The sequence below is a fragment of the Rhinoderma darwinii genome, chromosome 3 (genome assembly GCF_050947455.1).
Source record: "Rhinoderma darwinii isolate aRhiDar2 chromosome 3, aRhiDar2.hap1, whole genome shotgun sequence".
Taxonomy (NCBI): Eukaryota; Metazoa; Chordata; class Amphibia; order Anura; family Rhinodermatidae; genus Rhinoderma; species Rhinoderma darwinii.
Window position 1 is genome coordinate 236,569,112 of NC_134689.1, and position 144,179 is coordinate 236,713,290.

Sequence of the window (144,179 nt, forward strand, 5' to 3'; positions counted from 1 at the left end):
GAGGGAGGAATCAAAGTACATTGCTTCAATACTTCTGTGATAGGTTATGGCCACTTTGCCACTACATTTCCGACCTCATTGTCAGGATTATGTGGACTGGCTGTGTGCTGTATAACTAAACCAATGTCTAATTTTAAGCAGTTGAGTGATGCTATTTTCAGCAATATACAGCATCTCTTAGGCATGTTTCAGAAATCCTGTATAAAAAAGCATCTAAATGAACATTGACTAGTATTTTTAAAGCTAATCAGTGACCTGGATATAGTCATATGAAAAATTCTATATACAGGCTGTAATGTCAGGATAGGGAGACAGACAGGTGAGCCCTAATCTAACTCAGTCCCTGCCTACTTGCACTGCCCATTCTAGGCGACGGCGTACAACTGGGCGACGGTCCCTACGCTCAATATGTGCACGACAGACAAACAAGACAAGGGAACACAAAAGCAAAGGAATGTGGGGCACTTGCCCACGGCAACACTGTGAGCAACAGAGTAGTGGACGAGCCGAGTCAAACAAGGAGTGTACATGGTAACAAATGCAAAGCAGGAGAAAAGTCAGTCAAGCCAGGGTCAATATGAAGCAGAGGTCTATGGAAACAGCAGGAACAGCAGAGCCAGTAAACAAGAGAATCACAGGCAAAGGACAAGCAGCAAATGAAGGTATAAGTAGACCAAGGGCGGGGGCTAGAACCGTCTGGCCAGGCTGCGATAGGCTCTCCCACTCCTCAGCCTACCAGCCTGAGTGGTAGCAGATCGAGTCACTCTAGAAAACCTAGGAACAGATGCAGGCTGATTAACCACGGGCGTCAACACAGAAGCTGTGTCAGGAAAATCCTTCACAGTACCCCCCTTTTATAAGGGGCCACTGGACCCTTCCTAGGTGGACCTGGCTTGTTGGGGAACCGAAGATGGAACTTCCTGAGCAATAACCCGGCGTGAACATCCCGGGCGGGTACCCAAGTCCTCTCCTCAGGCCCGTATCCTCTCCAATGGACCGGGTACTGGAGAGAGCCTTGGACCATCTTGCTGTCCACAATCTTGGCCACCTCGAATTCTACCCCTTCAGGGGTAAGAACAGGGACTGGAGGTTTCCTCGAGGTAGCCAAGGACGGGGAGCAGCGTTTCAGGAGGGAGGCATGGAACACGATGTGTATTTGAAAAGACGGGGGTAACTCCAGCCGTAAGGAGACAGGGTTAAGGACCTCATTGACCTTGTACGGCCCTATATACCGGAGAGCACATTTTTTGGACGTAACTTTAAGGCACAAATTTTTTGAAGAGAGCCACACCTGATCCCCGACCACAAACAAGGGGTTAGCAGAACGTCTTTTATCTGCCTGAGTCTTTTGTATGCTCTGGGACGCCTCAAGATTCTTCTGAACCTGGGCCCAGACTGTGCACAGTTCCCGATGAACGACATCTACCTTGGGATTGTTGGAACCACCAGGTGAAACGGAGGAGAACCGTGGATTAAATCCAAAATTACAGAAAAAGGGGGAGACCCCTGACGAGATACTGATCCGGTTATTGAGGGAAAATTCGGCGAGGGGAATGAAGGAGACCCAATCATCTTGGCAGTCAGAGATAAAACACCTTAAATATTGTTCTAGAGACTGATTAGTCCTCTCGGTTTGGCCATTAGTTTCAGGATGGAAGGCCGAGGAGAAGGACAGATCAATCTCCAACTTCTTACAGAAAGCCCTCCAAAACAATTAAACAAACTGTACCCCTCTGTCAGAAACAATATTGACAGGAACCCCATGGAGACTCAGGATGTGTTTGACAAACAAGGTAGCTAACGCCTTGGCATTGGGTAGTTTCTTGAGGGGCACAAAGTGGCACATCTTACTGAAGCGGTCTACTACCACCCACACAACCATCTTGCCTTGGGATGGAGGCAGATCGGTGATAAAATCCATGGAGATATGGGTCCAAGGTCTCTGGGGAATGGGCAAAGAACATAGTAAGCCCGCTGGTCGGGACCTGGGAGTCTTGGACCTAGCACAAATTTCACAAGCGGCGACGTAGGCCTTAACGTCTTTAAGCAACCCAGGCCACCAATAGTTTCTAGAAATGAGGTGCTTGGTACCCAGGATGCTTGGATGGCCAGATAGTGCAGAGTCATGATTCTCCCTGAGTACCCTTAGCCGGAATTGCAGGGGAACAAACAGCTTGTTCTCAGGAAGGTTCTCGGGAGCTGAACTTAGATCAGCTGCAATTTCGGAGACTAAGTCAGAATTAATAGAGGATATGATTATACCTGGGGACAAAACACAAGCAGGATCCTCCTCCGGAGGAGGGCTGGCAATGAAGCTACGCAACAGCGCATCAGCTTTAATATTTTTAGACCCAGCCCTATAGGTGACCACAAAGTTGAATCTAGTAAAAAACAACGCCCATCGAGCTTGTCTCGGGTTTAACCTCCGGGCAGATTCTAGAAAAAGCTGATTCTTGTGGTCGGTAAGGACCGTTACCTGGTGCCTAGCCCCCTTTCAGGAAGTGGCGCCACTCTTCAAATGCCCATTTAATGGCTAAGAGTTCGCGGTTGCCAACGTCGTAGTTACTCTCAGTGGGGGAGAACTTCCTGGAGAAGTAGGCACAGGGACGGAAATGGGTGAGAGACCTAGTACCCTGGGGAAAGACAGCACCCACTCCCACCTCAGAGGCGTCAACCTCCATGATGAATGGCTCCATCTGGTTAGGCTGAATCAGCACTGGGGCAGAGATAAACCACCTCTTAAAGACCTCAAAAGCCTGGACTACCTCTGGAGGCCAGTGGAGGAGATCGGCACCTTTGCGAGTAAGGTCCGTAAGAGGCTTAGCGATGACCGAGAAGTTAGCAATAAATCTCCTATAATAATTAGCAAACCCCAGGAAGCACTGTAACGCCTTCAGGGAGGCAGGTTGGACCCATTCAGCCACAGCCTGAACCTTGGCAGGGTCCATGCGGAATTCGTTAGGAGTGAGGATTTGACCCAAAAATGGTATCTCCTGCACCCCAAACACACATTTTTCGGTTTTAGCAAAGAGTTTGTTTTCCCAAAGGGCCTGGAGCACCTTCCTGACATGCTCAATGTGGGAGGACCAGTCCTTGGAAAACACAAGTATGTCATCAAGGTACACTACAAGAAATACTCCCAGGTAGTTTCTTAAAATCTAATTTATGAAATTCTGGAAGACCGCGGGAGCATTACACAACCCAAAGGGCATGACGAGGTGATCGCAGTCTTCCACTCATCCCCTTCTCTGATTCGGATAAGGTTGTAAGCCCCCCGAAGATCAAACTTAGAGAACCATTGGGCCCCCTGAACCTGATTGAAGAGATCAGGAATCAGAGGAAGGGGATATTGGTTCCTTATAGTGACCTTATTCAAGTTTCGGTAATCGATGCACGGCCTAAGACCACCACCCTTCTTCCCTACGAAAAAGAAGCCAGCACCTACCGGAGAAGTAGAGGGGCGAATGTAACCCTTGGCCAGACTTTCCTGGATATATTCTCTCATGGCTTCACATTCGGGACAAGAGAGATTAAATATCCTACCTTTAGGGAGCTTAGCTCCTGGTACTAAATCGATTGCGCAATCGTACTCTCTATGAGGAGGTAACTCTTCGGAAGATTTTTTAGAAAAAACATCAGCGAAATCCTGAATAAACTCAGGTAGAGTGTTCACCTCCTCAGCGAGAGAAAGCAAATTAATAGAAAAACAGGACGTCATGCATTTATTACCCCATTTAGTAAGATCCCCGGTATTCCAGTTAAACCTGGGATTATGCATCTGCAACCAAGGAAGGCCTAAAACCAAATCGGCCGCTAATCCCTGCATCACCAACGCCGAACACTGTTCCGAATTAATGGAGCCCACAATGAGTTCAAAAACAGGGGTATGCTGCGTAAAATAACCATTAGCAAGTGGGGCGGAGTCGATACCCACTACCGGGACAGGTTTAGGCAAATCAATCAATGGCATGGCTAGAGACATAGCAAATTCCACAGACATAATATTAGCAGAAGACCCTGAATCCACGAAAGCATTGCCGGTGGCAGACCTACCGTAAAAAGAGACCTGAAAGGGAAGCAAGATCTTATTAGGTTTCATGTATACAGGAAATACCTGTGTGCCCAAGCGACCTCCACGATGGTCACTTAGGCGCGGAAGTTTTCCGGCTGCTTATTCTTACGTCTAGGAAAGTCGTTCACTTGATGCTTGCCATCCCCACAGTAGAAGCAGAAACCATTCTTCCTGCGGAACTCTCTACGTTGTTGGGGAGACATGGAGGCCCCGAGTTGCATTGGTTCATCCGAGTTTTCCGTGGAAGAACGAAGCAACGGAGCCTCGGAGGCCATCATAGGGGAGCCAGAGGAGAATGCACAAAAACGTTCAAGTCATCGTTCCCTGAGACGTCGGTCAAGACGTACCACTAAAGCCATAACCTGATCTAGAGAGTCAGAAGAGGGATAACTAACTAACTAACAGGTCTTTCAGAGCGTTCGACAGACCCAATCTAAACTGGCACCTCAAGGCAGGGTCATTCCACCGAGAAGCTACAAACCAATTCCTAAAGTCAGAACAGTACTCCTCAACGGGTCTCTTACCCTGACGTAAGCTGACTATCGGCAAAGGCAGTCTTGTCAGTCTCGTCATAGATGAGTCCTAGAGCCGAAAAAAAAAGGTCAACAGAAGAGAGTTCAGGGGCGTCGGGGGCCAAGGAGAAGGCCCATTCCTGAGGGCCGTCCTGGAGCCGGGACATAATTATACCCACTCGCTGGCTCTCAGACCCTGAGGAGTGGGGCCTTAAATGTAAATAGAGCCTACAACTTTCCCGAAAGGAGAAAAAAGTCTTCCGGTCCCCTGAGAACCGGTCAGGCAACTTGAGGTGGGGTTCAAGAGGTGGGATGGAGGCCACTACCTGGGTAGCATCACGCTGGTTGCACCTCTGAGCCAGGTCTTGGACCTGTAGGGAGAGACCCTGCATTTGCTGAGCCAGGGTCTCAAGGGGGTCCATAGTAGTGTCAGGGACCAGGGTAGAAAAGGTATATGGGCCTGTGATTAATTAATGTCAGGATAGGGAGACAGACATCTACCCGCCACTCAGTCCCTGCCTACTTGCACTGCCCGTCCTAGGTGACGGCGTACAACTGGGTGACGGTCCCTACCCTCAATATGTGCACGACAGACAAACAAGACAAGGGAACACAAAAGCAAAGGAATGTGGGGCAGTTGCCCACAGCAACACCGTGAGCAACAGAGTAGCGGACGAGCCGAGTCAAACCAGGAGTGTACGTGGTAACAAATGCAGAGTAGGAGAATAGTCAGTCAAGCCAGGGTCAATATGAAGCAGAGGTCTATGGTAACAGCAGGAACAGCAGAGCCAGGAAACAAGAAAATCACAGGCAAAGGACAAGCAGCAAATGAAGGTATAAGTAGACCAAGGGCGGGAGCTAGAACCGTGAATATTGGTCATCCAAAAATAGGGCATGTCCTATTTTTGGCCGTTTTCACGGCCAGATGGCCCCCATAGAGGTCAATGGATCCGTTTTTAACGGCTGTCAATACATGTAACAACCGATAAAAACGGATCTGTGACATGGGGATTCAAGAGGCAAGGGAACTATTGGTTCCCTTGCTGGCTATCGGTGGCGCGATGACAAATACTCACCGATGCAGCGCCGTCCTCTTCAGGTGTGGTCTCTAGTCTCACGGGTCCTGCGAAGGCGACGAGATGACGTCATCGTGCCGCCTTTGTAGAACTCGTGAGACTAGAGACCACACATGAAGTAGACGGTGCTGCATCGGTGAGTGTGTAGGGCGTTCAGGCAGAATTAAATGTCGGGTATTGTTGTGCTCACTGCAGGGGTAGTGTGGCGCTAGTACAGGGGGCATTGTTGTCAACTGTAGCGAATTTTTCGGAACTGTCCTGAATTTACAGAGACAGTCCCGGAATATTACTACAGGGAGGGGGGGTGGTGTTTTCTCTGGAGAGGTGTGTGCGGCATCATCTACAGGGGGGCTTTGTGCCTAAGGCTATATTTACACGACAGTGAAAAAAAATGTCCATTAAAAACTGATCAACTGTCAGTTCTTCATGGCCATTTTGCATCAGTGTGTCTCTAATTTTTCATCCATTTCCAGTCCGTCTTTAATGGCCTTTGACATCCGTTTTGCATCAGTTTTTCATGGCCGTTAAAAAAACTGATGAATTTCATTGCTCAGGCTTTTTTTGTCCCAGCCCCCTGAAAACACCCAAAGGAAGGTCACATGTTAACCTAGACACTATTTACAGCCTCCCTGCATATGATGCCACACACCTCCTGTATATAATGCCACACACCTCCTGTATATGATGCCACGCAGTCCCCCTGTACATGATGCCCCACAGCCCCCCTGTACATGATGCCCCATAGCCCCCCTGTACATGATGCCACACACCTCCTGTATATGATGCCACACACCTCCCTGCATATGATGCCACACACCTCCTGTATATGATGCCACACACCTCCCTGTATATGATGCCACACACCTCCCTGTATATGATGCCACACAGCCCCTCTGTATATCATGCCACACACCTCCTGTATATGATGCCACATACCTGCTGTATATGATGCCATATACCTCCATGTATATGATGCCACACACCTCCCTGTATATGATTCCACACACCTCCTGTATATTATGCCACACACCTCCTGTATATGATGCCACACACCTCCCTTTATATGATGCCACACACCTCCATGTATATAAAGGCACACACCTCCCTGTATAAGATGCCACACACCTCCCTGTATATGGTGCCACACACCTCCCTGTATATAATGCTACACAGACCCCCTGTATATGATGCCACACAGCCCTACTGTATATGATACCACACACCTCTATGTATATTATGACACACACCTCCCTGTATATGATGCCACACACCTCCCCTGTATATGATGCCACACAGCCCTCCTGTATATGATGCCACACACCTCCCTGTATATGATTCCACACACCTCCCTGTATATGATGCCACACACCTCCCTGTATATGATGCCACACACCTTCCTGTATATAATGCCACACACCTCCCTGTGTATGATGCCACACACCTCCCTGTATATGATGCTACACACCTCCCTGTATATGATACCACACACCTCCCTGTATATGATGCCACACAGACCCCCTGTATATGCCACACAGACCACCTGTATATGCCACACAGCCTCCCTGCATATGATGCCGCACACCTCCCTATATATGCCACACAGCCTCCCTGTATATGCCACGCAGCCCCCTGTATATGATGCCACACAGCCCCGATGCAGATGATGGCACGCAGCCCGACATGAATGCCCTACATACTCACCAATGCATCGCTGTCTTCTTCAGGTAAGGTCTTCACGGGATCTGCGAAGGCGACGCAATGACACTCACCGATGCAGCGCCGTCTTCACGCATGGTCTCTCGTCTTCACAGGATCTGCGAAGGAGGCGAGATGACGTCATCACGTCGCCTTTCTAGAACCCGTGAAGACGAGATACTACACCTGAAGAGGTCGCGTCGCACCAGTGATTATGTGTCATCGAGCCGCCGATAGCTAGCAAGGGAACTAGTAGTTCCCCTGCCAATCCCCATGTCACATATCCGTTATTAACGGTTGTTACATATATTGACAGCCATTAAAAATGGATACATTGATCTCTATGGGGGCCGCTAGGCCTTGAAAATGGACAATAATAGGACATGTCCTATTTTTTTACGACCATTATTCACGGGCCATTAAAAAAATGGCAGTGTGAATACACCCATAGAACATCATTGTTTTGAAAATGTCAGTGTGTCTGCCGTTAAAAGAACGGCCGTCACACGGCTGTTTTTCACTGTCGCATGAATAAGGCCTAAGCCTTTTGATTTATTAAGGCTTTGTTCACATCTGCGTCGGGACTCCGTTCATGGGTTCCATCAGACCTTTCCGTCAGGGGAACCCATGAACGGAATCGAAGCTGAAACAAACGGAAACCATAGATTTCCGCTTGCATCACCATTGATTTCAATGGGGACAGATCTGGTGCAAATGGTTTCCATTTGTTACAGTTGCGTAAACGTTGCTTTGTTTTGACGGAATCAATAGCGTAGTCGACGACGGTGTCTGTCAGGGCTCCGTTCCGACGGAAAGCGCAGATGGAACATCGGAACGGAGCCCTAGCGAACATGTGAACGAAGCCTTACATTGACACCAATGTTAAAAATAACTGATCAGTTAGACATCCGTTTTTTGAACGGAGAAAAAAGTCCTGCACTCTGCACTTTTATATCCTTCAAAAAAACGGATGACTAACATAATGGATGCTAACGGATGCAATTAAAAATCCCATTGATTTCAATGGGATTTTTAACGGATCCGTTTTTATCAGTTATTTTAATATAAAAAAGGATCAGGCTGTGTTCACATCACTGTCTGTGTTCCGTTTGAGGGGTTCCGTCTGAGGTTTCCGTCGGGTTAACCCTTCAGCGGAAAGCAAACGAAAACCTCAGCTTCTGTTTCCCTCACCATTGAACTCAATGGTGACGGAAACCTAGCTAATGGTTTCCGTCTGTCACAGTTGTGACAGGGTTCCGTCGTTTTGACGGAATCAATGGTACAGTTGACTGAGCTATTGGTTCCGTCAAGAACAACGGAACCCCGTCACAGCGGTGACAGACGGAAATCATTAGCTAGGTTTCCATCACCATTGATATAAATGGTGAGGGAAACGGAAGCTGAGGTTTCCATTTGCCTTTCCGTTGAGGGGTTAACCCGACGGAAACCTCAGACAGAACCCCTCAAAGAAAGGGCAACAGTGATGTGAACAGGACGTAACGGATTATACAACGCAAGTGTGAACTTTGCCTGATTTGTGAAAATGCAGTCCCCATCTGTCAATCTCACAATTTCCCTTGCGGCTCCTCTAGGGTTTTTTTTTCTGATTAGATTGTTTTGTACCTCTTCCTCTCCCCATATTTTTTTTTGGGGGTGGGGAGGGAGAGATATTACTCTTTGACCCTTCACAAAGCTTCTTGCTCATACAGCGAGTTACAATCACTCCATGCTCGGCTGTATCTGTATCTCCCATGGACTAGTAGAGAGTGGCAATGCGCATGCTCGGCAATTGCTCCATACAACTTCTCTCCAATAAGACCATCCAAAGGAGGAGAAAGAGGGTTTCTCCACTTTACTAATCGGTGGGGGCTCCAGCAGTCAGACCCTCACCAATCTAACATTGTCAGTATTACCTACCCTAGGGTATTAGTGATAAATGTTAATGGTGTAAAAGCATCTTTAATAATATAGTATGCATCTGGTACCTCAGGGGCTCCTAATCCTTTACGCCCTAATGATCATTTTAAAACTATTCAATGCAATATATACATAATCCATTAGAATCCAACCCCCAGTTATATTTTGTTTTATTGAGAAAAATTGGGGGAATCTATAATCCTTTCGACGTAGAAAAGTCGCGAAAGGGCCAAAAATAGCAACTTGCATTTAAAATTTAGACTTTTGGGAATTGTACGCCACCCTTGGCATGGCTTCCCAAAAGGGCCCTGTACCTTGCCCCCTTGCTCAGACTACGCCCAAAACACCCCCTTCCCCCTCTTCTGCATAGGACAACAATAATGAATAATAATGTATACATCACCTCACCGCTTCTCTTTGCTTCTGCCCTCCGGGTCCCCTCATGCTCCCTCAGCATGTTGCGGCTTATACAAGGTCTTGACGCCATGGAGCTTCAGGACGTTGTATGTGACACAGCACTCAGGATGTCGAGGGCTGCGTCGCATATAAGGCCCTGACACTGCTCGGCATCAGTACCTTCTATGAGCCAGAGCATTAGGGGACTCAGAAGGGAAAAGCGAAGAGGAGCGGTGAGGTGAGTATTTGTTTTTTTTATATTGCATATCCAATAGCGAAGGGGGGGTGGCACATGGTGACGGTCGTTAAGCCACAATGATCAGTACACTGATGATTTTGCTGTTATATGATGTAATTGACAAGTATTTTTAAGAAATGGAGCGCAATGTTAGTGTCAAGGTGTTCGTAAGATAAACTACAGAATCTCAGTAATACAGCTCACATACTTTTGTCTCACTCCAATATTTATTGAGCTGTGAGCCTGCTGTCTTGCTTCACAGAGATGCCTAAAACATGCGCCATTAATTCACATATCCTTATTAGGTGGTATCACCAGCTGGAAGCAACAGTATCATTATGTCTGCCAGCTGCCCCTGATTTTAAGGGACAGTCGGGTTTTTAGGCCAGGGCTATACCTAGACTTCTTGTAGCGCTACTGATTGATTTTAACTCTTGAGTGACAGTTGCAGTCCACAAGACTGCATGCAACTCAATGTATTAATTTGGACTGCAGCTGTAGCTCAGTAGTTAAAATCAATCAGTAGTATTACAGAAAGTCTAGGTGTAGTCCTGGCTTTAAGGTACTATTACACGGCCTGACATGGGCCGTGAAAATGAGCGCCGAGCGGCGCTCATTTACTCCTATCACATGGAGCAATGACTTGTTATGTACAGGGACGAGTGCTCATTACTACGATTGCTCATCCCTATACATTTTCATCTTGTCGGCAGCACATTTCCCAGATTACACAGGGAGATGTGCTGCCAACAACGATGATTCTGCATAAAAGAGCAGATCAGCCGACGAACGAGCGTTTGCTCTTTCACCGGCTGATCGCTGCCCTTATTACAACGGGCAATGATCGGGAACAAGCATATTGGCCCGTGTTATATGGCCTTTAGAGTTGGAAAAGTTTTACAGGATTTGTACTTTTATTTCTACAGCACTTTTCCTTGCTATGGTCATTGGATAAAGTTATTTTTATCCTTTATGTCTGATCTGTTAAATAGGTTCTCACCTCCGGACAACCCCCTTTTCATTTGTAGCTCTCCTGATGCAGAACTGACTGCCAGAAGTCCAGATTCTGAGAACCCCCTTCGATCAGCTGTCATTGGAAGCTGCTTGTGCCTGCACAATTCGCCTGTAGCAACAATCCAAGGCAAAAGTATTACAGAGAACCCTTTCATATAAACAGAGCTGCAGAAACTCTGTGCTGCTGTTTTCATTTAGTCTTCGTACTATTTCAATGATAGTGTTATGAATCTATTCAAATGTAAGTTTATATATATATTGACAATAATTGCCATCCATTCGTCCAGCCTGAAAAAGTCAACTGGAGCCGACAGGAGATAAAGTGCCACAACGCTTCCTAGCACTGCTGCCACTTTATTATTGTATCTATAGATTAGATAGTATAATAGTATATAGTGCACCAATTTCACAGACAGAAAGGGCCTTCAACACTGTTTAATAACTGAAAGAAATATGGATGGTGGAAATGGTTAATGGGAACCCTCAGTGGAAGTCCAGAGGACATCCCCATTCTGCTGGACACAGTTAATGAGCATTCCCAGACAGAGACCGACCTACGTTAACATGTTCCATGCCTGCAGCTCTGTTTAACCACGGAAATGTTTTGTGAGTCAGTGTTCTCACATTTGACCCTTCACGAAGTGAAGTCATCAAGGGGTTCCTCAGCAGCACTGAGTACAAGTACATGACTGGCTTTCTATCTGGAGAATTCTTACTAAGTAGAATATGCCAGAAACGCACCCATGCAAAGACCTAACCATTGACTGGAAAGGTGACACAGCACACTACTATTATGTATGTGTTTATTTCTAAGAATAATCCAAAGAGAATTCACAAAATAATCCAAGCGAGGCCCCAGATAAGACTACCGTTCCTTCATTTTTCCAGCTGAGAGCTATTTCTATTCATATTCTGCTACTTTTTATTAAAACCGACAATAGAAAACAAACTCTGCCTGAGCAGTAAAGTTGCCAATCTCATGCTGCTTTGAACTTTGCATGTAGCACTACTATACTGGTTATAGCCACACACATGAATACAAAAGCTTACAACCCATTGACAGCTGTGCCTGTGAACGCTCTTACACTAAATTAGTGAAAATATTTCAGAAGACATGCATTGAACTATGTCTTCTGAGCGTCAATGTTTTGCTTGAGAAGGTTCAACATTTTGAATACTTTACAATGTTGCAAAATATATTATGAATTTATCGCACAACGCCTGACAATGACTGTTTTTAAATACATTATGTATTTGCATCGTTGATAAAGACTATATTGGGCTAAGTATACCCACCATTAGTGATTCCGGTGTAAAACGTGCACACCAAACATAGACATATATCACTGTATGTCTATCTATGCAGTTGTATATGACTTTGACTCCCAAAAGAAATTTAAAAAAATTCACAATATCCTTTCTGAAAAAAAAAAAAAAGTTGTATTAAAAAGCATAGTTGTCTATGCTTTTCAATAAAGTTAAGGCTTCAGGATCCAGTTCAAAGATGAATCCCTGTCAAACGTATGGGATATTTTCCTAGCATATATGCCGAAAGTACGCCACAGACATGGTGTGAATGACATCACACCGCAGCCATAATATAGACAGTAAATACACCACTACATCAATTGTGTATAATGTTCAAAATGATTTAAGTAACTGCGGCCTTTCTTAGTAATAAAGATATTTTAAATATATTTACTACATAGTGACATACACAGCTAGTATATTAATGGCAATATGCTTGGGGGAGGTGAATCATTTGGGAAGGTGGTGGTCTCTTTTGCATTACATCTGCTGCTTTTGTTAACTTGTGTTGTAAGATCCGTTCCCTCTGCCCCCCCCCCCCCCCACCTTCAGACAGACCTCACTGACATGGGGTATCTAAAAATACAGAGATGTTACAAGCAGTTGGAGCATGGTCCATGTTAACCAATCACAAGTCCTGCTATCCATAGCACCCAATCCAGCCCCTGCTCATTATCTCACTGGGGATTAGAAAATACTCATCTTAGTTGTATATGGTCATGGCTAAGGCATTCCTAGGAGTCCATGCCTCTGACGTTTGGGGGGAGGGAAGTTGAGAGGGGACTAAAGAGGGAGGGGGGATCAGTTTTCTTTAAAACCATCTCCATCCAGGGCTCCACACTTTCAAACAAGTTGCTAAATCCCTCTTCTCTCAGCTGTCTCTCCAGCTCTATTTTCCTGGGACATCTCCATCTCATGGGTCAGCTTTTCTGCTAGATTATTTTACTTTTGTCATCTTTATCACAGTTCTGCTTTACTTATCTGAGCACCTCTGCTTTCCACAAAGAAAGAATTCCCTGAAAGGAAACAGAAGACAGGAAGGAGTGGAAAAGTGGAAGCCTACTGCACTGTGATAACTCTCCCAGCCCTCCCAGCTCTGTCCCACCACTCAGGGGGTGTGGAGGGGTTAACCAGAACTTGCCAAGAAACATCTCACTGTTTCCAACAAGAGGACGAATAATAAGGGAACTAATTTGATTGTTGAGCTCCGTTTCAGCAGTTTGAACTCGATTTCACAGTGTGGGTTTGGATCCAGAAGTTTTTACACCCTCTCTTTTCTCCACCCTTGTTGATCCCCATATAAAAAGCAGAAAGCTTCAAATAAAAAGTCATCATGAGCACTAACGATTACTACGACCAACATCAGCAGTACCAAGGCGAGGAGGCAGACGAGATGCCAGCTACAGAGAAAGACCTGGCCGAAGATGCCCCCTGGAAGAAAATCCAGCAGAACACCTTCACAAGGTGGTGCAATGAACATCTCAAATGTATGAACAAGCGCATAGGGGACCTTCAGAAAGACCTTACCGATGGCCTCAAACTTATAGCCCTTCTAGAGGTACTGAGTCAGAAGAAGATGTACAGAAAGTATCACTCTAGACCAAACTTCAGGCAGATGAAGCTGGAAAATGTCTCTGTGGCGCTGGAATTCCTGGACAGAGAACATATCAAGCTGGTGTCAATAGGTAAATAATTTTGGTCATAACTTTTACTAACGCATTGTTAAATCTATCGATAAACTGTTTACTAGAAAGGATGAAATAGTAAGCAGCTTGATATTAGGTATATTACATATATTATATCTATTACGTTCTCATTATAGCGGGCACAAAAATATATTCTCTGTCATATATTTTCTGTCATACAAATATGCTTATATGATGGAAGCATACGGGGTGGGGTGGGGGGGGGGTGAACATGCTGCATGTTATTTCTAAAACAAAAATGCTAATCTGCACTTTTTGGAAATGATGAAGTAGAACAGCAGTTGTACACGTGCCAAAACTTTATTTATAACATTTCAGTCGTACAAAACATACATAAGGTCCAAATGCATCAATTTACAGTGCCATTCATACATGCACTGCGGCCTGGGGGACGTTAAGGCTGACATACCCCGCCAGAGTACGCCAGTTGGAAATCGTAGGCTAACATGCACTAAATCCCCAAAGAAGGCTCACAGCTATTTGTGAATATGGTGCAAGCTACAGAACAATGCCAGCTTGTACCAGGTGTTGTTCTCCGCCACATTCCTAAGCATTGGTGGATAACTTCCATAAATCAGTCGCACTTGGTGTAATTTGGAAGCCATACCCCCTTTAACTGGCACAAATGATTTCCACTCATTATGCACATATTTACATGGAAAAAAGGACCTGTGTATTTTTAGGTATATGACTACATTACAAAATATGTTTCTTTAATTTTTTTTATTTACAGTATTTAAATTTGATATAGTTTCATAATGACTCTGTATCACATTAAAACACTAGGCCTCATTTATCAAAACTAAAAGAAAAACTCGCCTTGCCCATAGCAACCAATCAGAGCTCAGCTTTCATTTTATCAGGGCAGTATCAGAAATTAAAGTTAAACTCTGATTGGTTGCTATATGGGCAACAAGGGCAGTTTTTCTGGTAGACAGTTTTGATAGATGGCGCTATTATTTTCCACTTTTTGCTTAATCAGGTTGGAGAGGCATGTTGTATTATTTAGCAGCAGTCAACTGTAACTTTTTATTATATTATTATACCTATTTTACTACAGGGTTGCGTATGATTACAAGAGAGACTTTTCTCTTTTTTGTAGTGCTGCATGATCACCAGCAAACATTTCCGCAGTTAGGCTTTCATTGTATACAGTGGCTGATAACAGAGGACAATAAATATACATGTATTACTTAAAATGTATTATATTTAAAAACCTTTTATGATATTGAGTTTTACCATATTTGTACATAAACATTAAAAAACATTCTTCCTATAATAAGAAATTTATATCGCTGAGTTGTCCTCTTTTGTCAGGTTGTTACAATTTCTATTCAGACATATATTATTTACCTCTACTTTTGGGAAAACTGGGTGAGAACCTATATGGCTGCCATTCAAACTTGAATAGGGGATGTCACCCAGTCTTCCTAAACACCTAATGGCAAATCCAGTTACTTATACAGTGATACATTTCTTACATATTGATGTATAACTAGACAGATTTGTAATCCGGAACTCTAGGAAAGCTAGAAAGGTGGGTGACAACCCTTGTGTGAATTGTTTCTTGTCCCTGTGCTTTTCAAGACCAGATATAAGTAAGATATGGCTGAATAGATTCTTCAACAACTTCACAGAAGGGTAACCCAAGGACTTTTTCCTACTAGGGATATTCTGCTGTACTACAAAAGGCAAGTTAGTAATGTGGCCTATGCTAAGAGTTCTTTATAGCCAGAGGGCTACCAATCTCCTGAGATTCTTCATGGCTGGTGTCACTTGACTTGGGTCCGATTGACTTTTCAGTATATTACTCTCAAAAGAGAAAGGCCCAGAGTTTTACCTTTATATGAAAACTATAAGTTACAAACATAATCTGATATTGCTACATTCTTATGATTTATACATGGGAATTACTTAAGTGAAAGGTCTACAGACTAATGATATATGACTAATGACAAAAATAAGCCCTGATCTGTCATAAAACATTGAGTAACTAAAGAATGGAGTAGGTGTCTTCACATGACATCATCTAAATCCAGGCATTACAAGACTGTTACTGCTAAAGCACAAATCCATTGTGTGACATTTAGCAAAAATACAATTATCAGGTATTCAGTATATGGAGCCTATGTCATCATTAATGTGCTGTTGATGGGGTCTGCACTATTATAAGTATTGAACATCTGGCAGATTATCTACCCATGACATATATATATATATTAGACTGTTTAGGATTATAACCATGGTATTCTAAAATACAATGTAAATACCTGGAGGCATTTATTTGATATTGAGCGGGTGGAGGAATAGAAATTGTAAAGTCTTAATTTTAGTGGACTCTTCAGCCCTGTGGCTGTTTATATTATGTATATTTTATAGATAGCCACCTATTGTAGAAGCGCAGCTTGTGGACTCTCTAGACAAAAACATGTTGTCCAACAACAGCTGGACAACTGATACCCAGGAGTCCAATCCAGCTAGGGCTACCTGGGGACTTTAAATCCTATGGGGAAAGATGTATGCAAACCCGAAGTCTCAAGTGAATTTAAGGGGTTTGTGCAGCGCCTCTCTCTTCTGCCCGATCTCGCAACGGGGGGAGGGGGAACGCAAAGCGGGACAATTGGCAAGGCAACCGTCAGACGCTCAGCAAGTGTCGTGCACATGTCCTGTTATATTTAATGAGATGCGTACATGATACCTGCCAGCTGTCTAGCGGTTGCTTCAGCAACTGTCCCATGCAGCGTGCAGTAGCGTCTCTCCACGCCCGTTGTCATATCAGGCATGAGAGAGAGGTGCTACACAACCCTTTTAAGGGATTGAATGAGAATAGAATAACATGTCTTAATTCAAGTACATGCTGCTGGACTGAAATACCAGACACGGCCCATGGACAAGAGTGGCACTGTTTCTAGAAGAGAGCAGCCATCTTTTTCTAATCTCATACAACCACTTTAAGGCATTGTGTATCCCTGACCTAAAGTGTAGTAACCAAAATGGAATGAAATGAATGAATTGAACTGGTTTATCTTTACAATGACACCACCTCACACACATTTGAAGAGGTATCAGAATGTACAGAGAACTCAGAGAAATATAATGAAAACAAAGGTAGATGATATGAGAGGCCATATATTTTAAATGAGTATTATCCAATTGGAGGTTTGTGGTAAATGAAATCATAGCTTATTAACTAACCTACAAATCTGTATCACAATGTGACCATATGATAACAAAGCAGGGAAGCCACTGAGCATTAAAATTACCTGTAGACTCACTGTGGGCAGAGACGGCTTCTCTGGTCATTCACAGGCAGAGTACAGCGATATATCATTGTGTAAGGGAAAAGTAAGGTCTCATTCACACAGCCGTGCCCATAATCACGGCCCGCGATTGCGAGCACGGCCGGCCGTCGACCGCATTTTCGGGCCGTGCTCCCCTACAAAGTATGGGAGCATGGCCCGTAAAAAACGAAAAGTAGGACATGCTCCACAATTCCCAGCACGGTCCTATGACACGGACACCTATCCGGAGTGATAAGGAAAGGTGTCCGCGGCCAACAGAACCGGGCTTGTCCGTAATTACGGAGATTTTTTACGGTCGTGTACATGGAGCCTTAGGGTATGTTCACACGAGGGCGTCCGTAACGGCTGAAATTACGGGGATGTTTCAGACTGAAAACATCCCCGTAATTTCAGCCGTAACGGCATGTGCAGGCGCTTGAACGCCGCGTCCATTACGGACGTAATTTGCGCTGCTATTCATTGAAGTCAATGAATAACGGCTCCAATTACGGCCAAAGAAGTGACAGGTCACTTCTTTGATGCGGGCGTCTATTTACGCGCCGTCATTTGACAGCGGCGTGTAAATTACGCCTCGTGTGAACAGACAAACGTCTGCCCATTGCTTTCAATGGGCAGATGTTTGTCAGCGCTATTGAGGCGCTATTTTCGGACGTAATTCGGGGCAAAGACGCCCGAATTACGTCCGTAATTAGTGCGTGTGAACATACCCTAACAGTTGACAATAGCAACTGGTCCAAACCATCACAGTGAAGTAATCTCTGTTTAGTACTCACAGAAAAGGGCACTTTTTAAAGTCTGTCACAGACAAGCACCAAATTTATAAAGCTTGGGCAACATTTTCCACACCAAAAAAGTGTATATTATAAAAGGATAGATGATGATAGATAGATAGATAGATAGATAGATAGATAGATAGATAGATAGATAGATAGATAGATAGATAGATAGATAGATAGATAGATAGATAGATAGATAGATAGATAGATAGATAGATAGATAGATAGAGATCGATATGAGATAGATAGATAGATAGATAGATAGATAGATAGATAGATAGATAGATAGATAGATAGATAGATAGATAGATAGATAGATAGATAGATAGATAGATAGATAGATAGATAGATAGATAGATATGAGATAGATAGATAGATAGATAGATAGATAGATAGATAGATAGATAGATAGATAGATAGATAGATAGATAGATAGATAGATAGATAGATAGATAGATAGATAGATAGATAGATAGATAGATAGTTCAATGATATGCACCTTATTGTTAGTGGCTGTTTGCTTCTTCTAGTAGAAATAAAATATATACATTCTTTTTTTTCTGTGCAGTTTATTAGCTGTAGATTTGTCTCTGACATGTATTAATTCCGTTTTTAAAAGTTATTCCGGGGCCTTAACTTTTTCTTGTAAAGATCTTTGCTGGCAGTAAAGACATAGAAATGTTTGCAATTAATGGTATTATCAGTGGAAGGATTAGGAGGACGGAAGAATGAGCTTTAACATAAATATTTCAGTATGCATCTCCTTTTCTCCATTTCTGCACACACCTCCATTTATGACTCCCCATAAACGTAACTGCTCCATCTGTCTTTAGCTGATGCCTCATTCTTATTACTGACAAGATGTTGTCTGATGTGAAACATTCACTGCTCTATCCAAAATCTGTAACCTGGTAACTCAACAGTTTAAAAAAAAAAAAAATCTTCAGTTTTGAAGAGCATTATCATTGAACTGCATGAGGCTCCATACCGTATACTGTATATATACATCTTATGCCAACAAATCAGATCGTTTACAGTTTTTATATTTGCATGGGTCTCCTTCTACATAATGTAAAATATTGGTAGGTCAGTAGTATTACTAAAAAAAATACCTCTGTATGGTTGGTCGTTCCTACTCTGATACAGGATCAAAGATTCTAATCTCCAATAGGGCAGGGGCTAATGGAGTAAATTTAATATATTTATTTATTTCCAATTGCTTTTATAGCACCAGCATATCACTTACTCAACACATCAGCCCCTGTCCCTATGGGGAACACAATTTAGCGTCACACACACACACACACACACACACACACACACACACACACACACACACACACACACACACACACACACACACACACACACACCATATAAAAGCATGTACAATGTATGTTGCTTGTTTCTTCACCAACACCAGTTGCTGGAGGATTCCTTAAATTCCATCCACTTATTTCTTCTCTATCTAAAGAATTCCCACACCCAATACCTCACCTCCTGCTGCCAACATACTTCATATATATATATATATATATATATATATATATATATATACTCCGTTCATAGATGAAGAATGCATAACAATAATTCCAATAAAGCTAGCCATACTAGGTGCTTGGCTACATGTAGGAAATCTCTTTCCAATTATCCAGTCCTTCACTTTCTCATAGAAGTGATAAGACTTCTTCTCCATGTTGGCGCATCATGTGGCATCTGAGACATCTGCCTATGTATGGCCGCCTTAAATTCTTAAAATCGACAAGCATCTCTCTACTGGGACACCCCTGTCAATTCACAACCTCCAGTTCCATATGATTTACATACCAAACACGTGCATAATAATAAAATGAATGATGTCTTCACCTATTTAATGAGTTTGGTAGGTATACACGTGGCCATTTAATACATAAGATCAAAATATTATCAAATCATTCTTGTGTTTTTGTAATGTTGCTGACTATGATTTATTGTCAAACTTACTGTATGTGTAACATAGCTAGTAATGTGTAACATTTATGTATAATAGAACGGCTGGGTGGTATCAGCAATGTTATTTAACAATAAGCAGTCAGGATTTCTTTGTGGGCATAGAGCAGGAAGAGATAAGCCGTGCTTGTGCCCCTACCCCCTACTGTGAGGAGATGTGACAGGTGTGTGTGACACAGTGCAGGGTTGTCATTACTGATATAGATGACATTTTGGGTGAGAACAGAATGAGCAGGACAGCAGGATTACTGGATTATTGAACCTATTTTGCCCAGCCACCATGAATAGGTAGCAATATTGCCACTACATTTTACCAGTTCTCAGACCATGAATTTATTATATAGACTGGGTGTTTGAGATATATTGGATATACCAGCATGTTATTCCAAATCTAGAGCAAGCATTAGCATTGCAAAAGTGGGGAAAGATACATGGTATTTGTACCTAAAGTTCTTTTACATTTTGTTTAAGGGCAGAATGTGTTTATCTGTAGTCCTGGAGATGGCACAGAGCACTTTCAGTGTTTGGGGCACCCATAATCCTCCTCTTAGCAATTGCTTATATAATGAGAATGCTAAACCCGTGTGTGTGAAATATTACAAACATAAGATGCATTTCATATAGCTTTGCTATTAGTCACCATAAATAGTAGGCTCATCCACCAAGTAATAGACAAAGTACAGAGACACTGCTATTCCTATATTCAACAAAATTATCACCAGCCATCCAGAATACAGCAGTACTATGATTTGGTGGCATAATAACATAACATTTATTTATGTATTAGTTTTATAATGAATGTGCAAATTCATATAAAACTGCCTAGAAAGGCATATTTACTGCTATATGATCAAAAAGTATGACAACTTTGGAAAACTTGAGATGAAAATATTGCTTATAAGTAGTACTGCCACAATCCAGGTGGCGCATAATGGAGGCTATGTTGACCGTGTGTGGGCTAATAGCTTCTTATAGTATATATAAACACAATCCTCAAGGGGGAAGGTTGGTTTGATATGGACTCAGCAGGCCTTTCCTTCGGTAAGCATACAGAAATGCTAACATTCATGTGATGAACTTGTGTTGAATGCACTTCTATTTGGGAACACTGCCCACACTGATTTGCATGCAGCAATTATTTACCCAGCACTAATAATGTATGGTTTGTTTACAATGTTAATAAATTACAGACAAGGGCAGGAAATAAGTGGAAAGATCAATGCATTGTAGTTAGATGATGGAAGAATAACTAAGTGACTATTATCTATATAGTCTAAACCTAAACAATGCACCTCGATCAAAATGGTGATTGGGTGTCCTACGGTATCTGAGCTATTCTATAACTACGGTGGTCACAGGTGTCATCCCTGAGTAGTTGTTTCTATTTTGTGATTAAAGGAAACTTCCATCTGAAGGCATCAACTGCAGATAAAGTCCAACTGACTCACTAGGGCTGTTCAATGAAACGCACAGACTTAAAGAGGCTCTGTCACCAGATTTTGCAACCCCTATGACCATTTTTGTATTTATGCAAATGAGGCTTGCAAAAGTCCAAGTGGGCGTGTTTAAAGTAAAAGTCCAAGTGGGCGTGTATTATGTGCGTACATCGGGGCATTTTTACTACTTTTACTAGCTGGGCGTTCTGACGAGAAGTATCATCCACTTCTCTTCAGAACGCCCAGCTTCTGGCAGTGCAGACACACAGCGTGTTCTCGAGAGATCACGCTGTGACGTCACTCACTTCCTGCCCCAGGTCCTGCATCGTGTCGGCCACATCGGCACCAGAGGCTACAGTTGATTCTGCAGCAGCATCAGCGTTTGCAGGTAAGTAGCTACATCGACTTACCTGCAAACGCCGATGCTGCTGCAGAATCAACTGTAGCCTCTGGTGCCGATGTGTCCTCGCTCGTCCGACACGATGCAGGACCTGGGGCAGGAAGTGAGTGACGTCACAGCGTGATCTCTCGAGAACACGCTGTCTGCACTGCCAGAAGCTGGGCGTTCTGAAGAGAAGTGGATGATACTTCTCGTCAGAACGCCCAGCTAGTAAAAGTAGTAAAAACGCCCCGATGTACGCACATAATACACGCCCACTTGGACTTTTACTTTAAACACGCCCACTTGGACTTTTGCAAGCCTCATTTGCATAAATACAAAAATGGTCATAACTTGGCCAAAAATGCTCGTTTTTTTTAAATAAAAACGTTACTGTAATCTACATTGCAGCGCCGATCTGTTGCAATAGCAGATAGGGGTTGCAAAATCTGGTGACAGAGCCTCTTTAATATACTACTGTAGGTTCTCCGTTCTACTGGAATGGCTCCATACCAACTTTATTACAAATTCAGTATTTCACAGGCAGCTTCTATAAATGCTCTTATGTCCTCTAGTGTTTATTTAGCAATAGAAATGACTAATTACCTCTAACCTACCTTAACCCTATTAGTATTTATAGGTGGCTATAGACACTAAGATTTGGCCAAGGTCAGACAAATGTTCCAATATAAGAGAAACAACATTTTTGCAAACACTTAAAGGTGTTATTCAGTGAGGTAAAATATTTTTGGGGGTCAACTTTCAGCCCCACCCCCTGATTAGGTGTTTGAAAAGTTTGCAGGACTCCGGCGAGCGCTGCTTCTACTTCATTGGTTATATGTCTCCGCGCTGCACAACATCATCACATTCGTAGCGGCTGTGAACATTACACTTTCACTTGAATGGGAGGAAGCTGCAATACTGTGCACCGCCACAACGAATGTGATGATGAGGATAGGCCATCAACTTTACGTCACTGGATAACCTCTTTAAAGGGAACCCGTCACCAGCATTTCACCTATTGAACTTTACTTATCCCTCACTCGCCTCTGTTATAAAAAGTTTATTACCGTTATCCCCTCTCCTAAACTCCTTCTCCAACTGTAAATAACGGTCTGCAAATATTTTGCGCCTTTTATCGTAATAATCCGGTGTCCCTTTGTGCGCACACACCAGAAAAGGACATCAATGCACAAGCAAGGATTTTGTGTGCTGGGGGAAGGCGAGGAGCTGTCAATCAAAAGTAAGGAAAGACTTGAGGAATGAAGATATGACTCTTTTCAAAGGAAGATTTGACTCTTTTCTGCTCATTTGCATACGATGTGGGAACACTAAAAAGCTGAATACTAAAGCTACAGAGCCAACTAAGAAGACAATTATAAGTTCTATCGAAATGATTTTTCACCCACTACCACCAGGTATTGCTGGTTTAATAGGTGAAATGCTGGTGACAGGTTCCCTTTAAGTACTGTCCACAGAATGTATCCACACACATCTTGGCCAGGTTGGATTCCATCCCAGGTCCACAGTGTTGCAAGGAATAGTGCTAAAGAAGTTTTCCAATCTTTGACATTCATAGCATATACACAGGATATGCCATAATTGGCAGACAGATGAGGGTCCCAACTCTGGGACCCACAGTTATCTCTAAAACGGGGCCCCCTGACCCCTGTCCTATCTTGTTCTACTCCCACTGCTCTTTCACCACTGTCTGATGAGGTAATCGGAAGTACAAAAATAGCCATGCTGAGTTATGCTGTTTCCGGAACTCCAGTAGAAGTGAGTGGGAGTTACGAAAACAGAGTAGCATGGCAAGCTTGGCTGTTTCCGTACTCCCAAACACCTCTTTAGACAGTGATTGGGGAGCAGCAGGAGGCGAACAAAAGTAACACGGGGGCCGCGTGGCCCTTTTCTAGCCATAGGTGGGTCTCCCTGAAGTGGGACTCGTATCTATCGGACATTTATGGCATATCCTGTGAATATGCCATAAGTTTCCAAGATGGGAAAACCCTTTAACTACTAAGCTGCTTGATGCGAAAATATTTTTGAGTTTAAAGGAAACTCTGGTTAAAAGATGTTGTCAATGGGAGAAAAGTTAGTGGAGTATATTCATACATAGTATAGATAGAGAGGTAGATAGATAGATAGATAGATAGATAGATAGATAGATAGATAGATAGATAGATAGATAGATAGATAGATAGATAGATAGATAGATAGATAGATAGATAGATAGATAGATAGATAGATAGATAGATAGATAGAGATATACCTATCTAGCTATATATGTATATATATATATATATATATATATATATATATATATATATGGGTCAGTGTGATGTTTCCCGTCAACATTTGCAATATTTAAATGTGGAATTCTTGGCTGGTGTGTTATATGCTATGATTGACCGATTATAGTGTTAAGCTGGAGTTATGGAGTTAGAAGTTATATCTGACATGCAGATTTATTTACCACCTTAGCCAGTTTGGCATATAGATCCTTTACGTAGATCTTCTTAAACAAAAAAGACCAAAACATCCTTGGTAACATTTATGTTATGACAAAATTGCTACATGAAATGATACATTAAAGGGGTATTCCGGTTACAAGTTACCCCATATCCGTAGGGTAAGGGGTAACTTTCTAATCGGTGGGTTTCCAACAGCTGGGACCCCCACCGTTTACAAAAACGGGGACCCCAAATTAGCCCGAACCCCTCGTTTGAACTCTGCACTTGGCTATCTCCGGCGCTGCCATAGAGAATGAATGGAGCGGCAGAGGGTTTCGGGCAATTTCTGGGTCCCCGTTATCGTAAACGGTGGGGGTCCAAGCTGTCGGACACCCACCGATCAGCAAGTTACCCCTTACCCTACGGATAGGGGGTAACTTGTTGTAACCAGAATACCCCTTTAAATTTGCTAACAGAAAATAATATGAGCCCTCAGTATTTATACTGAAGTGTTATTTATACTCAGAATATGTATACAAAGAATGCATGCCAATCCAACTTTAAAGACAGATGGCAATGTGTTATAAATAGAATACTCTGAGGAACACATACATACATACAAAAAAGTTGGTATTTGAGATATGTATTTGTCAGGTTTAAAAGTAAAAAATATTTCTACAGATAAAGAAGAAAATATGGGCTGTGCATTATAGCCAGGCTTCATCTAGATACAAATGTAGCCATTACTACAGAACCCCTGAGGGTACACCTCGTGGTAATGTTCTACCAGTACCACAATTATTATTTTTCTTCATTTATATAGCGCCAACATATTACCAAAATCTACAATTTCGAGAAGACACAAAAATAATGCACATCATTTTTATGTTAAAAAAAAAAAACTAATGAAGAAAGTACCCTGCTCAAAAAGCTTCTCTGCCCGTGTCAGCAAAACTTCTTGTTCTGTACTCTGGTAGTTCAGCCTTCTCATAGAGACATTTTATAGATCCAAATATTAACATCATTAATCACTTTCTAAATAGCTTGAATAGTGACAATTATTTGTGTTCATGTGTAGACATATTATGAGGAAGGTGACTTGACTCCACAAACTGTCCCTATGATAACACTGAACTGCCAGCAGACACAGGAATTTTTGTCATGGGTACAGCAGAGAAGAGCGGTAAACTCCAAGTAATAATACTGATAAAAAGTAAGATATTAAAAAGCTTTATATATATATATATATATATATATATATATATATATATATATATATATATATAGACAATATATAACATTCAAGACAATATAGACAATATTATAACATTCAAGTTACACCTCTGCTACAGTCCAATGCCTGTGCAACTTTTTATTCAAACGTTATTAACATGACATTTGAATAAAAACTTGCATGTACGTTGGACAGTAGCAGAGGTGTAACTTGAAGCTGATGAAAATCTGTACTACGACTCCCCAACTATTTATAGTGCTGTTATCCTCTTATGTGAGGGGGCAGTTCCTCAGGGACCAGCGGCCAAGTGCAGCTGGGACCTCTACACCCCATATAGCTATACCCTATAGTTGCACCCTTGTGTATCAGTCTTAATTGTGACAACCACTCATGAGAGATAGAGAGACATCCTGTGACAGCCACTACCCTGTCCATCACTGAATCATAATATGTCAGAATATGTAGAATTAAAGGATAAATCCATCCATTGTGCCCAGTATTCAATATACATTGGCAAGAATAGTATTACAGCAAGGTAATATGGGATTACTACTGAATATTAGGCTATGTATATATTTATGTTAGGCCTTATTCACACGAACGCTGCGTTTTTTGCGCGTTGCAGTTCTGTGTGTCATCAGTGTTTGCTGCGTGATTTTCACGCATATGCCATACTTATGACACGCGGTTTTGATGTTTAGAAAAATAAATTAAGGAAGTTGTTTTATTTTTCCCTTCATTTCTTGATCTACTGTTGCACGAATCACGCGCGACACATGGAAGTGCTTCCGTGTGCTGCGTGTGATTTTCAAGCACCCATTGACTTCAATGGGTGCCTGATGCGAGAAAAACGCCCAAGTATAGGACATGCCGTGAGTTTTACGCAGCGGACACACGCTGCGTGAAAATGACGGAATGTCTGAACGGCCCCATTGACTAACATAGATCCGCGGGACGCGTGTGGTTTTCACGCGCGTATCACGGACGTTAAACACGTTCGTGTGAATAAGGCCATAACAGTAATGGCTTTAGAGATACTAATCACATATTTTTATCTTTATATCAAGCATGAATACCCAATTATCACACATGTTTATCACATTTATATCGTGTTTAAGACCCCCCTCCGGAAGCCTGTTTGATGCCTAAGCTTGCATTTACATAGTGTCCATTAAAAGTGTAGGAAGGAGCAGGGCAAAGCAATAAAAATGCCTCATTCTGACACCCGTCATTATAGACTATTTTGCTTTGCATTTTAAATTACTATAGAGGCATTGCACAGCATTTGGAATCCAAACCATATGTTAAAAGCCTAATTTATCACTAATGTGTCTGACTTGTTATATTATATAACACACAGTGACATTTGAACACATTTCTCAGGATATAGCAGTACTAGTGTTCTATTCAGCAATTACTCATTATAATTAATAAATGCAACACTGATTATACATGGCAGATTGCTCCCTAGAATAGCAGTGAAACGTGAAATGGGCTGGTCTTGGCATGGCTTCTTCCTTCCACCCTGGCATCCTAGGACACAGCTGTCACTGGTCTCCTGTCCTCGTACTCTTGGGACTGCCAATGGGGACGAAAAAGTCTCTGTCAGTGACACAGCAAATAGCACAGTGTCCGAGAAAGTCAGGCTTGGAAACACCCTGAGTTCAAGTAACAGAATCCATTTAGAGAGTAAGAGTAATATATTACATTACAACCTGAAATATACCGGCCAGTATAAATGATAAAGGTTTACTACATCTTATAAATAGGATAAAGAACACATGGGGTATGTTACAAAGTAAAGTTTTATTATTAAAGGGTAAGGAGATCATTTATTATTGATTCATTTAGATTTCCTATAGAATAGGATTATAATAGACCTGCAATCATCAAAGTAAAAAATTCAGTCCCAAAATGTCCCAAAAATCTGTTTCATAAACCCCAAGTATATAAAATATGTAATATATTCTCCAACCCCCAAAAATATTAAACAGGATGGAAGTTGTTCTCCAAAAAAAGCAAACACTTTCCAGATAAGTTACAATCAATGAAATTGCTTATGTATTCTAAACACTGACACACAATAAACACATCAAAGGGCTATGCCTATAATAAAAGTCCAGCATATATATATATATATATATATATATATATATATATATATATATATATATATATATATATATATATATATATATATATATAACAATATGACACAATACACAATATGCATTGTTAATAAGTAACAAAATAAACAAAGACAACACCAAACGCTAGAAGATAAGTTGCCTTATAATAGGGAGTCCCCACTCTTCCCCAGAGCCCTGGTATGAGTTTGGCTCAGGTGCCACCAGCACTTCCACAGCTGCGATTTTCTGGCTGATGGTTATATATATACATTATTTTTATAAAAGAAAAATGCTGCTTTTGTTCTGCAAAAAACGCTGCAGCCAGATGTTAGCTTGAAGTCAATCTGAAATTGTTAAACACAATCCAAACAGTGCGTTTTTTGTGGCTTTCAGTATTTTGACTTACGTTTTTAGCTCAGTGGCATTTTTTCAAAATTGCAGCGTCTGGCTTTGTCATTTTTTCAAGCATTTAGTAGCGTTTTTCTCGCATAGATTTTTTTGCCTCTTCAAAATCAAAGTCAATGCGTGTGGCGTTTTTTTAAGCCATTTTTTTAAGAATAAATGACCTATGAATCACATGATTTGCAATGTGAAAAATGCATGTATCATTTTACCAAAAAACATAATTTTTTAAAATATTTTTTGGGGACCAAAAAAAGGCCACAGGAAAAGTGTGAATGAAGTCTTACGTATTAAAAATGTTGCATGCGCTTTATAAATTTGGCACATGGCTGCAGCAAACCGAAACACACCTGCAAACTGTCAGACATGAGGAAAGCATACAAACATGGAATCCAGGTGCTTTATAAATATGCTTTAGCCATTTCCAGCTCCATAACTACAACAAACAACTGACTTTTGTACCTCAAAAAGCATTAATAGTCTGCAACCATTTTTCTGTGAGAGAGTAAAAACTTCTAGAAGGTCCAGCTGCTTGCAGAAAGTCATCTGACACCTGTCATTAGTACGTTAGTGACAAGTGACAAATCTAACAACTGTTTAACTCTCAGAAAAAAAAGATCACCTGTGCTTCTCCCAACATGAGTATTGTCCAACAATTACACCAGATCTGACTCATTTGTGGTCTTCCAGAGATATGTTGGGTTTCTATTTCTGTTTATATAAGCCATAGGAGGTAATTTTTCCTGCGGCCCATGTTTTAGATGAGTATCAGAAAAAGAAAAAATATTCAACTCTGTTATGATAAATGCCCTATTATTGTGCATGAAAGCTGAGTAACGTGTTTTGAAACATTATACATATATTATTAAAAGTCCATTTTACTATATATACATCCTTGTAACAGGGGCAGGGCTGTGACAACCTCTCACTTATTGTAAATAAAAACAGGTTAGTGTGATAGTCACCTCATCAGCATATTATTTAATGGTAATATTGATGAAGGTTCAGAGGTGATGCTTTATCGATTGTATGATCAGAGATGTTGACCTCTTTTCACATTCTTGTAATTGACTTTCAGCATTGTACCCTCCTATATGTCTTTTGCTAACTGAGGGGCAGACAAGATGAGTACTGCAGACAATGGGGGTGATGGGAATGGGATTATTGCTCTAGAGCAGGTGGTGTGGGCTTGCTGGCTCAGTGACAGGTGTCATCCACTTGGTCCAGCCACTTCAACAGTTGGTGCTGGTTCTCCAGCAGGAAACAGCTGAGAACACGAAAAGCCGGCAGATCTGGAGTCACAAAAGCATTCTTTTATTATGGCAGCTGTCTCTAGACAATCTTTTACCTTCTAGTGTCAATGTGTTGTTTGTACACTGCACGTATCCATATACTACCTTCTTCTAGAATTACCCTTATGGTACTAGTGATGGTTTAATGCATTAGAATGCAGCAAACATGTTAGTTATGGATCAAAGTTATAATGAGCAGTTCATGGAGTAGTAAGGCTGGGTTCACACGTGGCGGAATTTCACTTGAATTCCGCTGCGGACACTCCGCAGCGTTAATCCGCAGCGGAGCCGTTTGTCCATTGACTTCCACTTCTATTTAGAAGTGTTTGTTTAGACGAGGCGTAAAATTCCGCTGCGGAGCATAGGCTGCGGAGCGGAATTTGGTGTCCGCAGCATGCTCTGTCTGTTGCGGACCAGTGGCGGACTGGTTGCGGACTCATGGCGGAATTTCTCCATTGACTTCAATGGAGATTCTAAATTCCGCAATGAAGTCTGCAGCTTTCATGCACATGTTATGTGTGCTGCGCATGCGTATTGCTTTTTTGACATGACATTTCTTCATTCTGGCTGGACCTGTGTATTTCTAGGTCTACAGCCAGACTGAGGAAGTCAATGGGGCTCCCGTAATTACGGGAGCGTTGCTAGGCGACGTCAGTAAATAGTCACTGTCCAGGGTGCTGAAAGAGTTAAGCGATCGGCAGTAACTGTTTCTGCACCCTGGACAGTGACTACCGATCCCAATATACAGCAACCTGTAAAAAAATAGAAGTTCATACTTACCGAGAACTCCCTGCTTCTGTCTCCAGTCCGGCTTCCCAGGATGACGTTTCAGTCTAAGTGACGGCTGCAGCCAATCACAGGCTGCAGCGGTCACATGGACTGCCGCGTCATCCAGGGAGGTCGGGCTGGATGCCGAAAGAGGGACGCGTCACCAAGACAACGGCCGGTAAGTATGAAATTCGTTTACTTACACTAGGAAAAGTGCTATCCCTTCTCTCTATCCTGCACTGATACAGAGAAGGGAAGCACTTTTCCCGCAGTCCGCAGCAGCTAGTCCGCATCAATTTACTGCACATTTTGGGCAGATCCGCCGCAGAATCTGCAACGCAGATTCTGTGCGGCATTGATGCGGACAGTTGCGGAGGAAATCCGCCACGTGGGGGCATGCCCTAATGGGTGTTATCACAGGTACATAATACCAATATAACATCATCAATTCCTAGAGATCTGGCTGTGTCTGTTTACTTTTTTTTGTATCAGTCATTGCGGTGACGTTTCCTATCGGCTTGGCAGGAAGCATGATCATTGTATAGTAAGTCAGAGCTGAGCACTAGGCAGGCATATTGTAAATGTTGCTATGAGCAGTATTTCAATTTATTGATGCCGATAATTTAAGGCATGCACAATCGTTGTAGATCAACAATAAACAATAGTTTTATTGGTTATTTTTAATGATTTTGAGAATTTTACACTGGGTAATTATCGCTACGATAAACGGAAACAAACAAATCGCAACAATAATTGCCCAGTGTAAATGGGCCTTTAGACATGTGACCTACGCCGGACATAGACATTAGATAACTGTTATCTGAAAGGAGTCCGGCATCCTAAAATGTATATAGTACAATAGATAAGAAGAAGATCCAACATGACCAGTGAATGTATTTGGATCTCCTAATGGATTTGGTCGGTTATTCCTTATCTTATTTAACTTAATTTCCCAATTTTTCCATATTTATGTGGAGTCTAGGACCTGCTTCATATATTTATTCATATGGTTGACTATTCTTTTCTTGCACCATTAGGCTAATATGTGGTGTTAGGGTCAGTTCAGTAGGGGAACCATTTTTCTTGGGTAATCTGTGTATTATATTTTATGAATTGTATGTTTTTTATTAAATATTGATTACTAATAAAGAATTGTTGTATTTGTTAGCGTGTTTCCTGTGTGCTTTATTAATATCATGTGGGGTAGACCACTGCCCGTACATTTGAGATAGCTCAAGGATCCCGTTTATGGGAAATTGAACAGGTTAACTCCCACGCTACTCCCATTATTGCAAGAAACCAGCAATTCTTCACATTTCAGTTTTAGTGTTATGGAAAAGAAAATATTATGTAACTTAAAAGATCAGCACAAAATAAATAACGGACTTGTAGAGATTATTTTTCTTTGAAGAAAGAAGGGTATTTCTGTGTTACAAACCTCCCTTCACAACACATCCGGTAATTCCCCTCACTTTCCAGACCCGGTACAGCTGACAAAAGTTGTTACCCCGCCTCGCACCCCCCACATCCCTCACATTATATTCCTGGGCATTTTTATTTTATGTAAAAATTTTTTTAGAAAAGATTGGAATGAAGAGGATGCATGACTCATTTAGTCTTTGCATCTGAAGTTTTGCACTTAAGTGTTTGTGTACTTGTTGTTTACTAGTAATATACAGTATGTAGATTGGCTTGTGCTTCACTGAAATATACAGTATGTGTAATTATTATTTGAACATTTTGTGCCCTCTTTCTAAAACCAATAGATCTCCATTATATTTATGCAAACGTAATATTTTATAACATTAATAACATAGTCATAGCACTCTGATGTCAAGCAGACAGTAATAATAATGTAGGAGATAGTTTTAAACAGTTTCCATAATAAAATATATTAGTTTCCTTTTTTTACGACTACAATATTCTGCTTTTTAGGGTAAAACAAAACTTGATGGAATTTTACTATGACGCCAGCGTGAACCTATTCATAGACATATCTGTGACTTCCATTCATACCTGTATATGGGGAGCTCTTGCCAGTGATTTGTGATGTGGACCACATTACGGCCTCATGTACAAATACTAGTGCCGACCAATATTAGTGTATTTGTGCATAGCAGTCACGCAGATTCCAGCTTTCATTTTCACTGTCCACATGAACAGAAGTCATCTGATTATTTCTTCTGAGCAACCATTTTTTGTTTGCTCTAGTTGTTACAAATGAAGCTGAATGTTTTTCCTCCGTAATAAATAACTGTCCTCCCTTTTTCTTTTTTAACTAGTTTTAGATCAAGGAGAAGACAGGACTCTGTCTAGACATAGGGAGCAATTTATCAACCTTTATATGCCTGTTTTCTCGCACAGAAAAGTTGCAAAAGGGCCAAAAATGTGCAATTCGCTGTGAATTTTTTATGTCTTTTCCGCCACCCTCGCCACTTTTGTTTGAAGAGGGCGTGGCGTCGGGGAAAAGGGCCTGACTATTTTATTATAATTGATACCAGAAAACTGGCGTAAATTATAGTTGAAATCTAGCTCATGTAAATTCCCCCCAATGTGGCGTAGCAAGGTAGAGGCCCATGCTGGGCCCCTACTTTGCCCCTCCTTGAATAGACTACCCCCCAGTAAACCTCCCATTGGCTTTTGCCTATTAATAAATGTGTTGCATCTTGCGTCATCTTTTCTTACTATTAAGACTGGCGTATGAAACGCCAGCCTTAATAAATTTCCCCCATAATCTTTTGGCCTTTGAGTTTACAATCTTTGCGGGAACAATGTGAAAATGCAGTAATTTTTTTTTGGGCATTAAGAGATTACATTGCACACAATTTAAGGTTTTACAGACAATGTATAAGTTCATACAACAGTATGAATAGATGAAGTTATTATATCATAATTATATAAAGTTCAAAAATGATTAAAATAGATTAAAATCCAAACTATCCAGACAGAGAATCGCCTTACTGACAATGACTCAATAGAAAACAGATAATACTGTAATCTAGTAATTATGGAATATGGTGGAGCAGGGTGTGTACCAAAGCATACTCAACATATAGATGAGAAGAATGATCATGGAGAATTCAAGGTGCATGCTTTTCATGTATAGTTAATGCTTTTAACATTTTATGAGACCTAATCACTAATTGGATCAGTGACTCCAGTTGGTACCTACTCCACAACGTGAAGGCTATGTGATTTATATAGACTATAAGGCCTTGTTCACAAGGTGCATATTTGATGCAGATTTTGCATGCATTTTTTTTAACCAAAACCAGAATTGGATACAGGAGGGGAGACACTTCAAGGCCTTCTTTTATAAATATCTTCTGTTTTGGTTCCATTCCTGGTTTTGGCTTAAAAACTACATACAAAATCTGCATTAAATCAGCACTGTGTGAAAAAAGCCTAAAGGTGAAATCATGTTTGGCAGATTTGTTGCAGACATTTCTGCAACTGTCTCACACATTTGAATGGGGTTTGCAAAAATCCAAGCACATGCTGAAGAAAAAATCTCATTCAGATGTATGGAACTCATTTTCAGGCCTCATTTACACGAGCGTGTGCGTTTTTACGCAGGCAAAAAAATGCAGCGTTTGGCGTGCGCAAAAGGCACTTGACAGCTCCGTGTGTCATCAGTGTATGATGCGCGGCTGCGTGATTTTCGTGCAGCCGCAATCATAGAGATGAGGCTAGTCGACGTCAGTCACTGTCCAGGGTGCTGAAAGAGTTAACTGATCGGCAGTTACTCTTTCAGCACCCTCGACAGTGAATTCCGATCAACATATCGAGTAACCTGTTTAAAAAAAAAGAGGTTCGTACTTACCGAGAACTTCCCGGCCGTTGCCTTGGTGACGCGTCCTTGGTGACGCGCCTCTCTTGACATCTGGCCCCACCTCCCTGGATGACGCGGCAGTCCATGTGACTGCTGCAGCCTGTGCTTGGCTTGTGATTGGCTGCAGGTTACACTTGGACTGAATTGTCATCCCGGGAGGTCAAACTGGAGGAAGAAGCCGGGAGTTATCGGTAAGTCAGAACTTTTTTTTTTTTTTACATGTTCACGTATATTGGGATCGGAAGTCACTGTCTAGGGTGCTGAAACAGTTTAACTCTTTCAGCACCCTGGACAGTGACTGTCTCCTGCCGGGTTCGGTCAAAACGAGTTCGGCCGAACCCGGTGAAGTTCGGTTCGGTCATCTCTAAGACACTTCGTTCGGATGTTTGTAAACAGAAAAGCACGTGGTGCTTTTCTGTTTACATTCAGTTTGACAGCTCTTGCGCGAATCACGCAGTTCGCACGGAAGTGCTTCCCTGCGACCTTCGTGGTTTTCACGCACCCATTGACTTCAATGGGTGCGTGATGCGCGAAATACGCACGATTATAGAACATGTAGTGAGTTTTACGCAACGCACTCGCACTGCGCAAAATTCACGTATCGTCTGCACTGCCCCATAGAGTAATATAGGTGCGTACGACACGCGTGAAAAGCACGCGCGTCGCACGCGCGTATATTACGCTCGTGTAAATGAGGCCTCAGTTTCAGAAATTTCTGCAACAAATCGGCTGTGTGTGAACATACACTAAACCTACTTACCCTGTGGAAACTTGGTGATGTTTTCCCAGTAATTTTCACTAATTGATGATTATGCATGATAAATGATTACTTGCTTCCGAACAATAAAACTAACTTAGAATTTAATCGAAATGATCCTAGAATTTAATAAAATAACATAACAAGAATACAAATAAAGCAAGTGTTAATACATTACAGTATACTTCAAGAATATACAGCTTTCCTGTCTACTTTTCATAACTAGTTTCCTATTTTCTGCTCTATACTACACTATAAAGATTAGTTGTATAGTAAAAATGATCTACCTAAAACCATGTGTAAAAACTTCCCTCTACATAGCCCTACCAATGGTCCTCTTATGCCCAGCTCCTGATCCAATTCTTATGTACCACACCTGATTGGCTGTTCGTTCCAGCCAAACACAATCATTCAAGTTGTAGAGTAAAGGGGGTTTACACTGGACGATTATCGGGCAGACGAGCATTCATAGAACGCTCGTTGCCGATAATTGCCCTGTGTAAACAGGGCAGCGATCAGCAGATGAACGAGCCAACGATCATCTGCTGGTCGAATCGTTTTAAAAAAGTAAAATATTATCGTTGTCGGCAGCAGATCTCCCTGTGTAAACATGGAGATGCACTGCCAACACGATAATAATGTATGGGGACGAGCGATCAGAGTAACGACCGCTCGTCCCCATCCATAGCTCCGTGTGACAGGAGCAAACGAGCGCCAATCAACGATGTCTCGTTGATCGGCGCTCGCTGCACCGGCTGATTGTCGGCCGGTGTAAACGGGCCTTTAACAAAGTGGTCATACTGGCGTCAACTATTTATGCTTGTCAAAAACGGGGTATTGTACAATTTTTTAAATTGGATTAAAAAGTAAGGGATTAATATATGTTCACAATAAAATGGAACTTTGCTAGTACCAAAATAGCTAAATAATCACTTTGTAAACAATAATGTTAACGTTTTGTCCCTCTTCCTTTATTTGCAGATTCAAAAGCAATTGTGGATGGAAACCTCAAGCTGATCCTGGGTCTTATCTGGACACTCATTCTGCATTACTCTATCTCTATGCCTATGTGGGAAGATGAAGATGAAGAAGATGTCAAGAAGCAAACACCGAAACAAAGACTTCTGGGATGGATTCAGAACAAAATACCACAGCTACCTATCACTAACTTCCACCGGGACTGGCAGGATGGAAAGGCATTGGGTGCACTGGTAGACAACTGTGCACCAGGTACGTAAAGTGTACTTAGTCCATTTTAGATATATACATGGGTAATGCAAAGTAGTTCTAATGAAAGTAATGTAGGAGTTCAGCTGCCAGGGTGATTTATAGATATGTGCAGAAGGCTAAAATGTTTATAACAGTGCAAAATACTGTATCGATCCTATACAAATTCAGTGTATATTGTGAAGCTAAAACAAACCACAATGTAACCACGGACTGGCAATGTCTACTAAACCATAAACGATATAATATATAAAAAATGAACGGTTCAGTTTAGGGAATTGGACCATTTTACAGATGCTTTCTTTTAAGTATTGTAACTCTGGAGAGAATCTCAGCAATACCTACATTTTAGGCTCTTTTGGTAACAAAATAGGTTAATAAGTATAATTTAAAGAGCGCACTACAACCCGCGGGATCTGGATCCTTGTAATCGACATCCAAGTATTAGGTCATAGGCAGAAATATTCCTAGATATCCCTGGGACATCTCCTCCCCCTGAATATTTTGGGATGTAAAATAACAGGCGGAATTATGTGTGCTTTTGCTTTCTTCCAATATCTGCCTTTTTTATACACATACACTACATAAAATTGTATTATAAGAGTAGAGAAGACGGATGACCCTATCAGCATCGTTTATGTACATATGTTACCACAGTGAATTCAGTATTACATTAGTTGTATGAGATTAAACAACAGGTCTGTTATGATCAGTTTTTGTTTTTTGGAAATCGATCATATCTGTACCCCAAGAACTTTAAAAAATAAATTAGACAAATATATATTTTAAATTGTTAGCAGTAACAATAAATACCTTTTAATTTGATACATTTTTTTTTCAATGGTGCATTTAGTCATGTAGCTATACAGAGTACTGAGGTTTGCGGTCAGAACCGAACCCTCGATGTGATATAAGATCACTATATCACCCTATATAAAGAACATTACTTTTATATAATATGTAAAGCCTATATTCTGATGTATTCATCTATGGCAGACTACAAAGTTGTTACCTGGGCCTTGGTAAAGCTTTTGCATTGGGGTCCATGTACAGAAGTGATAAGGTTTTACTGTTTGAAGTGGACAGGTCTGTTCTTATATGTATAGGCATAGTACAGCTTTCAATGTAACTTTCCATGACAAGGGAGAAATGCAGTTGTAACATTATCCAGTTAAGCAGCCTGTCCGTCTGACAAACAGAGGGAGGGTGGGGGAGAGAAGTGTGTAATCTCATATAAGGCAAGAGGCAGAGAATATACTCCAGTTTACACGATCACTTACACAGCGAATAAAACAGGTTACATTGATACATTTCAGTTCAGCATTCCTTTACCCTTCATATTACAAGATTCGTATGTACACTTATATTTTTCATCTTTTATTATTTACATCTTACAGCACGAGTGTATTCTGCTGTATTGTAAAATGCATTTACTACATTTATGATGAGTATTAAAGGGATTGTCCACTACTGAACAACTGATGACCTATCCACCGGATAGGTCATCATTATATCATCGGTGCGGGTCCGACGCCCGGACCCCGCACCGTTAAGCCACTTCGGCTGCCTCTGGGCACCGGATGTTATGGCCCATTATGAGATGTATGGAGACGGAAGACGTTGGCTCCGTACATATTATAGCGGCCGTGCTGCCGTATTGCAGCTCTGCTCCTATTCACTTGAATTGTACTGCAGCTCGGCTGCTATTCAGTGGCAGGAGCCAACTGCTTCCATCATGTAGGTCCAATGCTCGGAGGCAGCCGGAGCGGCTTAAGGGCACATTCACACGTGGCGGAATTGCTGTTGAATTCAGCTGCGGACAGTCCGCAGTGGAATTCTGCAGCGGCCGTTTTTTACATTTGTTTCTATACATGTTTAGGAAAGTTAGTTCAGACGTTGCAGAAAATAACTGTGCAGAATTAGGCTGCGGTGCATAATTTTCCCTCCGCAGCATGCTCATTACATTGCGGAGAAGAAGCGGAATTTCACTGTGTATTTCAGCCTTTGCAATGCAAAAACTGAAATCTGTGGCAAGTCCGCTGTGATATCTGCAACGTCTGAATTACCTGTCAAATGTGCAAATGTTGGTGCAGATTCGTTGCGTAATTGCCCGAAATCTGCACCAACATATGCAGCGGAAGAATTCCGCCACGTCTCAACGTGCCCTAACAGTGCGGGGTCCGGGTGTCGGACCCCCACAGATCATGTACTGATGACCTTTCTGGAGAATAGGTCATCAGTTGTCCAGTAGTGGAAAACCCCCTTTAAGCCTATTCTATCATCTACTCTACAAAGTTCATGCATAAATTTCATAAGTGGACATGGTGGACTAAGATAATTCTTCTAATGTAATATTCACTGATTCTTTGGACGGGATTTACACAGTTTGGTCCAAATCAGACGCACATCCCCATATTTTATTATCTGGTCAGTGGTCTAAAATGGCCATTTACACACGTAGATTTTTTTACAATGATGGGGACAAATTTAACAGAAAAACATGTTTTCATCATAGCATAATAAATACCAGCATTGTTGGTTGCTATGTAGCAAACTTCTGCATGTGTAAGCTTTTAAGATTGCTAATATGTCTACCTAGTGTATAGATCAGTCAGCTACAGGTTGATAATAATAATAGTGCCAATAATATAAACAAGAACATAAAAAATGTGCCCTTCTTTTTGTAGGTCTCTGCCCAGACTGGGAAGCATGGGACCCCAACCAGCCTGTGGAGAATGCAAGGGAGGCAATGCAGCAAGCAGATGACTGGTTAGGAGTACCACAGGTGAGAGACCAGAGAAGATACATGACTTAAAAGAATCATAATGTTGCCCTTCTAAGATCAGAATAAATTCGTATGAAACAAAAAAAAAAACATAAAATGTCTTTTTATCACACAATATGTTTACACTTGTAACTGGATTTTGCTATTTACAGAGAAAAAAATAAATTCAGCACTTACATTTCTGAATTAACTTTTAGAATAATTTTCTTTAGACCTTTTTAGCTGCACATATATTTATAACTTTGTTGCAGAAATTTCCGGAATATATCATTGGCTATGATCTCATCTCTACTCAAAGCTATTCATTGCGTGGGCACTTTTAAAGGAAAATAAGATAAACACAGAACAACAAAGATAATCTAGGACACTTTTGGGAAAATACAGTATATAACCATAGAATACCCAAAAAAACCAAAACAGCAATAATATAATCTAAAATGTTAGATGTAGGAGAACAATGATAAAAGATAGAAGGGGGTGCAACTGCTATGGACAAGTGAGAAGAATCACTATCCAACAAGTCTTTGACTGCAATGAGTAGCTTCCTACCGATGGTCACCACTGAGCTGTGTCTTCACCTTCCGACCCCACAAATAGGTCCCAGTCATGACAGAAGTACTCTAAAACAGCCTGCATGTCTGCTGTCAGGTTGGCAGCCAGTCTTACAAGAACGTAGGGTGGTTTTACACAGGCAGATTTTTACTGCCCGGTAATGAGTGCCGATTGAAGGGAACGGTATGTCAATTGGCGCTCATTTACATATAAAGAAATGATCGTGCCTATATGGGGACGATTGATCGTTAATACGATCGGTCATCCCCATACATTTTGCATCTTGTCAGCAGCACATACCCTGTTTACACTGGGAAAAGTGCTGCCGACAAACGATCATTTTTTAGGCAGCGTAAAAGATCCGATCAGCTAATTAACAAGCGTTTGTTCATTTGCCAGCTGATCGCTGCCATTATTAAATGGGCTAATAATCGGAATGAGCATCCGAAAGTGTCCTTGTTCACCCGACCATTGGCCCATGTCAAAGGGCCCTAAGTCCCAGCCTTAGGTTTAGCATTTCTATAGCTAAAAGCCTTCCGCCTTCTACACACATGAAACTAAACATAATGTTATCAACTTATAATTTCTGAAATATACATAGTCTACATGTCTACATAATATACATAGTCTAAATGTCTACAATAACGAAAATAAACTAACTGCAATGTGATTTACAAATAAAATACTTTTATAACTGTACATACTACTCATAATATCTGCTGTCTAACTAGTATAATGCTTGATATGTATTGTAGGTTATCGCCCCTGAAGAGATTGTGGATCCTAATGTTGACGAACACTCAGTCATGACCTACCTGTCCCAGTTCCCCAAGGCCAAGTTGAAGCCTGGCGCACCTCTTCGATCTAAGCAACTGCATCCCAAGAAAGCCATTGCTTATGGGCCAGGTATGGGAAATATGTGTTATCAATGCTTTTCTGACAATATGGGAAACTTTAAAATGGTTTCTTTAATTAATCATATTAAAAATGTATTTTTAGATCACCTTTAGTAACAGACCCCTCGTGTTAGTAGGTAAGGGTTAAAGTGAGAGATCAGGTAGCCCCCGCAGTTCCTTTTTTTTGCTGGCTCTTTTAGTGTAACACGATGTCTGGGTGAGCTCATGCTCTCAATCCGCTCTGCTCCATCTCTACTTGGCAGCGTCACGATTGATACAATATGTTGATCTGTAGCAGTGAAACTGTCTGCTGCCAAAACTCCCAATTTTGGACAATTGGGAGACAGGCAGGACCAAAACATAAGCTCCGGTGGGGCCTTATTGAGTTCCAGCATCTCCTTGCAGTTCTACAGATGAAGGAATGAGCCCACAGCTTGGTCAGTGCTATTAATACAGCTCCTGAAATGTCCTTGAAATATAGTGGAATACAAAAGTAAATAGAACATACCTTTCAGTGCAGTGAGGTTCCAAACAGGACCATACCTTGGTCATTACTACATGTACCTCTGCATATAAGGAAAATTGGCCCATGAATTTTTTTTAAATAATCGCAGTTAAATCTTAATTATGCCATATTACAGAGGTATTCCGAGAATATGATACCTCATTGAGTACCAGTGGTACAATCCATGCACCGCCATGCATGTCTCTACATTAGATCTAATCGTGTGTAATAATATTATGGCTATTGAAATGTTTGACGTTATATTTCTGATTTGCTGCTACATGTTAAATGTGATATTACATCTTTTCCAGGTATTGAACCTCAGGGAAACATGGTTTTGAAACCCGCCTTTTTCACAGTAGAAACTATTGAGGCTGGTCTTGGAGAAGTGCTTGTCTTTGTTGAAGATCCTGAAGGACACACTGAAGAGGTTAAGACTTATCTTGTTAAAAATAAGCCTACCCAGGGGTGGTTTACTACTAAGACTCCTACATATAAAAAAAAAGATGTATTTCCTTTCCTATATCTATTAATCTATATTTTATTTTATAGGCCAAAGTTATCCCCAACAATGACAAGAACAGAACATATTCGGTCAGTTACGTGCCAAAGGTGGCAGGCCTCCACAAGGTAAGACACACAAATCTATCACTTAACATGAGGGCTTCGGTAAAATTGTAAAAGTCGATAGTTCTCGATGTATGAAAAACATTATGTATTTCTATATTACAGCTCTTCTTATACAGTATTTATGTATTATATTGATGTTATTTTTTATTCTTCGATATTAATAACACAAGGAAATAGTTATCAGCCTTCTCAACCTTTTTACTACAAGGGAACCCCTGAAAAACATCCTCTCTTAGAGATCCCCTACGTCTTTTTCTACCTCAAAGGAACCCAATGGGGGGAAAAGGGAAGGCCAATTGTCAAAAATTGTCACTGCTTCACCTACTATACCCCTTTATCAACTATCTTTTTTAATCAGTTTGCCATCCCTGCCAGTGCTTTTGTTCCCCAGGAGCCCCTCACTAGGGACACCAAAATTTCAACTAAACCCAACTGAGAACAGTTTTATAAGTTTTCTTATCCAATTTAAGTGCTCAGTTGTTCATCTACCATTTACCTAGACCTCCTCCTCTATCCCATAGGTCACAGTATTATTTGCTGGTCAGAACATCAACAACAGTCCATTCAATGTCAATGTAGCCATGGCTCTTGGAGACGCTAACAAGGTTACAGCACGAGGACCCGGTCTAGAACCTGCGGGAAATGTTGCCAACAAGCCTACATACTTCGATATCTACACAGCAGGTAAATGTCACCTTAGTTGTAGGTGTTAATATAACACAGTAGTTCAATTACATCAGTGGAACAAATATAAAAAAGGAAAGGTTTTAGGAGGAAAGAAAACAGCAAACATCAAGTTTGGCAGAAACATATCAGATTACTAGGGATTCTGGAGACATTCTTTCAACGTATACAGTATATTATTATACAAAATGCAGCCATTTCTGATCAATGATGAGTGTTTTCTTCTGTCTTAGAGTTGTGATATACAGTAGATTCTAGATACAGATGTTTGGTTTTCATAGGTGCTGGGTCCGGTGATGTTGGTGTGGTCATCGTTGATCCCCAGAATCGGCAGGATACAGTGGAAGTTGTTCTGGAAGACAAAGGTGATAATATCTATCGCTGCACTTACAGACCTAATATGGAGGGACCTCACAAGATCTACATTACCTTCGCTGGAACTCAGATTCCCAAATGTCCCTATGTTGTTAACATTTCAGAAGGTGAGTTTCTAACATCTGTCAAATATTAATAAAATCATTGTCCCAGGTCCTGTGCACTCATCATACTTTGTGTTCTAAATTATTGTTTTTGTGTCATACATTGTATTACATGTCACGTCTAAAATAATTATCTCACACTCTCTCGCTCAAAAGCAAATGAACCATTTTCTTCTCTTCCAACCATTTATTAACTTCCTGTCCCTGTAGATATATAATATGCATATGAATCCCATTGTATATATCTTAATATTAGTAGACATGCAAATGTGACTTTTCATGTATTTATCAATTACATAATATTTTACTCTGTCTTACCATGATACTGAACTAAAAGGGGCTGTCTCATGAAGACAGCCTCTATCCATATCACCACCAATCGAGACTTCCTTCTATGTGCCAGAGTGGAGAGCTGCTAAGTAAAAGCGTCTCCTTTTCTGGCTTACCTTTCTTTTATTGCAGGGGAAACGTATGACTGAACACAGCTTCCATAGATAACAGCTGATCAAAGGGCATTAAAGAGGCTCTGTCACCAGTTTATAACTGCCCTATCTCCTACCTAATCTAATAGGCACTTTAAGGTAGATAACTACTGTTTTGGTTTTTGGTTTTTTGAAAAACGTTTATTTTTGACCAAGTTATGAACATTTTGAGATTTATGCAAATTTGTTCTTAATGCTCAACTGGTTGTTTTTTTACTTTTCACCAAGTGGGAGTTGTAAAGAAAAGTTTATGACGCTGACCAATCAACGTCATACACTACTTTTCATTCCAGCCGAGCTTGATCCACAGCACAGCGTGATCTCGCGAGATCACACTGTGACGTCACCTCCTCCCGCAGGTTCTTCACCGGAGTGACGGAAGAGTGAACAGCCATTGCCTTCAGTCATGCCAGGACGCTTATCCGAATGTGCAGTGGCTGGAGGCGATGTCTGTTCAGTTTTCCATCGCTCCGGTGAAGGACTCGGGGGATGAAGCGATGTCACAGCGTGAATTCGCGACATCCAGCTGGGCTGGAATGAAGAGAAGTGTATGATGCTGATTGATTAGCGTCATACACTTTTCTTTACAACACCCACTTGGTGAAAATTAAAAAAAAAGCATTAAGAACAATTTGCATAAATCTTAAACTATTCATAACTTAAAATAAAAGTTTAAAAAAAAAAAATACAACCAGTAATAATCTACATTAAAGCGCCTATTCGATTAAGTAGGAGATAGGGCAGTTATAAACTGGTGACAGAGCCTCTTTAAGGCCCTCTTATGCAGCCCAATATGGGCCGTGAAAGTGAGAGCCGATCAACGAGGCAGCTCGTTGATCGGCGCTCGTTTGCTACTTTCAAAGGGAGCAATGATCAGTAATGTATGGAGACGAATGGTCGTTACTATGATCGCTCGTCCACATACATTTCAATCATGAGAGATGTGCTGCCATCAATGATAATATTTATTGTTGCATAAACGATGCAAGCAGCCGATGAATGAGCGTTTGCCCTATCATTACCAATTTAAAAAGGGGTTGTCTCATCCTTTCACTTTTAACATCATTCCACAGTTAAAATCTGCATCATTTTTTTTAGTGCCTTTAAAGATACTTGGTTTTACTGTTTCATTTTGAGTTATTTCTGGTCTTTTTGTCCAGTTATATAGAATGCTGCTTTCAAAATTCTGTTGGTTTCCTGTGGAAAGTGATTTATACGCATTTCCATAATAACAGCTTCACTCTAGTTGTATAACTGTCACTGCTCTCTAATAATAGGAAGGATAATTCTGATTTTAGCATTAGAAATTAATATAGAAGAAACCTTCATGTAACTCAAAATCAGTAGAAATTAAACAAAGTGAAAAAATATTACTCAGATTTTTAAGTAAATGTGAGAAGTTGCAAATGATTTTTGATCAAACTCAGAGTTTTCCTAATAGATAACTCTTATTTAATCTTCTATTATTTTTGAGTCTATATTTTCAGGTAAATTGCCATACAAATCTAAAAATTGCTGTCAGAAAACACACATATTCTGCCCAGTATTTTGCATGAATCACTGCATGTGTGTATGGATTTATAGCTGTCATTGTCTGCCATTGACTATGTATGTATTTGTCATTGTCTGCGTTTATAATTGGTCACCATTTTGTATCCGTAAGTGTGCTGCCTAATTCCGCCTTTGCTTTATATGACTTTCTCTCCCCTATGTTTCTTTGCTTTTCCAATAGCTGCGGTCTTGCCCCCGGCTCTCAGCACCCCTCCCCTTCAGGTCACCCCTCAGTCCATTGCCACCCCGCCTCCTGAAAAAGCCAAGAAAGTGGCTCCCCCACCTCCACCCAAACCTAAACCACGCAAGTCAAGTTAGTATGGCCTGGCAAGAGTGGAAGGGCAAGAGCCTTAGCATGGCTTGCCCAGATAGAGCAGTCTAGCCTGTGCATGGGAATCGTTTGACAACTGTGTCCTAATTGTAATTTTGCATGCTGTAGAGCATGAACTGCCCGAAGCAATGCTCACATATTGGCAGCTAAAACAAGTCAAATCAAGGGGAAGGAACAGCATAAAATACCATTGATAGGGCAGTTTATATAAACTGCTGCATGTCCTAGAAGCCGCACAGCTCTATGCCACATTATGTAAATGGGATTTTTGTTTGCTGCAGCAACAGAGATACAACAAATCCAGCACATGCCCAAAAGTCGATATGTCGACATATTGGTTATGGTTCTAGATCAGATGTACAATTAAGACGGTACTAAAAAAATCACTGAATTAAGACAAAAATCGAGGTTTAAACAGAAAAAAATAAGTATTGCCAGGAATACTAGCGGCCTTGTAATTGGATCTGTATTTATTTGTCCAAATAGTAATATTCGCTTGTCTTGGGAAATCCAAAGTTAGGTGCAGTTTAATAATCTATGAATATATAATTTTTTTTATGTTTACTCTTACTGAGTCTCATATAGTAACAGTCATTTTAATAGATTTTCCCCATACTACTAAGAATTTTTTTTTTTTTACGCCTATCATAGTAAAAGAGTTTGTCATGGGAATCAGGTGCACCATTGGGGACCACAGTCTTCAAAATCTGAATATACTACTTTGTATGTCTATTGTTTGCGGTTGCATGTGGCTTTGAGTTCTCATGTTCTGCAAATACATAATACTCAAATATGAGCACATGTTATATAACATGTGGGTGTTTTCTGGGGTTCCGTTTTGCTGAATATCCCCAGGAAATTGTGCTGTATTGTATATTATAGTTATATCACATTTCAAGTAGATTTAACTGGTGGTAGTTGTGCCTGGCTCAACAGTCATGGATGGAACATATTTTTTTTTTTCTTGTAGCTTGTAATCCTAATGCCTGCAGAGCTTCCGGTCGTGGACTTCAGCCAAAAGGTGTTCGAGTCAAAGAAATTGCAGATTTTAAAGTATTCACTAAAGGTGCAGGAAGTGGAGAGCTAAAAGTATCAGTTAAAGGACCCAGTAAGTACACAAAAAACACTCAGCGTTTGAAGTTGAAACTAAATTCCCCTTCAAACTGTACATCAAACAAACAAAAAATATCTATAATACTTTCATTATGAGTCAGACTACCCTCACATGCTATTAAATAAGTCCCTTATTGCATTTTCCTAATTAACAGAGGGCACAGAGGAGCCCGTAAAAGTTCGCGATGTCGGGGATGGTGTGTACGAGTGTGACTATTACCCAGCGGTGCCAGGAAAGTACATTGTAACAATCACATGGGGTGGATTCGCAATTCCCAGAAGGTGAGATTAAAAACTTTTCTGAACCAAACCAGTTAAGAAAAAGTCTAAAAAATGTGTATTCTATCTTCAATCTGAACAAGATTTTTATGGATATTACTTTATTATTCATAGTGCAAATTTTTATATTCTACAATTAATTTCTGCCTTATATTGCAAAGTACTTTCTGGTATTATATAATAATAATAATAATAATAATAATAATAATAATAATAATAATTATAATGATAATAATAATCAGAATAGGAGGGATATTGATGCTTGTTTCCATTGATGGTGCTATAGTACTTAGGATTTCAGGCACCAATTTACCTTAGCATGCCAGTTTTTCACTAAGTGTCGATGAATTACGTTTTTTGTGGATTATGAATGCTGTCTGCTAGTGCTGTGTTTTCCAGTCTTCATTCTTATGTCACCTCTTACATCATATACAGTCCATTTGAGGTCGTTATAAGCCCTGAAGTAGGAGTACAGAAAGTGCGAGCATGGGGTCCTGGCCTGGAAACTGGCATGGTGGGCAAATCAGCAGATTTTGTAGTGGAAGCCATTGGTACAGAAGTTGGAACTCTTGGTAAGTGATTTAAGGGGGCATTGTCTTAGTGTACAAAGTTCCTGATCTCTATTGTAACGCCACCTTTGCTTCTAGGCTTTTCCATTGAGGGGCCCTCACAGGCAAAGATCGAATGTGATGACAAGGGAGATGGATCATGTGATGTTCGCTATTGGCCAACTGAGCCTGGCGAGTATGCCGTGCATGTGATATGTGATGATGAAGATATCAAGGATAGCCCCTTCATTGCTCACATTCTACCAGCCAGCAACAAAGCCTTTCCAGAGAAGGTAAAAGCCAAGTGATAATGTAGTCTGTCCAAAATTTAGATTACACATTATGGGTAAATGTACTACCGTTACATATAATGGGGCGGATTTACTATTCAAAATGCTCCAGAATTCTGGCGTGCATGCTGTGCGCCACATTTATTAACTGGTTTAGACACTTTTTTTTAAATGCTCGACAAGGGAGCATTGTTTACCAGGACGGGGGCATGGCTTAAAATGCAACACGTGCTTCAAAAAAAGCACCAAAATTTTGTTGCAAAAAATTGACGGAAACAAAGCCAACTTATAGGTGGTATAAGAAGGTCAAAAGTGTCTAAAATGTTCAGCAAGATGCACCAGCTTTATCATACAGCATGCACCACTTGGATAAATTTGGCACATTTTTTGCCTGCCTTGTCTAAGTTTACACTGTATTAGTATTAGTAAATCTGCCCCAAATGTTTGGGCTGAGTTAGTCTTTAAATAGCCAGAGTGGGAGCATTGGCAGGATTTATCTCTCCAGTGGGGAAACAAAATGCGGTGCAAAGAGGTTTTTGGAAAATGTTATTAACAGTTTTCTATATAAATAGTTGAGGTAGTTTTTGCTTAAAGAAGACCTGCCAGATCGCCTGACATGTCTATTTTAGTAAGTTCTGAAATATTTTCTCAGAACTCTGCTTTGTGTCGTTCCTCTGTGATTCCTCCTGGAAATGTATGACTAAATTGACAGCTAGGTTTTACCATTTCCTCTTTTGCAAAGAGGTGTGTCCCTACACAGTCTCACTCTGTCCGCACTGATTGAAAGTGTAGGGGCACACTTCCAACTGGTAACATCCATTTGTCAATTTATTCATAAATATATAGAAGGTATAACAGAGGAACGGCAGAACGTAGAGTTGTAAGAAAAGATGCTCCAGGATTGTTATTTCATAGGGGATACAAGTATTTACTCAAATAGATATGTCAGGAGAGATGACAAGTCTTCTTTAAGATGCCCATTCACCTTCACAATTATATTCACTTTACTCCCTCTTCCTCTCCGATTTCAAAGTTATCCCTGTCTCTCACACCAGCTGTTCTTTTACAAGTGGTGAAGGAGGGTGAGGAGGACACATTTGTCTAAATGGGCTCTGACCTTTGTAGGCTCATCTTCTAATCCCTCGTTCCTTTCCAAACATAATTTCTATGACTGGAAAACTATTACTAGCATCAAAGGAGCAGAGGATAATTCCAGCTCATGAACTAGGAGTTGACTAGGGGATTGTAGAACTTCCTGCCAGGGAGACGGAGATAATCCTCCATTGGATTACAGAAAATATACATTGGGCTCTTTCTCAGATGAGACTAGAAGTACATAAATAGGTAGGTTTACAGAAATCCATATTTTTGCAGGTTCATCTTTATTGGTTCTTTTATTTCCAGGTGAAAGCATTTGGTCCTGGTCTGGAACCCACGGGTGTCATAGTGGAACACCCTGCTGAATTCACTATTGATGCCCGTGCTGCTGGAACTGCTGAGCTGAAGATCTATGCACAGGTAACTGAAGTTTTATGAACACATGAAACACTTGTACACCATTCATTTATTGGAATGAGTATATGCAGTAAAAAAATATATATTTAACATTTCATTTTCCAATTTAGGATGCAGAGGGAACACCCATTGACATCAAGATCAAGGACAACGGGGACAACACATATGTGTGTGTTTATGTACCAATCAAACCAATCAAACACACCATCATCATCTCATGGGCAGGAGTTAATATCCCTAACAGCCCATACCGGGTAAGGTTTTACACAGTGGTATTGTATATATTTTTTTTAATAGCTGTCTAAAGTATTTTGTGTACTCAATAAGTACTGCCCCTTAACCCTATATGTTTTCAGGTGTCAGTGGGTGAAGGCAGTCACCCTAGCAAAGTTAAAGTTTATGGACCTGGTGTTGAAAAGACAGGCCTAAAAGCCAACGAGCCAACTTATTTCACCGTGGACTGCAGTGAGGCCGGACAAGGTAAGAGAATTCTAACAGTAATCAATAACTATAGTAACGTTTAGTTTGGGACAACTTGTCATATAAGAACATTGTTATATTTTATTTATCCATTGGAGAACGGTATCTTCTAATTTAAGCTAATACAGTACTACAAAGATTATTTCATTGTGTTTATCTATAGGAGATGTCAGCATTGGAATTAAATGTGCCCCTGGTGTGGTGGGACCAGCAGAAGCAGATATTGACTTTGACATAATTAAAAATGATAATGATACTTTCACTGTGAAGTACACTCCACCCGGAGCAGGCAGATATACAATCATGGTCTTATTCGCTGACCAGGTAAGTGCTAAAATAATTAGTACAAATAAAACTTTGGACTTCTAGAATTTATTTTAGAATATGACTCTTTAGCGATATGAAGTACCTTTTTATAATCCAAAAACATGGAAAACAAACTGGTGACAATATTTTAGGTTTTATCATGTCATTACCTATTGCTTCCTGTACATGTACCTTTATCTCCTACAGGAAATACCAATTAGCCCCTTCCGAGTCAAAGTGGACCCATCACACGATGCTAACAAAGTGAAAGCGGAAGGTCCGGGGCTCAACCGCATAGGTAAGAGATATTAGTAGGTGGCTAGCATAAAAAAATAATTTAGCGATAGTGAACTATAGCAATAAATATATCTACTAGATATTGTTATTAATAATCTTAAAATGCCTAATAAAATCAGTGAGAATTTTATTTGCTATGTACAAACCTATACAGATCTTTGCTAAGGAAATGACTGGATACATATTCTACATGTGCATAGTATCACATTATTGCCTTTCTTATCATAGTTTCCTTTTTGTGTATCATATGATGTTTGGAAAACTAAGGTTCTTCATAATACCACTTTTTCCATACAGGAGTGGAAGTTGGTAAGCCAACTCATTTCACAGTATACACCAAGGGGGCTGGAAAGGCCAAGCTGGATGTTCAGTTTACTGGCACCATGAAGACTGAAGTTGTGCAAGACTTTGAAATAATTGACAACCATGACTACTCATACACTGTGAAGTATACAGCTGTCCAACAGGTAGGCTTGGTGTTTATAAAGGAACCAGTCTATTATCAATCTTGACATGGTACATTGAACAAGTAGGTCATTTTCGTTGATGGTCATTACTTGCTTACTTTTAGGGATAGCTGGTAGCACATGCAAAGATATCTATAAAAGTGATAGCACACTCATGTTCTTTTGCTTTAACAGGGCAATATAAGTATCTTAGTAACATATGGAGCGGATCCCATCCCAAAGAGTCCTTTTGTTGTCAACGTGGCTCCACCTCTTGATCTTGGCAAGGTCAAAGTACAAGGACTAAACAATAGTGAGTAACAAATTAATAATTAAATTCCTTTAGTATACTATAACATTAACATGTTCTCATCTTTATTATATGGATACATGTGTGCACCTAAATATACTATATGGACAAAAGTATCGGGACACGCCTCTTAATCATTGAATTCAGGTGTTTCATTCAGTGCCATTACCACAGGTGTATAAAATCAAGCACCTAGGCATGCAGTCCGTCTTTACGAAGATGTTTGAAAGATTGGGGTGTTCTAAAAAGCTCACTAAATTCCAGTAATAGGATGTCACCGTTGCAAAGTGTCAGTTTGTAAAAAAAATTCCCTCCTAGATAATCCACAATCAACTGTGAGTGGTATTATTGCAAAGTGGAAGCGTTAAGGAACCACAGAAACTCAGTCACAAAGTGGCAGACCACACATTGTTACAGAGCGGAGTCACCGAGTGCTAAGGCGCTTAGGGCATAAAAGTCGCAAAAGCTCTGCTGACTCGATAACTGCAGAGTTCAGAACTTCCTCTGGCATTAACATCAGCGCAAAAACTGTGCCCCGGGAGCTTCATGGCATGGGTTTGCATGACTGAGCATCTGCATGCAAGCATTACATCACCAAGCACAATGTCAAGCGTTGCATGGAGTGATATAAAGCATGCCGCTTCTAGTCTGGAGCAGTGGAAACGTGTTCTAAATCCAAAATGCATTTGGATTTAGAATGTGATGTGATAACAGAACCTGTAGACGTCCCAATAGTTTTATCCATATAGTGTATGTAAGCTCACATCATGCCTTTTGTTTGCATTTAATATGACATTTTGCTTTCAATCATACAGAGGTGGATGTTGGAAAGGATCAGGAATTCTCCATTAATACTAGTGGAGCTGGTGGTCAAGGGAAGGTAGATGTGAAAATCACATCTCCATCACGTCGTCCAATTCCCTGCAAAGTGGAGACTGGTGTCACCAGTGAAATTCACACTGTAAAATATATGCCTCCTGAGGAGGGACCATACAAGGTGGATATCAGCTATGATGGGCATCCTGTGCCAGGAAGCCCATTCTCAGTGGAGGCAGTAATGCCTCCTGATCCTTCTAAGGTAACACAATTGTGTTTTTCCTTTTGTTTTGTTATTTATACAGTTTTGTTTATGTCATGTTAATTTATATATATTTTAAGATGCTTTTCTGCTTTTTTCAATACTTTGCTTATTCTCTGACTCCATCATTTTTGTCACATCGCTGCTGTACAGTACGTACATCATTTAAATTTGGTCTCTATTCTTTCCTGCTCTCTTTCTGATTCCTGGCACATGTATGGTTTTTAGCCATATGTTTCTCATTGTTGTGTGTGCAAGAGGAAGGGTGAGTGTCAGGCCGAAGCAGCAAAAAAGGAGGGGGATACATATCTATGTTTAAATAAAGCCTTGGTTAAGATATGCAAACAGCCCCTGGGGAGACATCAGACACAGGGGTGGAGAACGTATACCCCAAACATATCTTGTTTACTGTATTTCCTATACATTACTTCTGCCATCCTATAATGACAGATCTTCGTAAGATAAATAAGTGTTAGTTTAGACAAGGCAGAGTAAAGGAACGGTCCCTTGACACTGATACATTGAGGTTTAAGGGAAAGGATGGCTGTGCTACATGGGTCATTGTATTAAAATAAAATCATGTAACACAAAGCTACTACTATCTTCCTTTCTATAAACTACACCTTTTTCTATAGAATTTGAGGTGGTTTAGATTTCGGGATAGAAATTTGGTCCTAAAAATGGCTGACTTGCACAACAGCATCTGGGAAAAACATATAGTATGGGTGCACTTGGAAAGTTCAGTGAGCATTATTATTACCTTGGCTGTTTGGCTGAGAATCGGGATTACCTTACATGTAGGTTTCTGTACCAGTAACATATCATTTCACAGTCACTATTTCTGTCCAGATGTGACTGTTTCATGAATACAGCTTGCAGGGAAATGTGAGTTTGGATTTTGGCAGACATACTGTAGTTATTTGTACATTTATTTAGTTTGTGCCTGGATCCTGTAATTCCTCTCAAGCATGTGTAAAACATCAGGTATTATGGGTTAAAGGAAATGACTACATTTACTGCAATTTAAGGAAATAGAGAACATAGTAGCACAAAGAGTAAGACAAAATAGTGAAAAAAAAGTCTGTAATGGAAAAAAGGCATCTCCTATACTGAGCAGCTCAATCTGGATGTTTTATTAAGGTTTTACATGGATAATTGTAAACTTTATTTTACTTTCATACTTAGGTCCGTGCCTATGGACCTGGGCTAAAAGGCGGGTTTGTGGGAAAGCCAGCTCCATTTGCAATTGACACCAAAGGAGCTGGTACAGGAGGTCTTGGCCTTACAGTAGAAGGACCATGTGAAGCAAAGATTGAATGCCAGGATAATGGAGATGGCTCTTGTTCAGTTTCATACCTTCCCACAGAGCCAGGAGAATATTCTATCAACATCTTGTTTGCAGATGCCCACATACCTGGTTCACCATTCAAGGCTGACATTAGGCCCGTGTTTGATCCCAGCAAAGTGACCGCAAGTGGACCTGGCTTAGAAAAGGGAAAGGCTGGTGAGGTGGCCACCTTTACTGTGGATTGCTCCAAAGCTGGTGATGCTGAGCTCACTATTGAGATCCTATCAGATTCAGGGGCTAAAGCTGAGGTACTCATTCAAAATAACAGCGATGGTACCTATAGTATTACATACATCCCATCATGCTCTGGGGCTTACACCATCACAATCAAATATGGAGGACATGCCGTGCCAAAATTCCCAGTCCAAGTAAATGTGGAACCAGCTGTTGACACCAGTGGCGTGAAGGTTTATGGTCCAGGGGTAGAACCTAGAGGTAAGCATGCTGGGTAAACTATTTAAATATACTATGTATGTAAAATACAAAACATATAAAATACTTAATTATAAATTAGGTCTAGCATGGCTGCCCTTTATTATAAAGTAAATTGTTGCAGATCTACCTTGCATCTATGACTTACCTCATAAGATGAGGTAGTGCTGCTTGGACAGCGCTAGTATATTGTAAGCATTCAGATTGGGAAAACTGAATATCAACCTTTGAAAAGCAACTTACAGCTCAGAAAGATATATATATATATATATATATATATATATATATATATACATATATATATAGTTGAGTAGCGTTGTAAATACATTGCTTCAGTTATTTTGTACTGGAGTTACATGCTATATTATAGCCCTGAGCTGAATCCATAGTTCTGCTGGTCGCCTTTGGAAACAGCCAGCGAGCTTATCATCATTGACTATAGATCCCTTACAGTTTACCTCGGCTTCTATATTACAGTGGGACAGTTATTTTTCCCTACATATGTTACTGTTCATTGCCTGGTATAAAGCAGGATGCAAATCCTCAGAGTAAAGTCTGTGCAGACATTGAAACAGCAAGGGATAATAAGAAGCGCCTATGAATGCAGCTCAAGACTATAATGCAGGCCTAAATACCTTTATATATGTACAACATAAATTGCTGTATGGGTACACATTTTTCTATAAGCACTAATATACAAAATGTTAATAGTGCATAGGAAACACATCATTAATGATGTTATTTTTCTTCCATCAGGTATATTACGTGAGGTCACTACAGAATTTACCGTGGATTCTCGCTCATTAACAAAGACTGGCGGAAGTCATGTGACCACCCGTGTCATCAGCCCTTCTGGTGCTGTCACTGAAAGCTTAATATCTGATAATGGGGATGGCACGTATCATGTGCAGTATACAGCTTATGAGGATGGTAAGACCCAAATATAAACTATTAATAACAAGAAATCAAAGTCTCAGACTGAGCTTTGACTATGCCCCACATTTTAATAAGATTATTATTATTACTCTGTTGTTGTCTAAAAACATTATGAGTTTAAATAGCGGTGGATAGAAGAATCCTGATGGTGTCAGTGGAAAATATGCAACATGCAGATTATTGTCAAATATCTAAAACTGTAACTGACATATATGCAGTTTAATTCAACTAATTTGTTATATTCAGGATGTCTTTATTACTTGTATTATAGACATTTTGAAAAGGAGTAGATTTTGGACATTTTAAATAGAGAGCAGCAAGTATTGATTATTGGCTGTGCTGCTAACCATGAGCAATAACATAAGTTAAAGCTTCTGATTTTGCTATAATACATTTTTCAGTAGACATATTCACCTCTATCTTCTAAACCAACAGGTATTCATTTGGTAGAGGTATTATACGATGAAGTTCCAGTGCCTAAGAGCCCATTCCGTGTCCCTGTAACTGAAGGCTGCGATCCAACCCGTGTACGAGCATATGGCCCCGGACTAGAAGGTGGACTTCTTAACAAGTCCAATCGCTTCACTGTAGAAACAAGGTGAGGGCGTGGTGTACACATTTTCCAGACCTGTGCTTGCAATTACTGAATATAAACAGTCACTGCTTACTTTCAGAGACTTAAAACATGTACTGAAAATGTGGTGCTCACACAGGTAAAAAGCTTGTTACATTTTATCAGTTTGATGTTTTATCTAGCTATGTCATCAGCACATTAACAGGACAGGCTTTGAGACTCTGGATTTAAACAATGGGGAGTTATATCAAAACTGGTGAAAGGAAAAGTGAATTAGTTGCCCAAACAATCAGGTTGTCGCTTTCATTTTCCAGAGGGCCTCCGAAAAATAAGATGTGTAATTTGATTGGTTGCCATGGGCCACTACTCCACTTTTCCGTTGCACCAGTTTTGTTATATCTCCTCCAATGCCTTTTTCTAGTCACTAAAAGTATTTTAGAAATAAGGGAACAAATACCACGGTAATAGGCATAGCAGCTGCCACATGATCCAGAAATTAAGGGGGCGCCTCCAGTGATGTGAGGACCACGGATAATGCAAGCGGAGGGAGAAACATTCAATGCAGACCACTGGTTTGCCACTGAAATTTGTGAAAAACATATAACACAGAGTGGATTCTGAGCTTATTTGCTACTGATGTGGTCATGATGGAGGAAGGTCCCTTCCAAGTTCTGTTATGGGGTCCCATAGCTACTTCTTAGGCTCCTGATTGGAAAATAGAATAACATTTCATTATACAATGAATAACCTTTTTATTTTTTATATATATATACAGTGGAGGAAATAAGTATTTGATCCCTTGCTGATTTTGTAAGTTTGCCCACTGTCAAAGACATGAACAGTCTAGAATTTTTAGGCTAGGTTAATTTTACCAGTGAGAGATAGATTATATAAAAAAAAATAAAGAAAATCACATAGTCAAAATTATATATATTTATTTGCATTGTGCACAGAGAAATAAGTATTTGATGCCCTACCAACCATTAAGGGTATGTGCACACACACTAATTACGTCCGTAATTGACGGACGTATTTCGGCCGCAAGTACCGAACCGAACACACTGCAGGGAGCCGGGCTCCTAGCATCATACTTATGTACGACGCTAGGAGTCCCTGCCTCGCTGCAGGACAACTGTCCCGTACTGTAATAATGTTTTCAGTATGGGACAGTTGTCCTGCAGTGAGGCAGGGACTTCTAGCATCGTACATAAGTATGATGCTAGGAGCCCGGCTCCCTGCACTGTGTTCGGTCCGGGACTTGCGGCCGAAATACGTCCGTCAATTACGGACGTAATTAGTGTGTGTGCACATACCCTAAGAGTTTAGCTTCCTCCAGACCAGTTACACGCTCAAAATCAACTTGGTGCCTGCATTAAAGACCGCTGTCTTAAATGGTCACCTGTATAAAAGACTCCTGTCCACAGACTCAATTAATCAGTCTGACTCTAACCTCTACAACATGGGCAAGACCAAAGAGCTTTCTAAGGATGTCAGGGACAAGATCATAGACCTGCACAAGGCTGGAATGGGCTACAAAACCATAAGTAAGACGCTGGGTGAGAAGGAGACAACTGTTGGTGCAATAGTAAGAAAATGGAAGACATACAAAATGACTGTCAATCGACATCGATCTGGGGCTCCATGCAAAATCTCACCTCGTGGGGTATCCTTGATCCAGAGGAAGGTGAGAGCTCAGCCGAAAACTACACGGGGGAACTTGTTAATGATCTCAAGGCAGCTGGGACCACAGTCACCAAGAAAACCATTAGTAACACATTACGCCGTAATGGATTAAAATCCTGCAGTGCCCGCAAGGTCCCCCTGCTCAAGAAGGCACATGTACAGGCCCGTCTGAAGTTTGCAAATGAACATCTGGATAATTCTGAGAGTGATTGGGAGAAGGTGCTGTGGTCAGATGAGACTAAAATTGAGCTCTTTGGCATTAACTCAACTCGCCGTGTTTGGAGGAAGAGAAATGCTGCCTATGACCCAAAGAACACCGTCCCCACTGTCAAGCATGGAGGTGGAAACATTATGTTTTAGGGGTGTTTCTCTTCTAAGGGCACAGGACTACTTCACCGCATCAATGGGAGAATGGATGGAGCCATGTACCGTCAAATCCTGGGTGACAACCTCCTTCCCTCCACCAGGACATTAAAAATGGCTCGTGGCTGGGTCTTCCAGCACGACAATGACCCGAAACATACAGCCAAGGCAACAAAGGAGTGGCTCAAAAAGAAGCACATTAAGGTCATGGAGTGGCCTAGCCAGTCTCCAGACCTTAATCCCATCGAAAACTTATGGAGGGAGCTGAAGATCTGAGTTGCCAAGCGACAGCCTCGAAATCTTAATGATTTACAGATGATCTGCAAAGAGGAGTGGGCCAAAATTCCATCTAACATGTGTGCAAAGCTCATCATCAACTACAAAAAACGTCTGACTGCTGGGCTGGCCAACAAGGGTTTTGCCACCAAGTATTAAGTCTTGTTTGCCAAAGGGATAAAATACTTATTTCTCTGTGCACAATGCAAATAAATATATATAATTTTGACAATGTGATTTTCTGTTTTTTTTTTTTTATATATATAATCTATCTCTCACTGGTAAAATTAACCTAGCCTAAAAATTCTAGACTATTCATGTCTTTGACAGTAGGCAAACTTACAAAATCAGCAAGGGATCAACTACTTATTTCCTTCACTGTATATATATATATATATATATATATATATATATATATATATATACTGAAAATCTCTTTAAGTGTATTTTCTGGATAACTGAAAAACTTGCTTCTGTTACTACAGGGGTGCTGGCACTGGTGGTCTTGGCCTTGCAATTGAAGGTCCTTCTGAGGCAAAAATGTCATGCAAAGACAATAAAGATGGCAGCTGTAGTGTGGAATATATCCCTTTCACCCCAGGAGAGTATGATGTTAACATCACCTTTGGTGGACGACCAATCCCAGGTACCTTTGATTTAACTTGCCATGAAATAAAGCTCAGTTTCAACTGATGTGATATAACAAAGTTATCATCTCCTGCAGGAAGTCCTTTCCGGGTGCCAGTAAAGGAGGTGGTGGACCCCAGCAAAGTGAAATGTTCAGGTCCTGGGTTGGGGGCTGGTGTTAGAGCACATGTCCCCCAGACCTTCACTGTAGACTGCAGCCTTGCTGGACTGGCTCCACTAGAAGTGTTGGTGCATGGACCATCAGGTACTTAAGAGCAATAAAATGACAAGCCTAAAAAAGGAAGATCTTGTTTCCCAGAAAAAAAAAAAATTGCCTATCTTGTGTTTAATTCTATAGGATTGGCAGAGCCAGTAGATGTACGAGATAATGGTGATGGGACTCACACAGTAAATTATACTCCTGCCACAGATGGCCCATACACTGTATCTATAAGATATGCGGACCAGGAAGTGCCACGAAGGTATGGTGGTCACCGAAGAGCCTATAAGCCATATTCAAATTGTGTCAACAGACATTAAGATGTTATATATTTTTATACAGCCCCTTCAAGATCAAGGTACTGCCTACGCACGATGCAAGCAAAGTGCGTGCCAGTGGCCCAGGTCTCAACACAGCAGGTATCCCAGCCAGCTTGCCTGTTGAGTTTACCATTGATGCTCGTGATGCAGGCGAGGGGCTTCTGACTGTACAGATTCTGGTGAGTACAATGCTTACTGCTTCATGTAATGAAGAGTTTATACTGTTTCATATAATCAACTTATTATTATATTAATGGTCAATATAGCAACAGTATACAAAAGATAGCATTCTAGCGCCTCTATTTCTTTACATTTACGATACACAATTTTTTTTTTACCTTTGTCAATGCTATAAAATAGTTAATAGAAATACTGCTTATCTAGGAACACAATCCCTGTCCATATGGTATATTTATAAAAACAAGTGACCCCTTTGAGGGCTTCTCGAGCAGCTGTGAGGTTTGTACATCCCGTTAGAATGAGCTCATTCATATTTTAGCACTGCTGAGTGACAGTAAAACGCCACCTAGTGGAAGCAAGGAAAGATTCTTTAGGTCTCACTCTAAATTACAAAGGAAAATAATGAATGATATTTTAAAAAAGCAGAAAAACGATATAAAATCTTAAGGAAAGCCCTCAGATGTGTTTTCATTTTCATAGCATAACATGTTTGCATATGAAGAAAGGTAGCTGATGTGGTGGTTGACAATTATATCTGTTTAGTTTTACTACGTATGTATTGCTTTCATATTTAGTCATTGTATTCATTTATATTACACTACCCATTGCATGATGTATTTAAACAAGACATAGAAGAAAAAAAAAGGAATAGAAAGATATGATCTGATGAACTGCCCTTAACAATCTAAATGCTTTCATCTAGATATTTATGGGAACAAATATCTCAGCAAATGTAATATTTGAAATATGTCATATTTACACTTTAACAAAGCAATAGATTCAAGAGTGTCCACTCCCATAACTCATAGACAGATATAGACTCTACTGATAGTTTAGAATAAATAGGTGGGAATGTAATGGAGAAGCTGGAGCTCAGTCAATACTAGCATTAATCCTCAGCTACGAGTCACCATCTGGCAATAGTGAAATATTCACACAGGCATTAGTGAGTCCCATAACTCTGGATACATGATATTCTGCAGACAGATAGGGTACCTTGCCATTTTTAGGACATGATTAAAACAGTTGGAGGGCCGCTGTTAGTGGTAGTAGTATCTAAAATGCTAGTGGAAATAATGGTGTTTGTATAGAAATGCGAAATTAGAAGTTTGGCTACAATATTGTAGTGGAGTCTTAAGAGTTGGAATATTTCTTGTTAGCAAATAGTAGCATCTAATGGGTATATACCTGTATATTATTGTTAATACACTTATGTTTATGTTATTTTTTTTTTCAGTATAATCGTCTACACACATTTTGATTATAGATATAAAACAAATAGTTTATTAAATTTTTCTTATTTACAGGACCCTGAAGGAAAGCCAAAGAAAGCTAATATTCGAGGAAATGGTGATGGTACCTACACAGTGTCTTATGTGCCAGACATGGCAGGAAGATATACTATTACTATTAAATATGGGGGAGATGAAATACCCTACTCTCCTTTCCGTATTCATGCAGTACCCACTGGTGATGCCAGCAAGTGCTTAGTGACAGGTGAGCTCCAATAGGAATAATAATAATCTCAGTACAGCACTGCAGAATATGTTATAAAAGCAGCGGGAAATAAATAAATATAAGTCTAATATATCTTTCCTAAGTGTTAAATCAATATAATGTAAATATGTAATGTGCTATGTATTATATCACATGTAGTCCCTTATACAAACAATGCTGTCTCTATTTCTTTTAGTGTCCATTGGAGGACATGGATTAGGTACGGTTTTTTTTAAATCTATTTGTTCATAAAAAAAACATATGAAATGTATATGATTGCTGATTTTATTTTAATGTGTTGGCACAAGTTTATCTTAACATTTGAATAGCTGCTGTCTAGAAAATAATATTGTTTCATGGGATGTTCAGGAGCCTGCCTAGGACCCAGCATTCAGATTGGAGAGGAGACAGTCATCACGGTTGATGCTAAAGCTGCAGGAAAGGGAAACGTTACCTGCAAGGTATCTACACCAGATGGAGCGGAACTTGATGTAGATGTGGTCGAAAACCAGGATGGTACTTTTGATATTTACTACACAGCACCTGAACCAGGGAAATATGTAATCACCATTCGGTTTGGTGGAGAGCACATTCCCAACAGTCCTTTCCATGTGGTGGTAAGTTTCCAATAAATGTTGAGAGATAGTCCATGTGCAATATTCCCCATTTAACTTGTCCCCTTGCCATCATTTAACTATTCACTTCCCTCCTGCCAGGCTTGTGATTCCATCCCAATCATAGAGGAGCCATGTGACACTGTGCAGCTACATCAGCCCTATGCTGCACACCTCCCCAGCTATCCAACTCACTGGGTATAATAGAGAGAACTCGCTGCTCTATTGCTGTATCCCTATCCATCTAGAACTCTAAGCTCCATCCATTACTTTCCTATATATAGCTTAAACTTTTTGCATTCTATCCTTTGCTTGCACTGTATGGTACATCAAGATGGAACAATCGGTGGAGTATATGAAAGGCTCCTGTTCATTGATAGGCTCTTGTTTACTGATAGGCTCCTGTTCATAGATAAGCTCCTGTTTATTGATAGGCTCCTGTTCATTGATAGGCTCCTGTTCATTGATAGGCTCTTGTTCACTGATAGGCTCTTGTTGACTGATAGACTCTTGTTCACTGATAGGCTCTTGTTTACTGATAGGCTCCTGTTCACTGATAGGCTCTTGTTTACTGATACCCTCCTGTTCATAGATAGGCTCCTGTTCATTGATAGGCTCTTGTTCACTGATAGGCTCTTGTTCACTGATAGGCTCCTGTATATTGATAGGCTCTTGTTCACTGATAGGCTCTTGTTTACTGATAGGCTCCTGTTCACTGATAGGCTCTTGTTTACTGATACCCTCCTGTTCATAGATAGGCTCCTGTTCATTGATAGGCTCTTGTTCACTGATGGGCTCTTGTTCACTGATAGGCTCCTGTATATTGATAGGCTCTTGTTCACTGATAGGCTCCTGTTCATTGATATGCTCCTGTTCATTGATAGGCTCCTGTTCATTGATATGCTCCTGTTCATTGATAGGCTCTTGTTCACTGATAGGTTCTTGTTCATTGATAAGCTCTTCTTGATTGATAGGCTCTTGTTCACTGATAGGCTCTTGTTCACTGATAGGCTCCTGTATATTGATAGGCTCTTGTTCACTGATAGGCTCCTGTTCATTGATATGCTCCTGTTCATTGATAGGCTCCTGTTCATTGATATGCTCCTGTTCATTGATAGGCTCTTGTTCACTGATAGGTTCTTGTTCACTGATAGGCTCTTGTTGACTGATAGACTCTTGTTCACTGATAGGCTCTTGTTTACTGATAGGCTCCTGTTCACTGATAGGCTCTTGTTTACTGATACCCTCCTGTTCATAGATAGGCTCCTGTTCATTGATAGGCTCTTGTTCACTGATAGGCTCTTGTTCACTGATAGGCTCCTGTATATTGATAGGCTCTTGTTCATTGATATGCTCCTGTTCATTGATATGCTCCTGTTCATTGATATGCTCCTGTTCATTGATAGGCTCCTGTTCATTGATAGGCTCTTGTTCACTGATAGGCTCCTGTTTATTGATAGGCTCTTGTTCATTGATAGGATCTTGTTCACTGATAGGTTCTTGTTCATTGATAAGCTCTTCTTGATTGATAGGCTCTTGTTCACTGATAGGCTTCTGTTCGTTGATGCTGGTGCTTTCTTTGTAGCGGTAAAGCGTAAAGATAAACTCCAAAATTATATGAATACCTAGGGATTACTACATCAACCCCTTTCTGAACATGATTCTCTAATCCTTAGTAGTTATTGCAGGTATATTTATTACATTTTATCTTGACTTTTAAAGGGGAAATCAATGCAAAAATGATTGTCTAAAATGTCACACATGTCAGAAGACTACATTGATGGGGTCTAGCGGTTTCTGCAGAGCACGGTAACCTCTTTGCCTCCACACAGAGCTTTTTGTTACTGGAAGTCTGTGTTGCATTTTAAGAAAATGCCATTAATTTGAATGTTATTTTTTAGAGTGTTGTGTCAAAGAACCAAAGGGGTCTGGGTTCTCTATATTTTTGATAATTGGGAGCGGTCCAAGCTCACAGACTCCTCGACTCTGATCTGTTTCTATGATCTATCAGAAGATCACTTTTGGGTGGATTTCCCCTAAAATGATCCCTCTTTCTACCTTTATCTTTTCTTTTGCATCATAAGGTGTATGCTATAAAATCCTCTAAATCTTGCTTCTTTCCAATTATTCATTTGTTTCTCCTTCATTGTATTTCACAATTTTCACACTTTTACGTAAAGCCTGTGATGGCTTTGATGACTTATAGCTCTGCTTGACTCTCTGCAGGCTACTGAAGAACCTGTTGTTCCTGTGGATAATTTGGACACCATGCTCAGGCCATTCAACCTAGTGATTCCTTTTACTGTCCAGAAAGGAGAGATTACAGGTACAGCAATCCAGCCAAGAATACACAACTCATATGTTGTCTTAGTAATGCGAAAACGTATTCAAACTTAGAAAAAATAACGAAACTTTCACATTGTGCACAAAGAACTGCAAAGATTTGGTCCAAAACGTTAGGCATGCACAAAAGATTAAACAAATAACACAACTTCTTCATCCAGTTTTTATTTATTGGGTCTCTTGGTGGGTAATTGCTGGAGGGGTATGTGCCTCAGTCTCTGTGTGCCAGGGGAAATGGGGTGTCAACAAGCCACATTGACAAAACACGTAATCTTTGCCTGGGGTGCAGGAAAGCTTAGCTACACCTTGAAATTAGTGACACTTAAGAAAAGCTCCACAGAAAGTTAAAGCAGCAGGATTGTATATGTGTAAATATTGTTTTAAACTATATTTTTAACGGGCTATGATGCTATGAAGTTAGTTGATAGATGTAACTGGATGCAGAAGGACAACCTGTGTGCATTTTACAGCTTACGTGTAAAACATATCTATATAAAACAATGAGTAACTTTGTTAATATATTGCATTATTTGTCATGTACTGATCTCCAATTACAGCCTATATTATACTCCAGAGCTGTATTCACCTTTCTTCACGATTGCTCTGGTAATTTCAGAGAAGCGCAGCCTTTGCACAAGGAATTGCAGAGTAAGGCCTCATGCACACGACCGTAAAAACACCCGTTAATGCGGGTCGTAATTACGACCCGCAATAACGGGCCCATAGACTTCTGTTAGTCACGGGTACCTTCCCGTTTTCTCACGGGAAGGTGCCCGTGCCGTTAAAAAAATAGAACATGTTCTATTTTTTCATTTTACGGGCCGTGCTGCTATGCTTTATAATGGGAGCACGGCTCGCAAAAGCGGCCGGCTGCCCGTGGCCGGCCGTGCTCGTAATTACGAGTCGTAATTACGAGCACGGTCGTGTGCATGAGGCCTATATTGATGTAGGAAAATCTATCTGCCCCACTGCATTACAAGAGTTTAGTGAAACTGTTAAAAATGTGTCTATTAACAAGCGTGGTTACTGTTTCAAATTACTGCCAGCAGAATTGTGAATGCAGCACTGGATTGTAATAGAGGCTGTAACTCAGGCTCAATCCTGGATAAGTAACACCGTGTACTGGATTTGCAAAGTTATTTAAATGATTATATGTTTTAAGCACTTCTGTTTGAAGCTAGCTTTTTACTCAAATTATAAGACTACATTTACAGAAAGAATATATACATGTGGATGTTTTTGTATCTAGGAGAGGTTCGCATGCCATCAGGAAAAACTGCTAGACCCAATATCACTGACAACAAGGACGGCACAGTTACTGTGAAATTTGCTCCAGTGGAGAAGGGATTGCATGAAATGGACATAAAATATGATGGAAATCACATTCCAGGTAAGTCAAATATGGTGATCGTGGCCATCAATCTCTTTAACACATTGCTTAGCAGAAATGAACTCGAAAAGACATAGTGATGTGTGTGGTAGAATATTTAGGCGTAACCCAATTTCTGATAGATAATAATATGAAAAGGGCCAGGGTAGGACTCTGGTGAGCCCAGGTACTGATGCAATAATGGGCCTTAAATGTTCAGCAGAAGACAAGAAGCTTACCTTGGAACCAATCACTTCCACCAGAGTCTATTTCTTATAGGTTGATTCACAAATAATCTGTTAGGTATTTTTGATGACTTGTCCTATATGTGTGATGATAACAACAAAGTGACCGATGCAATTAAAAATGAACGTGCCCATGTTCTAAATAAATGGCAGTTGGGCCCTCAAAATAATTTCCCCTTAATACACTTGGGCCTGTAAAGTTTCTAAGTTAATTTACCAATTTAATATCAATTAGTATGTTAATATAACTTGACTTATTTACTTTTAGGGAGTCCACTGCAGTTTTATGTAGATGCCATTAACAGCCGACATGTGAGTGCTTATGGACCAGGGCTTAGCCATGGAATGGTCAACAAGCCAGCCACATTTACTATTGTTACCAAGGATGCTGGAGAAGGTATGTGACACCTTGAGCAATTATTTTAAGCCACAGTATTTCTTTATTTTTCATGCAAAAATATATAGCTGACTTTTTTATTTCAACATTTGTTTATATGACTCGTGAACTTTCACATTTCAATACTAGACCAAAGAACCAATATCTCCACTTTCTGTCTTACCTCAGGTGGTTTATCACTGGCTGTGGAAGGTCCATCAAAGGCAGAAATCACATGCAAAGACAACAAAGATGGTACATGCACTGTGTCCTATCTCCCTACTGCTCCCGGGGACTACAACATCATTGTGCGATTTGATGACAAGCACATTGCAGGGAGTCCATTTACATCTAAAATTACAGGTGATGTTTATGGAATGCTTGGATAGTCTTTTCCCGTAAAGCATATTTTTGAGAATCAGAGCATTTACTATTGCAAACCATAATTTTTTGTGATTATTGGCAGCATTTAGTTCTCAGTCAGTCACTCTCTTAGCTGTCATATTATATAAGTTTGCTAACATAATAGTTATACATATGTTCATTTTTGACAAGCTTCTAACATGTTTTGTTACACGTTATATTATTTATGTCTCAACAGGTGATGACTCCATGAGAACTTCCCAGCTCAACGTGGGAACCTCAACCGATGTGTCCCTCAAGATCACAGAGACAGATTTATGCCTGTTAACTGCCAGTATCAGAGCCCCATCTGGCAACGAGGAACCATGTCTACTAAAGAGACTGCCCAACAGGCATATTGGTAAGCAGATTTATAGATTCATCTATAGACATTATTCCTGAACAATTAAGAAAAAGCAATACAGGAAACTGAAAAATAAATTGGTCCACTAGAAATAACATTCAAGTATAAGAATATGGACTTATCAAAGACAATCCGGGAAAATGAAATTTGCCTCATTGCCAATTAACATTATTATTCAATAGTCAAAGAACAAGATGGTTAACACAGCCCATCCATACTATAGGCCACATAAATATGGTGGAACCTTTTTACTTTATTACCTGTTACCCTAACTAAATACAAAATGATGACTAATGCTTGCCATGTATCATAATTGGCAGGAATCTCATTCACTCCAAAGGAGGTGGGAGAACATGTGGTGAGTGTAAAGAAGAATGGAAAACATGTTACTAATAGCCCATTCAAGATCATGGTTGGACAGTCTGAGATTGCGGATGCAAGCAAAGTGAAAGTGTCAGGGAAGGGCCTGCTGGAAGGCCTTACATTCGAGGTGTCTGAATTCATAGTTGACACTAGAACTGCAGGTAAGTCTTGTATGATTCACCAAATGTATTTTAATTTGTTAAAACTTCTACTGACTGTTCTCTGATTGACATTTATTTTTTTTAGGATATGGAGGTTTGGGTTTGTCTATTGAAGGCCCCAGCAAAGTAGATATAAACTGTGATGATGTGGAAGATGGTACATGTAAAGTGTCTTATTGTCCTACTGAGCCAGGAACATACATTATCAACATCAAGTTTGCAGAGAAGCATGTACCAGGTGTGTAAATATATGCATATATACACCATGTGACACACATACATACGGTACTCTATTCTTGAGTAGTGGCCAACTCTACCATTTTACTGCATGGAAAAAGTGTGTAAGATATCTGAAAATATATTTCTTATCTCCTGATAATGTTAAATTAATAATGTTTTTGTAATATACCGTTATAACTAACATAAACATTTGGCCGATTCTAATTCATGAGTGTTCAAAGATACATCCACTCATCTATATAAAGACTTATTTATATGTAATCTCTTTGTGGCAAGCAAATGGTAACCAATGCTTTCGATGTACCCCCTTGTACCCTGCAGGAAGTCCTTTCATGGTAAAGGTGACAGGTGAAGGACGTATGAAAGAGAGCATAACCAGAAAACGCCAAGCTCCCTCTATTGCCAGTATTGGTAGCACATGCGATCTCAACCTCAAGATTCCAGGTATGGAGCCTAATTCGAACAGCTCATAGTATTGCAAGTAAATTTAGTAAATTGGTTCTTAAAACGCTATTGTATGAGCCTTAGTTACAACTGATCTCTAAACAACGTTTTTTTTTTGTCCTGTTTAAGGCAACTGGTTCCAGATGGTCTCAGCCCAAGAGCGCCTCACTCGCACATTTACACGCAGCAGTCATACATATACGCGCACTGAACGCACAGAGATCAGCAAGACACGTGGAGGTGAAACAAAGCGAGAAGTGCGGGTGGAGGAATCTACACAGGTTGGAGGTGACCCTTTCCACAATGTTTTTGGAGACTTCCTTGGCCGTGAGAGTCTAGGTTCATTCAGCAACATTGCACGACAAGAAGGTAGGTACTGCAGACTAATGGAGCACTCACTAATGCAAATTGTTCCTAAATTATGCATTCACTTTATTTCAATGATGAAAGACACAAATGTATCTGGATAGACATTACTCAGCAGTGATCACTCTCTGTTTCAGGTGAAGTAGGTTCTCAGGATATGACAGCTCAAGTGACCAGCCCTTCTGGAAAAACAGCAGATGCAGAGATAATTGATGGAGAAGACAGCACATACAGTGTGCGCTTTGTTCCACAAGAGATGGGAGCTCACACTGTCAGCGTAAAGTACAGAGGCCAACATGTTCCCGGAAGTCCTTTCCAGTTTACAGTAGGCCCTATGGGTGAAGGTGGAGCCCACAAAGTCAGAGCAGGAGGAACTGGCTTGGAGCGGGGAGTTGCAGGAGTCCCTAGTGAGTAGTTATTAAAGGAAGAACATGAATATCCAAGACCATTTTTGTGAAAGTGATATCTAAATATTTTCTGCATGTCTGTAATTTAATCCTACAGCTGAGTTCAGTATATGGACTCGAGAGGCTGGAGCTGGTGGTCTTTCCATTGCAGTTGAAGGCCCTAGTAAAGCAGAGATTTCTTTTGAAGATCGCAAGGACGGTTCCTGTGGAGTGTCCTACATTGTACAAGAAGCTGGTGAGCTCACACATTTTGGATGCAAACTAGACATTTATAAAACTTTATTTCAAGACTAGTTTGTAATTCATGAATAGTGTTGATGAGTATTTTGCAGTATTTCTTTTTCGTTTTGCACCAACCTTAGTTTATATTGTAATGTGTGTAATACATACATTGCATTTATCAGTAGGACTTCTAATGTTGACTTCATCTGTTGGTAGCGATTGTAAGTGGCAATTTTAACTAATGATATGCTTATTTTCCACTGTAAACCAGGTGACTATGAAGTGTCCATCAAATTTAATGATGAGCACATTCCTGACAGCCCCTTTGTGGTACCAGTAGCCTCTCGTTCAGATGATGCGCGCAGACTGACTGTTACTAGCTTACAGGTAAAATATTATTACTTACCGTCTTTTAGAATGAATACATTATGTTCACACACATTTTACATAATTGGACTGGAAGTCTTTCTATACAATTCAATATCTTCATACTCTTCAATATAACACTCTAGGAGACTGGATTAAAGGTCAACCAACCAGCCACGTTTGCAATCCAGTTGAATGGAGCTCGTGGGGTGATAGATGCTAAAGTACACACACCATCTGGTATTGTAGAAGAATGCTACGTGTCAGAAGTGGACAGTGGTAAGATAAATTATTGCTGAAAGTCAACTAAAGATACTAATATAACCTAATATATTATGTTTATGAGGCTTATGACCATCATTTTTCCATTGTACCTCTAGATAAATACTCAATACGTTTCATTCCTCATGAAAATGGAGTTCATTCAATTGACGTGAAATTCAATGGACGCCATATCCCAGGAAGTCCTTTCAAAATCCGTGTGGGTGAGCAGAGTCAGGCTGGTGATCCTGGATTGGTTACGGCCTATGGACCTGGGCTTGAGGGTGGAGTCACTGGTAAGAGTATGACATGTTTTTATGTATGTAAACATTTGTGGTTCACAAAATGATACATTTACAGCATTTACAGAGTTTTCTAGTAGTTTTATTTTTTCTTTGTATTATTTTCAAGATTGATACATTTGAGTTAGCCCTTTCCTAATCCTACCTTTGTCTTCTATTCACACAGGGAGACCTTCTGAATTTGTAATAAATACTATGAATGCTGGTTCTGGATCTTTATCTGTGACAATTGATGGACCATCTAAGGTGAAGTTGGATTGCCAAGATTCTACTGAGGGTTATAAAATAACATATACTCCAATGGCACCTGGAAACTATCTAATCTCAATCAAATATGGAGGGCCCCAACACATCGTTGGAAGTCCATTCAAGGCCCGTGTGACAGGTAACTTATACTTAATTAAGACTACAACCTTCAAGTTGGCCATACATTAGTGGTTTCAGATGGTCGTCTTCTGAACAACTTGTCGGTCATGGTTGGTCTATGAAGGTTGTTGTTTTGGATGACAATGTCATAAGTTAAAATAACAAATTGCAGATTGATCTCTGCCTTGATCTGTGATCTGGTCTGAGCTTCTATTGATGGGATGCAGATCTGTCATTTGGTATGAAAGGCTTAGGCCCCATGCACACAGCCGTGCCCGTAATCACGGCACGCGATTGTGGGCATGGCTGGCTGCTGACGGTCGCCTGCATTTTTGGGCCGTGCTCCCATACAAAATAGGACATGCTCCATAATTCCCAGCACAGTACTACGGCACGGACACTCATCCGTAGCGATACGGTAAGGTATCCGAGGCCAATAAAACTGAATGGGTCCGTAATTGCGGACCGTATTAAGGTCCGCAATTAGAGAATTTTTACGGTCGTGTGCATGGGGCCTTACCAAGGACTGCACCCAACAACGACCTAAAAAATCCAACGCAGAAGATCAACTTTTCCACAGATATCTGTCTTCGGTCAGCGTCTGTCACGCTCATTCGACAGTAAGAAGAATAATGGTCTAAATTGTTCTTTCGGGCTGTCCAAAATCTCTAGTGTATGGCCAGCTTAACATGTTATTCTTGTTTATCTTTTTAAACATTCATATGTCACACAACAATTGTGTTTGCGTCTAAACAGGAGTAAGGCTCTCTGGTGGTCACAGTCTGCATGAAACATCTACTGTGCTGGTAGAAACGGTTACAAAATCATCTGCCTCTGTAGGGGGCTATGGAATGGCAGTGCCTAAATTTACATCTGATGCTTCCAAAGTAGTTTCTAGAGGCCCTGGCCTTTCAAAAGCGTTCGTTGGACAGAAAAACACCTTCACTGTAGACTGCAGCAAAGCAGGTGAGAATAAGTGAAAATTACATTCGTGAGAGCAGTTGCATGTATACATTTGTTTATGATCATCTCACAAATGGTTTTAGTATTTTAAAGTGCAGTATAAGGTTTTGTTATGTGATCCACAGAATATTCTATTCAATCTGATTTAGACATAAAGACATCATAGAGGGGCAACCCATGGCCCCACCATGTATTACATGGTTGCCTAAGCCTATTTGAATGGGCACCATGTAATACTACATTTCCCCAGCAGCAGCTGCTCCACGGAAAGTGTATGGCCTGCTGCCGATTCCACCAGCATTAACAGACGTAAGAGGGGTTTCAGGACCATGACTCATTGGGACTTTCCATTAATATAAGGCATTCTTTTATTACAGCAGATTATTCTGATATTGCTAAATTTTCCTTTGGTTTGGGCTGTGTCACTATGTACGCCTGTATAATATATATATATATATATATATATATATATATATATATATATATATATACACTTTTGAAATACCTTTGTCAGGTTTATGTCTTGATACCTTTTTTGTCTATAGGCATACAGTTGAATACCTGTGCATCTCCTTTGACAGTCTATAAGTAAACATATTTTTGAACTGTACTATTATGGTGTACAGGTAACCTAATTTGAGAAGTATAGTATAATACTTTGCATGCGGTTGGATAAGGCAAGACTACATGAAAACATTTAGTCACTCGACTTGCCATCCGTAACAATACACTTGTCACTTGAAAATCTCTATGACCAAGCGACTTGCTAGTGACTTTTATAGTTTTATCACTCTTTGGGCAAAAAAATCAAAAGGGATTAAAAGGGTCTGATTGAAACAATATTCATTTACAATGAAACATTTCTTTGTTCCATAGGCACCAACATGCTGATGGTAGGAGTCCATGGGCCAAAGACGCCATGTGAGGAAGTATATGTGAAGCACATGGGAAATCGATTATACAATGTGACGTACACTGTAAAAGACATAGGGGACTATATCCTCATTGTTAAGTGGGGTGACCAGAATGTTCCTGGAAGTCCCTTCCAAGTCTCAGTGCCTTGAAAAATTATTCATAAGCCAATAGGCCTTGCAAGAGGCCTACTAACTTGCCAGTGGGCTACAGGCCCTTTTTTATGCAAATGCACTGATTCAAAAAAACAAAAAAACTGTCATAGCGATAATTCACCAAGTGCCTTTGTTCATCTAACCGGAGGACTTTCCTGTAGGATAAGGGCATGGTAAAGAAAAACAAGTATACACATCACCCACAATGTCCATGTCCTTTATGCTTTTTAAAAAATCTTCCTTTATATTATGGTTGGTGATTAATTTTCTAATGTTGCTACGTGTTTTGTTTTATATGCGCTTTGTTTTGTTTTTTTATTTGTGGGGAGGGTACTTTTTGGGTAAAATGGGCTAGGGGAGGCGATAGAGGTCATGGAGTCCTAATAGGGTCACACTAGTTTATTACGAAGTTTTACATTTATGTTTCCATATTGAATACTATTATCATATTCATAATGGCTCTTTTTATGTTCTAGTTTGTCTAGTTACACACTATGCATGCAGTCACATCAATATCACTGATGTCTGTACAATATTTGTAGAGCCAGATAATGAACCTCAATAATAACCATCTAGAATAATAAACTGCCATAAGCCACCCATAAAAAGTTGGGCCCGCTATTTCTTTTAGCTATATATTTTTTTTATTAGGACATGTGGTCTGGAGAAAAACTTTGCAGCTTCAAATTGAAGTTTTGTTGTATCCCTTTCTAAAGTTACAGGAAATCCTCATTATTTAAACTGATGCAAGTTTCTGTTAACTTACAGTTTAGTTGTTAAATGTTCATATACATATTTTAACTCTATGACCTCTATCAGGACAGTCTTTAAATAATATAATTGGTTTTCGTAGCACTGTTATAAGGGCGGAGCCAATATCACATGGTGCTTGCTATGTGACTGCAATTTTTAGGAAGATATTTTCTATGCATCAAAGACAATGATAAAAACTTGTCATTTGTTATAGATGATATGATTGGTGCATACTAAAGAAAATAAAAATGCATTGCTAATGTGCCTGATGTGTAGAGTGATTTATTTTTTCTGTGTCATCCATATTATTTTAGAATTTATGCAGCAGGAGTGGCGGGCAGCCAAGGTATAGCGATCAGATACCATCGGAATTTTTAATGAACACATTTCTGGGTTTATCAAAAAGGTACCAAACCTGTGAATCAATCAGGACCGGTTTTATAGATAATGGGCCCTGGGCAATAAGATGTGGTGGGCCCCCCTGCTTGGTCCAGAGCAGTGTAGGAGTAATGGCAAAGTCCCTTTGCTCCAGGTGGTTGAGTCCAGGAAATGGGGCCCTTCCCAGTTTGCCACTCCCTAAAACTTGCCCAGGAATCAATACCCCTCAGACAAAAAATTGACACTCCTCAGTAACTCAGTTGTACATATTGATAGGAACTTACATGCTGAATGTTAAACAGCATAAAATGGAGGGACATTATTAATAGTAGGACCTGAGACAGAATCCTATTATATATAAGTGTCTTCTCCCATACTGACTGTGCTGTGAAGGTGCTGTATGTGTACTATATCTGGAATTTACCTATGCTGTATGTGTAGTGCATGAGCACTATATGGAAGCATAGGGGTGCCAAAGGTTAAGTTGCCATTTTTGTACAGGTTGATAACTGCAGCGTTCACAGATATTATACAATTATTTCAATGAGATTTGTAATGTTAAATACTTTTGTGTCAAAAAAGACAAAAGTATAGAAGGTATGATACCTTTATTGGCTAACCATAAAAGTTCTATATGCGGCTTTCAGAGCACAGAGGCCCCTTCTTCAGGCAGTTTACAAATGAATGACTTAGAAAAAAGCACAACATTTAGATGTTACACAAAGACAATTAGTACATGAGGTGATACATCATTAAGATAAGCCGGGGCAATACAACTCATACCGACAATACTTTTGTCTTTTTTGAAACAAAAGTATTTAACATTGCATATTGTTTCTGGCTAACACGGTACTACGCTATTTTTTACTGTACTTAATGAGATTTGTAAAACTCTCATTCCCATATATATATATTTATATATTTATATATATATAATTTTTCTATTTCCATGCAGTTTCAGTATCTGATTGTGAATTGAGTAGCATACGGGATCAATTATGGGATATTTTATATTTTCTACCAAATAAAATATGTAAGACCCTGTTCACATCTGTGATGGAGGCTCCGTTAGAGGAAATTACCGGAGACAATAGAACAGCATGCTACGCTTTTGTTTACGGTAAAACCACGGATACCCCAATGGAAAGCCAACGGGACCCATTAAAGTCAGTGGGTTCTGTCGGCTACTGGTGGTGTCCGTGGAGCAACGGAACCTTTGCTTACGGTTTTCCCTTGTTCTGCTCCTCTGACAGAGCAGAGCAACGGAAAACCCCGATGCAGGTGTGAACATAGCGAAGCAGAATGAACAGTGGCTCAGTGGTTAGCACTGTTATTTTATTCAGAGGATCGTTGTTAAACACGTCCAATTTCAGTCCATGAAAAACTGACAATCCTGAATCAATTTTATCTGTGTTTGCCTTCAGTTTGGTCCATCTGGATGGCATCAGTGTGGAGAATGTCCTCAATTGTCCCAACCCACTGAAAATACCCCCAGGACAGTCACATGACCGCAAAACCACAATTTTATATTGCCTATAGCATAGTGAGCATTGTGAGCTATTTATCATGCATATTTTTGGCTTCTGACCATGTTTTAATTCAAGACCGCACTTCTCTGGTTCTACTTTCTAGTTTCATTTTTCAAGTGTCTTCAGGCAACCATCTGTGAAAAATAGAACCCAACTAATGGCATCCGCGTGGCCTCCATTTTCACGCAGACCATTGACTTCTATGGGTCATTCCTGCGTAAAAACGAACAAAGAAAGAGCATCCTGCAATTTTTTTTATCACGAACGGATGATCAGTGAAAAAAAACTGTCTGAATTGGCCCATTAACTTTAATGTGTCAGTGTTCAGTCCGAGTGCTGTCTGTTCTACACTCGGACAGCACCCAGACATAAAAAGTGTTCGTCTGAATGAGTTTTAAGGTCCTAGTTTCCAACACAGTGACGTAATATAAGTAGAGTTCTCTATGCTGATAGGCTAATTGGTTTCCCACAAAATTGGTGTTAGGGTTCATGCTAGGCTATGACCCTGTAAGTACTCAGTGTGCCACAGTATGGTGCCTATTTTAGATGCCATATTCTCCCCTAGAAGCAAAACTTCCTAAATCCAGCATCTGTTGCAGCATCCCTGAAAAAAACCTCTGTGTACCTGTGTTAGAAAACTGCACAGACTCATAACTTTCTATAGGTGTCAAATTTGAGATTTGTGTGATATGATATGTGCATGAGGTCTAATTGTGTGAGTGTGAATGAGAATGAAAAATGTACCATGTTTGCACAACAAAGTAATTCTAGTAGGCTTCCAAAATCCATAGTAAAATACATGTGTGGATTTACTGAGGATTTAGAAAGCAATTATTGGAAACCCAATTCACGGTGGTGTCCAATGAAAGGGGATGTGTATCTGCTTATGATGTTTAGCTGTAACTGAGTATCATCTGGCAGAAGTACTTACTTGAGCTTTCCTGGGAAAGGCCTGCTTTACTTTCTTCATTGGATACAGTAATGTCTTTAAAGGACGAGTGTCGCGAAATAAAAAAAAATTATATCAATTTGCTTTTAGTGTTTTATGAAAATTTTTTTTGTTTATTTGTGTGTTTGTGTTTTACTTTTTTTTATTTTTTCACTTTTTGTTCCCTATTGGGGGCTGCCATTATTTTTTCCTTCTCTGTATGTGTCGATTAACGACACATACAGACATGGAATACGGCAAATACAGCCCCATAGTGAATGCGAACGGGGCCCGTTCCATCCACTATGCTGTACGCCGTCTGTGTGGGAACGGTGCATGCGCCGCTCCCACACAGTCCAAATTGAAGGTCTTCGGCCGAGCGACGTCCGGCGCCATTTTCTTGTGCATCAGCGTTTGCAGTTAAGTAGCTACATCGACTTACCTGCTAACGCCGATGCTGCTGCAGAATCAACTGTAGCCTCTGGTGCCGATGTCCTCGCTCGTCTGACACGATGCAGGACCTGTGAGTGACGTCACAGCGTGATCTCTCGAGAACACGCGGTGTCTGCACTGCCAGAAGCTGGGCGTTCTGAAGAGAAGTGGATGACACTTCTATACACAACGCCCAGCTAGTAAAAGTAGTAAACACGCCCCGATGTACGCACATAATACACGCCCACTTGGACTTTTACTTTTAAACACGCCCACTTGGACTTTTGCAAGCCTCATTTGCATAACTACAAAAATGGTCATAACTTGGCCAAAAATGCTCGTTTTTTAAAAATAAAAACGTTACTGTAATCTACATTGCAGCGCCGATCTGCTGCAATAGCAGATAGGGGCTGCAAAATCTGGTGACAGAGCCTCTTTAAGCTCTGTTCAGATTGGTATCATGACTTCCATTCATATCAGAGCTGTAATGGGGCCAGGGAGTGGAGCAGGCCTAAGGTTGGACTAGTTGCAAAAATATGACACAGAGACCAGGAATTGAATTGCAAATGAAAGTCACTTTACTGGGGCGGCATTTCTCTCACACATGGCCTCAAAGCAAATTGTACCCCGACAGGCAAGAGCAGTGGCCTTTTATAAGCCTTAAGTGTATTCACAAACTACCAACGCTGTGGGAGTCTCTCATGCAACGGTGTCAAGGGTATACCGAGAATTGTGTGATCAGGGAAAAACATCCAGCGAAAGGGGATTCTGTGGAGGTCAACAACTCGTCTACACAAGGGATCAGAGGAGGATGTCGAGAATCATTCTGACAAACGCGGTGCACGGACAAGAAAATTGCAGCCGAATACAACGCTGATGCTCCAACTAACGTGTCCAAATACACAACTCGTCATTCCTTAGCACAGACGGAATATAACATGAGACGACCACTTCGTGTGACATTGCTGTCAAAGAGAAACAGAGAGGCAAGACTGTGGGCCCCTACACAGTATAATGCCCCTTTAGTGCCTCCCTACACAGTATAATGCCCCTTTAGTGCCTCCCCACACAGTATAATGCCCCTTTAGTGCCTCCCCACACAGAATAATGCCCCCATAGCAGGCCTCCATACAGTATAATGAGCCATTAGTGCTTCCACCCAGCATAATGCCCCTGTAGCTGTCCCCACAATGGGTGCGTGAAAACCACGAAGGTCGCACGGAAGCACTTCCGTGCGAACTGCGTGACTCGCGCAAGAGCTGTCAAACTGAATGTAAGGGCATGACCACACGTGGCGGATTTCCTCCGCAACTGTCCGCATCAATGCCGCACAGAATCTGCGTTGCAGATTCTGCTGCGGATCTGCACAAAATGTGCAGTAAATTGATGCGGACTAGCTGCTGCGGACTGCGGTAAAAGTACTTCCCTTCTCCCTATCAGTGCAGGATAGAGAGAAGGGACAGCACTTTCCCTTGTGAAAGTCAAAGAAATTCATACTTACCGGCCGTTGTCTTGGTGACGCGTCCCTCCTTCGGCATCCAGCCCGGTTCCCTGGATGACGCGGCAGTCCATGTGACCGCTGCAGCCTGTTATTAGCCTGTGATTGGCTGCAGCCGTCACTTAGACTGAAACGTCATCCTGGGAGGCCGGACTGGAGACAGAAGCAGGGAGTTCTCGGTAAGTATGAACTTATATTTTTTTACAGGTTGCTGTATATTGGGATCGGTGGTCACTGTCCCGGGTGCAGAAACAGTTACTGCCGATCGCTTAACTCTTTCAGCACCCTGGACAGTGACTATTTACTGACGTCTCCTAGCAACGCTCCCGTAATCACGGGAGCCCCATTGACTTCCTCAGTCTGGCTGTAGACCTAGAAATACATAGGTCCAGCCAGAATGAAGAAATGTCATGTCAAAAAAGCAAGACGCATCCGCAGCACACATAACATGTGCATGACAGCTGCGGACTTCATTGCGGAACTTAGAATCTCCATTGAAGTCAATGGAGAAATTCCGCCATGAGTCCGCCACTGCTCCGCAACAGACAGAGCATGCTGCGGACACCAAATTCCGCTCCGCAGCCTATGCTCCGCAGCGGAATTTTACGCCTCGTCTAAACGAACACTGCTAAATTAAAGTGTAAGTCAATGGACAAACGGCTCCGCTGCGGATTAACGCTGCGGAGTGTCCGCAGCGGAATTTAAGTGAAATTCCGCCACGTGTGAACCCAGCCTAAACAGAAAAGCACCACGTGCTTTTCTGTTTACAAACATCCGAACGGAGTGTCTTAGACATGAGCGAACCGAACTTTACCGGGTTCGGCCGAACTAGTTTTGACCAAACCCGGCAGGAGACAGTCACTGTGCAGGGTGCTGAAAGAGTTAAACTGGTTCAGCACCCTGGACAGTGACTTCCGATTCCAATATACGTGAACGTGTAAAAAAAAAAAAAGTTCTGACTTACCGATAACTCCCGGCTTCTTCCTTCAGTCTGACCTCCCGGGATGACAATTCAGTCCAAGTGACAGCTGTAGCCAATCACAAGCCAAGCACAGGCTGCAGCGGTCACATGGACTGCTGCGTCATCCAGGGAGGTGGGGCCAGATGTCAAGAGAGGCGCGTCACCAAGGACGCATCACCAAGGCAACGGCCGGGAAGTTCTCGGTAAGTACGAACCTCTTTTTTTTTAAACAGGTTACTCGATATGGTGATCGGAATTCACTGTCGAGGGTGCTGAGTTACTGCCGATCAGTTAACTCTTTCAGCACCATGGACAGTGACTGACGTCGACTAGCCTCATCTCTATGATGGCGGCTGCGCGAAAATCACGCAGCCGCGCATCATACACGGATGACACACGGAGCTGTCAAGTGCCATTTGCGCACGCAAAACGCTGCGTTTTTTGCGCGCGCAAAACGCACAGGTGTAAATGAGGCCTAACTAGCGGCATTGCGCTTGGGCGCGATCCCGCTAGTTTAACTCGTTAAATGCCGCGGTCAATACCGACCGCAGCATTTAAATCGTTAGAAAGAGGGGGTGACCCCCTCTAACAGCTCATCGCGCCCCCCGAAAACGCAATCGCGGGACGGTTGGAAGGTATGTACAGTTCTAGGGGCACTGATGTGACACTCTATGATGGGCACTATGGTTGATAGTATTATATGGCTGTGTGCTTTAGGTACTGTATGGCACTACCATTTGAAGGGTGAGAGCAGCGTTAGGGTATGTTCACACGCCCGATTTACGGACGTAATTCGGGCGTTTTACACCTCGAATTACGTCCGAAAATACGGCTCCAAATCGTCGGCAAACATCTGCCCATTGAAATCAATGGGGTTACGATGTTCTGTGCACAGGCTTTTTTTTTACGCGCCGCTGTCAAAAGACGGCATGTAAAAAGACGCTCGCGTCAAAGAAGTGCATGTCACTTCTTGGGACATAATTGGAGCCGTTTTTCATTGACTCCATTAAAAACAGCTCTAATTACGTCTGTAATTGACGCCGCGAAAAACGCGAGTATGAGCAATTACATCTGAAATTCAGGAGCTGTTTTCGCCTGAAAACAGCTCCGTAATTTCAGGCGTATTTGGCGTTGTCGTGTGCACATACCCTTAAGGGTATGTTCACACACACTATTTACGGACGTAATTTGGGCGTTTTAGTCCCGAATTACGTCCGAAATTGCGGCTTGAAAGCAATGGGCTGACGTTTGTCTGTTCACACGAGGCGTATATTTACGCGCCGCTGTCAAAAGACTCCGTGACTCCAATGAAAAGCAGCGCCAATTACGTCCGTAATGGACGCGGCGTTCAAGCGCTTGCACATGCCGTTACGGACGCTGTAGTGTGAACATACCCTCATTGGTCATGCCAAGCTCCTAAAAGGAGGGGGCAACAGGTATCTAGACGCTGTGACCTGGTGTGCGGGTGGAAAGCAGTGGCCCCTTGTCCTCCATGTACTTCACTTCCTGTAATTCGTGATATTATACGAGAACTCGTCTGCCATGACATGAATTCTACCTGTATTTAGATTTTCTTGAGGTACTAGAAATAACCAGCAATTCTAATAACTTGTATTGGTACATTCCCCCTGACATTAGACACATACTGTGACATAGGGAAGAAGCATTACAGAGGTGACCGTGACCCTAGTCCACTGTGTGTGTGTGTATCTATATACACAGCCGGCTCTACAGTTTGACCTTCACACACGCTCGCCCAGTCAGAACTACGCAGCACATAGAGCCCCGCCCCGTGTCAGCTGACGTATCCGGCCGGAGTCACATGACAGGCAGGAGCTCGGGTCTAGCTTGCTGTGTGTTTGCTGTCAGCTGATACAACCAGGGAGCGAACATGGCGGGCGGCTTACTACGTGGTAAACTGATCGCGGTGATCGGTGATGAGGACACCTGCACCGGCTTCTTGCTCGGAGGAATCGGGGAGCTTAACAAGAATCGGAAGCCAAATTTCCTGGTGGTGGAGAAGGAGACGAGCATAACGGAAATCGAGGAGACATTCAGGTGAGACGCTGTACGCGATATAAGGACGTGTTTATATCAGTGTGAACAGCGGACAATAGCCGGACTTATATACAGGGGCTGATCAGCGCAGCTGTGACAAGGACTTCATCTGTGTCCTGGAATCAGGCAGGATTTTCCTTTTTATATATATATATATATATATATATATATATATATATATATATATATATATATCCCCTAATGACAGGAAGAGGATCTCCTAACCTCCACTAATTGGACCCCCATTCTCCTGATAGGTGGTGGCCCATCTGTCAGAGGTTTATGGCATGTCCTGTGAATACTCCTTTAACATTAGGGCGAGGGAGATGTTAGTGTGCAGATATTTAATAATCCATTATCTGTCAATGCCGGATTAGTGGAAATTTACTGTGCGTAACAACATTGGGAGAAGATGTATGGAACAGTGGCCTCAGATAAATGTTGTTAGAAAAAAAAAACCCTTTGAAGCATTAAAGGGGTTGTCCCACTAAGGATATTTATCACCTAGCCACAGGATCGGTGATGTGTGATCACGGGGGAGACCCCATCGCTGTTACCCCCACTGATCACAAGGATGGGGCTCATTTGGTTCTGTCAGCACCGTAGACATTGAATGTATAGGCAGGGTTCATGCAGGACTACAATTGTACAGTGAGGGGGGGGGGGGGGGGGGTCAGGACCTTTGTTCTAGTGATCAGTGAGGGTCCCGACAATCCTTCATCTCCTATCCTGTGGGAGTCTAATCCTGTATAAATCCTGGCATTGTTTGTAGGTTCAGTACTTCTGGAGGAGTCTTCAGGATTTCACGTTTCTACTGTTCCCCTTTTTGGTGATCACATGAGCTGTGACTAGATCCCGGCCTGCGGATGTTCCACCCTGGTAATGGCTGGATGTTTCTATACAAAGCAGAGAGCCTGTTTACTAAAAACATCATCGTTCTGTGCTGTGGTGTCCTTACCCCACGCCGCCTCCGTTATATCAACCTGTGCGGTCTTTAACCCGTTAGTGTGGATTCACACATTGGGCATTTGGGGCAGAATTTCGGTTGCAAAATTTGTACCAAAATTCTGCAACAAAGTACGATACCATGCAAGTGTTAACAAACATTCACTCAGAGGGTCAAAATCCCTACTGGACTTTAACTAGGATCACTACCATAATTTCTACTGTATTGCAGTGTATTAGGCCCTAGGCTGACACCAGATGCTGATGTTGCGGGCTCCTGTGCCCATGCCGTTTGGTTACAGAATGGGGCGGTAAACACTTTTATAGCACGCTGTATAGAAAGGGGTATTGCTGACATATAATGTTATGGTGTATTGCTAAGATATGCCATAACATTATTATTGGAGGGTGTCCGACCTCCGGGATCCCCGCTGGTCAGGAGACTTTTCTCCAGAATTGTAGTTCACCTCACAGCAGGTGTCCAGCAGCTTCGCTGTACACGGTAAGGGCAGATTCAGACTAACGTTGCGTTTTTGCGCGCGCAAACCACGCGGCGTTTTGCGCGCGCAAAAACCATTTGACAGCTGCGTGTGTCATCCGTGTCTGATGCGCGGCTGCGTGATTTTCGCGCAGCCGCCATCATAGAGATGAGGCTAGTCGACGCCCGTCACTGTCCAAGGTGCTGAAAGAGCTAACTGATCGGCAGTAACTCTTTCAGCACCCTCGACAGTGAATGCCGAACACAATATACAGCAACCTGTTAAAAAAAAAAGAAAAAGTTCGTACTTACTGAGAACTTCCCGGCCGTTGCCTTGGTGACGCGCCCTTGGTGACGCGCCTCTCTTGACATCGGGCCCCACCTCCCTGTATGACGCGGCAGTCCATGTGACCGCTGCAGCCTGTGCTTGGCCTGTGATTGGCTGGAGCTGTCACTTGGACTGAATTGTCATCCCGGGAGGTCAGACTGGAGGAAGAAGCCGGGAGTTATCGGTAAGTGAGAACTTAGTTTTTTTTTTTTTACAGGTTCATGTATATTGGGATCGGAAGTCACTGTCCAGGGTGCTGAAACAGTTTAACTCTTTCAGCACCCTGGACAGTGACTATCTCCTGACGTCACGTACCGGAAATTTTTTTGTCGGGTTCGGCCAAAACGAGTTCGGCCGAACCCGGTGAAGTTCGGTTCGGTTCTCCGGGTTCGCTCATCTAAAAAGACACTCCGTTTGGATGTTTGGAAACAGAAAAGCACTTGGTGCTTTTCTGTTTACATTCATCCTTTTGGCAGCTGGTGCGCTGTTTCAGTCGGTTCGCACGGAAGTTTTCACGCACCCATTGACTTCAATGGGTGCGTGATGCGCGAAATACGCGGAGGTATTGAACATGTCGCGTTTTTTGCGCAGCTGACAAACGCTGCGCAAAAAGCACGGACTGTCTGTACTGCCCCATAGACTTGCATTGGTCTGTGCGTGGCGCGTGAAAACCACGTGGCCCGCACGGACCGAATACACGTTCGTGTGAATCCCCCCTAACACGGAGTTCCCTAATGTAATGTTATTGCCACTTGCCCTACAGATTTGCCTCACGTTATGACCTCATAGAATGTGTCTGCAGTGCATTATAGTATATGGGCTGCCATTATAGTCTTGATTCTGCTGATATGGAGGTAATAACTAGTGACAGTCTGCAACTCCGCAGGTTTATTATTCAGCTATTGGGAATTTCTGGCATTGGGGATTGTACGCCAATGATTTTGCCAGTTTTCATTGTATTAAAAGCATGGCATTCAGCCAAGGAAATGTGCCTTCCATTAATCAGGTTTATTTAGGGTTCTTTGACCCGTTTATTCTTCAAAAAGTGTTCGGGTATGTTCACACGTAGTGACCAAAAACGTCTGAAAATACGGAGCTGTTTTCAGGCGAAAACAGCTCCTGATTTTCAGACTTTTTTTACTGCCGTTTTTGGAGCTGTTTTTCAATGGAGTCAATGAAAAACGGCTCCAAAAACGTCCCAGGAGGTGTCCTGCACTTCTTTTGACGAGCCGTCATTTTACGCACCGTATTTTGACAGCGACGCGTAAAATAAAGGCTCGTGGGAACTGAACATCGTAAATCCCATTGCAGGCAATGGGCAGATTTTTGTAGGCGTATTCGGGGCGTTAGCAAATTCTTGTTAGCAAATAGTAGCCTGTATATTATTGTTACTACACTTATGTTTCTGTTATTTTTTTTTTCAGTATGAGGGTATGTACACACACACACACACACACACACACACACACACACACACACACACACACACACACACACACACTGTTTTCAGACGTAATTCGGGCATTTTACGCCTCAAATTACGCCTGAAAAAACGGCTCCATTATGCCTACAAACATCTGCCCATTGCTTTCAATGGGTTTTACGGTGTTCTGTTCCCACGAGGTGTAATTTTACGCGTCGCTGTCAAAATATGGTGAGTAAAAAGACGCCTGCGAAAAAGAAGTGCATGTCACTTCTTGGGAAGTTTTTAGAGCCGTTTTTCATTGACTCCATTGAAAAACAGCTCCAATAACGGCCGTAAAATACGTGGCGAAAAACACGAGTTGCTACAAAAACGTCTGAAAATCAGGAGCTGTTTTCGCCTGAAAACAGCTCCGTATTTTCAGAAGTTTTTGGTCACTGCGTGTGAACATACCCTTTGTGAGCAACGTACAGTTTTTGTTCAGTAGGATGGGCTGTATTCCCCTATAGATGTGCACCGTGTTGGGTAATACAGCACAGATTCGCTCCCTCATTCTGGTCTACTGCTCAGATGACGCACAAGCTTAAGGCTTTGTTCACATCTGTGTTGGAGGCTCTGTTAGGATATGTTCACACGGCATATTTTCGGCCGCAAACGGCCGAAAAATTTGAAAGCAGGACGCCTCCAAACATCTGTTAATTGTTTTCAATGGGAAAAACGGCGTTGTGTTCCGACTGGCCGTTTTTTTACGTGGCCGTTTTGAAAAACGGCCGCGTAAAAAAACGGCTGCGAAAAAGAAGTGCAGGTCACTTCTTGGGACATTTTTGGAGCTGTTTTTCATTGACTCTAGAAAACAGCTCCAAAAACGGCCGCGAAAATCGTGAGTGGCTAAAAATACGTCTGAAAATCAGGAGCGGTTTTCCCTTGAAAACAGCGCCGTATTTTCAGAAGTTTGAGTTTGCGTGTGAATGTACCCTTAAGGGGCAGCATGCTGTGCGATTTTTGTCTGGCAATACAACAGACATTATGGCGGAAACCAGGCAAAACCTAAGATCCATCAGGATCTGCTGCTTCCGCTATTTGTGTTTCTCTGCTCCTGTGGTGGAGCAGAGCAACGGAAATACCGGACGCAGATGTGAAGGAGGCCTCATACATAAGGCCCGTTGTATCTTAGATGCTCCTATTTACCCCATTCCGGATGTTACTTAAAGTGGCAGTAGCACACCATTTGTAGGTCACACTGTGCCACTTGAGTTATGGCAGCCTGTTCGTATAATTGAGTCAATAACAGTTCTTTTATTTTTTATTTTTTTTCCCCCCTTGCCCAGGAGTTTTCTACAGCGTGATGATATTGGGATTATACTGATCAACCAGTTCATTGCTGAGATGATCCGGCATGCTATCGATGCGCACAATATCTCCATTCCAGCTGTGCTTGAAATCCCATCTAAAGAGCACCCGTATGATGCCAACAAGGACTCCATACTACGCAGAGCTAAGGGCATGTTTACCTCGGATGACCTCCGATAGTTGGAATATGCTTAACCATACGATGCCCGTCCGTATAGTGGTGTTGTGTAACTTCCTTTCTACATGATACTGTATGCAATGACCGCTTACTAGAAAAATGTCATTCTCGTTTTCCTTTTATCGTGTTTTATTTATTCCTACGATCGGTATTATGGTGTACTTGGCTTATATTCTAGTTTATGGGAGTTAAAAAAAAAAACCTACCAGTTCTCTCCTATATGCCACTTTCACACGACGGTGCTTTCGTCTGTATTCTTGCATCAGTGTTTGTAAGCCAAAAGCAGCAGTCGATCCATAATATGGAAGAGGTACGAATCTTTCCATTGTACTTCTTCTTCCACTCCCGGTTTTGGCTTACAAATACTGACGTGTGAGTGAGACCTCCGGATGTTGGGGGGAGCCACTTATTTCAGACCCCACCCGTGTGATCTTACGGTATGTCGCGTTGACGGCTGTCATTGGAATATCCCTTTGATTCTTCTGCCGCATCTGCGCTGTATGTTACTTCAGATGTTTCATTATAAATTCTATATGAATGCCTCTCAAGTTGTCTCCAGTCTTCAGAAAACAAAGCGTAACTGACCCAAATACATATTTCCAAATACTCTAAATATAAATAAGTGGGATATAAAAAGTGACTGTATTCTGGCTGATCTGGTGTATGGCAGATCTTATGGATATACCTTATACTTTGGATTTCGTGCTCTTGTTTCCCCTTGTGAAATCTTTGTTGTTGAATAGATTCAATAAAGACACAAACACTGGAATTGACTTTAGACTGGTCTTTGCTTGTTTGATCTTCACGAGGCTCAGCCGTATGCTAACATTTCCATCTTTACTGAAAACAAAGTGCGTGTATGAAGAATTCAGCGCTGACGTATTGCACCTTCTTCAGTCTTGTCCACACAAGTAACATATATTTCATTTATCAGTGTCCTCTTATGAAGTAGATCTGTTCAGGAAGCAGATCCATCGCTCCTACCACAGACCTCGCCATGATATCATAATCTGGGTTTACATGTGCAGTTGTTTTTTATGTTTTGTACTATAAACTATGGTTACAATAAGTAATGTGGTATTTTAGCATTAAAAATGATTCTCAAACCAGCCAACATCCTCAATGATTGCTGGAAAACGGGTCTGCGGCACTAAGGCTACATTCACACGACAGTGAAAAAAAATGGCCATTAAAAATTGATCAACTGTCAGTTTTTCATGGCCATTTTGCATCAGTGTGAATCCAAATTTTTATCTATTTCGTCTGTCCGTTTTTAATGGCCGTTTGTCATTCGTTTTTCATGGCCGTTAAAAAAAAACGGATGGATTTAATTTGTTGGTTTTATTATCCAAACCCCGTGAAAACACCACAGTGCCCATGTAGATAGTACTGCAATGACCCTGTAGATAGTGCCACTGTCGATAGTGCCCACATAGTACCATAGTGCCCATGTAGATAGCACAACCGTGTCCCCTGTAGATAGTCAGGCCCCCATGCAGTGCCCATGTAGATAGTAGCACCCCCACATGTAGATAGCGGCACCCCCATAGATAGAGGCACTGTAGCTCCCTGTAGGAGCGGAATCCCTCTGGTCGGGGATTTAACTCCTAGAGGGAGCCCCTAATGTCTCTGTCCATATATGGACAGTGACGCCGGGGGCTTCTCCAGTAGCGGAATTCCCTGACCAGAGCATCGGCCGGGGATTCCACTCTGGCAGGGGGCTCCAGAGGTAGCCACTGACGTCAATGTCCATATATGGACAGTAACGCCAGGGGCTTCTCCAGTAGCTGAATCCCCTGGCCATAGCGTAGGCCGGGGATTCCGCTCCTTCAAGGAGCTACAGCGGCGCTATCTGAAGGGGTGGGGTGGGAGTGCCATCTACAGGGGGGAGGGGGTGCCATTATCTATATGGGGGGGGTCTGGGGAGACGAGTGCCCGGCCAGAGATCTCGCGATGCTCTGACTGGAGACTCCACATTTGAAAGCCCGACATCACTGTCCATATATGGATAGTAATGTCAAGGGCTTCCCTTTGCTCAGCGCTCAAAGTAGCGTGATGTGTGGGGAATCCTCGGCCAGGATCAGTTTTTACCAGCCGGTAAAAACTGATCCATCGACTTCTATGGGAGCTGTGGGGCCGACATGTCCTATTTTTCTCACGGGCCGTCCAAAAAACGGCAGTGTGAATACACCCATAGAACTCTATTCTGAAAACGACCGTGCGACGGACGTTTTTCACTGTCGTGTGAATGTAGCATAAGGCTATATTCACACGACAGTGAAAAAAAATGTCCATTAAAAACTGATCAACTGTCAGTTTTTTATGGCCGTTTTGCATTAGTGTCTCTAAATTTTCATCCATTTCCAGTCTGTCTGTCAGTTTTTAATGGCCTTTGACATCTGTTTTGCATCAGTTTTTCATGGCCATTAAAAAAACTGAATTTCATTGGTCAGGCTTTTTTTGTCCCATCCCCCTGAAAACACCCAAAGGAAGGTCACATGTTCACCTAGACACTATTTACAGACCCCCCGTATGTGATGCCCCACAGCCTCCCTGTATGTGATGCCCCACAGCCTCCCTGTATGTGATGCCCCACAGCCTCCCTGTATGTGATGCCCCACAGCCTCCCTGTATGTGATGCCCCACAGCCTCCCTGTATGTGATGCCCCACAGCCTCCCTGTATGTGATGCCCCACAGCCTCCCTGTATGTGTTACCACACAATAAATGTAATATTACCACATTACAAAGCATTAGTGAGGCCTCATCCAGAATATGCAGTTCAGTTCTGGGCTCCAGTTCATAGAAAGGATGCCCTGGAGTTAGAAAAAAAATACAAAGAAGAGCAATGAAGCTAATAAGGGGCATGGAGAATCTAAGTTATGAGGAAAGATTAATAGAATTAAACCTATTTAGCCTTGAAAAAAGACGACTAAGGGGGGACATGATTAACTTATATAAATATATTAATGGCACATAGAAAAAATATGGTGAAATCCCGTTCCATGTAAAACCCCCTCAAAAAACAAGGGGGCACTCCCTCCGTCTGGAGACAAAAAGGTTAAACCTGCAGAGGCGACAAGCCTTTACTGTGAGAACTGTGAATCTATGGAATAGTCTACCGCAGGAGCTGGTCACAGCAGGGACAGTAGATGGCTTTAAAAAAAGGCTGAGATTATTTCCTGGAACAAAAAAATATTCGCTCCTATGTGTAGAAATCTTTTACTTCCACTTTCTATCCCCTGGTTGAACTTGATGGTCATGTTTCTTTTTTAAACCGTAAAAACTAGGTAACACAGCCGACATGAATGCCCTACAGACATGTCTTCTTCAGGTAAGGTCCCTCGTCTTCACAGGTTCAGTGCTGTCGTCTGGTCGCTAGTCTCACGGGATCTGTGAAGGCGGCGCGATGACGTCAGTTCTCTTGCAAATCCCCATGTCACAGATCCGTTTTTAACGGTTGTTACATGTATTGACAGCCGTTAAAAGCTGATCCATTGACTTCTATGGGTGCCGTCAGGCCATTAAAACGGCCAAAAATAGGACGTGTCCTATTTTTTGACGACCATTATTCACGGGCTGTTAAAAAAAACAGCCGTGTAAATGCACTCATAGCACATCATTGTTCTGAAAACGGCCGTTGAAAGAACGACTGTCACTCGGCCGTTTATCACTGTCATGTGAAAAAGGCCTAAGGCTACATTCACACGACAGTGGAAAAAAATGGCCATTAAAAACTGATCAACTGTCAGTTTTTCACGCCCATTTTGCATCAGTGTGTCTCTAAATTTCCTTCCATTTCCAGTCCGTTTTTAATGGCTGTTTGACATCCGTTTTCCATGGCCGTTAAAAAAACTGATGAATTTCATTTGGCAGGCTTTTTTTTTGTCCCAACCTCCTGAAAACAGCCAAAGGAAGGTCACATGTTCACCTAGACGCTATTTACAGCCCCCCTGCCTGTGGACGATACAACCATGCAGCCCCCCTGTGGACGATACAATGACGCAGCCCCCCTGTGGACGATCTCTGTAAATTCTGTATAGTCCCGGAAAATTCTCTACAGTTGCCTACTACACTACCATTCAAAAGTTTAGGGTCACTTAGAAATGTCCTTATTTTTTAAAGAAAAGCACAGTTTTTTTCAATGAAGATAACATTAAATCAGAAATACACTCTATACATTGTTAATGTGCTAAATGACTATTCTAGCTGCAAACGTCTGGTTTTTAATGCAATATCTACATAGGTGTATAGAGGCCCATTTCCAGCAACCATCACTCCAGTGTTCTAATGGTACATTGTGTTTGCTAACTGTGTTAGAAGGCTAATGGATGATTAGAAAACTCTTGAAAACCCTTGTGCAATTATGTTAGCACCGCTGTAAACAGTTTTGCTGTTTAGAGGAGCTATAAAACTGACCTTCCTTTGAGCTAGTTGAGAATCTGGAGCATTACATTTGTGGGTTCGATTAAACTCTCAAAATGGCTAGAAAAAGAGAGCTTTCATGTGAAACTCGACAGTCTATTCTTATTCTTAGAAATGAAGGCTATTCCATGCGAGAAATTGCCAAGAAACTGAAGATTTCCTACAACGGTGTGTACTACACCCTTCAGAGGACAGCACAAACAGGCTCTAACCAGAGTAGAAAGAGAAGTGGGAGGCTCCGCTGCACAACTGAGCAACAAGACAAGTACATTAGAGTCTCTAGTTTGAGAAATAGACGCCTCACATGTCCTCAACTGGCAGCTTCATTAAATAGTACCCGCAAAACGCCAGTGTCAACGTCTACAGTGAAGAGGCGACTCCGGGATGCTGGCCTTCAGGGCAGAGTGGCAAAGAAAAAGCCATATCTGAGTGGCTAATAAAAGGAAAAGATTAATATGGGCAAAAGCACACAAACATTGGACAGAGGAAGATTGGAAAAAAGTGTTATGGACAGACGAATCGAAGTTTGAGGTGTTTGGATCACACAGAAGAACATTTGTGAGACGCAAAACAACTGAAAAGATGCTGGAAGAGTGCCTGACGCCATCTGTCAAGCATGGTGGAGGTAATGTGATGGTCTGGGGTTGCTTTGGTGCTGGTAAAGTTGGAGATTTGTACAAGGTAAAGGGGATTTTGAATAAGGAAGGCTATCACTCCATTTTGCAACGCCATGCCATACCCTGTGGACCGCGCTTGATTGGAGCCAATTTCATCCTACAACAGGACAATGACCCAAAGCACACCTCCAAATCATGCAAGAACTATTTAGGGACGAGGCAGGCAGCTGGTATTCTATCTGTAATGGAGTGGCTAGCGCAGTCACCAGATCTCAACCCCATAGAGATGTTGTGGGAGCAGCTTGACCGTATGGTACGCAAGAAGTGCCCATCAAGCCAATCCAACTTGTGGGAGGGGCTTCTGGAACCATGGGGTGAAAGTTCTCCCGATTACCTCAGCAAATTAACAGCTAGAATGCCAAAGGTCTGCAATGCTGTAATTGCTGCAAATGGAGCATTCTTTGACGAAAGCAAAGTTTGAAGGAGAAAATTATTATTTCAAATAAAAATCATTATTTCTAACCTTGTCAATATCTTGACTATATTTTCTAGTCATTTTGTAACTCATTTGATAAATATAAGTGTGAGTTTTCATGGAAAACACAAAATTGTGTGGGTGACCCCAAACTTTTGAACGGTAGTGTATGTACAATGCCCCCTGTACTAACGCCACGCTACCTTTGTAGTGGGTGCAACAATACCCAACATTTATTAATAAACTTCGGCTGAATGCGCAAATGGGCCGAAAAACGGCTGAAAAATCGGAAGCGGGTCATTATTTTACACCTCATTTTCAAAATACGGCGCGTAGAAAGAAGTGCATGTCACTTCTTGAGCCGTTTTGGAGCCGTTTTTCATTGACCCAATAGAAAAACAGCTCCAAAAACGGCTGAAAATACGGAGCTGTTTTCAAGGGAAAACAGCTCCTGATTATCAGCCGTTTTTAAGCATCTAGCAGCTTTATACAAATAATTTTGGAGCTGTTTTTCTGTTGAGTCAATGAAAAACGGCTCCAAAAACGGCTGAAGAAGTGACATGCACTTCTTTTTACGAGGCATTTTTTTACGCGGCCGTTTTTAAAAACCGTTGTGTAAAGAATACCCCGTGGGAACGGAACGCCCGTGTGAACATACCTTTAGTATCACAATCTCGTCCAGTCCCTCTCCCCAGCTCGCACTAGTCACCTGACTAAAATTTTTAGCCTCTCTCGTTCTTCTGGAATCTTTCCCTCCTCTTTTAAACATGCCGTTATAAATCCATTACTGAAAAAATTAGCTCTTGACCCATCCAGCGCTGCTATCTACCGACCTGTCTCTAATCTCCCCTTCATCTCCAAACTCCTGGAACGCTTGATCTACTCTCGCCTTATCTGCTATCTCGCTTCTAACTCAATTCTTGATCCCTTACAATCTGGTTTCCGCACTCTACACTCCACAGAAACTGCCCTTACTAAAGTCTCAAACGATCTCTTGGTGGCTAAATCTAAAGGTAAATACTCTCTCCTAATTCTTCTGGATCTCTCTGCAGCCTTTGACACTGTAGACCACAAACTCCTACTTAACATTCTCCACTCTATTGGCCTTAAAGACACCGCTCTCTCTTGGTTTTCTTTCTACCTCTCTGACCGCTCATTCAGTGTATAATTTGCTGGTTCTACTTCTCCTTTTCCCCTTGCTATCGGGGTTCCTCAGGGATCAGTCCTAGGCCCGCTTCTGATTTCTCTCTACACAGCCCCTATTGGACAAACCATCAGCAGATTTGGCTTCCAGTACCATCTCTACGCTGATGACACTCAACTATATATCTCTTCCCATGACATCACCCCTGCTGTAATACAAAATACCAGCAATTGTCTATCCGCTGTCTCTAACATCATGTCCTCAAAAACTGAGCTCCTTGTGTTCCCGTCATCTACTAACCTACCTAAACCTGATGTCTCCATCTCAGTGTGTGGCTCTACCATAACTCCTAGGCAGCATGCCTGCTGTCTCGGGGTTAGTTTTGACTCCGATCTTAGCTTTAATCCTCACATTCATTGACTTAAACGCTCCTGTCACTTTCACCTCAAACACATCTCCAGAAAACGCCCTTTTCTTACTGTGGAAACAGCCAAAACTCTCATTGTCGCTCTGATTCACTCTCGTCTTGACTACTGTAACTCGTTACTAATTGGTCTTCCAATCACTAAACTCTTCCCTCTCCAATCTATCCTTAATTCAGCAGCCAGGCTCATCTTTCTGACCAACCGCTACACCAACGCCTCTACCCTGTGCCAGTCTTTGCACTGGTTGCCCATCCCCTTCAGACTTAAATTCAAACTTATTACTCTCACCCAAAAATCTCTCCACAGTGCTGCACCTCTTTACATCTCCCTGATCTCTGTCTACCACCCTACTCGCGCGCTACGTTCTGCCAACGATCTCAGATTAACATCCTCCATAATCCGAACCTCCCACTCCCATCTCCAAGATTTTTCTCGTGCTGCATCAGTCCTCTGGAATGCGTTACCCCAGACATTCAGATTAATTCCCAACTTCCACAGTTTAAGACGTGCCCTGAAAACACATCTTTTTAGACAGGCCTATAACATTCCCTAATCTAACTTTTTTCCCTGGCCCCCCTTTTACATTAGTCATGAGGCCCCCCTCATTCAGCAGTATCCCCCACACTCCTTGCACCCTAATACACCTCATGTCCGTCACACACAATTACTGGCTGGTGACCGTCTCATGCAGCTTTGTGTACTACCCTATGTGTATAAAAGTATAAAAGATGGCCGGACCATTGTACTTAAGCATTTTTTACACTTTGTGTCTCCCTTATTTCCTTATAGATTGTAAGCTCTTGCGAGCAGGGTCCTCACTCCTCTTGTTTGAATTGTAAATTAGTTTTGTCAATAAGTAATGTCTGATATTGTCTATAAAATTTACCCCCTGAATTGTAAAGTGCTGCGGAATATGTTGGCGCTATATAAATAAAAATTATTATTATTATTATTATCATCCAATTGAGTATTAGAAAATGGGGTTTCTAAAATGGACCAACCCCTTTAACTGTAGTAATGAAAGATGGGAGTTATGATAGTCATGTAATGAACTTCTGCAAAAACAATATGCACATGGATAAGTCATGTCCGGGCCTGTCCTTATAGGTTTCTTACAAGTCGCAAATATCCAAATATAAAAGTAATTGAAGCATGCCTTATCTGTTTTATTTCCATGCCTGCTAACAAAGAAGCCTAATGAATCAGAAGCAGTCGCACGTAACTGGGAATCTCTTACCATGTATTTACAGGATCATATATCTCCTGCATCTCTACTAGACTTTTCTCATTGCATCTACTTATCGGATCGTGTCTCACCAGGCATAATCTGTGTTGTATAGAAATAGGTTTTTGGAATGTCAAACATTAATTTTGAAAGCACGTTGTGTATAATTGAAAGATATACTTTTCTCTTTGTCGTAGATATATATGCAATCACATAGCTCCATATGGTAAATTATGCATTTTACTGTCCATTCAGCCTGAACACAATTTGTTTTATGCAATTGCGCCAGAAACCGAGTTCAGCTGCATTGATAAATATGAATCAACAGAATTATCAGTAAGATATAATGTGCTAAGAAACTATGCAGCGTGCCAATTATGTCTTATCTCCATGGCAACCTAATGCCAACAATAGTAATGACCCATGCTCTGCCTGCAAGTTAGTGGTTACCAACCAGCCAGCTGTGACACAAGAGGAGGCATTACCAAGGTACCCAGTGAACACACACACATTTATAAGGGAGGTCCATCTGTATATACATAGACTGCTTAGTACATAGCTACACAAATAACATCCAGCAGTCTGGTTAATACCAATGAAAAGACTCTTATCTCTACATAACAGATGAAATAAGTAACGGTATCTCCTACCCCAAAAACGGTATGTACAGTATTAGTCTTCATACAAATGAACAGATTTCACAATAATTGGATTTTCATTCATTTTAATGTAATAATAAGTCATTTTTACTTCTTTTCTTCCAGAGTCAACATTCCCCTACTATACAACTTAGTTAGTTTAGTCCAATATTGCCTAGTATATCCGCCCATGAGGACACTAGATAGAATAAACTGCAATGGCTCGGGAGTTAAATTTAACCACTCAGAAACAAGAATTTATGAAAGAGTCTTACCTCAAAGAGATCCATACCCGCATCAACTGGTGGCATCATTATAGACAGAACTTACAGCCTGTGCCGCATTTAGTATCGAAACCCAAAGTGAAAAATCATTTCAAGCTGCCAACTATTATTCATTCAAGTATTGAGGCAAATATAGATAATAAAAACTGCTTGGATATTCATCAAGATGTCCACAATCCCCGAGAGGGTAGAAACAGCGATGAAATGAAAACTGGCCTAATGGAATCCCAGATGAAACCAGTCAGTCCTGGAACACGAAGTCTGCTCTACCAAGGAACATCCAAGGAGGAAAAAGGGAGGCATCGCTACTTAAAAGCAAGGAATATCCTTGGACCAGAGGAGAAATACTGCTTCCCTGTAACAACAAGTTGGGACTATGGTTGGCGTTTAGGTAAGTCATCTGTGAGTCGCTTCAATGTTTAGGCAACGTTACAGGTGCGAAGTGTCTTCTCCAGGCATCTATGCTGTCCGTAAGATGCCCCTCAATACATTACAGTTCTACCTATGACTACCAGACGCAGCTAGGAGCCACCGACCTTTGTATTTACACTTTAAGCTATGTCGTCCTGTTAAGATTTTATTATTAGCTTTATGATTACTGTTATTATTAGGGTAAGTTTTCATCTGCGGTCGTTACTCTGTTGTTCTCAAGTGGAGCAGAATAAGGGAATAACCAGAATTGCCGATTCCGTTTCACCACGGACAACACCAGTGACTGTCGGAACCCATTGACTTTAATAGGTTCTGTTGGTATTCAATCACGGTATCCATGGTTTTACCTGAAACAATAGCGCAGCCTCCAATGCAGATTTGAAATAGCTCTTAATGTTAGGGTATGTTCACACGCAGTGACCAAAAATGTCTGAAAATAAGGAGCTGTTTTCAGGCGAAAACAGCTCCTGATTTTCAGACGTTTTTGTAGCAACTCGCGTTTTTTACAGCCGTTTTTGGAGCTGTTTTTAAATTGAGTCAATGAAAAACACCTCCAAAAAACGTCCCAAGAAGTGTCCTGCACTTTTTTTGACGAGCCGTCATTTTACGCGCCGTATTTTGACAGCGACGCGTAAAATAAAGGCTCGTGGGAACAGAACATCGTAAATTCCATTGCAAGCAATGGGCAGATGTTTGTAGGCGTAATGGAGCCGTTTTTCAGGCATAATTTGAGACGTAAAATGCCCGAATTACGCCTGAAAACACTGCGTGTGAACATACCCTAACATTCACATAGTTGCCCCAAAAGCTGGTTGTTATTTCAATTTCAGACACTTTTTTTAATGATACAGATTATGAAATAAGTTACTATTAATATTCATTGTTAAAACAGGTAGAAAAATAGAAGCTAAACGCCTGAAGGATGAAACCAATATTGTTCACAGTGCTCAAAGGGGTTGTCTGACTAGGAGGACCGCCATGTAGTACTGCATTGGCCGCAGCTGTGGAAATTTATGGCTGGATGGGCTTAATTTTTCATCTTGACAACACCTATGAGAGATTATAGATCCAGTTTTTTTCTGATCTTGGCCATTCATGCAAGAGTGCCCTTCGTTGGTTTTCATGTGGCACAGCTGCTGTGCCCATGTGATAACCCTGAAAAACATTTATGATGTTTTGAACAGCTCAGTGCTACCATCTTTTTACAACCTATTCGGTATTAACTTGAGTTCCTTCACATAGGCGCATATACATCAGATCCACAGAGTGGACATTTTTTATTTTATTACCTCAAAATGACAAATAAGTTAAAACAAATGTCATAATATTCAACTTTGTCGATTAGAGCACAGAATGAGAAATATTTCATTGTCTGAAGTGAACATTCATTTCCAACATATGACAACATATATATTCTCTATATAGGGACGATCATTGGACTGCACATGACCCTGATACAGTATGTCCCTCAATATGGTCTCGTCTCTTCTTTCTCAACTATTCCCAATATGTAGGTATTCATTCCATACTGTATTACTAACTAAGGTGATCTTTCTTTACCAGGCAATCTTGTTGACAACAGCTGCCCCCAGTACCGACGTTGTTGCATTGTTAGTGACACCTTCTACAGGAAGAATGGTATACCCACGCAGCCAAACCCTACCGACATGGCCTTGTAATCTTGGCAAAGACAAAGCAAATACTGAAACCCTTTCCAACTTGCCATTTGCAATTTCACTTGGGACAGTGTTTTCCTTACTTTACTGTTTTAGTAGCGGACAATAACATATCAGAAACTGTGAATGGCTTCTTTTTTTTTCTTTGCAGTTTTGTGTAATAATTGTAACATAATTTTTTTTCATGTACAAATGATACTTTGCACAAGACAAATACATATATGATAAGGAAAATGTCAATGTAAACCACCAAATGTTATAAACTATTTTCAGGGGACACTTATGTTTTGCCCATTATAGTTGCAGATCAGTTAAAGTGTAGCTAAACGTTTGACAAACTTCTGACATGTCATAGAGACATGTCAGAAGTTTGGATTGCTGGGGGTCCGAGCACTGGGACCCCCACCAATCGCTAGAACGAAGCAGCTGAAGCACTCGTGTGAGAGCTCAGCCGCTTCGCGTCTCTTCTGCTTTTTCCGGAAATAAATGTATCGTGTACGGACTCAATAGAAAGTCTATGAGCCCGTACACCGATACATCGGCTTTCCGGAAAAAGCTGAACAGACACGAAGCGGCTGAGCGCTCACACGAACGCTTCAGCTACTTCATTCTAGCGATTGGTGGGGGTCTCAGTGCTCGGACCTCCACCAATCCAAACTTCTGACATGAAAATCAGAAGTGACGGTTCCGTTGCACCACGGACACCACCAGCAGCCAATGGAACTCATTGACTTTAATGAGTTCCAACAGCAATTCCAACCGGGAGTCCGTGGTTTTACCGGAAATAACAGCGTCTCTTGCTGCTATTGTTTCCGGTAATCTTGGCCAGATGTACTACTGCCATCAATATTGTGACCATGAGTTCTATTCTATGAATGTAATTTGTGTAGTTTTCGTCTAGAATATTGTTTTTTTCCATGCTTAAGCCATGTGAATGTGACCCAAGTGTGTATGTGCATTCATATTGTTAGGACACTACATAGTAAACTTCTCTTGGAACAGTATGTGATGAATGCAATATTAAAGTGTGTGTGTGAATGCATATGGTTGGGACAATACAATGTAAGCTTCTCTTGGGGAGTTCCCTATGTGATCAATATAATATTTTCACGGTACTTATAAACAATTGTATCGATATATCTAAAAAAAAAAGATGACTAATTGATCCTCAGCAATGTATGTGCAGTCACCACAGACCTACCCATGATTTGTATATATCATATATGCATTCAAATTCAATTTCGATAAACACTACTACATGTTTTCTTCCGTAAAAGAAAGTGTTAAAGCACTTGTCCTTAGAAATAAGGTTGTATTTTAGTTAGTTTTTTTTGCAAAAAAAACAGTGCCAACTGTTGTGCATGGGCTGTAGGGATGAACTACAATACCAACAACAAAAAAATTCCACAGCTGTGGTTTTAAATTGTATCACTACACAGTATATGGACACGTATATGTTTTTGTCTTTATTACTTTTTTATTACCATTGACTCTGTGAGTCCTTATATACCAGCAAGTTGATGTGTTCACTATGCTTGAGAAAGGTACTCTTGTACTGAAACGTTGCACGGGTGATTAAAGCTGTCTGTTTTTTGGAAGTGCTGTCTCCCTGTCTATTTTTTGAACTGCAATACCAGACACAACCCATGAACAAGAGTGGCGCTGTTACTGTAAAAATGCTAACTCTTTTTCTAAACTTCTGCTAGCTCTTTTAAGTATATTTATCACTTGTTTACCAGAGGTATTTGAAAATTTTTAAACCCTTGCTGACATTTGACGTAGGGTTACATCATAGCCGGCAAGAGAAAGTATGAAATGAACTCACAGGCTGAGCCCGCTCCATACTAAGCTGGTGTCTGTTGTATGTTACAGCAGACACTTCACTGTAACGAGCAGGATCCCGCTCGTTTAACCCCTTAGATAAGCGGTCAATAGAGACCGTGGCACCTAAGCTGTTAAAAAGAGGGGACAGCCCACTCCGACATCCCATCAGCCCCACGCGACGTGATCGTGGGGTGTCGATAGTTGTCATGGTAGCCTGGGGGCCTAATGAAGGTCCCAGGTCTGCCATCTTTCTGCTCCTATTAAGTCCTGCCAGAGGAGTTTGTAAAAATCACAGTATACTGCAATACATGAGTATTGCAGTATATCGTGCAATCAATCCAACGATTTCTGGTTCAAGTCCCCTAGACAGACTAGTAAAAAACAGTTAAAGAAAGTCTTTTTTGTACAAAAAAAGATATATTAAAAGTTAAAAAAAATAAATTTTCCATTTTCCCCCTAGAGAAATTAAAGAGTAACTAAACTTTCAAAAAACTTCTGACATGTCATAGTGACATGTCATAAGTTTTTATTGGTGAGGGTCCGAGTACTGAGACCCCCACCGATCGCGAACTAAGTGGCAGAAGTTCTCCGGTGAGCACAAAGCGGCTTTGTTTCTTATTGGATTTTCTCAGAAAGACAAGGAAGCGGTGTATAGGCTCAATAGAAAGTCTCTGAGCCCGTATACCACTTGCTTGGCTTTTCGAGAAAAGCCGATCAGAAACTAAGCCGCTCACCGAATGCTTCTGCCACTTCGTTTTAGAGATGGACAGGGCTCTCAGTGCTCAGACCCCCACCGATCAAAACTTTTTTTTAAAAGTTAACCTTTAAAAATAAATAAATAAACTTAATTAGTATCATTGCGTCCTTAAAAGTTCAAAATATTACAATATAACATTATTTAACCCGCACGATGCATGGCAAAGAAAAATAAAGTGTAAATGCCAGAATTTCTCTTTTTACCTTGTCTCCCACTAAAAAATAAAAAGTGATCAAAAAGTATTATGTACCCACCAAGATGGTACCAATAAAAAAACGACAGCGTGCCCCGCAAAAAACAAACCCGTACACCGCTTAATCCACGAAAAAATGAAAACGTTGTGGCTTTTTCGGACTAATAAGACGCTCCTGACCATAAGACGCACCCAGGTTTTAGACAACAGAAAATAGGAAAAAAATTATTGCATATTTTACTACTTTTACAGAGAAAAAAGTATTTGTTAAAAAATTATTTGTTTTGTTTCACCACATTCTGAGGGCCATAACTTTTTTATATTTTTTCATCGATTGAGCAGTGTGAGGGCTTATTTTTTGCGGGATGAGCTGTGGTTTTTATTGGTACCATTTTTTGGTACCTACGATTTTTTTTTTTATCACTTTTTAGTTTGTTTTTTTAAGCGCTAAAGTGACCAAAAAAACAATTCTGATATTTTACTTATTTTTCTACGCCGTTCACCATGCGAGTTAAATAATGCTATATTGTAATAGATCGGACTTTTACGGATGCAGGGATACAAATTTTTATTTTTTTACGTTGTGCTTGGGGAAAAAATGGGGAAAGTTTTTTTTTTTTTTTTTTTTTTTTTTTTTTTTTACTTTGAATATTTTTTTTATTTTTTTTTACACTGAAAATTTATCTAACTACAAGTGTGATTGCTGGGGGTCTGACCGCAGGAAACCCCCAGCGATAAGAAGAACAGGGGACCGAAAGTCACCTAGAGTGCTACATGAAAAGCTTGAACTTCCGGGTTCTGTGTCCGGCTTATTTGTTTGGCATAGAAATCAATGGAGAGCCACTCACGCATGCGCGGAAGAATCCCGGAAGTCCAAGCTTCTCATGTAGTTCCGTTGGTGACTTTCAGTCCCCCGTTCTCCTTATCGCTGGGGGTCCCAGCGGTCAGACCCCCAGCGATTACACATGTATCCCCTATCCTGTCAATAGGGGATACAAGAACAACCACTTTAACCGGTTCCCGACCGCTGGCTGTGTATTTACGGCCAGCGGTCAGGGTCCTTAAAACCCGCGAAATAGACTATTTTCGGCGAGGGTTTTAGCTTACTGCTCCAGCGATCGGGCAGCTGAGTGTTGGGTCTCCGGCAGTCAGTGACTGTCGGGGACCCTGAGGACAGAATAGAAGCAGATTTCACTGTTTGTCTTCTCCGATCTCGTTTACACAGCGCTCAATGCGCGCTGTGTATAGGAATAGAGTCAGCGGCCGCGCCACTGTCTCTATTGGTCCCGGTGATCTTGTGACTGGTCACATGATCGCCAGGTGCCGTTAGTGGCAGGCTGCTGCTGGGTCTTACTTGATCCAGCACAGCCCTATTAGTGACAATAGTCACTATGAGAGGGCTGATTTCCCCTGCTATGCAGCCCCAGTTACAGTGGAAAAAGATGGTGTAAAAGAAAGAAAGAAAGAAATATATATAAAGTTCCCCAAAGGTCTTTTCTGACCTTTGAGGGACAGACCATAGTAATAAAAAAATAATAAAGTAAAGTGTAAAAAAAAATTAATAATAAATACACATAAAATACCCACCCCCAAAAAAATGTCCGTCCCCCTGCCAATCATTTTCGTAATGCTAGCCCTGACCCAATTAACCTAATCTAGACATGTAATATATTAAAATTTACGGTAGACAATGGCGATCACAAATAAAAGGTCTATTTTAGGGTAAAACTATGTTATTACCAAAAAAAATAGCTGAAATGTAAAAAAGCTTATTTTTTTACTATTATTTTCAAACTTTAAGTCTAAAATGGCAAAAAGGATGTGTATAAAAATGATAAAAAAAAGAAACCTGCATTGTCTACGGAAAAACATCGCAAAAATCACGTCGCTAGCCCAACAAATAAAAAAGTTATAGCCATTTAACCAACGCGTGCTAAAAATGGCTAAACGGTGTCTGGTCCTGAAGGCTCAAAATAGACCGGTCCTGAACTGGTTAAACGGCCAGGAACAACGCAATCGGTGTTCCTGGCCGTAAGAGCGGCGTCTCAGCTGTAAAACACAGCTGACACTTGCAGTGTATCGAGCGGGCTGAGCCCGTGAGCCTGCTCCATACATCAACCCCCCGCTCCATGAAGTGCCGGCACGTCATGGGTCAGGAAGGGGTTAAGGGACTTTTTAACAAGGTTTATTCTTGCTAAAAACTGCATCTTATAGTCCGAAAAATACCGTATATAAGTTTAGTATCGCCGTAACCCTATTGACCCGCAGAATTAAGGGCCTGTTCACATCACCGTTCATTTCCGTTCCAGGGTTCCGTCGGAGGGTTCCGTCGGGTGAACCCCGCAACGGAAAGTGAAACTGACAGCACAGCTTCCGTTTCAGTCACCATTGATCTAAATGGTGACGGAAACATCGCTAATGCTCTCCGTTCGTCACCATTCCGGTTGGTTTCCGGTTTTCCGACGGAATCAATAGCGTAGTCGACTCCGCGTAAAAAAATGCCCCGTCTGAACATTCTTCCGATTTTTTTTGGCTGTTTTTCGTGCGTTTCCAGCCCAAAAAACTTCAGAAAACAAGCAGTGTGCACATTCCATTATTGATCGGTGTGGTACTGTGTGTGGCTGCTACAAGATTTAATGTACCTCTCATTTTATACAGAGATATGTTTTTTCTCAAATTCATACTGTCATACACGAAAACATGGCATGCTCCATTGCATACCTTATCCTTCTGTGTTTTTACGCAGACACTATATGGTACAGTAATACAGACCCGTTTGCCGTTGCAAGAGCACTTAAGTTTAGATTATTTTTCTCATTGTGTAATTCGATTAGTGTGTGTGTGTGTGTGTGTGTGTGTGTGTGCGCGTATATATATATATATATATATATATAATGTGCAAAATCTGTAAGGGTATGTTCACACGTAGTTTTTTCAGGGGTATTTCTGAGCGCAAATGCCTCGAAAAACACCTGAAAAAACGGAAGCTGAACGCCTCAAAACATCTGCCCATTGATGTCAATGGGAAAAACAGCGTTTTGTTCAGATGTGGCGGTTTTTTTCACACGGCCGTTTGAAAAAGCGGCGTGTAAAAAAACGCACTGTAAAAAGAAGTGCATGTCACTTCTTGAGCCATTTTTGGAGCCGTTTTTCATTGTGTCAATAGAAAAACAGATCCAAAAACGCATCAAAAAACGTTTGATGCTTTATAAACGGCTGAAAATCAGAGGCTGTTTTCCCTTTTTACAGCCGTTTTTACTTTAGCGTGTGAACATACCATAAGGAGCTACACAAAACATATATAGTTATATACTGTAGATACCAACAAGTGAAAGGATTACAACATATCGATATAGTGCAGATCACAGTTGTTGGTTTACTGGCAGATAGATTTACATACACAGAGTAATAAAAGTGAAGATACAGAAATGAATATCATATACCATTTATGGTTTTCGAATGTGACACAGTGCTTCATTTTCTATTGCATTGCTTACAGTGAGATATTTTCCATACTGAGAACCATATTGTATTTTTCCAAAATGTTTTTTTCACAAATAATTTTGCCACTGCCTTTGCACATTGCCTTTGTACAGTATGTCAAAAGAAACAAGTCCAATTCCAATGTTATATCAAATCAGCACTCAGGTGACTTCTTCAAGGTCCAAAGTCAGATCTGGCCTGTTCCTCATAGTCCTTCTGCTCCTCTCAACTCTGATCCGCTGTCCTCCCGCTTTGTCCCAGTAAGTACTGGATCCAGCAACTCTCTGAAACTGGTCATGTTTCTGATATTGGAGAAAATATTGTAAGCATTCATTGTTGAATTACCCTTATATTTCATAGTATTAATGTGGCTTACCCAGGGGTGTAGCTAAGATGGGCCTGGTGGTGCTTATGCCCTGGGGGTTGGATGTCAGGGGAGTGCCAACAAGCCACCCTGCCTCAGCAGAGGTAGTAAGATACAGAGCTAGGGCAGAACGGAATCTTTGCCCTAGGTGAAAAAAAGCCTAACTACAGTACGACTCTGGCTTATCTGTCATATCATTGCACATACAGATGTAGCAGTGCTGAGTTTTTGACATTGGGCTCAACTCACTTAGCTTCATTCATTCCTTAAATAAATCTTATACATGTAGAGGATAAATAAAGTTGGGAAGATTAGGCCTATGCAGAAGCATTCATGTACATGTACCTGTCTCTTCTGGTTTGCATGATATATGTACGTTCACGTTTCACGTTCTCCAGATGTTCCTTCACTGCAGACTTTTGTCGCTCCACATCTCCCTGTGTATGTGAAGATTACATGGTTACATAGTTGATCAGGCTGAATGAAGACACAGGTCCATCAAGTCCAACCTGTAATCCTACCATGTTGATCCAGAGAAAGGCAAAACCCCTATGAGGCAGTTGCCAACTGCACCATATTAGGGAGAGAAATTCCTTCATGACTCCAAATCTGGTATATATCAGAATAAATTCCTGGATCATCAACCCATATCCAGTAATCTAGTTTATATAACTTGTAATATTATATCTTGCAAAAAAAAAGCATCCAGGATCTTCTTGAACTTGTTCAATGAATCAACCATCACAACATCCTGTGGCAGAGAGTTCTATAGTCTCACTGCTCTTAGGGCTTATTCAGACGAACGTTGCGTTTTTGCGCGCGCAAAAAACGCAGCGTTTTGCGCGCGCAAAAACCACTTGACAGCTCCGTGTGTCATCCGTGTATGATGCGCGGCTGCGTGATTTTCGCGCAGCCGCCATCATAGAGATGAGTCTAGTCTACGTCAGTCACTGTCCAGGGAGCTGAAAGAGTTAACTGATCGGCAGTTAACTCTTTCAGCACCCTCGACAGTGAATGCCGATCACAATATTGAGAAACCTGTTAAAAAAAAAAAAAAAAGTTCGTACTTACCGGGAGGTCAGACTGGAGGAAGAAGCCGGGAGTTATCGGTAAGTCAGAACTTCTTTTTTTTTTTACACGTTCATGTATATTGGGATCGGAAGTCACTGTCCAGGGTGCTGAAACAGTTTAACTCTTTCAGCACCCTGGATAGTGACTATCTCCTGACGTCGCGTACCGGAAATTTTTTTGCCGGGTTCGGCCAAAACGAGTTCGGCCGAACCCGGTGAAGTTCGGTTCGGTTGTCCGGGTTCGCTCACCTCAAAGACAATCCGTTTGGATGTTTGTAAACAGAAAAGCACGTGGTGCTTTTCTGTTTACATTCATCCTTTTGACAGCTGGTGCGCGAAACAGGCAGTTCGCACGGAAGTGCTTCCGTGCGACCTGCGTGTTTTTCACGCACCCATTGACTTCAATGTGTGCGTGATGCGCGAAATACGCGGAGATATTGAACATGTCACGCTTTTTGCGCAGCGGACAAACACTGCGCAAAAAGCACGGACTGTCTGTACTGGCCCATAGACTTGTTTTGGTCTGTGCGTGGCGTGTGAAAACCATAATCACCATTGAAATCCCCCTGCCGCTCTGGCACCAATGCTTCTGCGGTCACCGCCGCTCCTGCAGTGAGGGCGGACTCACACGACCGTGAATTGCGTCCGTGCAGGCCGAGTGGTTTTCACGCGGCTCGCATGGACCAATAGAAGTCTATGGGGCAGTACAGACAGTCCGTGATTTTTGCGCAGCGTTTGTCCGGGTGCGTGAAAACCACGCAGGTCGCATGGAAGCACTTCCGTGCGAACTGCCTGTTTCGCGCAACAGCTGTCAAAAGGATGAATGTAAACAGAAAAGCACCACGTGCTTTTCTGTTTACAAACATCCAAATGGCGTGTCATAACGATGGCGGCTGCGCAAAAAGCACGCAGCCGCGCATCATATGATGCTGCCTCACGGAGCAGGTAAGTGGCTTTTGCGCAGGCAAAACGTCGCGTGTTTTGCGTGCGCAAAAACGCCACGTTCGTCTGAATCAGCCCTGAATCACAGGCCTCAGCAGTCCTGTCCCATACATGCAGGCATCACTGATGGGCCTGTGATTGGCTGCAACAGTCAGATGAACAAAGAAGGACTGGTGGGAACCTCCGCAGCCTTGGTGTTGGAGTGGCAAGGGTATCTACCTTCAAATATTTTATCCACAATGGAGGTTAAACTTGCAGGCCTATAGTTTTTTGTCTCTTTGATCTCTTTTTAAATATTGTCAAACATTTGTGGAACAGACCCAGTCATTATAGCATAAGGTCTGTCTATCACAGCATTTTATTCCTGCAGAATTTGGGGGTGTATGCCACTCGGACTCGGTGACTTGTCTATTTAACCCCTTCAGGACGCAGCCTGTTTTGGCCTTCAGGACGCAGCCAATTTTTTCAAATCTGACATGTTTCAATTTATGTGGTAATAACTTCGGAATGCTTTTACCTATCCAAGCGATTCTGAGATTGTTTTCTCGTTACACATTGGACTTTATGTTACTGGCAAAATTTGCTCGATACAGTCAGTATTTAATTGTGAAAAACACCGAAATTTAGCGAAAAATTGCAAAAATTAGCATTTTTCTAAATTTATATGTATCTGCTTGTAAGACAGATAGTAATACCACACAAAATTGTTACTAATTAACATCACCCATATGTCTAATTTAGATTGCCATTATTTTTTGAACAACCTTTTATTTTTCTATGACATCACAAGGCTTAGAACTTTAGCAGCAATTTCTCACATTTTCAAGAAAATTTCAAAAGGCTATTTTTACAGGGACCAGTTCAGTTTTGAAGCGGATTTTAGGGCCTTATATATTAGAAACCCTCGATAAGTCATCCCATTTTAAAAACTTTACCCCTCAAAGTATTCAAAACAGCATTTAGAAAGTTTCTTAACCCTTTAGATGTTTCACAGGAATTAAGGCAAAGTAGATGTGAAATTTTCAAATTTCTTTTTTTTTTTTGCAGAAATTCATATTTCATCAATTTTTTTTGTAACACAGAAAGTTTTACCAGAGAAACGCAACTCAATATCTATTGCCCAGATTCTGCAGTTTTTAGAATACCACACATGTGGCCCTAGTGTGCTTATTGACTGAAGCACAGGCCTCAGAAACAAAGGAGCACCTAGAGGATTTTGGGGCCTCCTTTTTATTAGAAAATATTTTAGGCACCATGTCAGGTTTGAAAAGCTCTTGCGGTGCCAAAACAGTGGAAATCCCCCAAAAGTGACCCCATTTTGGAAACTATACCCCATGAGGAAATGATCTAGGGGTATAGTGAGCATTTTGACACCGCAGGTTTTTCGCAGAAATTATTGGAAGTAGGCCGTGATAATGAAAATCGACATTCTTTCAAAGAAAATGTAGGTTTAGCTAATTTTTTCAAATTTACACAAGGACTAAAAGGAGAAAATGCACCACTACATTTGTAAACCAATTTCTCCCGAGTAAAAAAATACCCCACAATAAACGGCTAATAAACGGCTGTTTGGACACACGGCAGGGCTTAGAACGTAAAGAGCGCCATTTGGCTTTTGGAGCTCAAATTTAGCAGGAATGGTTAGCGGAGACCACGTCACATTTGCAAAGCCCCTAAGGGACCAAAACAGTGAAAACACCAAAAAAGTGACTCCATTTAGTAAACTACACCCCTTGAAGAATCCATCTAGGGGTGTAGTGAGCATTTTGAACCCACAGGGGTTTCATAGATTTTATTAGAATTGGGCAGTGAAGATAAAAAAAATCCTTTTTTTCCAATAAGACATAGCTTTAGCTCAAAATTTTTTTCATTTTTTTCAACAAATAAAGGAATAAAAGAACCCCAACATTTGTAAAGCAACTTCTCTGGAGTACGGCAATACCCCATTTGTGGTCATAAACTGCTGTTTGGGCACACGGCAAGGATCCGAAGTGAAGGAGCGCCATTTGGCTTTTGGAGCACAGATTTTGCTGGATTAGTTTCTTGACACCATGTCACTTTTGCAAAGCTCCTAAGGCACCAGTACAGTGGAAACTCCCCAAAAGTGACTCGATTCACGAAACTACACCCCTTGAGGAATTAATATAGGGGTGTAGTAAGCATTTTGACCCCACAGGTGTTTCATAGATTTTATTAGAATTGAGCAGTGAAAATAAAAAAAAATCCTTTTTCTTCAATAAGACGTAGTTTTAGCTGAAAATGTTTCATTTTCTCAATAAATAAATGAAAAAACGCACCCCAACACTTGTAAAACAACTTCTCCTGTGTACGGCAATACCACATATGTGGTCATAAACTGCTGTTTGGGCACAGATTAGGGCTCAGAAGGGAAGGAGCGCCATTTGGCTTTTTGGAGTACAGATTTTGCTGGATTGGTTTCTTGGCGCTATGTCGCATTTGAAAAGTCCCTGTGGGACCAAAACAGTGGATCCCCCCCAGAAGTGACCCCATTTTGGAAACTACACCCCTCAAGGTATTCACCTAGGGGTGTTGTGAGCATATTAACCCCACAGGTGATTGGCAGAAATTGGTGTGCACTCGATGTTGCAGAGTGAAAATGGGATTTTTTCCCATTGATATGCCAATATGTGGTGCCCAGCTTGTGCCACCATAACAAGACAGCTCTCTAATTATTATGCTGTGTTTCCCAGTTTTAGAAACACCCTATGTGTGGCCCTAATCTGTTGCCTGGACATCCGACCAGGCTCAGGATTGAAAGTGTACCATGTAAAATTAAGGCCTAATATGGCAATTTACAAAGTATTGGATCACAATTGCAGAGGCTCTGATGTGAAATAATAAAAGAAACTGCTTAGAAGTGACCCCATTTTGGAAACTGCACCCCTCAAGGCATTTATTAAGGGGTGTAGTGAGCATTTTCACCCCACAGGCCTTTTCCATGAATGATTGCGCTGCGGAAGGTGCAAAGTAAAAATTAAAATTTTTCCCTAGATATGCCATTTTAGTGGGAAACATGTCGTGCCCAGCTTATGCCACTGGAGACACACACCCCAAAAATTGTTAAAAGGGTTCTCCCGGGTATGGCAATGCCATTTATGTGGAAGTAAACTGCTGTTTGGGCACACTGTAGGGTTCAGAAGGGAGGTAGCGCCATTTTGCTTTTGGAGCGTGGATTTTGCTTGGTAGTAGTTTTGTTTGGAGTCTTACTGGTGTTTCCGTTTATAATGTGAGGGTACATGTAAGCCGGGCGAAGTATATAAGGGGCATAGTCAGGTGGTATAATAATGGGGTAAAAAAATACAATAAAATAATCCATACATATTTGTTACGCTGTGACACAATCCTTTCTGCACAGGCCGGTGTCGCACTAATAAATGGTCCTTACTTATCCCCCTTTTGGTCCACACTCAGCATCTTTGCAGTTTGAGGAATTTTGCTGGGAAGTGTTGTCCTGGTATAATACGGGCACCCTCGCTTCCAGCAGGTATGTTTGGGCCCTCCCCTTCCTGGGGTCCTAATTTTAGGGGGCTTGATAATTCGCCACTTGAAACAGAAGAAATGTTCCCCTCGGGTCGGCACAACTGCATATTTTTTCTTTCCTGACTTATTGGAGCCTTAATAAATTTTATTTTTTCATAGACGTAGTGGTATGAAGGCTGTTTTTTTTTTTTGCGGGACGAGCTGTAGTTTTTATTGGTACCATTTTAGGGTACATACGACTTTTTGATCACTTGTTATCCTTTTTTTTTGGGAGGCAAGGTGACCAAAAAACAGCAATTCTGGCATATGTTTTTAGTTCTTTTTATACAGCGTTCACCACGCGTTATAAATTACATGTTACCTTTAGTCTGCGGGTCCGTTCCGATTCCGGTGATACCTAATTAATAGGACTTTCTTATGTTTTACAACTTTTTACACAATAAAATAACTTTTGGAAAGAGAATGGATTTTTTCTGTCGCCAAGTTGTGAGAGCCATAACGGTTTTAATTTTTTCGTCGACTAAGCTGTATGAGGGCTTGTTTTTTGCGAGACGAGTTATAATTTTTATAGGTTCCATTTTTGGGTACATGCGACTTTTTGATCACTTTTTATTTCAATTTTTGGAAGACAAAGTGACCAAAAAATAGCAATTATGTCAATATTTTTTAGGTTTTTTTTACGGCGTTCACTGTGCAGAACAAATAACAATATTTTTATAGTTCAGGTCGTTACGGTCGCAGCGATACCAAATATGTATGGCTTAATTATTTATTTCAATAATAAATGACTTGTAAGGTAAAAAGGGCGACTTGTGTTTTATTTTATTACTTGAAACTTTTATTATATTTTTTACAACTTTTATTTGTACTTTTTTTACCCTTTTTTTTTTACACTATTCTTTAGTCCCACTAGAGGACTTGAAGCTCCAACAGTTTGTTCGATGTTCTAATACATTGCACTACCTATGTAGTGCAATGTATTAGAACTGTCAGTTGTTCGCTGACAGCAAGCCGATCAGGCTCCGCCAGATAGAAAGTCGGCGACAGTGTGCATCGGGAACCGGGAGGCCAGCTGACACTCCACTGTTGCCGATCAGCGACTCATTTCAAGCACATTGGCAAACCTCACAACGAAATTGGGAGGTTTACCGATGGCTAGCATGGCGACCGGCGGCCAAACAATGGCCTCCGTGTCTGCCATGGACGGAAGCCTATCAGGACCAGCTTCCTGATAGGCTTTCTGTCAGAGTAACAGGAAGTTACCGTGTCGTTCCCGATGCACATGGTCGGTGACGGTGTGCATCGAGAACTGGGAGGTCAGCTGTCCACGACAGCTGACATTCCACTGTTGCCGATCAGTAGACTTACTGTCAGAGTGACTGTGACATCTCACTGACAGTTGTAATACATTACACTACTTAGGTAGTGTAATGTATTCTAGCAGCGATCAGAGCTGCAGGTAAAAAAAGAAAGTATAAAAAGTTAAAAAAAGTTAATAATGTTTTACAAAAGTGTAAAAATAAAAGTTTTTTTTCCTATAATAAGTCTTTTATTATACGAGAAAAATGAAAACTTTAAAAAACATTACACATATTTGGTATCACCGCGTTCATAACGACCCAAACTATAAAACTATAATGTTGTTTTTCCCACAAGGTGAACATCGCAAAAAAATAAAACGAAAAACAATGCCAGAATCACTATATTTTGGTCACCACCCATCCCAAAATATAGAATAAAAAAATGATCAAAAAGTCTCATGTACCCCAAAATAGTACCAATAAAAACAACAACCCGTCTCGCAAAAAACAAGCCCTTACACAGCTTTTTTGTCTGAAAAATAAAAAAGTTCTGGCTCTCAGAATATGGTGACACAGAAAATAAATTATTTTATAAACAAGTGATTTTATTCTGCAAACGCTTCAAAACATAAAAAAAGATATTCATATGGTATCGCCGTAATCGTATCGACCCGCAGAATGAAGTAGAACTGTCATTTATAGTGCATAATGAACGCCGTAAGAAATAAAGAATTTAAAACGCCAAAATCACTGTTTTTTGGTCACCCTGGCTCTAAATAAAATGTAATAAAAAGTGTTCAAAAAGTTGTATGTACCAAAAAATGGTACCAATAAAAACTACAGCTTGTCCCGCCAAAAATAAGCCCTCACACCGCTCAATCGACCCAAAAAAAAAAGTTATGGCTCTCAGACTGTGTTGATACAAGACAATTTTTTTTAACAAAGTTTTTTCTTTGTAAAAGTAGTAAAATATAAAAAAAACTATATACATTTGGTAACACCGTAATCGTATTGACCCGCAGAATAAAGTTAAGTTGTCATTTTTAATGCATGGTGAAAGCGGTAAAAAGGATACCCAAAAAACAATGGAGGAATCACAGTTTTTTCCAATTTCACCCCGCAAAGAATTTTATTTTCCGTTTCCCAGTAAATTATATGGTACTTTAAATGGTGTGAATAAAAACCACAACTCTTATTGCAAAAAATAAGCCCTCACACCGCTATATTGAAAAATGTAAAAAAGTTATGGCGTTTGGAAGGCGGGAAGTGAAAAACTAATATGGAAAAGCAAAAAAAGGTTAATTAATTTCTAATAAAAAAAACAATTATTACCACATGTGGGGTTTTGTCATACTCGGGAGAGATTGCATTACAAAAATGTCCCATTTAGTTTGTGTACTTGTAATTTTAGGGACATTTTCCCAGTTTATGCTATTAACTCCTTAGTTACCGTCATTATGCCTTTTCACGGTGGTCACTAAGGAGCCTTATTCCGATGCATAAGCCTTTTTATGGTCCTGTGAGTAGCGGGTGCTCATCTGTCTGATGACAGCCGGGCTCCTGCACTAACGGCCATGACTGGAATTTACTCTGATCGCAGCCAATTAACTCCCTAAATGCTGGGGTCAATAGCGATTGCGGCATCTAAGTGGTTTACAGAGGTAGGGGGCTCCCTCTATCACCCATCGGTGGCCCGCGAATACGATCGCACTCCAATGGTGGGTTGCCTATCATGGCTATATGTCTATCACGCCAGAGGCATAGTCTAATAGATTGCATGTCAGTTTTACACTGACAGGCAGTAATGCTTAAGTATACTAAGCGTTATGGATGGTCAATTTGCTTATATTCTCTGAATTAAATTACATTATGAATTATCAAGCAGGATGCCGAATTACGAAGATATCTATTCTCCATTATTTTAATGACCCTTTCTCTACATAGTTCTGGTCAAGTCTCAAATAAATATGTTATCTCTATGTGTTTTTTGTGTGGCCTTCATGCATCCAGGGCTAGCGGTTTGGCTGAACGCCCAGACATAAAGCTATCAGAATTGCAAGGGTTTTCTCGTTATCGCAAGAAACTCCCTTATGGGAAAGAACAGCTAACACCACCCCATTGTATGCTTGTTTCCAGGTGTTACCTGATGTCAGCATTTTAATGAAGAATTATAATTATGTATTTGAAATATTCTTATGGTCTGCTATTGGCTAAATAAGAGTTATTCTCACATTGCCTCTGATTGGTTAACCTCAAGCCTACACCCCTTTTGAATTATATTATTGTAATTGAGTTTGGCAATAAACCCCCAGAGGAGTATTTTGAGCATACCAGCAGCGTCTGTGTGTTATTTCTCCTCTCTCGATATGTATCGGTATGAAATCTCCTGAATAGGATGCTAGATAAAGTTACTGCCGTGATTGTCTGTTGGAACACTCGTCTAAATTTCAGTCTAATATATTTCGAGCCATTGACTTCCACGACATAAGTATACCAAAGCATTATATCTGTGATCAAACTATCGCATAGTTAATTGAAAAAAATACAACCACTTTTATTTATTTTTTTAAGTGTAAAAAATAAATCAATAAATGCACATATATGGTATAGCTGCGATTGTAATGAACAATAAAGTTAACATGTTATTTAAATTACATGTGAACTGCAAAAAATAATGCAAAAAAACAACTGAATTTTTTTTTTATCCCCCGTCCCCAAAATATGTAATAAAGGTTAATCAATAAGTTCCTTCTACCCCAAAATAGTACCAATGAAAACCACTACTCGTCCCACAAAAAACAAGCCCACATATGGTTACATCCACGGAAAACAAAAAAAAGTTTTAAATTGTGCAAAAGTAGTAATCAACAAAAAAGTGTTTTTATTGTGCAAAAGTAGCAAAACATAAAAACTATACATACGTGGTATCACCGTAATTGTATCAACCCATAGAATAAAGGTGACATTTTATTTCTGCTGCACAGTGAATGACATCAATTTCAAAAAATAATGGCGGAACTGCTGTTTTTTTTTTCTTAAAAAAAAGAGTTCAAAAAAGTTTCTGAATAAACTATATGTAGCTCAAAATGCTGCCATTAAAAAACATAACTCATCTTGCAAAAAACAAGCCCCATGCAGCTGTCAAAAAGTTCTGGCTCTTTGAATGTGACAATGAAAAAACTGAAAAAAACTGATTAGTCATTAAGGGCCAAAATAGGCCGGTCAATCAAAGGTTAAGGTCATCCTATAGCCGATGGAAATTGGCTATTCTGAAGTGCAGTGTTTTTGTAGCTCCTTTACTAAACATCTTACTCAAAAATGAATGAAAACTAATTGTGTGGAACTTATTAAGCACACTAAGGCCTCATGCACACGGCCATAGCCGTGTGCGCGATCCGTGATTATGGGCATGGACGCCGGATGACTGTCACTCGCAAATTTGCGAGCAAAGCTCCCATTATAAAGTATAGTATGGTCTGTAAATTCAAAAAATAGGACATGTCCTATGTTTTGCAGGCCATTTCTATGGCCCGGACACTTACCTGTAAATATACAGGAACGTGTCCATGGGCCATAGAAATGAATGGATCAGTATTTTTATCCGCAATTATGGATCCGTAATTGCGGATAAAAATTATGGTCGTGTGCATGAGACCTAAGGCAGTTTTCTGTCATAAAAAAGTTGCAATTAACATTTTGCAAGTTTTTAATTTGTTACGCTTCCTCTGCCATTGATTAAAAAGTGAGTGGGAGGGTGCATTGCCATTTGCAGGCCTGACATATTCACTATAATTTGCGCCAGTTACTGGCGTAAATTATAGCGAATTCAACTCCTGCTGCACGGACAGACAGAGATGCGCCTAATTTATTAAGAGGTAGGCACATTTTACTCCAGTGCTCTTTATATTAAGGCATGGGAGAATTGCGGCCCCATTCGTTTCTATGGGCCCATGCACACGACTGTGGTTTCCATGGTCCGTGCATGGTCCGTGCATGGCCCAGGAGCATGTCTTATTACGGCCGTGTTCTGCTGTCCAGGCTCATAGGAAATAATGCATGGTCTACCCTGGTGGTCAGCTATAATATAAAAGGGTTTCATATGTCAGTCTTAGGCCTCATGCACACGACCGTAGCCATGTGCACGGCCGTGATTTTCGGGCGGCTCGCGGGCGACACTCTGTGGCCGGCCTACCTGAAAAGCACGGCCATGCACATGGCTACGGTCGTGTGCATGAGGCCTAAGACTGACATATGAAACCCTTTTATATTATAGCTGACCACCAGGATAGACCATGCATTATGGCCGATGTAATGAGCAGAAACACACAAATAAGGCCTCATGCACACGAACGTGTATTTGCTCCCACAATTAATCCGCAAATATGCGTATGATCTGCGGACCCATTCATTTCTATGGGCCCATGTTCACGACCGTGGTTTACACGGACCGTGTGGGGGCCGCAATTGCGGACCGCAAAAACTCAGGACAAGTCATTTTATGGTCCGCAATTGCAGTCCGGCAGCCCCATTGGAATAAATGCACATCTTCTGTGTGCTCGGTCCATGATTGCGAACGGCCCGCGGATGACACTCCTCGGGTTTTCGTGCCGTAATCACGGACCGTGCACACGGCTACGGCCGTGTGCATGAGGCCCAAGATGTTTAATATATACACACAGTCCCTTATTCTCATCAGAAATTGATGGCATAAATGGAGCCGTGTATTAATTTAGGAACATCTGAAACAAATGAAGTACATTATGGTAATACTAAAAAGATGTGCCTTCGAGTTCTTTTCCCCTTTACATTATTCACATAATCAGTCAGACGAGCAGTTACACGAGCGGTTAGCATTTGTGTGGAATGTTACATCTCTGTTCTTAATTTTACATTGGATAGACAGTTAGTACAATATGTGTATGACCAGGGTATCTGCTGTGTTACTTTAACCCCCCACCTACCACTGACAAAGATTCTGGGGACAGCTGAGGAGATTTTCTCTGCGTAATGTCCATAAGATCCAACTCAGATTTTCGGTTCCGAGCTATGGAAAGCCGCTCTTGAAACTAGACAGGATGGTAAAATAATAATTAATAAGTTATATATTATTGTTAATATATGGAATTGGAGATAAACTGAAGTATCTGGATGACAAAGGGCTGGTAGGTAAGATGAGAACCTGAGAAATATGATAGCAAAATGCTTTACAAATATAAATTCTGATGGAAATATGTTTTCCCATTATGTATGTACCTTAATATATGTATGTACCTGTTTATAACAAAGATATACCAATAAGAGAGTCTGGGCATAAAATAATTGTAGCACATACAAAAATGTTTTATCATATCGTCCATCTTTTGACTGATTATTCAAAGCCTTCTGAATATCTAAACGTCAGAACAGTAATGTCGATTTTTACCACTATTATCTGTAAAGCAGAACTGTGACATTGTGTATCTTCATATCAAAGGCAGACATACTTTGTATTAAGAGGAAGACGACAGAAATTAGATTTAAAAAAAATTATATTATTCTTTACTTAAAACACATTCAGGTCACTGAAAATTTGAAGTGACATTTTTAATATAACAGTAAGATGTTTCATTCTAAAACCTATTATATGACCATATCCATAGGTTATAGGCATGTGTAGCAATGGCGGCACTCTGCATCATGGCCGTAGATATAGAGGGGCAGAGGTAGCAGTCGCACCCAGGCCCTGGTGCCTGAGGGGGCCCAAAGGCCCCTCTGCAACATAATAAGACACCAATATTATAAATGGTACATGGTAGGCTGGGGCCCTGTTACACAATTGTACAACTCTTCACTGTATGAAGTTTATCCACCACCTTTGGGCTTTCCAGGTTCCTCACACAGTTCAAAGGTTTTAAAGGCAACTATGTTGTGTGGTGGAAGGGAACTGGGATAGGGGGAAACTACCTGCTTTGCTTCACCAGAGCCTAGTGGGATTAAATATATTCTACCCGGCATTATTAAAGTGTAGCTAAATGTTTGACAAACTTCTGACATATCACAGTGACATGTCAGAAGATTGGATTGGAGGGGGTCCGAGCACTGAGACCCCTAACAATCGCTAGAACGAAGCAGCTGAAGCACTCGTATGAGCGCTCAGCCGCTTCGTGTCTGTTCGGCTTTTTTCGGCAATAAATGTATCGGATAGAAATAGAAAGCCTATAGAAAGCCTATAAGCCCGTACTCCGATACATCCCCTTTCCGGAAAAAGCCGAACAGACACGAAGTGGCTGAGCGCTCACACAAGCTCTTCAGCTGTTTTGTTCTAGCGATTGGTGGGGGTCTCAGTGATCGGACCCCACCAATCCAAACTTGTGACATGTCACTATGACATGTCAGAAGTTTGTCAAACGTTTGTGCTATAAATATAATAGATGATCATACATATTCCATTTAACGCTTTGTACCTAAATATAAAGTATGTCGGTATTGTTTCCACAGCAAAAATAACATAATGCATATAAAGTATTGCTGTAAATTCAGTGTTATTGTTATATCTGTCATTTCTGACCTGTTTTATAATTGAAAGCATTGCATCTGTCCTCTAGTCTCAGATCACTCCATTTTTTTCAGTAACAGAGTTCAGCCATTCATGTTTTATGTATTTTCTTAGTTTTTTTTTAAAAAAAAAATTACCCTTAACATCTGTCTTCTTCTGTCACTGGCGCATTTTAGCTCCGCCTCCCTCTGTAAATCGGTCAGTCTCTGCATGGCTTCCTGCTGTTCCCTCAGTGATAGGTGGATGAACACTTTCTCCCGCTGCAGTATTGCCTGACCAGGCGGAAGAGAGCAGATCTGCGGGATGTAACTTCCTACTGCACAGTCCTGTGGATGTGAGCAAAAAATAAGTATTTATTTCTGGCTCCTGTGGTATATTCCGATTTCTCCCACAGCTAACATTATATCAGGACATTAATATGATATTTATATAGAATAATATTCCATATTATATTCTCCTTGTAAATGACAATAAAATATATCATTTCTGTGAAATTATTCTATCCCCTCATTGGGTGACTATCCAGGAAAACAGGAACATGTAGACATGGGCAATAGAAACCAATAAGGTAAAATCAGGGGTGGCCATATAGTGCCATATTCATCGCTGCATGCTCACTACAGTCCCAACACTTGCACATTAAGTGACAGCATTAAAAAAAATATATAATTTGAAATTGCATGATGATATGTTAAAAAAATATATAATTTGAAATGACGTGATGATATGTTAAAAAAATATATAATTTGAAATGACATGATGATATGTTAAAAAAATATATTACTTAATGATGACACTTAACATCACATAATGTATTATGATTAGACCATCATCATGGCAAATCATCCATGTTATGGGGGACTAGTATTGTTAAAAGGGGTTGATCAAACTGGATAAACCCAGAATGGAACCTGTCAGGTGGTACATCCTGTACGATCTGCAGTCAACATATTTATAGAGCAGGGGGAGCTGAGCAGATTGATAGTTTCGTAGGATACGGTTTAGCATAATTTGTATTTTATTTATATAAATTCCTGCTTATTCTGGGCTTTAGGCTACATAGGCACGTTGCAGGATTTAGTGAAGAAAATCCACATCAAAACCGCAGGTAAACGCAGGTAATTCCGCAGGTAAAATCCGTACCTAAAAGTCTATTTTCTTATGCTTAGGTGCAGTTTTTACATTTGGATGCGGAAATAGGTGCGTTTTTATGCTGCGGATTTTGGTGTGATTTTTTTTAAATTAGTCAAATACAATTCGAAAGTGGAAACGCAAGATGAATTGACATGCTGCAGATTTTAAAATACGCATTGCAATTTACGTGCAGAAAAAATCTGCACCGTGTTTATTAGATTTCTTGAAATCTAATTTACTTTGCTGGTACTGTATTACGCCTGCGAATTTGCCGCACAAAAACAAGTGTGGCTAATCCGCACGTAATATACATCGTGTGCATTTGGCTTAACAATCCAGTGGGCAGTCATACTTAGTGAATGACAACTATTTATGTATGCACACTCTCACAGGAGAGGCTGTCAATCAATGGTTAACAAACGACTTCTTCTGAATCAATGGTTCAGACCACCTACTCGACTCATAAACCTCCAGAGAGCAAGGATTAACATCTATAAAATAGAAGTTATACTAAACGGTTTCCCCCAAAGCTATCGATCAATCTTCTCAGCTCCCCCTGCTCTATAACATGTTGCCTACAGATCAGCCAGAATGCACCATGTGACGGGTTCCCTTTAGGTTTCTAATTATTTTATGGTATTCATTTCAACTTTGTCATATGAAGACTAATGCCTCATGCACACAACCGTCATTTTGATCCGCAATTACGGATCCGTAATTGCGGATCAAGATACTAATCCATTAATTTCTATGGTCCATGGACACTTCCCCATATATTTACGGGAAGGTGTCCAGGCCGTAGAAATGATCCGCAAAAAATAGGACATGTCCTATTTATTGAATTTACGAATCGTGCTCCCATACTTTATAATGGGAGCACGGCCCGCAAATGCGGGTGACAGTCCGCGGACGTCCATGCCCGTAATCATGGGCTGTGATTACAGCTACGGCCGTGTGCAGGGGGCCTAAAGGCCCATTTACACGGGCCAATAATTGTGCGGACAAATGCTCTTAAGGCTGGGTTCACACGACCTATTTTCAGGCGTAAACGAGGCGTATTATGCCTCGATTTATACCTGAAAATACGGCTACAATACGTCGGCAAACATCTGCCCATTAATTTGAATGGGTTTGCCGACGTACTGTGCCGACGACCTGTCATTTACGCGTCGTCGTTTGACAGCTTTCAAACGACGACGCGTAAAATGACTGCCTCGTCAAAGAAGTGCAGGACACTTCTTTGAAACGTAATTTGAGCCGTTTTTCATTGAAGTCAATGAAGAGCAGCTCAAGATTACGGGCGTCAAAGACGCCTCGCATAATGCGAGGAGGAGCTTTTACGGCTGAAATGACGCAGCTGTTTTCTCCTGAAAACAGTCTGTCTTTTCAGACGTAAAAGCCACTTATCGTGTGCACATACCCTTAGAATGCTCATTCCTGATTATGGGGCCATGTAAATAGGACAGCGATCAGCCGACAGACAAGCAAACGCTTGTTGGTTGACTGATCACATTCTTTATGCAGCCAATAAAATCAATGTTGTTGGCAGCACATTTCACTGTGTAAACAGGATGTGCTGCAGACAATGATGCAAATTGATGGGGACCGAGTGATTGTATTAAGATCGCTCGTCCCCATACAGTAAAGCATCGGCCCGTGTAAACGGTCTTGTTAACGACTGCCGATCGACTTGTTATATCATCGTTGGTGATCGTTCTGGGCAGACATTGACCTGTGTAAACCAGAATTTAGTTTATGTTTTGATCCTCACTTTATTGCAAAGCTTACAGTCATTCTTTTATTATTCTACTATATTCCCAATCGAAATAAAAATGTTGTTTTTTTTACCTGCTTCTTGGTCCCATGACTTTCCTCTAAAATATTCTGCAGTGTGGATGACTTCAGTCTCATTTGTGCATCATCAAAAGTATGCAGAGAACTCGACAGCTGTTTCTAGTAAATAGAAAATATATTTTTTCCTTTAGAAATTATAAAAGTTATGACATATAAGGCTATGGACACCTGTGGGGGCATTTTTTTTTTTTAAATAGATTAGTCCGTGTGTTTGGAGTAACTATGTAATTATTCTTTATTAAAAAATCATTTACTTTTGGAGATATAGCTGTTCTGTTGTATTGACAAGGTAGGGAGACAGACAGGTGAGCCCTAATCTACCCGCCACTCAGTCCCTGCCTACTTGCAACGACCCGTCCTAAGCGACGGGGTACAACTGGGCGACGGTCCCTACGCTCAGTAAGTGCAAGACAGACAAAACAGACAGGGGTACACAGAAGCTAGGGAAACGGGGCAGCTGCCCACGGAGACACCGTGAGCAACAAGAGTGGTGAACGAGCCGAGTCAAACCAGGAGTGAGCGAGGTACAAAACGCTGAGCAGGAGAGTGGTCAGAAAGCCAAGGTCAATAACAAGCAGAGGATCAGAAGTACAAGCAGCAGCAGCAAGCCAGGAAACAAGCATAGAAGAATCACAGGCAAAGGAGGAACAGGAAAGGCAGGTATAAATAGACAGTGTGCGGGAACTAGCTCCGTCTGGCCAGGCTGTGATAGGCTCTCCCACTCCTAAGCCTGCCATCCTGAGTGGTGGAAGATGGAGTCAGTCTCACAGACTTAGGAGCAGGTGCAGACTGATTGCCCACGGGCGTCGACACAGAACCTGTGTCTGGCAAATCCTTCACATCTGTATTCTCTATACAGAACAGCTGTATCTCTTGTTTTACACTGAATCCGTCAGTCCCGATGCCCTGACGGGTTCAGAGTCGGCGGGTCCTGCATGTTTTCTCGGTGTAAAACTAGTTTCATTCGTTTATCTGCGTTCTTTTGGGCTAAACTGCTGTGACCAATATTTGTTGGGAGTCTAAAGTAAATATGTCTACACACACAGCGGTTTTGTTTGTGTCGTTCTGTTGGCAGTTTTTCTTCAGCCATTTTTCTTCATATGGTTTTTTATTAGAACTTTAAAGGGTATGTACACCTTTGAATCCCAAATGTGTGATCATTATTAACTAGATCCTGTGTATCAGAGACACTCAGGACCATCTTTCACTGGAGCTGTCAGTCCAGCTCACTTGAGAGAATCGGCTTTGACGGAAGGATACATAGAAGCTGTATGTTAAAAAGTAAAACATTATCTCCAATAAGTCAATTGATAAGTTGTTTTAAATCCCTTAAAACATGAATTTATTTTTAAAAAAGTTTTGGATTTAAAGTTGTACATAGCCCTTAAGGTCATATATTTACACGCAACAGATGCAAAATATTCTTTTGACTGAAAATTTGTTCCATTCATTGTTTCTGCAAAACGTGCATGGATTTTTGCAAGCCCCAGTAATATGAATGGACAGACGCAAATATATCTGCAACAAATTTGCCATGTGGGAATCCACCCTACAAACACCTGTACAAAAAGACACCATTAAAAGAAAATGACAGGTGCAGGTGTTTTTTAAATGCATTTTAAAGTGCCACAAAAACACGGAACCCCAATGTTACCATGGTGGTTATGATAATGCAACATGTTCATCAATACTATGGCACCTATGCAACATCGCTCCATCTAAGGGGAGATTCACACGAACGTTGCGTTTTTGCGCGCGCAAACAACGCAGCGTTTTGCGAGCGCAAAAACCATTTGACAGCTGCGTGTGTCATGCGTGTCTGATGCGCGGCTGCGTGATTTTCGCGCAGCCGGCATCATAGAGATGAGGCTTGTCAACGCCCGTCACTGTCCAAGGTGCTGAAAGAGCTAAATCTTTCAGCACCCTCGACAGTGAATGCCGAACACAACAGCGAAAAACCTGTAAAAAAAAAAGATAAAGTTCCTACTTACCGAGAACTTCCCGGCCGTTGCCTTGGTGACGCGTCCTTGGTGACGCGTCCTTGGTGACGCGCCTCTCTTGACATCGGGCCCCACCTCCCTGGATGACGCAGCAGTCCAAGTGACCGCTGCAGCCTGTGATTGGCTGCAGCCTGTGCTTGGCCTGTGATTGGCTGGAGCTGTCACTTGAACTGAAGTGTCATCCCGGGAGGTCGGACTGCAGGAAGGAGACAGGAGTAATCGGTAAGTTAGAACTTCGGTTTTTTTTTACAGGTTAATGTATTTTGGGATCGCAAGTCACTGTCCATGGTGCTGAAACAGTTTAACTCTTTCAGCACCATGGACAGTGACTATCTCCTGACGTCGCGTACCGATAATTTTTTTGCCGGGATCGGCCAAAACGAGTTTGGCCGAACCCGGTGAAGTTCGGTACGCTTGTCCGGCTTCGCTCATCGCAAAGACACTCCGTTTGGATGTTCGGAAACAGAAAAGCACGTGGTGCTTTTCGGTTTTCATTCATCCTTTTCACTGCTGTTGCGCGAATCACGCTCGTCCCACGGAAGTGCTTCCGTGTGGTGCGCGTGATTTTCACGCACCCATTGACTTCAATGGGTGCGTGATGCGCGAAATCCGCAGAGTTATTGAACCTGTCGCGCTTTTTGCGCAGCAGACAAACGCTGCGCAAAAAGCACGGACTGTCTGTACTGCCCCATAGACTTGTATTGGTCCATGCGTGCCGCGTGAAAACCACGCGGCCCGCACGGACCGAATACACGCTCGTGTGAATCCCCCCTAACATTGCGGCTTATCTGCATCCTGCTGGGATCTGCGTGTTTTATCTCTATCAGTAAGTATTGCTCTTCTCTTTCAGTGATATGGTACATGATAATTAGCCCTTATACTTTGCATCCCTAGGGACACTGGTATGTTTCTGATAAGGGCACCTTCTGCATAGAGAGAATGTATAATTTCATCTTACAGTCCAAAATTGGCTGTATAGAAACGGCCCTAGCATCATGGTAGTAAAAGTGGAATGTACACTCCCCGGGGAAAGGAATTGTGAAATATTGATTAATTATCAGTATGCTGTATGCTTTTTGCATTGGAGATCGAGATCATATAAGAATGAATTATTGTACTCTTCACTATGCTACCCCACTTACTTTGAATGTTAATTATTTATATCGTGCTCTATTCCATCTATATTAATTACAGATCACCATATGTTTCGCTTTAAGCTATAGACGTAGGAGAACTGAGTATGCTCTTACAGCAGTGTTGAGTTTGCAATGTTGAATGATGTGCCATGATATCTCAATGTCTTATCCGTGGTTTGCCATAGGTCTGTAGTCATTTTAGTTGTATCCTGCACAGAATTGCGGGGCTATAAATGACGGCAGTTCCTACAATATGCAAGGAACAATAGCAAAGTTGCTTTAAATTTTAAATAGTGTTAGGATATGTGCATACTTTTACTAAAAAAAAGTCGGAAAATATGGAGCTGTTTTCAAGGAAAACAGCTCCTGATTTTCAGACGTTTTTTTTTTTAGCAACTTCCGTTTTTCGCTGTGTTATTTACGGACGTTTTTGTTGCTGATTTTCTATAGAGTCAATGAAAAACGGCTCCAAAAACGTCTCAAGAAGTGACATGCACCTCTTTGTTGCGGGCGTTTTTTTACGCGGTCGTTTTTCAAAATCAGAATGCTGTTTTTCCCATTGAAATCAATGGGCAGTTCTTTAGAGGTGTTCTGCTCCCGATTCTTCGTCCGTTTACAGCCAGAAAAATGGTCAAAAATAAGCCGTGTGAACATACCCTTATTCGATAGCAGGTTATTATCGAGAAATTTTCATTACCTACCGTATCCTTCAGAATGGAGTCAAATGTGCAAAATGTATTAAAGACGTGCCTCATTTCTTGCACAAAATACTGCCATGGGGTGGTGTAAAGAAGTAGTGTGTCACCTACCTAGCGAGCTGTACCAAATTTATCATTCTATATAGGCCATTTTGATACATTTGCAACATTTTTACCATCTCAAATGGATGCATCCTATTTCAGAATTGATACAACACTAAATACTAGGCAGAAATTTGTTTCCCTTTATTAATGAAGAAGAGATAACTAATTTGTGCAATTACTGGACTATCACAATACGCACCTCATTCCTCACCAAAACACCATTTGCAGGCACTTGAGCCATGTGACCAAAAAAGTTATTACTCTGCGTGGTACTCACTGCAGCTACCTCTACAGTCTGATTGGCCACGTCCCAGAACTTTAACCAAGGATCTTGTTTCTGCAGGATGTTAAGAATATACTAAATGTTAGGTGAGTACATTACCAGATGAAATGACCATATTCATTTGCGGGTGAGCATGCGTGATAAACGAGGTCCATAAGCAGTTGTTATAGAATCACCTTAACATCAACTCAAAAACAAATGTGAATCCAAAAAATGTTGATTCACAGTAGTGGAAAGAAGAAAACTGAGATTTCAAAAATAATAAATACAAATAAAGGAGTTTGATGTAAACTACATGTACTGCACAACTGCCAGACGGTAGTGTTGCACATGCATTATTATGGAACTGTATATTGTTCAGTGAAATATACAAATTGCCATGTGGTGCCCTGATACCAAATCTGTGGGAATAATACGCACAGTAATGTCTCAGAACAGTAGTAATGGCACAAAACAGGGAAAATAAACACACTGATGTGACAGTGCATGTATTAAAAAAAAGTGATGTCACAGCATGGGTATAATGTGTACCGTGATACCGCAGAAATAGGAATAATGATCGTAGTGATGTCACAGCTAATGACAAAGGATGAAAATGATTTCAAAGCGCAGAAATAATAAACACAGCATTATTATACAAGGATAATGCACACAGGGATGCCACAGTACAGTAAGCCTGGACATAGTGTATCAAAATACAGGGATGATGCACACAGTGATGTCAGAAAAGAGGAATAACAAACAAAGTAATGTCACATAATAAACACTAATAAATCATAGGTCCCAGTGTGGGAATAATACACTCAGTAAAGTCTCAGAATAGGGAAAATAAACACAGTGATGTGACAGTGCAGTTATAAAATACAGTGATGTCACAGTACAGAGAAAATAACCAGCACTGGGATAATAGTCACAGCACATATGGAATGGCCGTATTCAGATAATAGCACAGGTATCATAGTAACAGACTTTTCTATTTGTCCCTACTTGATTTAAATAAAGGTGTTTTTTTTTTTCAATTTAGCTATTCTACTAGGTAGCAAGTAGTTGGGAAAAAAACGGGCTTCTATTGCCTTTGGCAATTTTTCTATATTTTCAAAGTTTTTTATCCGCCAACTACTAGGGTCTTCTTCTATTTTTTTGTTAAAGAGGCTCTGTCACCAGATTTTGCAGCCCCTATCTGCTATTGCAGCAGATCGGCGCTGCAATGTAGATTACAGTAACGTTTTTATTTTTAAAAAACGAGCATTTTTGGCCAAGTTATGACCATTTTTGTAGTTATGCAAATGAGGCTTGCAAAAGTCCAAGTGGGTGTGTTTAAAAGTAAAAGTCCAAGTGGGCGTGTATTGTGTGCGTACATCGGGGCGTTTTTAATACTTTTACTAGCTGGGCGTTCTGATGAGAAGTATCATCCACTTCTCTTCAGAACGCCCAGCTTCTGGCAGTGCACCAGAGGCTTCAGTTGATTCTGCAGCAGCATCGGCGTTAGCAGGTAAGTCGATGTAGCTACTTACCTGCAAACGCCGATGCTGCTGCAGAATCATCTGTAGCCTCTGGTGCCGATGTGTCCCCGCTCGTCTGACTCGATGCAGGACCTGTGAGTGACGTCACAGCGTGATCTCTCGAGAACACGCTGTGTCTGCACTGCCAGAAGCTGGGCGTTCTGAAGAGAAGTGGATGATACTTCTCTTCAGAGCGCCCAGCTAGTAAAAGTATTAAAAACGCCCCGATGTACGCACATAATACACGCCCACTTGGACTTTTACTTTTAAACACACCCACTTGGACTTTTGCAAGCCTCATTTGCATAACTACAAAAATGGTCATAACTTGGCCAAAAATGCTTGTTTTTTAAAAATAAAAACGTTACTGTAATCTACATTGCAGCGCCGATCTGCTGCAATAGCAGATAGGGGCTGCAAAATCTGGTGACAGAGCCTCTTTAAGCACTGTGGAGTTCTAGGAACGGGTTACGTCACACAGTGATGTCCCTGTATGGGAATAATGTGTGCAATGATGTCACAGGATAATAAACATAGTAATTGCGTAGCTATTGGCTAAAGACAACTGATGTCACAGCAGAGAGACAATAAATACGGCATCATAGTACAAAGATAATGCACACAACGATGTAACAGTGGAGATATAATAAATACTGATATTCCCTTACACCCTTATGGGGCAGATTAACAGTTGGGACCTCTTCAGCTGTAGGGCTCCGATGCAACTGCATCCCCTATGGTCACGCCCCTGAATACACAGATAAATGTGGATATATGGTATAATGCTGAATGAGTAAAAAAATAAATAAATATACACTACCGTTCAAAAGTTTAAGGTCACTTAGAAATGTCCTTATTTTTTAAAGAAAAGCACCGTTTTTTTCAATGAAGATAACATTAAATTAATCCAAAATACATTCTATACATTCTTAATGTGCTAAATTACTTTTCTAGCTGCAAACGTCTGGTTTTTAATGCAATATCTACATAGGTGTATAGAGGCCCATTTCCAGCAACCATCACTCCAGTGTTCTAATGGTACATTGTGTTTGCTAACTGTCTTAGAAGGCTAATGGATGATTATAAAACACTTGAAAACCCTTGTGCAATTATGTTAGCACCGCTGTAAACAGTTTTGCTGTTTAGAGGAGCTATAAAACTGACCTTCCTTTGAGCTAGTTGAGAATCTGGAGCATTACATTTGTGGGTTCGATGAAACTCGACAGTCTATTCTTGATCTTAGAAATGAATGCTATTCCATGTGAGAAATTGCCTAGAAACTGAAGATTTCCTACAACGGTGTGTACTACTCCCTTGTGAGGATAGCACAAACAGGCTCTAACCAGAGTAGAAAGTGAAGTGGGAGGCCCCGCTGCACAACTGAGCAGCAAGACAAGTACATTAGAGTCTCTAGTTTGAGAAATAGACGCCTCACAGGTCCTCAACTGGCAGCTTCATTAAATAGTACCTGCAAAACGCCAGTGTCAAAGTCTACATTGAAGAAGCGACTCCGGGATGCTGGCCTTCAGGGCAGGGTGGCAAAGAAAAAGCCATATCTGAGACTGGCTAATAAAAGGAAAAGATTAATATGGGCAAAAGCACACAGACATTGGACAGAGGAAGATTGAAAAAAAGTGTTATGGACAGACGAATCCAAGTTTGAGGTGTTTGCATCACACAGAAGAACATTTGTGAGACGCAGAACAATTGAAAAGATGCTGGAAGAGTGCCTGACGCCATCTGTCAAGCATGGTGGAGGTAATGTGATGGTCTGGGGTTGCTTTGTTGCTGGTAAAGTGGGAGATTTATACAAGGTAAAAGGGATTTTGAATAAGGAAGGCTATCACTCCATTTTGCAACGCCATGCCATACCCTGTGGACAGCGCTTGATTGGAGCCAATTTCATCCTACAACAGGACAATGACCCAAAGCACACCTCCAAATTATGCAAGAACTATTTAGGGAAGAAGCAGGCAGCTGGTATTCTATCTGTAATGGAGTGGCCAGCGCAGTCACCAGATCTCAACCCCATAGAGCTGTTGTGGGAGCAGCTTGACCGTATGGTACGCAAGAAGTGCCCATCAAGCCAATCCAACTTGTGGGAGGGGCTTCTGGAAGCATGGGGTGAAATTTCTCCCGATTACCTCAGCAAATTAACAGCTAGAATGCCAAAGGTCTGCAATGCTGTAATTGCTGCAAATGGAGCATTCTTTGACGAAAGCAAAGTTTAAAGGAGAAAATTATTATTTCAAATAAAAATCATTATTTCTAACGTTGTCAATGTCTTGACTATATTTTCTAGTCACTTTGCAAGTCATTTGATAAATATAAGCGTGAGTTTTCATGGAAAACACAAAATTGTCTGGGTGACCCCAAACTTTTGGACGGTAGTGTATATATATATATATATATATATATATATATATATATATATATATATACATATATATATATATATATATATATATATATATATATATATATATTCTAATTTTTTTTTAAATGTACCTCTTTAATGATGCTTTGTCTTTCAGCTTCCTCACCACTCGCCATATAAGTATCTGGCATTATACCTAGCTCCATTAGATGTTCTGTACCAGTCCGACTGTCAAATCTACTTTCTACAGTAATGTCTTTCTTGTTCATTTCATGATCTATCAAAGTTGCTTCCTTTACACTTCCTTTTAGCATGGCATCTGCCTCGCAACTTCTGTAATTCACATGAGCTGGTACTGATGACTCTTTATTATCCAGGAATCCATCAGCAAAGCTTGCCAACTGATGTAGATTAGCACTTCTGCCTTCTGGTCCCATTCCTTCATACTTATCTAAAGATGATGTCGCCCCAGGCCTGTTTAGCTGATCATGATTTTCCTCATTTGACTCTCTTTTATTCTCTTTATTCTGCTTTTCCTCTTCTCTTTCTTCTGCCTCCTCCCTCTTCCTCTTTATTACTCCGTTCCTTATATAACTCCTTAGAGTTTGCATCTCCTCTACATCTTTCATTTCTAAACCACCGGCCTGCTCCACCTTCTTTTTATCAGGTTCCTGTTGTATTTCTTCATTCAGCGGATTTTCAGTTTGTCTCACTGGGCATACATTCGTATCTTCATTATTTTTTCCACTTGGTAGAAGTTCATTTTCAACAGAGCCTAACTTACTATTGTGTATCTCAGTTATATTATGTTCAGAAGATACCTGATATGGAAGACAGAGATTAATAAAATATCAGAAAAGTATATAACATAAGAACACCAATAATAACTGCCTCATTTAATTTTTGGCAGATTCCACATTAAAGATTTCACAGATGTCAATGTGTCTATTTTCCCAATAACAGTATTTTCAGAATTCATATTGTTCTGTACCTACTGTTCAATCTGCCAAAAATACATAAAGAAAGAAACATGAAGAATTGCATCAAAATATATATAGAACGGAGGGAATCACTTACTAACATTGGCCTAACATTCATAACTAACATTGTGGTAATGTTAGGAAGGTTTCGTGACCTTCTTGTCTTTGGCCTAAGAGACGCAGTGTTCTATGAAGAAATACAAATTTGTACTTAAGATTTTTAAATGGGCCAAATTCCAAAGTTTTTTTCAATGACCAGTTGTACTGTATAAATATACACAAAAAAGCAAAATAGGAATGGATCCTCTTTAAGGATATGTATATTCAAAGCATCACATTATGTAACATCTATTATATACTTAGAAGTATTTGCCAATGTCAAAGGGAAGGCAAGAGTGACAGCAAAATGCAGCAATAAAAACAGACAGAAAGGGCATCCCTGTGTAGTAACACTATGAATGAGGAAAAATGATTGAGTTTTTCATGATAAAGTTATCCAGGTCTGGATTAATATCTCAGCATGGACTAGACAGTGTCTGTGCTGTGTGAAAAATTGAGAAAAACAGAGAGAGCCATCTTTGTCTTCGTACATGCAGTCTCTATTAGGGCACATTCAGATGTGGCGGAATTGCTGTGGAATTCCGCTGCGGATAGTCCACAGTGGAAATCCTTAGCAGACAGTTTATTCCATTGGTTTCAACACCTTTTTAGTTATCTTCGTGCAGATGTTGCGGAAAACTCTGCTGCGGACCATAGGCTGCGGTGCAGAATTTTCCCTCCGCAGCATGCACTGTCTGTTGCGGAGAAGAAGCGGAATTTCACTGCGGATTTCAGCCTTTGCAATGCAAAAACTTAAATCTGTGACAAGTCCGCTGTGTTTTCTGCAACGTCTGAATTACCTGTCAAATATGCAAATGTTGGTGCAGATTTGTTGCATAATTGGCCCAAATCTGCACCAACATTTGCATCGGAAAAATTCCGCCACGTCTGAGCGTGCCCTTAAAAGAATTAGCTGCATGAAATAAGAAGCAGGTATAGAAAATATTCATGGAATTCTAGAAAACGACTGTTTTTTCTGGTCTACAGTTTTCCACATTGAAGTCAGTAAAGAACAAAAACATTACTCATAAGGAAAAAACGGAGCAAGCCCTATAAAAACCACATGTTCTTTAGATACAATATGTGAATGTACCTCTCATTCATCATACTGTAACATCTGCCATTTGCAGTATTTTATCCAGTGGAAAAAATGTCATAGAAAGAATTAGCAAATGTGCAAAATGTAAACTAAGCTCTAAGAACCCCAGTGACTTTTCTTGTATCCCATTACCTTTACCTTGAGTTTACGCATCACAATGGATTTCCATTTGGCCAGCGGATCATCGGACACCTGCATGTGGCTCACTCTTAAACAATATGTGGTGTTTGTGTGGGCCTCCTTTGGCATGTTCTGCTCTATGCCCATTACGGACTCAGATGTAAGTGGAGTATCTGTCAATTGATGTTTTATTAACTGAAAAAAAAAAAAGAAATGAAATCCATAACAAATCAATACAACAGATGTCTATTTCTACACAGATTTAAACGTCCTCTATATAAAAGTGTTGTTTTTTAAAAAGAAAAAGATAACTAGATGCTGCATATAATGAGACAATGGATCTTTTTAAGATGTAGAAATGTTTGCCTTAGAACTTAACTACATTTTATTTGAATGCCTAGAGACATTGGAAGTATATGGCACACTTTCAGATGATTATGAAAATGCATACCATGGCAGTTAATGTTAAAAGTAGAGCCTCGAAAAAGATGTTATGCAGGACGTAAAGTGAAGCCAGAAGTGGAAACAGATGAATATAACTTACACATCTGTTTTATGCAATGTTAGAATTTTATAAACCACTTACAATTGTCTTCTGTATACAAAAAAAAAACACTTTAAAGGGGTTGTATGAGATTAGAAAAGCATGGCTGCTTTCTTCCAAAAGAGTGTGTAGGTTATGTATGGTATTGCAGCTTAGCCCCATTCTCTTGAATGGTACTGAACTGCGATACCAGAGGTGTAGCTAGGGGTTTAGAAGAGGGGGTGTGAAACACATCTGAATGAGCCCTAACCCAGTATAATGACCCCTTAGTGTGCTCCGCATAGTATAATGCCCCTATAGCTGCCCGCACACAGGATAATGCCCCTACACAGAATAATGCTCCCATAGCCGCCCCTACATAGTATAATGACCCCTTCCTTGGTGGCCCCGCACATAGTATAATGACCCCTTCCTTAGTGGCCCCACATATAGTATTATGACCCCTTAGTGGCACTCACACGGTATAATGACCCCTTAGTGGCCCCCACACAGAATAATGCTCCTATAGCTGCCCCTACATAGTATAATGAACCCCATAGTGCCCCCCACATAGTATAATGACCCCTTAGTGGCCCCCACACAGTAATAATGACCCATAGCTGCCCCCACACACTATAATGCCCCCATAGCTGCCAACACACAGTATAATACCCCCATAGTATAATGCCCCATAGCTGCCCTCACACAGTATAATGCCCGCATAGCTGCCCGATACAGTATAATGCCCCCAAAGCTGCCCAAATAGAGTAAACTTCCCTATTGAGTCCCCCCCCATACCCAGTATAATGCCCATTTAGCTGCCACCACACAGTATAGTGCCCAATAAAATATTTACCTATCCCCATTCCCATGACGAGTGGAGCAGATCCCTCTGCTCCTCCACTCTGTGCAGTCTGTGGCACTGTGCAGACAGGCGCGATGACGTTACTACATCACGCCTGTCTACATCAAGCCGCTCACAGCTGGAGCTGGCATTACACAGTGAACGCTGGAGCAAGGAGCCGTTGGCTCCTTGCTCCAGCATTGAATACAACTCTATCTGCATCTTGAGGACGCAGATACAGTTGAAACCGGGATACACCACCGCTGGGGGACTGGCCCTGGGCCCCACCATCTCAGTGGGCTTAGGGCCACCGCCCCCTTCCTCCACGCTAGGCTACGCTACTGGTGATACGACACACAACCTATTGACAAGTGTGGTGCTGTATCTGTAAAAGAGCAACCATGCTTTTCTATTCCAATATAACCACTTAAAAATCCTGTTTGTTCACACGCAGCATATTTGTTGAAGACATTTCTGAAAATCCTTTATGTACATGTGAATGGAGTTGTTTTGGCAGAAGGTGAATGAATTTCTGTTAACCCTTATTAAGGAAAATAAGACCGTTGTAGAAATTGTCCCAAAAAATCTGCAGTGTGAACATGTCCTATTTAAAGGACTAGTCGTGTTGCTGATGCTTCCCCCGAACCGACTTCCTCTTGAGAATGTTGGAAGGTGCTGGAATACATAGTACTAAGGTGAGTATCTTAAGTGGAATCCCTGTACTCAAGAACTTTTCTTACTTTCCCTATTCTTGAAAGTTTCTCTTACTTGTGTTTTTGGACCCATCTCCTCTTGGAAAATGTGGGTTTTATTCTTGAATTGCATCAGGGTAGTTTCTGTGTTGCCTGTCTTATGAGAAGTCTCGACAGAACAGGCAGAAATCTCCAGCTGTGTGTCTTTCTGCATGTGACAAGGTTCTCCTTGGTTTAGATCATTCTGGATAATAGCAAGATTGCTTGTAATGGAGAACACCACCTCATTACTCTCTACTTTTTCTTCACATCTTGCCGCTTGTCTTTGTGTAACTCCTCCACAGTCTTCACCACTACTTGTCTCCTGTATTGGGTGATTGTTCATGCTTTCATCATTCAATGCTTGACAGCATTCAGTCTCCTTTGTTGAAATGTCCATAATAGTTCTATTTCCACTTATATTAATGTCACTTTTTCTATTGTTCTCTTCTATTTTCATCATTAGAGACACCGGAGCCTGAGGAGACAACATCTTGTTAAGATCATACATTCATTTTTCCAAGCATTTATTCCCCCAGCTTCCTGTATTTGAGATAAAAATAAAAACTAGCGTCGTATTTTGGAATAAATCAGATCTCCTTTATAAAGATCAGCAGCTATAGTATTTTAAGCTCTATTCACACTGGCTGATTTCATGACGACAACCCCTGTCCATATGCCCTAAATAGACCTGGCCCGCCCAAGTATTTCATGGCTAGCCATTAATTTGAATGGTTGGCATGTAATGCTATATTTTCCCTCGACAGCAGAGGACAGATACAGCATCCCCCAGTGATAACAGCGCATCGCCAATGGTTAGAGAAGCTGGACTCGCGATGATCAACTGATCACCATGCCGGCTTCTATTTATAAAGGGATTGCTTTCATGAGACAACTCCTGTAAATACAGACATCTATAAAGCAATAATAGTAGATTAACTGTTCTTACCCCATCCGTGGCCCCATCATCAAATCTTTTCTCTTTCTTATCTTGTACATCTTGCTCAATCTCTTTGCAGGACGCAAATGAATTAGGCCCCTGAGAACTCCCGAATCCTTCCTTGAATGAAGCTAGTCTTCCAATCAGATTGTTTGTGGCTTCCAGTAAAGATGTGGTCAGATCTTGTAATGAACCCTGGAAATTTTTTTTTTTACATTAGTGGATGAAAAGAAACGAGATTAGTAGTTGATTGGTGGTCAGTCTTTTAAGGTTCTCTTAAACGACCTCACGAGGATCTATGTATGGGGACAAGCGCTCATCACTCATTTATTTACACAGAGGGATGTGTCCTGCGACAACAATAATATTTTAGGCTGCGTAAACGATACAATCAGTCGATGAACCAGTATTTGCTCGTTCATCGGCTGATCGTTGCCCTGTTTACACAGGGCAATTATTGGGAAAGAGCGTTTTGTGAACCCAATAATTGGCTGATGTAAAAGGGACATGGAGATTTTTGGTCTGAATTTTTGATAATCGAGGCAGAAAAATGCCACAATACCAGCATATGTAAATACATCCTGAGGAGAAAGTTTAATTTCTAAGTGTAGCTGCACATTTATCAAATGTAACCCAGTTGCTACCTATAAAATATCAGTTTAGTGGTTAAAGGTTACTAGTATGTACATAAGGCAACGTGGGAATAAAAATGAAAAAAAAAAATATGTTACAGGGTATCTGTAGAGAGAAGGGTTGGAATATGACTATACAATTATATACTATCTATGTATTATACACTAAGAAAATAAACATTCAAAATATACAGACTTTTGCGTACAGACCACTACTGCATCCATCTATAAAAAGCATGAAGTAAAGTTGTAAAGCAGGTATAGTTGAACAGCTGAACAAGAACAGTATGGACATTGTATATATTTTACTTGTTCATTATTGTTGCCACATGTTGTTGTGGTTGTCTCTGTTTGTTCTGTCCTTGTAGTTTTGTCTTGTGTCACTTGGTCTCCCTCCTTTTCTTGTATACCATCCATGTGGTCACTATTCTCCATATCCTCATGTCTGAATGAAGTCTGATTAACCACTTCTTTCATCTCATACTCAGAGGAGACTGAAGAAGTCGGTGTGAGTGGCCTCAGTTTTTGCTTGTAGCAGACAGATTCACTTTTTGATTTCTCAATAATCTGAATCTTTATAGAAGACTAAAGAAACAGGAAATAAATTATTAGATTTCACATTCTTTACATGCCAGTGTATACTTTCTATTGTCCTTATTTAGTCTCTTCTACTAAAACAGTCCTACCACTTGCATAATGATGTCTATGATGTCCGAGTAGGGGGATGTGGGCCAAGTTTGTCTTCATAAGACATCCCCTTTAACATGAATTCCATTTATTCTTTAGATAAATTATATCTATAACATTCATTTTTCAGACCATTTTAATTTCTTTGTACCTATATAATAAAATATTTTATTGCTCGCACTGCCATATGGGTACTTTTCTGGTTAGGTCTCCATATTCAAATTAATGACTTTTTAGGAGGGTTTCATTGTATTTACCTCCAGTTTTGAACCATCATCACATTTTCGGAGTTTGTCCATCTGCCCCTCACACAATGATCTCCATTTTTTTTTCCAATCTGTGTGCCCTTGATTGTCAAGAATCATTCCTTCAGCTTGTCTCTTTCTACAGTCTGAATATGACTTAAACAAACATTCTTTTCCCTGGAAAGTGAAGCAACAAAATAATCCTAACTTTGAGATATATGGAAGAAAAAGATATGGGAGTGCAAAGTTCTAGAAAAATAGTTTGGTTCAATTCAGTTAGAATGCTTTGAAAATGTTATTTATATAAACAGAGCCGACTCAATGTTAAGTGGAGTAAGTGGATCATAACTTTACATCATTGTTGCAGGCGCATCTCGGGGATCACATAGTTCAGGGTAGACATAGTTTTCTTTACCATATTTACAAGCATATGATTTCATTTTTTACCCTAGATATCAACTGTCTTTTAAAATTGGTGTGTGGACATATAGTTATATGCTGTCACATACTAACATATGTGCAGAAGCTATTAACAATAACAAGGGCACATCCATATGATTAGTTGTTGTATGGATCTGAAAAACAATGGCCATAGGCTACCGTAGGCCCATACTGTACCTTAATGTGCCTCCAATTTTATAGAGTATCATGGAGGTTTTTTCCCCAGAGATTAGTACCTACAGGTCCAAAGAATGAAACTTTATTTTGGTGTGTACCACCCTACAGGCTCTGAACACATGGCAGTGACTGACCACATTCTACATTTATTAATCAGAGAAAACTATCTACATGGTGTGCACAATCAAGCCGAATTTTTTTTTTTATTATTGAATAAGTCAAATAGGAACATCATAATTATTATTCTATTATTATTCTTTTATTCAACTAAACACCTCCATTACCAAATGTCCCAATATTTAGTGCCCAGAATGTTTGGGTGTGAGGTAAAGTAACTAGAGTTAAGGTGGATAGGGGGCAGAGCCTGTTTTGCACCAAGGGTATAAAATCGTAATGACCAACTTTGTATTTCAATTAGATGTTATTGTTTCTTATTATCTATGGAATTTTCTAAATTGAAGGGTGTTGCTATGGCAGCTCATTCCACTTACATGGAATATGTTTGGAGTATCTATGAACAAATGTGACTGGCTATTTACCCCATTATTCATGAAGTTTGCTATCCATACAAATTTGTGGACAATCACTGAATGCCTTGGTTTACACAATATATAAACTGTTGGTGCATAATACTGCATATGAAAATGCAGATGGAAAGAAAGAGCATATCTTCTTTACTCTGTATAATTGCATATATTACATCACAGGGCTCGGGCATAACTAGGAAAGACTTGTCCCCATAGCAAACTTTTGACAGGGCCCCCCTCCCCCACATCCAACACTCCCACACCCTCCGCCCTCCCGACAATGAACATTTATCAGTTCTGTGAGCAACGTAAAAATACAGTTAGACCGCCAAGTTTTCCAAGTGTCCCCCGCCCGTATTTTATAAGATCCCATTAGTAATGATGCCACAGCCTCCTGTAGATAGTGTCACGCCCCCTGTAGATAGTGCCACACACGCCTTGTAGATAGTGGCAGACACAGCCCTTGTAGATAGTGCCACACATTGCCTGTAGATAGTGCCACATACACCCCTTGTAGATAGTGCCACACACCCCCTGTTGATAGTGCTACATACACCCTTTGTAGATAGTGCCACATACCCCCGTTGTAGATTGTGCTACACACAGCCCCCTGGAGATAGTGACACACACCCCCTTCAATAGTGCCACTCACACACCATTTAGATAGTGACACATATCCCCATTGTAGATAGTGCCACACACACACCCCTGTAGAAATTGCCGCACTCCTCCTCGTAGATAGTGCAACACACAGTCCCCTTGTAGATAGTGCCACACAGCCCCCTTGTAGATAGTACCACACAGCCCCCTTGTAGATAGTGCCACACATCCCACATTGTAGATAGTGCCACACACTCCTGTAGATAGATCCATCCCCTGTATATAGTGTCACACCCTCCTTTGTATATAGCACCACATACCCCCATTATAGATTGTGCCACACACACACACACACACACACACACACACACACACACACACACACACACACACCCTTTTAGAAATTGCCAAACACCCCTTGTAGATAGTGCCACACACACCCCTTGTAGATAGTGCCACACATCCCCCTTGTAAATGGTGCCACACAGCCCCCTTGTAGATGGTGCCACACAGCCCCCTCGTAGATGGTGCCACACAGTAACCTCGTAGTTAGTGCCACAAGGCCCCCTTGTAGATAGATAGAACGCAGCCTACTCAGCCGTCTGTGACGTGGGCTGTAGCCTAGTAAATGGCAGAGCAGGAAGCTAGCTCCCTGCTCCACCATAGTATTCAACTGTATCTGCATCCTAAGGACATAAAGGGGCTCGTGCTGCCCTGCCCAGCACATAAATGTTACGAGTCGGGCCGGGAGGCACGAGCCCCCTCATGCTGCAGGCCCCATAGCAGCTGCTATAGCTGCTATAGCGGTAGATCCACTGCTAGCACAGGGAAATCCAGGTATTTATTTTGCCAAGTTCTATATATTTAGAGATGGTTCACTGACACTGTCAAATTTTCAATTCCAGAGTTGAATTCCTCACTTCTAAAAGAATATAGGTTGAAATATGTTATCATGTTTAAGCATTTCAGCCTCTGTAGTTTGTTATGTGGCATACATGCCTCCAGAAAGGGAAATTCGCCCTTTAGGGAAATGCCAGAGAAGCTAATTTTCTCTCTTCTCAAATGAATTGTTATATTCACAACTCTGACAGAACCGATAAAAACACAGGGACATATACAAAAACACCGAAAAAGGCCATGCTTACAAATGGACACAGCCAGGCCAGAAATGCTGATGAAAGGGCGAGCAGGTGCTTTAAATAATAATAGCCACTCCCACTAGTCTTGAGGGGAGTGGTGTGTGGTGCATGGGATGTGTAGTAAGAAATAATAAATGAATAGTGTGTGTGCAAGTGTAATACTATAAGTGAAATATAGGGGGCAGTAATAAATGAAGTGCCTCAATAGAAATAAATGGATAATGGGGTGCAAGTGAGTGAAACATGGAGGGATAGTGTGTACATCATGAGGCACAACGTGTATAGCCAGGTAGAAGCCTATTTGTGACGCCTTGATAATTCATAGAGCGGGCTACCCTGCTTGCTATGCCAAACAACAACACACCATGCTCTCCCAGCATCAAAGACCCGGCTGTGTCCAAGAGAAGCGAATATACATAATAATGAAAAATACCTGGGGTATTGGTAATCATTTTGGCCAAAAGGACGCAAGCTCGCAATCCACGACAAGGATCCCCAGACTTGCGAGTCCCAAAATCCTAAACTGGAACAGAACGTTCCAGATGCACAAACAGAACCGATAAAAACACAGGGACATATACAAAAACACCGAAAAAGGCCATGCTTACAAATGGACACAGCCAGGCCAGAAATGCTGATGAAAGGGCGAGCAGGTGCTTTAAATAATAATAGCCACTCCCACTAGTCTTGAGGGGAGTGGTGTGTGGTGCATGGGATGTGTAGTAAGAAATAATAAATGAATAGTGTGTGTGCAAGTGTAATACTATAAGTGAAATATAGGGGGCAGTAATAAATGAAGTGCCTCAATAGAAATAAATGGATAATGGGGTGCAAGTGAGTGAAACATGGAGGGATAGTGTGTACATCATGAGGCACAACGTGTATAGCCAGGTAGAAGCCTATTTGTGACGCCTTGATAATTCATAGAGCGCTCTATGAATTATCAAGGCGTCACAAATAGGCTTCTACCTGGCTATACACGTTGTGCCTCATGATGTACACACTATCCCTCCATGTTTCACTCACTTGCACCCCATTATCCATTTATTTCTATTGAGGCACTTCATTTATTACTGCCCCCTATATTTCACTTATAGTATTACACTTGCACACACACTATTCATTTATTATTTCTTACTACACATCCCATGCACCACACACCACTCCCCTCAAGACTAGTGGGAGTGGCTATTATTATTTAAAGCACCTGCTCGCCCTTTCATCAGCATTTCTGGCCTGGCTGTGTCCATTTGTAAGCATGGCCTTTTTCGGTGTTTTTTTATTCACAACTCTGAGTATAATTGACAGCTTTTCACAATTACTCATGGACACGAGACTCAGGCCTCAACCTCGTTAAAATCCTATAGAATAAAACAGAATGGTTCAGCAAGCACATACAGATGTTCGGGTGTCCACCTACTTTTGAACATGTCATGTCTCCCTTAATCCAGCAATCTCAGAATAAATAATTTCACCAGAAGCCATTTTAATTGACTGCTGCTTTGAAGTGACATGTAAGAGTTGGTTCCAGAAAAAATCCTGGACACGTGCTTATAAAACATATTGTACTACGACAATTTCATACCTGATGATTTGTACGATCTTCTGCTGAGCTGAGTTTATTGTTATCGGTTTTCACAGATTTCATGATTTCGTCAGTGACAACTGTTTCTTTCAGTGAGGTCAAACTTCCAATCAGATCCTGAGTTGGAAGGAGGACACTCTTCACCAGTGTATCAGTAGACCTTTCATATGGACACTATTGACAATGACAAGAATAATAGTTAGGACACACCTGGTGGACTATTCCCTGTCTACTTTTGCAGAAGGATATCTCTTCCACTCTGCAACCTCCACACTAGTACACACTAGACTGGACTGGTCTGATGTGGACCTTGGAGGCTGAAGACCTGTGAGACACCCAAGATGAACTGTTTTTATTTCCACAATATAATTTGCATTGTTTGCGCTATTGTTTATACAGTTTATGTTTATCAGGAATTTTTACAGTTTATATTTACTGTGTAAACTATTTCTTAGCTGGTCCCTAGTATAGTCTATGGTGTACTTCATAATATTTTCTGTTTATTAGTTAGTGTTGGAGTGCGCTAGATGTTTTTAGATGGTCTTTAGTAACATATTTTTATCAGTCTGTTTCTAGGTCAAGCCAGCACACTTGTGAAAGCAGCTACGAACACAAAAAAGAAGAAAACATGATATAACGCAGAATGGTTATTAAAAAAGAAAAGTAAAGTGTTTACAAAGCTACTCAGTATTTTATGCACATTGAAATTGTGACATGGTTAAAGATAGAGTTCTGTTTTAGCACTTACTAGCTCAGACTGTGAAAGTTTAATACAGTCAGTGGTTTCAGTCGCTTTATTTTCATTGGTCATATAATCCTGTCCTATGCACGGGAACTTTTCATCATTGATCTGCTCCATGTTTCCTGGATGGACAGATTTATTTCTGTTGAAGTTCTCGTGAGTTGTGACTCCAGTTTCAGTGTCCTGATCTTTTTCTGATTCCTTGTTATGTTTCTCTGCTGTACCTTCTGCTCCTCTGTCTGTCATTACATTGTCATCTATTCCAGCTTCAGCCTGTGTCAATGGATCTCCTCTCTCACTTGTGGTTACATTTATTGTATTATTTCCAACATCAGATTTCTGTCCTGGATTTAATGTATTCTTGGCGTCTCCTGTTTGGTTTTTGTCCTCATTTTTAATCTTCTGTTTTTTATTATCCATAGGTGCCGCCATATCAACCATGTTATCATCCCACATTTCTTTATCTGTGGGTAGAAAATAATTTTTTGTTACTGGTTCCACTTTGCTTGGTACCTCAGGGTTTGCTTCTTTTGTTGCTGCAAAGTCACCTGAAGATACAAGTTGCTCGGAGTCAAATTTGTTGTTTCCATTTTTTTTCATACATTGTGGTTTTCCAATGCTGTCACAGCCTTGTGAATGGCATATCATCTGCTTATCATCCCCAATGTCTGAAAATAGAGGCTGTCGGAAACAAAATAAATATATAGTCAGACCCTACCAATTCCGAAATATTTTAACATCACTGTATGTAATGATTTGATTATGATTTTATGAAACTATTTTCAAATCCAAATGACTAGACCATGTCAAAGTGTTCCTATAGTTTCAAATATTGCATAAATGATTCACAAATTGTAAAAAAAAAGAGCAAAACAAACTAATTCTAATGTGTAGTCTAGCCGTCAGAGATCTGTTTGCCTCGTGTGGAACACTGAATCCTCTGCTTTCTCTTGTCATCTACAACATTAAATATGGGCAGCCAGGAGCCACTGCTATAGAGGCACTACATATTACATACATGTTTATATTGCTCCCATTGTATTCACTACAGAATTTTTATAATTGCATGATAAATACATCTTGACAAATACATGATGCGACATCTATAATGGCAACTATTGAGCAACAGTACATGCAACTTCCATAACATCTATAAGTGACTGTTGCTTTTGTAACAAAAGTATCAATAAGACAAATGAGATGAACAAGGTCGCACAAGGTCGCACGTCACACAACATTTGCCAATGATGCTGTTGTGTCTGTGTGTAGACCAAATCTCAATATTCTGAATAATAGATATATAATTTCTCCGTATTGCAATCCTTGTGGACAAACTTTTGTGGATTTTCTTGAAATCTGGAACATGTCACAGAGGTCAGAGAGTAGGCAACACACATTACTTTTTTTTTTTTTTTTTACAAAAGTGTAAAGTTTATAGATAAAGCATACAATATGTTGTTACACAGTGCCCTCAGATATTTATGTACCCAGCTCTGCATGTAACACTATTATGATTTGCCATGGTTATGTTCTAAAGCAAGCTTCTAATTCACACATGAAAATGTACCTGTCTATCTACTTCCATCAGCTTTGTACTTGGTTCCCCTTCTGGGCAATCCTCCCCGAGGTTGGCTTGGTTGCCACTCAGAACACAATCTACATGTTGTTTCCATGAATTTTCCTTATTGCTGCTCACTGGCACATGACTGTGGTCATTGCCCTCTTCCCCATCTTTGGGCAGGACGACTTCAGATTCTCCATTTGAAGATTCCTATAAAATATACACTAGCTTAAAATACTGGGTAACAATAAAATGTGCCGCTTTATATATATCAGATGAAAATGGCTAAATAACATATAGTGTAAAACACTGCAATAAAATTCTGTCCCTAAGCCTTTTATGAGCTCTATATTGCTTAGAGTATTTACCCGGGTTGCCCTTTTGAATGCAGAAATGAAACCAACATCCCAAATAACAGTAACAACAGTTAACATAGGTAGATGACCTAGATGACACCAGTGTTAAAGAGGCTCTGTCACCAGATTTTGCAACCCCTATCTCCTATTGCAGCAGATCGGCGCTGCAATGTAGATAAGAGTTACGTTTTATTATTGTAAAAACTAGCATTTTTGGCCAAGTTATGACCATTTTTATATTTATGCAAATGAGGCTTTCTAAAGTACAACTGGGCGTGTTTAAAGTTATGTACAAGTGGGCGTGTATTGTGTATATACATCTGGCCGTTTTTACTTCTTTTACTAGCTGGGCGTTGTGAATAGAAGTGTATGATGCTGACGAATCAGCATCATCCACTTCTCTTCGTCAACACCCAGCTTCTGGCAGTGCACAGACACACAGCGTGTTCTCGAGAGATCACGCTGTGACGTCACTCACTTCCTGCCCCAGGTCCTGCATCGTGTCGGACGAGCGAGGACACATCGGCACCAGAGGCTACAGTTGATTCTGCAGCAGCATCAGCGTTTGCAGGTAAGTAGCTACATCGACTTACCTGCAAACGCCGATGCAGAATCAAATGTAGCCTCTGGTGCCGATGTGTCCTCGCTCGTCCGACACGATGCAGGACCTGGGGAAGTGACGTCACAGCGTGATCTCTCGAGAACACGCTGTGTGTCTGTGCACTGCCAGAAGCTGGGCGTTGTGAAGAGAAGTGGATGATGCTGATTCGTCAGCATCATACACTTCTATTCACAACGCCCAGCTAGTAAAACAAGTATGCACACCCAGATGTACATACACAATACACGCCCACTTGTACATAACTTTAAACACGCCCAGTTGTACTTTAGAAAGCCTCATTTGCATAAATATAAAAATGGTCATAACTTGGCCAAAAATGCTCGTTTAAAAAAAAACAAAAACGTTACTCTTATCTACATTGCAGCGCCGATCTGCTGCAATAGGAGATAGGGGTCGCAAAATCTGGTGACAGAGCCTCTTTAAATAAGAGTAACATATAAAATAAAGCAAACAACAGAAGTCAAGAGTTAATCACTTACCTCTAAAGTACTGACAGTCTCGCTCACTTCAGACAACTCTTCCCCCTGGCCTAAAATGAGATCACCATTCTCAGAATCGGTTAGGATAACAACCACTCTTCTCACTGAAGACAAGGCAGCTTCCTCGTTTCCAGGGATCAATTCACCAATTAAATTATGCGCTGCTTCCAAAAATGACATAGCCAGTTTGTCGGTGGAACCCTAAATGTGTAGGAATGAGAGCATAGTGTAATAATCATCTAATTCCAAGATTTAATAAATTGTACACCTTTAAAGGGAACCTGTCACCAGTATTTCTGTAATGATGGGGGTAGGGAAACGGACAAGTGAGCCCTAATCTACCCGCCACTCTGTCCCTGCCTACTTGCAACGACCCGCCCTAGGCGACGGGGTACAACTGGGCGGCGGTCCCTACGCTCAGTAAGTGAACGAGACAAACAGACAAGGGTAACAAAGCTAAGGGAAAAGGGGCAGTTGCCCACGGCAACACCGTGAGCAACAAGAGTGGTGAACGAGCCGAGTCAAACCAGGAGTGTACGAGATACCAAATGCAGAGCAGGAGAGTAGTCAGTAAGCCAGGGTCAGTATGGAGCAGGATCAAATAGTCAGAAGCTGTAGCTTGGCCAGGAAACCACACGAGAAGAATCACAAGCAAGGAGGAACAGGAAAGGCAGGTATAAATAGACAGAGGGCGGAAGCTAGCTCCGTCTGGCCAGGCTGCGATAGGCTCTCCCACTCCTAAGCCTGCCAGCCTGAGTGGTGGAAGCTGGAGTCAGTCTCAGAGACATAGACTCAGGTGCAGACTGATTGCCTATGGGCATATCCACAGAAGTTGTGCCTGGCAGATCCTTTACAGTTCACCTATTAAAACAGCAATACCTGGTGGAAGTGGGTGAATAATATTTTTATGTAACCTATAATTATATTATATTCTAAGTCGGCTCTGTACCTTTAGTATTACGTTTTTTTACTGTTCCTGCGCTGTATACTAATGAGCATATGAGTCACATCTTCGTTTGAAAAGAATCATTTGTTCATTCCGCAAGCCTTTCCGAAATAAACCAGACTCTTTGCTTTTGATTGATAGCTCCTCACACCCCCCCCCCCCCCAGCACACATGAAATTCCACGCTTGCGCATCAATGCCCTGTTCTGGTGCATACACACAACGGGACACCATAGCGGTGTATGCGCAGTAACTAGATTTGAGGGCCATGATGAATCAGGGAAGGGTGTTGGACCATACATGACGGGCGCATGCACGCTATCTCGGCATTCATAATAGTAAAATAGCAAAAAACGGGATACAACGGCGCTGCTTATGTGAAGTACGGTTTATTGAAAGGGATGCTATGCGTTTCGGCGCCGGACCGGCGTCTTCATCAGGCATGTCATAGGGTTAAAAGACACATGTATATATACCCAATACCACAGAGTAAATGACAGACTGATTGGACCAGTTCAGACCAGCCTCCTGGTCCAAAACCGCCAAAAACAGCAGGTCAAAGTTCAACAGTTACAAAATTGGAAACAACAATAAAACAAAACAATACATCATATGACAGGGAATAATAGTATATAGCAATATAGTTTAGATAGGTACATCGACAATAAGGCCGATATTTCTAATGTTATTTGTAAGATCCTGTCCCAAACTGCCGAGCTATAATAGGAATAGTAGCAGCTCAAATCAAATAAATAGGAATGACATGTACATGGAAATACCACCAAATATTTTAAGATAATAAAACTGAATGTATTACCGAGATCCATACGTGAAGGAAGCAAAGAAGGACGTCGGCCGTTGTATGTTGCCAGGAAACCCAACAACAATAAGGTCCGGAAGCGGTACTGCGGTCTCAGTGGAACGCATGGTGGAGCGTTGTCAGGGAGACCACTGACAACAATATACCGGAAGTGAAGCGCAATGATACGCATGGTGGACCGCAAACGAGGACAATATGCTGGGATAATAAAAGATAAAAACAGGAATACCTGACTCATATTCTTATTGAAATTTGCAACAGGAGAGTTGGGGAAAATGATAAAGGACCTAACCAGGGGGCATTACAATAATTAGGACGGCAGTACTAGATACAATGGCCGGGAAGGTTCAACGTCAATTAAGACATGAAGAGGCTTTAAATAATTAATAAATAGTAATTAATTAATAAATAATAACAGAGCATATCAAAAGGTTGGAAAAGGTATAGCATAACTCAGCTAATAATAATAATCATAAAATGTTG

General features: G+C 41.1%; 3 protein-coding genes across 6 annotated transcripts; all 3 read left to right on the forward strand.

Annotated features, from left to right (window-relative positions):
* Positions 1–13,120: 13,120 nt before the first annotated feature.
* On the forward strand, positions 13,121–72,174 carry FLNC (filamin C). Of its 2 annotated transcripts, XM_075857554.1 has the most exons (48): positions 13,121–13,913; positions 35,665–35,913; positions 38,598–38,695; positions 40,003–40,153; positions 40,960–41,078; positions 41,201–41,278; positions 41,800–41,962; positions 42,244–42,444; positions 45,776–45,913; positions 46,074–46,200; positions 46,633–46,769; positions 46,845–47,038; positions 48,440–48,553; positions 48,661–48,804; positions 48,907–49,030; positions 49,194–49,354; positions 49,544–49,634; positions 49,931–50,100; positions 50,275–50,392; positions 51,205–51,467; positions 52,653–53,250; positions 54,004–54,177; positions 54,619–54,781; positions 57,565–57,725; positions 57,804–57,971; positions 58,065–58,188; positions 58,269–58,425; positions 59,734–59,923; positions 60,120–60,143; positions 60,293–60,540; positions 60,640–60,735; positions 62,764–62,863; positions 64,130–64,270; positions 64,763–64,891; positions 65,060–65,233; positions 65,472–65,633; positions 65,957–66,160; positions 66,246–66,398; positions 66,722–66,844; positions 66,974–67,213; positions 67,348–67,617; positions 67,715–67,852; positions 68,111–68,226; positions 68,352–68,484; positions 68,586–68,762; positions 68,935–69,153; positions 69,891–70,100; positions 70,974–72,174. In XM_075857554.1, the coding sequence occupies exons 1-48, from the start codon at positions 13,562–13,564 to the stop codon at positions 71,159–71,161; spliced, it is 8,172 nt and encodes a 2,723-aa protein (XP_075713669.1). In that variant the 5' UTR covers positions 13,121–13,561; the 3' UTR covers positions 71,162–72,174. The 2 variants fall into 2 exon arrangements, with proteins under 2 accessions (XP_075713669.1, XP_075713670.1); XM_075857555.1 differs by lacking the exon at positions 60,640–60,735.
* Positions 72,175–79,436: 7,262 nt separating this feature from the next.
* ATP6V1F (ATPase H+ transporting V1 subunit F) lies at positions 79,437–85,176 on the forward strand. The gene is made up of 2 exons (XM_075855106.1): positions 79,437–79,701; positions 84,204–85,176. The coding sequence occupies exons 1-2, from the start codon at positions 79,535–79,537 to the stop codon at positions 84,403–84,405; spliced, it is 369 nt and encodes a 122-aa protein (XP_075711221.1). The 5' UTR covers positions 79,437–79,534; the 3' UTR covers positions 84,406–85,176.
* Positions 85,177–93,115: 7,939 nt separating this feature from the next.
* SPMIP1 (sperm microtubule inner protein 1) lies at positions 93,116–95,870 on the forward strand. 3 transcript variants are annotated; one of them, XM_075855109.1, is made up of 4 exons: positions 93,209–93,373; positions 93,478–94,026; positions 95,493–95,526; positions 95,631–95,726. In XM_075855109.1, exons 2-4 carry the CDS (start codon positions 93,570–93,572, stop codon positions 95,641–95,643), a joined length of 504 nt encoding a protein of 167 aa, XP_075711224.1. In that variant the 5' UTR covers positions 93,209–93,373; positions 93,478–93,569; the 3' UTR covers positions 95,644–95,726. The 3 variants fall into 3 exon arrangements, with proteins under 3 accessions (XP_075711223.1, XP_075711224.1, XP_075711222.1); XM_075855108.1 differs by lacking the exons at positions 93,209–93,373; positions 95,493–95,526 and adding an exon at positions 93,116–93,202 and having other exon boundaries at positions 95,631–95,870; XM_075855107.1 differs by lacking the exon at positions 95,493–95,526 and having other exon boundaries at positions 95,631–95,870.
* The last annotated feature ends 48,309 nt before the right edge of the window (positions 95,871–144,179 follow it).

Excerpts from the sequence above, each read along its gene's own strand:
- FLNC (XM_075857554.1), top strand. The coding sequence starts at position 13,562 with ATGAGCACTAACGATTACTACGACCAACATCAGCAGTACCAAGGCGAG. Across the intron at positions 64,892-65,059 it reads TACCAAGGATGCTGGAGAAG|GTGGTTTATCACTGGCTGTG; the intron begins GTATGTGACACC and ends GTCTTACCTCAG. Across the intron at positions 66,845-66,973 it reads TCTCAACCTCAAGATTCCAG|GCAACTGGTTCCAGATGGTC; the intron begins GTATGGAGCCTA and ends GTCCTGTTTAAG.
- ATP6V1F (XM_075855106.1), top strand. The coding sequence starts at position 79,535 with ATGGCGGGCGGCTTACTACGTGGTAAACTGATCGCGGTGATCGGTGAT. Across the intron at positions 79,702-84,203 it reads GAAATCGAGGAGACATTCAG|GAGTTTTCTACAGCGTGATG; the intron begins GTGAGACGCTGT and ends CCCCTTGCCCAG.
- SPMIP1 (XM_075855108.1), top strand. The coding sequence starts at position 93,570 with ATGGCTCGGGAGTTAAATTTAACCACTCAGAAACAAGAATTTATGAAA. Across the intron at positions 94,027-95,630 it reads GGACTATGGTTGGCGTTTAG|GCAATCTTGTTGACAACAGC; the intron begins GTAAGTCATCTG and ends TTTCTTTACCAG.